Raw genomic sequence first — 112385 nt, 5'->3', positions numbered from 1 at the left:
AAAAAAGAAAGAAAGAAAGAAAGAGAAAGGAGCAAGGTGGATAAGATGGGGGAAGAAGGTAATCCCCACCACCCCAAAAATGAAAGTTGAGAAAAGTTTTTGTCCTGCAGGAAGCAACAGGGCAGTGACCTTTGGATGGAGAAGCAGCGTCTCCCCGCTAGAAGTGACTGAAGGAGAAGCGACGAAGCGATTTAGAGATCAGCTGTTTGCAAAGCGCCTGCAAAAGACGTCTCAAGCGCCTGGGCTCCTTTGCACGGCTTTTTATGGAGCCCCGGGGTGACTCGTCAGGAGGTGTCAGGGGTTTTTTTTAATGGCAAAAGAGGGCGGCTGGCATAATTTTTCTGCTTGCGTGTGTATGTACGTGCGTGTCTGTGGTGGCTTGCTGCCAACTTCCACCCAAGGATCAGGAAGCAGGTGGAAAATTCGGGGTTTCTCGGCTGGATTGCTTCAGCTTTGCATCTGATGAGAAGAAGAGTCTGCTGGACCATAAACATCACTCCTGTTCCTGGTTGCACAATCAAGAGCATTTCGCTGCACAGGTAAAGCCGAGGGATGGATGAACGGAGCAGCTGGCAGCCAAGAAACTTTCCGCGGCTTGGCACACGGCGTGATCCGAGGGGGCCGGCAGCGCGCAGCTCCACTCACATATTGGCTCTGCAGAATCACAGGCCTTAGCTAGACCTACCTGAAAGTCCAGGACGGAGGAGGGAAGATCTCGCGTTGTGAATAACGCGAGATCCCTCCCCCGTTTACATGTGAAGCATGACGACCTCAGGAAGGGAGGCGTCGCGCCTGCCATTTTTAAATTATTTTTTAAAGGAGACAGAGCGCACGAACGGTTGTGCGCAAAGGTAAGGTTTTTTAAAATTTAATTCAGTTTCCCCGATCCCTCCACCCTACCCCCGATGGGTGCAGCTCCTGGCTCCGTGCGAGTAATCGCGCGGAGCTGGGTCAAGCCGCGGCAACGGGACACACGCTCCACGGTCTCAGGCTCAGCCCAGAACTGCAGAAAAGGTGGGCCCAACGTGTAGGGCGAAATCCCAGGATCAGGGAGGGCCGCCCTGATCCCAGGATCCCCTGTGCATCATGTGGACACACAGGGATGATCTCGGGGTTCACCCCGGGATAAAAACCCATCTAGATAAGTCCATAGAATCATAGAATAGCAGAGTTGGAAGGGTCCTCTAAGGCCATCGAGTCCAACCCCCTTCTCAATGCAGGAATCCACCCTAAAGCATCCCTGACAGATGGTTGCCCAGCTGCCTCTTGAAGGCCTCTAGTGTGGGAGAGAACACAACTACCCTAGGTCATGGGTTCCATTGTCGTACTGCTCTAACAGTCAGGAAGTTTTTCCTGATGTCCAGCTGGAATCTGGCTTCCTGTCACTTGAGCCCATTATTCTGTGTCTTGCGATCTGGGAGGATTGAGAAGAGATCCTGGCCCTTGTGAAATGCTGTTCCTCCCTGCAGGGATGTATGCCAACAAGAGTCAACTTCTGGGCACATCAGCACAACAATGACGTTACTCCCAGCCCAAACCTGGGATGCGGGGGGGGGGGGGGGAGGAGGGGTCATTGTTGTGCTGATGTGCCCGGAAGTTTGCTCTTGTTGGCATACATCCCTGGGCCTGTATGGCTTGCTGCAACAGTCTTCGACTGGGCTTCCCATCCAGCTGTTGGGCCACAATGCCCATGATCCCCTGCCATGGTTGGGGATGATGGGCCTTTAGTCCAACACACTCCGTTGCAGCAAACTGGCCAACGGTAAATTCCTCTCCAGTCTGTTGGCTTGTTACCTCTGCAGCCAGAAGTTGCAGCCAATTTAAGAGTTGATTCTCGGACTGCCCCAGAGACGGAGCACAGCCTTTGCTTGCCCCGGGTTCGATTTTCGACACAGAGGAATGGATTTCTCTCTGCCTCAGACCTAGCAGTCTCGCCCTGCTAGATTTAGAAAGCGCTTCTCATCCGACACCTCAGAGGTGTCCGTTTACCTGCTGGCCGCTCAAGAAACGTCCCTTCCTAAAACAGAAAACAAAAACAGAAACCCAACTTCAAGAAGAATGTGTCATCACAGACTCTGGCTGAGCTGAAAAACTCCCCAATTGCAACAAGTGCACCAGGCTCCAAAAAAATAAATTAAAAAATTCCCATGTCACAAACACCCATTTCGTTGATCAGGTGGAAGAGACCACGATCAGCTGAGTATCTTGTGTTCATCTGATTTGCAGGAAAGGGCAGTGGGGAAAGAAGTCAGGAGGGAAACAGACATGGGCCTTGAGGACTAGCGTCTTAATTCAAATACAAGATGGGTCTCGATACAGCACTGGGCTCCTCTTCAGCGAAGCCTGGCTCATGCAGCTAGAGTTGCCAACTTCTGCTTGACGTAATTCGGCTACCAGAGTGGGAACTAGAGCCAAGGGGCATTGAATCACTTTCAACCCGAGAAGGGGGCAGCCGCCGCAGCCGTGGGTCTCTGCTAGAAATGTCTGTGGTTATCCAAGGCTGCTCGGCCTCTGAGGACAGAAGCAGCGACGGAAGAAGCGACATTTGACTCCTACGTTTAAGGCTCAAGGAAGGAAAATCCACGTTTCTGACCTCTGAGCAAATCCCGTTCTATTGCATATTTGTGGCCTATAGCACAACCCTTACCAAGGGAGAGCCCTGGCCCCAATCCGGATTTTCCCTTTCCGATCCTGTCTTTGCTCTTTGCAGACAGCAGAGGGCGAGGAAAGCCCGTTCCATCGCGCTGACGGGAGGAATCAGGAAAAGGAAGGAAGCAGGAAAATCAGCCACCTACCGCTGGGTTCACACAACAAGCCATGATTCAGCAACGGCCAATACTTAACCCATTCCCAACCCATACTTGGGGTTGTCATGTTGTCTGAACCAGGCCAATGCCTTTTAAAGCTGTGAAACCCCGGATATTGTGTAACTCTGCATGACTCTTTTGTTTAAGACAATCCCCCCAACCCCCTGACTTATCTTGCTCCCTTGGACCTGCGATCGCTTCACATTGCTAAGGAGAAAGAAAGACATTGACGATTTTCTTCTCTCAAAGCCTGACGCCTCAACATCTGTTTCCCAACATCTGGTGAGCAATCTCAAAGCGAAAACCTCTTTTGTTTTTTTATCTCAATTATTAAATCCTAAAAGGACGGCGTTTTGTTGTGTGTGTGTGTGGTTTTTTTTAAAAAAAAAACACAAACCAGCCCAAATCTTTGTATGGGAGGGGGGGGTCTTTTCGTCCAGGAAGACCTTTTACCTTCACTTCTTGGGAGAGCAACACACACACACACACCCATTCCTTCTCTCTGTGGCCCCTTCTTTTCCAGGAAAGGAGCTTCACAGAGCTTCCAAAAATGCAGAAATCAGCGGATACCAAGAGGTAAATCTCCATATTCACGTCTATTTCCCTTCTGATTGATCCATACTCTGAATTATTCTCTTTTCTCCCATTTTTGTAATATTCCACCTTGTACCACCTCTTAAAAACCTTGGCTTTGGTGCTCTCATTGCTTCAACCTCTCCATCCCCTCTCTTCCCAAACCCTGGATTTTTTATACACACACTCTGCTCTCACAATTCCCCCCAAAAGTCTGTTTCTCCCCATTCAAATTATCCCAGACTGAAACATCTTTGCACGCCCGTTTCTTTCCGCCTTCTCCTTGTTCAGCTACACACACACATACACACAATTTTCTGCATGCCACCCAACTGCTCTACCCACTGGGTCACACTCTCTCGCATGCTTTCCCACAGGCTGGATTGTTCTGCACCCAAACAGCCGCCACAGGAAGCATGACTCGGCACGGCTTTGCTTGTCAGCATCTTTCAGTAGCTATTAATATCTTCAGCGCAGAGAGAGAGAGAGAGAGATGTTGACACAGTCCCTGTCCAGAGAGAGATGGCAGTGAAGAGAAAGATTTCATTGTTTGGGGCCTGGCGTTGAGACACCCCATCTTCACTGAGCCAACAGGGGACGAGAGAAAGGAATTACAGACTTGGGAGGGAACTAAGAGGTCATCTAGCCCAGGAACAAGGAAAGGCTTCCAGCCCAAGTGCTGAATTCTTGGGGGGCACATCCCGGGACACGGGGGGGGGGATATCCTAAATAAGCTGGGGGAGGAACCCCATATTTGGTGATGGGAAGGAAAGGGTGGGGCTAAGGGGTAGGAGGTGGAGCCTTTCGGGAAACCACAGAGCACCAAATCTTGGACGTTTCTCACCCCCGGCTCAACACAGAAACAACAGCAGTCTTGTGGAATCATTGCCAGTCAGAGGAGATAATACCAAGCTACAATCAAATGCATGATCCAGGAAAGAGAAGCAAAACTATTGGCCCAACTGATGTCGGTAGGCTGCCGGACCTGGGTTCAGATCCACCGTCACCTTGGATAGCTTGCTCCATTCCTCAATCCCTGGGCTCCGCTCCACCCAGCTCTAAAACGGGCAGAGGGGACAAATGAAATACAGACCGGGAAACTTTTGAAATGGTGGGGAGAGGAACACGAGGAGAGAGGAAAACACATAAACACACACACACACACACATGGTACTTCAGCAGGGTTTCCCATCCCACCTCCTTCTTCTACACTCAGCAGCCTTCCTCAACCTGGGGCGCTCCAGATGTGTTGGACTACAACTCCCAGAATGCCCTGGCTGGTGGTGACGGCCTGGGGGAGGCACAGCCATTTCTCTGCTTCCTGTCGTCATATTTTCCACGTGACGAATCCAAGGCTGGAGTTAAAATCACGGGAAGAAACATTAACAATCTCAGATATGCAGATGAGACCACTTTGATGGCTGAAAGCGAGGAAGAGCTGAGGAGCCTCATGGCGAAGGTGAAAGAAGAAAGTGCAAAAGCTGGGTTGCAGTGAAACCTCAAAAAACCCAAGATTATGGCAACCAGCTTGATTGATAACTGGCAAATAGAGGGAGAAAACGTGGAGGCAGTGACAGACTTTGTATTTCTGGGCGCAAAGGTTACTGCAGACGCTGACTGCAGCCGGGAAATCAGAAGACGTTGACTTCTTGGGAGGAGAGCAATGACAAATCTTGATAAAATAGTTAAGAGCAGAGACACCACACTGACAACAAAGGTCCGCATAGTTAAAGCAATGGTATTCCCCATAGTAACCTACGGCTGCGAGAGCTGGACCAAAAGGAAAGCTGAGCGAAGGAAGATAGATGCTTTTGAACTGGGGTGTTGGAGGAAAATTCTGAGAGTGCCGTGGACTGCAAGAAGATCAAACCAGTCCATACTCCAGGAAATAAAGCCAGAGTGCTCACTTGAGGGAATGATAGTAAAGGCAAAACTGACGTACTTTGGCCACATAATGAGAAGACAGGAGACCCTGGAGAAGATGCTGATGCTAGGGAAAGTGGGAGGCAAAAGGAAGAGGGGCCGACCAAGGGCAAGATGGAGGGATGATATTCTGGAGGTGACAGACTTGACCTTGGGGGAGCTGGGGGTGGCGTCAGCCGACAGAAAGCTCTGGTGTGGGCTGGTCCATGAAGTCACGAAGAGTCGGAAGTGACTGAACGAATAAACACCCACATACAAACGGCAGGAGCCACAGCAAACAGGATATAGCGCTATGAAAGCGGTCTATGGTCTATGTCTTATGGGCCCCAACAGTCGTCAGGGCACTTCAGTGCCGCTCTAAAGCATTTGCGTAGCTCTAGCCTCTTATGTATCGCTCTCATACTGCTTTCACGGTGCAATGTATCCTGCTTGGTGTAGATTAGGCCAAAGAAACCTGAACTTATTCGAATCCACGGTGGATTTCTCTGGCATCCCCAAATCTGGTCAATTAATTTCTCATCCCAAACGTCTCAAATAAAGCGGATTCTTTAATTCCTTTCCGCCCTAACACAGGCCCTCCAGAACCAATGGGAAACGTGTTCTTGATTTTAGCTTAATTGCCATTTGGGGGGATATTTCAGGGGGGTTGTAGAAATAGTTTCAGGTCTGGGGCACCCGAAACTGTTTCTACAACCTAATCCCAAGTCTAGCTGTGCCCCACACTAAGCAAACATGCACATATTTAAAAAAAAACAAAAACACACCCATAGCAATAAATCCAGAGCTGTTGCAAACTTTCTGGCAGGGGAAGGAGCAGCCAGGGGTATGGGGGGAGAAGGTTGGATAGAGATTTGCCATCGATCATTATACTGACACTCAAAACCCAGAACAACAACAACCTCGAATTTCCCAGCATGAATCAACTCCAATTCAGAATGCCTGGGATTAGTCTTAAAATACCTGACCCAGTTCCCTGATTTGACACGCTTGGCATGAGTCATCAGATTGCATGGGGCTTAAAAGAAGATGTTTTGAATCTCATTTGAATGACACATCTACTTCCTTGGGAAGATGCCATGTCTGGCCAAGTGTTGATGCTCAAGTTTATATATCCATCCCCGCACATGAGCCTCTCATAGAATCATAGAATCTTGGGTGGGTGGCGAAGGTTTCATTACCTTTGACAGTTACCAGAACAGTAAGGAGAGTCGTACTGGATCAGAGCAATGGTCCAATTAGCCCAACATTCTGTGTGCCTACCAAAGTCCCATCTTGAACTTTCTTCCAACTTGACTCCGTTTCAGATCACAAACTTTTTTCTCTCTTTACAATGAAAATTATTTATTTATTTATTTATTTATTACATTTTTATACCGCCCAATAGCCGAAGCTCTCTGGGCGGTTCACAAAAATTAAAACCATCATAAAACAACCAACAAGTTAAAAATACAAATACAAAATACAATATAAAAAGCACAACCAGGATAAAACCACGCAGCACAATTGATATAAGGTTAAAATACAGAGTTAAAACAGTATAATTTAAATTTGTGCATATTTTCATTTTCCGTTGTGCACATCTTTGAAAGGTATGCATTCTTCTCCCATTGATGGAAGAATATTTGTGTACATTTTTCAAGTAAAAATACACGTTTTTTCATGCACATTTTTCAAATGTCTAATTCATTTTTCGGGAGGGGGGGATCCACAAATGACATGACAATCTCGCAATGTACAGAGTTTGAATGGAGATTTGTGTCTGATCCTGTGTTCAGTCTGGAAGATACTAACGGGTTCGATCCTGATCAAAACCAAAGTGAAATGAATCTCTCATTTGCTTCCCAACTGAGGCCTGAATGGGATAGCACCACTAGGGTGACCAACTGTCAGCATTTCTCCGGATTTGTCCAGGGTTTTTTCCTATCCTGGGTGTCAGGGGGGGATTTTCTGTAATTTAAAATGTCTGGAAATTACACACTTCCCCCTTTAAGACCACCATTAGTGTGGAGGTGGGGGCAGGGGGATGGCATGCTTTCCGTAGGCATGTCATTCCCTCCTACTGCTCCAATTGCATGTCATTCCTGGACATTATAGAAATGGCCCTGATTGGAGCCTTTGGTGACTTTTCTACCACCCACCACTGGGTGTCCTCTTTTTTTGTTTCCCAAATACAGTCACCCTACACCAGACCTCCCCCCCTCCCCCCCTCTCCCTTTATCATACTTTACAAGATTGTCGCGAGAACAACATGGAGAAGGTTAGACCATGGTTTTCCCCTGACAAAGGTGGATTCCACAATCTGAATTCTTTCATCTCTAATTAAAACGTCCCCTGAGGGATGGTTCTTCCCCCATCACAGTCTTCATGGCGCTAGAGTGGGAAACTGGGAGATAAACTAAGGGCATGTAAAGACATACCTTCAGTCAGGATTTGGGTCATTTATTTTGTTCTCCCACGGTGTAAGCTTAGCTTCTTCCTGACTGCATTCCAGCCAGAAGACATTTATGGCAGGATATAAATCTAATGAATAAATAAGGCATACAGACAGGCCTACCTATATTGGTGGTCTTCCTACAGACGTGTTGTTCTTCTTCCCACATATCACATTATTTCCTTCCGAATCATCCATTGTTGCTTAGTCTTGACAGCACTGGAAAATTCAGCCAACAGTATTGGATTAGATTCCACATTTTTCTGCTTCCCTCTTCATCCACTCCAAGGTTTCTCATCATTCTTCTGAATTTGGCACATGGAACAGATGCTCTCTCAGCAATATCCCATGCTTCCACCTGACCCAGCCTCCCACGCGCTGTTTCTCAAGAGTTCTTTCAAAAACACAGATCTATGCTTTCTTCTCCAACTTCTTTCATCTTTCCTAAGCCATCTTCTCAAAACTCCTGGATTGCATCACTGTTTATGCAAAACTCCACCATTGTTACTTTGACATTCCTTACATTTACCAGAACTACAATTCTATACCCGTCTAATCTCCACTGGTGTGTTTTCATAACATTGCAACATCGTTTTTGCAGAAACTTTTTCTTCATTGCTAGATTGGCAGGAATGATGGGGGGGGGTGCTATTGAGCTCTCCTTCTAATTGCCCACTTGGGTGGTGAGTGCCATAATGCAATCAGGGAATGCCATACTGTGTAGAAGGACATTTTAAAATGACAAATTCGAGGGAGCAAGAAACCCCAAAACTGTCCCATGGGTCTGAGTGTGCTCCACAGTTACGGAATTCTCAATAGCATTCCTACCGGTAGGGAGATAAATAAATTTAATTGCACACACATACAGCTCTAGAAATACATTTCTCAATGTGGGGCATACAGGAGTGTGGGATGAGGCAACTTCTGTTAATGGAAAATGTACCACTACTTTATTTTTAAAGTGAGGAAAGTTCCATTTTAAAAACAAACAAGAACAATATCTTTTAAAAAATAAAATTAGAACAAATTAATGGTCACACTCCCATTCTGTTCCGCTCTTGCTTGATGGCACTTTAATTGGTATGATTATGGTTTAAAGACCATTTGGTTGTTCCAGCTCAAATTTTCCCCAAAAACCCACGTTGATGGAGGCAGGTATCTTTAATTGCAACCTGAACCCCAGGGACTAGGGGTGTGTTTGAGGAATTAGTTTCAATTAATTTGGGGGCAGAATTTATTTATTTATTTATTTATTGCATTTCTATACCGCCCAATAGCCGAAGCTCTCTGGGCGGTTCACAAAAAGAGTTAAACTATGGAATTCACTTCCACAAGTTACAGTGATGGCCACCAATTTGAACGGCTTTCAAGGAGGGAGTTGGATACATTCCTGGGGAACATGGGTAGAAGGGTAGAAGCAGCACCCATGTCCTGCTTTTGGGTCCCTGGTCGACAGCTGGTCAGCCACGGTGTGAACAGAGTGCTGGACTAGATGGACCCTGGGTTTGATCCAGCATCAGGGCTCTTCTGAAAAGTAGCTGGAGGCAGAAGGCCGTTGATGGCATGCAGGTTGCCTGGCTGTCAACCTCAAAGGCCGCTCCTCCTGTCAAGCCCTCCCTTATGCTTTGAACCGGTCAGAATCTTTCTCTCTTTCTCTCTCCTCCCAGAGCAGGGCTGTTGCCACTAACATCCTTTTTAACTGGACCGAACCCGGGAATTTTGTCACACAAACCAGGGCCTCCACCACCGAGCTACGGCTTGTCCCTAAAGATAAAGGAAGACCCTTGTCCTCATGCTCCGGAATAAGGGGCTGATTTGCAGAGGGACTGCGTTATTCCTTAGAGCAGGAGTCGGCAACGTCAGAGGGGAAAACCCAATGGCATTTGAGCTTTGCAGTTTGCTGCTGGATTTTGGCGATGTGGCCACAGTGGGGGACGCGCCAATGGGCCACAAGCGAGTTTTGCCCAACTTTTGCTTTAGAGAGAGAGAGGGAGAGATGCTGGTGGTATCAACTGAAGTCCTCAGGGATTCGATTTTCCCAGCCCAACGTGGATCCGCCAGGAATTGAACAGGAACTTTTCCATATGCAAAGCAAGAGATTAAACACGGATCGCCACAAATTTACCTCCAAAAGGCAGCTTGGAACAATGGCTGTGTGGGAGATCCCAACCGCCGATAACAGACTCAACGTGTTTGTTTATTTACCATCTCAAAACATAGGAACGAAACCAGGAAAGAATCTCAAAGAGGGATTTGTGGGCTTGGCTCTTCGGGAAGGGTGCCCGAGTCATACGCTGCCACGGCCTGCTTTGCCCTGGGCGCTTGGGCTGGAACGGAAGGCGCCTGTCTCTCTCTCTCTTGCTGGTTGCCCCACAGATGGGACCATTGCAGCCTCATGGCACCGGGCCAAGGAATACATGGGTGGGAATTGCTCTCGGGGACGCTGGGTGCCGCCCGCAAGGGTGCTGCTGCGTTATGCAAAGGATGCCTTTCAGGAGAAATGACAGGCATTGTCTTCAGCTCCAATATTTATTTGGAGAGGCGTCAAGTTTGAGAAATTGGCGTAGCGGGGACAAAGGAAAGCAGCATTGCACACTAGGGGCGGGACCCCTGTAAAGATCCGTGGCCTCCTTTTGTGGCAGTTCCCTGCAAAGACTGCAAGAGCTGAGCTCCAAGAAAGGGAAGAGGCTGGGATGGTTCTGAGGGAACCCCACGCCTTGCTCAGGAGATCTCCCCGATAAAAACCGTGGAAAGGACCCCCCAACACTTAAAACGGGGATTCGGTTTCAGTTTCTCTTTGGAGCTTTGACTGTCCTTCAGGCTGTGGGGCGAGACGTTGTAAAGACAGGCGGTCCGAAGGGTTTAAATCCCTGGCACTTTTGAGACAGCGAGGGGGTCACACGTTCATGGGAGAGCGTCTGCTTTGCACGTAGACAGCTCCAAAGGCTGTCGCTGGCCTCATGGCTGAAAAGGAGGTCAGGAAAGACCCTTCTCTGTCCAAGTGGACAACCAAATGGACCTGTGCAGAAGACAACCTCGCAAACAGGACGGAAACGTCAACAAAGAGTCCATGGTCGAAAGCCAAAGAATCTGTCCAAAGTCGAGTTGAACAACACTGGATTTAGGAAAGCGTCAAAGAGTAGTCAGGGCTTGGTCTAAGCTCAGGAGAAGTCCAGGCAAGATCGAAGGGCTGGGATGCCAGCCATGAAGACAAGCAGCAAAAACAATAGTTACTTCCAGGATTGCTTCTGAGTTCTGGCAAGTCTTTTATGGGGATTGTGGTGACTGGGAATTGTTGTCAGCTGCCTGGGCCTTCGGCTAGCTTTCTGCCTGCTCCCGCGAAGGGCCCCTTCCCAAACACTCCCAGGCTCAGCTGTTCCTCCTTTCTATTTAATCCCTTAAACTGAAGCACTTAACTTAGCCAGACACTGTGGAAAGGTAAGGGAAAGAAACAGGCCAAAAAGGCTCCATGCGCACCATGAGGACTGGAGTCTTGAGTTTAATATGATCTTGTGTAGCAGGCCTAGAAAGGGATCCTCTCCCTGCACGAGAACGGAATGCGGCTACCGGTCAGACGAGACAATACTGGGTTGGATGGTCATAGAATCATAGAATCATAGAATCGCAGAGTTGGAAGGAGCCTACAAGGCCATGGAGTCCAACCCCCTGCTCAAGGCAGGAATCCGCCCTAAAGCATCCCTGACAGAGGGTTGCCCAGCTGCCTCTTGAAGGCCTCTAATGTGAGAGATGCCACAACCTCACCAGGCAACTGATTCCATTGTTGTACTGCTCTAACAGTCAGGAAGTTTTTCCTGATGTCCAGCCGGAATCTGGCTTCCTTTAACTTGAGCCCGTTATTCCGTGTCCTGCACTCTGGGAGGATCGAGGAGAGATCCTGGTCCTCCTCTGTGTGACAACCTTTCAAGTATTTGAAGAGTGCTCTCATGGCTCCCCTCAACCTTCTCTTCTCCAGGCTCAACAAGCCCAGTTCTTTCAGTCTCTCTTCATAGGGCTTTGTTTCCAGACCCCTGATCATCCTGGGTGCCCTCCTCTGAACATGCTCCAGAGGTCTCATCTGACAGAAGGCGGTGTGCTGTGTTTACGAGCAAAATATGCACAGCTGCGTTTTTTCCTGGTGATGTTTTGGCCTACTGCAATTCCCATCTGCCCTCGTCAGCATGGAGAAAGTGCAGGGGAGGTTGCAGGAATTGCACTCCTGTTCTTCTTGTGGGCTTTCCACTGGCATCTGTTTGCCCACGGTGGGAACAGAATGCTAGACTAGAGAGGCCTTTGGCCTGGTCCAGTTTCAGGTTCTTCTGATGTTCTTAAACGTCAAAATGTGGAGCCCGCTCCAAGAAGATGCAGTGGCAGATGGCAACTTAGACAAGTTTAAATTCAGATTAGACCAATGTATGAAGGATAAGGCTATCAGTGGGCACGTGGGCTGGAACGGAAGGAGCCCGTATCTATCTATCTCTCTTGCCGGTTGCCCCACAGATGGGACCATCGCAGCCGTGTGGCACCGGGCCAAGGACTACATGGGTGGGAATTGCTCTCGGGGATGCCGGGCATCGCCCGCGGGGAAACCTACCCTGGCAAATGGTGCTGCTGCATTTCACTACTGCTCTCGTTCAGCATGGAGAAGGTGAATGGGAGGTTTGCTGTGACTGCAGATCAGAATGAAAAGATGGATGTGGGCAAAATTAGAAAGGGCCGTGAATTAGAAAGGTGGGGGGAACTGGGCCGTGAAGGAAGTGGCGTACAGTAACTGGAATGAGAGACGTTATCAGAGGCCACAAACTCCGTCAACTTGATGCAGAACGATTACTGTTTACAGCGGAGAATGTGAAGCCCTGATCAAGGTACACCGAGGTTTGGTCTGCAAACAGGGTTATTCTAACAATTCAAAGTATGAATCATGTTTGTTTTTTAAAACTAATCAGCTGGTTCAGACATCTATTTATACAAGAGGGAGAGGAGCCATTGGGGGGAAACCGTTGTGCAGGTGAGCTTTACCTGCAGGATGACGACGCCTCCCAGCAACGACGACGAGGTTGCCACGGTGAGGCACACCGTGCCGTAGATCAGTGCCGGGGGCAGAACGAACAGTTTCCTCCATTCAACGCTCCGCTTCTAATGAAAGCAAAGCAAATAACTTGTCTCTGTGTGTATCCTAATTACAACGGCAAACAAACCACGAACTTCCATGAATGGAGAAATTCCTAGAGGAGAAAGCTATAACAGCTAATAGTCCTGATGGCTATGTGGTACTTCCAGTATCAGAGGCACTATGGCCGTGTACACCAGTGGCTGGGCAGGAGGGTTGCTGTTGGACCCGTATCCCAGCTGGTTGGCCACTACGTGAACAGAACACTGGATTCAATGGACCCTTGATCAGATCCAGCAGGGCTCTTCTAATGTCCTTATCAGTAGCCATTGATAGCCGTCTCCTCCATGAATTTGTTCAGCCATCCAAATTGGTGGCCGTCACTACATCTTGTGGAAGTGAGTTCCATAGTTTAACTCTGAGCTGTGTGAAGAAGTCCTTCCTTTGTTCTGTCTGGAACGTCCCACCAATCTGCTTCATGGGATGACTCCTTTGGAGTTGTATTATTACGGGAGAGGGAGAAAACACCGCATATTGACTTTTTGCATCGACTGTCCGACATGGCTAATGTCTTTAATTGAGAATTCTTCACTCCCTCGAGTCTTTATCTTCATTACTCCCTCAAGAGCAACTAAAATGATCGAGGGTCTGGAGCATCTCCCCTACAAGGGAAGGTTACATCGACTGGGATTGTTTAGCTTGGAAAACGGTTGTAATTCCTTGAAAACCAAACCCAGATTTCATCACTGGGCTTCTTAGGAAGGGAACTAGCTACACAGATGAAGTGTGGAAATAAGGGATGACACGCCATATAAATTGTGAACAGAGCTTTGGACTAGATGGACCCTCGGTCTAATCCAGCATCAGGGCTCTTCTGATGTTCTTAGCAATGCCACTGTTGCGTCTTTGAAACGTATGTTTTAGCAATGTCCAGTAGTCACGCGTTTTTGGAAGGAGGTTATTATATGGATAAATGTTATATTGGAACATTCTTTAATATCCACTGATGTACATGCTCTTTTAAATTATCTACCTGCTTCCTGGATATTAATGCACAGTTAGCACAAATGGATCTGCCGCGACCTTTTGACAGCCAAAAGATGGATATACTCACCTCCAACAATGCAATGGACGGAGGATTTATGCCGCTTTCTGAACGGATCTGCATAGACCCCACAATCAAATGGATATTTATTTAGGTATCTGGTCCACTTTTGTTGAAGCCTATGCATAATGGGTGGAAAGTTGAGTAAATATATATGTGTGGATATATAGAAATTAATATATGTAAAAAGTAGGGCTGTGCACGGACCCCTGGGACTGCTTCGTGGCCTGATCCAGAACTTCCAGATCAGGCCCGAACTGCTTCGGGTTGATCCGCCCATCCCCTGCTCTGCGGAGCGAGATCCGGCTCTGCCACCATCACCGTATGGATGGCGGCAGCACTAGGTAAGCCAAAAAAAACCCCGCCCCCTTACCTGTCTCCATCGCGGGCTTCAATTGAGGCCCTGGTTGAAGCCAGAAGAGAAGGCCGCGGCCTCTTCTGGCTTGAAGCCGGGGCCTCAACTGAAGCCTGCGACGAACACAGGTAAGCCCCTTCCCCCTTGCCACCTTACCTGGCTCCATCATCGTCGCCACACGGACTGCGGCGCAAGTGCCAGTTGAGTCACCCTTGCCAGCACTTACCTGTGTCCGGAGCTCCGGATCGAGGTGAACCGCTTCGCCTCAATCCGCAGCCCCCCCGACCCGATTCGCCTCCGCCTTTGTCAGAGGCGAATCAGGCCGCTCTGCTATCACTTCTCTGAACTAGTAAACAGTTCAAAACAATATGAGAGCCCCATTCTGAGAGGTTCCCAGAATGACGTATTCTGTATCCGTGGGGCATTGCCACCTTCCTGTAACTGCCACCTGAGGCAGAGGATTCACCTCACCTCCTGGGACGGACGAACCTGATCCCCCTCTCTCTATCTCTTTTAACCACAGCAGCATCAGCGTCATCCCCATCCTCAGATATCTATCGTCAGCTCCTGCAGCCTTTAAAATCGTTGGGGCTTCTCAATTCACAGTTTCAGCAAGCAACAGGAAACTAGCAAGAAGTTCCCAAGTTCTCTGAAAACAGGAAACCAAGACGGGTGCTTTTTCAACTAAAAAAAAAATCTAATCAGCATCTACTGGGTTACAACCAGCAGCCTACGCAGTTCTTAAAGCTCAGAGGTGTCGCTCACTATCAACGGTCCATGCCCAGGGCTCAGAGCCTTGGTCCCTGGCCGTCACGGCCTGGCTGGCTCTCACCGGACGACTCTCTCCCGTTTCCGAAGACGAGAACAGCGGTCACTCTGCCAGGCCTCTCTGCAAGGTACGTTTGCCGGGGGCCCTCTCACAGAAACAAGGGAATTGGGGAAGTGGAGAAGGTACCCTTCCTCTCCCCCCCCCCCACATATATACCAGGGATCAGCAAGAATAATCCCGTATTTCTTCGATTGTAAGACGCCATCGATTGTAAGACGCACACTCATTTCGGTACCACCAACAGAAAAAAAGCTTTGATTCTAAGAAATAATAAACACACCCGTGATTCTAAGACGCACCGCGTTTGTAGAGATGTTTATATGGGGGGAAAAGTGCGTCTTAGAATTGAAGAAATACGGTAATTGGAATTTACAAAAACGGTTGGCATAGAATAAAACTCTGTAGATAATTATACTGCAGTTTTACTTATCAGCAACAGAGAGACGGTGCGTTATTTTTACCCCTGAAGTTGCAAACATGAGACCAGTTGTTTGATGAGGGGGGTTGTTAAATTGCCCCAAAACCATGGCTTTTGCAAATGCCGGCAGCCTCAAGAACAATGGCCCAAGATTTCCATCCCGAGCCATTTGGAATGCATGGGAGATGTCTTCAGCTTTTTATATGGGGTGGAAAATCCCAACCATTTAAAGAAAACCAGCTTCTCATCAGACATCCACTTCTTGGTTTCTTTTTAAACGTTTATGTACCACTATTCCTCACTGAACCCAGGAGATGGGTCACTATTTAAAAGCAATTATCTGTGCCTTAAATTCGTCTTTGGCAGATGTTTTTCAAATCCACCTTCAACCGGAGGTTGATAGGGTGGGAGCCCTACAGGGCATTTTCGGTGGTAGCTCCCCTGACTTAGGAACACAATCTTTTGTGGCACCAAGCTGAGAACTTTCTGTTCCCCACCGGATTTTCAAGACCTTTTAAGAGCTCATTCTCTTTGTCACTGTGGTTTTAGCAGCTGCGTGGCTTTACGCTGTTGCCATTAATACTGTGCTTTTACTGTGAGTTTTGGGTTTGGGGAGCTGGCTTAGATTCTGAAGATTTATCATTAGATTAGTGTGATGTTTTTTTTTTAGTGTATTCTTGTTACGTTTTAATCCATTTTGTATGACGTCCAGAGAACTTGTTGATGAGCCATCATACATATATAAATGTATATTCTAGCGTTGTTGTTGTTTTAAAAAAATGCTTTTAGGGCTGTGCTCCTATTCCCATTTACCTAGGAGTAAAACCCATTGAACTCAGTAGGACATACTTCTGAGTGGACTTGTAGAAGTTCGCACAGTTAGTGTCTCTAGGGGAGGACCTACACTACTGCTTTTAAAGTGCTTTTAAAGAACTTTGAAAACGTTTTGAAAACTGTATATGGAGTGTGTCCTGGGCCCCAACAGTTGTCAAAACTGTTATAAAGCGCTTTCAAGCGCAGTAGCGTAGATCCCCTTTGGGAAGACAAAGGTCTGATTTTGTCTATGGAGAGAATTGCTGTGTTTATTGGGGCAGCTACCGAAACGACCTCATACTTAGTGGGGGTCAATCTGGACTTCGTGTAAGATGGAAATTGGAGTCAGGGGCCTGCAGATGGAAAGACCCCCTGAGATTATCAAGACTCACACAATTTAAGGGCTTTAGGGCACAACCCTATGCAGGTTTAGACAGAAAGGAGTCTTACAACTAGGACGTTTTTTCAGGCTGGGAAATGCTGGGAGATGTAGGACCTTCTTCTGTCTAAACATGCACAAGATTGAGTCCTTAAAGGCTAAGACCAGAACATCTCATTAGGCCTGGAAACAAACTGGGTCCCGGTGACGATGCCTCAAAACCACCCAGAGAGCTTCGGCTATGGGGCGGTATATGAATGTAATAAATCAATCAATAAAGTCTGAAATTATTGCCCCCACCCCCTACTCTGTATTCTGCACAAGCTGACCCATCTCCAAGGGTGGCCCCACGTAGACCACATAACCTAGACTATCAGTGACCACATTTCCATCAGAGGCCCAGCTGGTGTTACCAGTCAAAGCTGACGAAAGCAACTCTAAGTTACAAGAGCAGAAGCAAATCTGGTAAAAGGAACAAACCCAGATTTGGGGTGGTGGTGTAACCCTTATAATCTAGCCTTGGCCTCCCCACCCGGTCCGAACCCCATAGCAAATCCATTGAGCCCCAAACCCTTCCGGTTCTATGATCCGAAGCATTTGCGGCAAGGCAGAGACAGAAATCTGCACACAGCGTGACACCAAAAAGCCACACCCATTTCCTCGCCTGCCTTCCATCCCGCCTTCTCCCAGGGTACCGCACAAACTCAAGACACCCCAAACCACATCCTCTTAGCGTCGCCCAGCCGTCCTGGGTGTCACGACGCTTCTGAGGCCCGGCCCCCTGCCTGGTTCGGTGACCCACATCTATTCTTCCATCTGCAAAGACTTCCATGTATAGAGATGCTGAAAGGCACACCTGTGGTTTACCTATCCAACACCTTTCCGTGCGAAGGAACGGAGACTGTTTTCCAAAAGGAGAAAGTCAAGACTTGATTAACGATCCAAGAGCAGAGCAGAATTATGGGGTACAAACCCTCTGAAGAGAATTAATCTTTGCATAACGAAGATCTCCAAAATCTCCAAAGATTTCCAAATCACGTGAGGTCCTGGTTCCTCTCTATTCGGTCCTGGTTAGGCCTCATCTAGAGTATTGCGTCCAGTTCTGGGCTCCACAATTCAAGAAGGACGCAGACAAGCTGGAGCTTGTTCAGAGGAGGGCAACCAGGATGATCAGGGGTCTGGAAACAAAGCCCTATGAAGAGAGACTGAAAGAACTGGGCATGTTTAGCCTGGAGAAGAGAAGATGGAGGGGAGACATGAGAGCACTCTTCAAATACTTAAAAAGTTGTCACACAGAGGAGGGCCAGGATCTCTTCTCGATCCTCCCAGAGTGCAGGACACGGAATAACGGGCTCAAGTTAAAGGAAGCCAGATTCCAGCTGGACATCAGGAAAAACGTCCTGACTGTTAGAGCAGTATGACAATGGAATCAGTTCCCTAGGGAGGTTGTGGGCTCTCCCACCCTAGAGGCCTTCAAGAGGCAGCTGGACAACCCTCTGTCAGGGATGCTTTAGGTTGGATTCCTGCATTGAGCACGGGGTTGGACTCGATGGCCTTGTAGGCCCCTTCCAACTCTGCTATTCTATGATTCTATGATTCCATGATCTCGACAGTTGGAATACAACATCATCAACAACAAGGGGGAATCATCATAGAATCATAGAATAGTAGAGTTGGAAGGGACCTATAAGGCCATCCAGTCCAACCCCCTGCTCAATCATGTTAAAAAATATCTCAGTAGACAATATTCATTGATATCTCTCTTGATGCAGGATGCAGGAGAGGAGGAGGAGGAGAAAACACACACATGGGGGAATTTTTTATTATTATTATTATTTTACCGAATATATACTTTAATATAAGCATTCGGTATCTCTAAATAAGCATTCATACAGCTTTGACCGTTGAAGAGATACGCTCAAACGTTGCAGTTTTTTTAAAAAAATTCTTTTATTGTGAAATTTCAACCTCAAAAAACCCAGACAATTATAAAAAGAAAGACGAAAAAGAAAACAGAATATATATATATGTGTGTGTGTGTGTGTGTGTGTGTGTATTTATGCACATGCTCACACACTATATTCTATATGTTCAAATGCAGCCGGAGCAGACAGAATTTCAGTCCGTGATCTCTAACGTTGTCAAGGATTTAGGAGTTATGGCAGTATTATTAATTTTATTTATCTATTGTTACATTTATATCCTGTCTTCCTTCCCCTTGCAAGAAACCCAAGATGGGTCATATACTCCTCCTCCTCTCCATGTTATCCTCACAACAACCCTGTGAGGTAGGCTAGTCTGAGAGTCAGTGACTGGCCCAAAGTCACCCAGGGAGCTTCCGTGGCCATGTAGGGGGCTAGAAATGAGGTCTCCCCGGTCCTGATCCAACACTCTAACCACTACACCACACTGCCTATTAATGAGGTAAGGCCGTAGATGCATGGCTTGGCGTGGAGAATCCTGGTCCGATTCTTGGCATCTCCATGTGGGACTAGGTCGGGGTGGCATCTTGTGTGGTAGATGACAGCGATGGAAGTCTAGATCCCAGCACAGGTTTCGAAAGACGTCTGTTCCTTCCTGCAGGGCTGAGCGATGCTTCCCCTAAGCGACGACACCCCGCTGCTTGGCCATGGGACCCACAGGCTTTCCTCCAGCAGTTCGGGCGTCCTCCTGGTGAAGCTTTATCACCAGCCGAACTCCGCCCAGCCAGCCCCAGAGACAGCTGGGAATCTATGCTTCACCTTTGGAGAGTACACCGCGGAGGAGGTCTGCACGGCAGCCGCCAAAGCATGTGGTAAGTTCAATGCCTCCCCACCCTCCACTATCCCCACGCACATCTATTTCCTCGAGGTGGCAGCAGAGCAGCATGGGAAATGTTAAAATGCAAGTGCTCATCGTGAGAATGGACATAAATAACCCACACACACACACTTGCAATATCAAAGTTTAGAAGTTTAAAACTACAGTATATTTAAAATAAATAAATAAATAAATAAAACCTAGCAGCAGTACAAAGAATTTAAACATGGTAGCAGATTTAAAACAGAAACTCAAAGACTAAAATATCTAGTGTAAAAGTTTTGGATTGGAGGATTCTCTTGCACAGTTCAGAGCATGACTGAATTCTGGTTCGCATTGTGGTCCAAAAGGGCGAATTTAGGCAATTCCATGTTAAAATGAAAACTTATATTACATCCCTATTTCTCTCTTTCTCTCTCTCACACACACACTTGAGTTTTAACCCAAGTTCTTCTACCAGCTGAGATGCAACCATTCACTTTCCATTAGAAAGGCTCAACACCTAGCTAAGGAGGGTCAGCATTTAAACCGAAGTAGGAACTCCATCAAAGAAAAGGAAAAGGAAAGTCCCCCCCCTTCTGGTTTATTCTCCTTGCTCTCTGACTTGTTCTCTACGCAATCAAGAATCGAACTCGAAAGCCTTGTTCTCGCCTCACTCATTCCCCAGAACCAAGTGGGTCCATCAATTGCCCCGGCACTCCTGCAAATGACATCATGGCTCTGAAAAAGTCCTGGAGCTGTGATCTCCCACGTCACTTTCTTCAAGACCTGATGGGTCTCTCATTCCCGCCCCAAAAAACCCACGACGAGATTCACAGCTATCAGGAGACCTCTTTCCCAAGCATTCACTCCCACTAACGAAAGAAAGATTGCCGGGATATCGCGTGAATCAAAGCGTTTGCAAGCCAGGCCCTGCTGCCGTCTTCTGCCTCAACCTTCCCAAGAGAGCAAAACTCCCTTCCGACATGACGAGACATTTTCAGCCCCCTCTAGCTGCATTCTCATGAAGGGGTGATATAAATAGGGAAGGGTGAAAAGGCTCCCAATTTGCTCTAGAAATTTCTGCGTTCTGATTTGCAACAACAGTTTTAAAAAACACACAAAGCAATTTGCAAGAGAAAAATAATCGAAGCTAGACCCCTTCTTCTCTTTTCTCGCAGGGATTCTCCCCGTCTACCACGGCCTTTTCTCGCTGGCCACGGAGGACCTTTCGTGCTGGTTCCCCCCCAACCACGTCTTCACCGTGGACGAGTCTTTCTGCCAAACGGTCGTCTACAGGATCAGGTACGACGGAGTTCTCCAAACTGGGGTGCTCCAGATGTGTTGGGCTGGGAATGATGGGATTTGCAGTCCAACACATACAGAGGGCCCCGGGTTGGGAGAGGGCTGTCTTAGAACAAGACTTGTTCAACGTAGGAGAAATTTTATTTATTCGCTCGTTTCGCTCAATCATACTTCCGGGTCATCAAAATTACAAGGGCAAGGATCCAATGTCAGCCCTACATCACGGAGACCCATTGGAATGAACCGTACTTCAGTTAGTCAAGTCTCATTCATTTCAATGGGTCTACTTTACTTAGGGCTAACATAGGGGGAAAAACATGGGTTGTTTTCTTTTAAAAAAATACAAATCATTGAAATTATATTTTAAGCAAAAAGGGTCCTTTCTGGGGAATTCCTTCTACCTGGGCTTCTCGCTCACCTAGAGGTCTCCCCACATCAGTGGTCATCACCCACCAGGGCTTTGGACATCTCTCCTTGAGGTCCACTTCTATTCCTTGCCCTTCAGACAAAAATAGGGCTGAAAACAACAGGATGAAATTTAATAGGGATAAATGCCAAGTTCTGCATTTAGGAAATAGAAACCAAATGCACAGTTACAAGATGGGGGATACTTGGCTCAGCAACACTACAAACGAGAAGGATCTTGGAATTGTAGATCGCAAGCTGAATAGGAGCCAACAGTGCGATACGGCTGCAAGAAAGGCCAATGCTATTTGGGGCTGCATTAATAGAAGTAGAGCTTCCAAATCACGTGAGGTACTGGTTCCTCTCTATTCGGCCCTGGTTAGGACTCATCTAGAGTATTGCATCCAGTTCTGGGCTCCACAATTCAAGAAGGACGCAGACAAGCTGGAGCGTATTTAGAGGAGGGCAACCAGGATGATCAGGGGTCTGGAAACAAAGCCCTATGAAGAGAGGCTGAAAGAACTGGGCATGTTTAGCCAGGAGAAGAGAAAACGGAGGAGAGACATGATAGCATTCTTCAAATACTTAAAAGGTTGTCACACAGAGGAGGGCCAGGATCTCTTCTCGATCCTCCCAGAGTGTAGGACACAGAATAACGGGCTCAAGTTACAGGATGCCAGATTCCAGCTGGACATCAGGAAAAACTTCCTGACTGTTAGAGCAGTATGACAATGCAACCAGTTACCTAGGGAGGTTGTGGGCTCTCCCACACTAGAGACATTCAAGAGGCAGCTGGACAACCCTCTGTCAGGGATGCTTTAGGGTGGATTCCTGCATTGAGCAGGGGGTTGGACTCGATGGCCTTGTAGGCCCCTTCCAACTCTGCTATTCTATGATTCTATGAAATATGGTTTATCTACCCTAATATCCCATTCCCCCCCCCCACTTTCTCCCCCCCCCCCTTTTTCTGGCAGGTTTTTCTTTCCAGATTGCTTTGGGCCCAGAAAATCCTATCGTTTTGGCCTGACAGGTGACCAAGTCAACCCGGTGTTGGACTACCTAACAATCGATTATCTATTTGCTCAAGTAAGTACAACGGCCCTTCTCTGGCCACGGCGGATGCCCTAAGTGGACAACCCTACCTGGAGCTGTCAGGGATCGAACCTTGAACCTCTGCATGCAAAGCAGGAGTGATATATTTTGGATTTCAATTTCCAGCCTTCCTGGCCGTTGGCCATGCTAGCCTTCTAGGAGTTGATTATCTGCCTTTGACAGTTGCCCAAAGGGCAAAAGAATTGGGGTCTCAAGGCAAAACGAAACAGGAGTCTGTAACTTACTGGAGTGAGAGAGGGCAGGAAAATTGGGACCGTCCTCGGTAAAGGGCGGCCGTTGAAGCTCCTCACCCATGGATGATTCGTTCTTAGTCCCGTAGCGATTTCATCAGCATGCAGACGGATGAGTCCTGGACGCTGGAGGCCCAAGAGACGTGTCTCGGCCTGGCTGTGCTCGACATCTCACGGATCTCCAAGGAGAGGCAGCAGAGCCTGCAGGAGACATCCCGAAGTCTCAGGTGAGGGGAATCCCAGAGGGTGCAGAGGGTTCCCCGATGGGTGGTGTCATGGTGTGCTGGTAAAACCTGACCTCACCCCATCAGCATCGGTCAACCCCAGGCAACTCTGGGTCATCTGAAGGCTTCCAAAGCTGCCCTGTACAGAGTCAGTATTGCAAAGTCAGAAGTGGGACCTGTTGGGATTATTTAGTAATGATGCCTTCTGTTAGAAGGGCAATTAGCAGAGAAAAACAAAAAGGCAATGCAAACGAGCATTTACCAGTCCCACAATAAGGGAGACCACACCCTTCTTAAAGGGAAGAAAAGAAAAGAGTTTCACTCACAAATATTCCTGCATGTACAATGCAGGCATAGCGTAGCGTTCCGAAAAGAGTGTGTTCAGTCCATAGTGTTCTATTACACCAGCAGGTGCGAGAGCGCAAAAACGTGTTTCCCCAATGAAGGAGGGTCACGGGGAATCTCATTAGGGTGCAGGTGGTGGGAATTTGGCTGCAGTCTCATCGCTGGCATTGATTTTATTTATTTATTATTTCATTTAAAATATTTCATAGTTGCCTTTCGAGGCAGGAGCCCTCCCAAGGTGGCATTCAACAATAAGATAGATAATAAAAGCTGATGCGGTATTAAAAATGGTAGAAAACACTGTAAAAAACAGTAAACACACAAGGAAAACAGCAGGTCCCGGTTTTTCCTCCCTCGCTGGTGACCGATTTGTGCTCACTTCTCCAGTTATAAGTCGTGTCTTCCGGTGAAACTGCGCTGCCAACTCCAGGCGGAAAACTTCGTGACGCGGAAACGGATCCGGCGCCAGTTCAGCCGGTCGCTCCGCAAGTTCAGTAGCCTCCAGACAGAAGTGCGCTCACTCAAGCTGAAGTATCTCATGGAACTGGAGAGCCTGAAGCATCCGACGCCAGAGGAAACCTTCCTGACCAGGGTCCCCGGCCCGGCGGCAAAGGAAACCACGCGGCTGATCCACGTCTCCGCGGAAAAGGGGATTAGGACAAGCTACAGTGGCGCTAAGGTGAGGCGGCCGGGGGCCACCTTTTCCCCCTCTCGGTTCGGGCCTGTGGTGATGAGGGGGACGGGTTCTTCTTGTGACAAACAGAGCTGAGGAAAAGAATATCCTCAGTTCAAATGATCCTCGTTTGAATTGGTTTGGAAAAAGCACCTCCAAGCACTCGTAGATTATCTTCCCTCTCCAGCGGTCCTTATCCCAGGTAAGTGAGTACAAGATCACAGCCTCAGGAGCAAAAGTAAGGGGTCAGATCTCTGTTCCAACCGTTGCAGCTATAAGGACTAGAAACTTGGCATTTGTACGTGAGGTTTACCTACATGAACTGAAGATGCCCTTACATGGTTGCAAATAACAAAATCTACTTGTACGTCTTGAGGACAGAAGTAAATACCAAATTAACTCACTTCATCTCCTTTCAGCAAATCAATAGATGAGAAATCGCCGTTAAGCAAGCAGACAAAATTTTTAAAAAAGGCCTGAAGAACTTAGAGAAGATTCCGAAATTGCACCAACACTGCAAATGGTTGCCTGCAGTACTGTACCTACAAATGACAATACATTATGCATTTGCAGTCAGAAGGCCTAGAAACTTGGCGTGTGTGTTTCTGTATTTAAAGAAAGCAGGGAGCACATTCTCCAAAACTGCCTTGTGAGTTTGGTCCAGGCTGAAGGTGGAATAATGATAAATTAAAATAATTGAAACCTGCTATTGCAAGGGATAGATCCGGGGGACGGGGAGGGGGAGAGAAAGATTTCCCTCTCTGTGCAATGATAGCAAGTATCAATTTGAATTTGACAGCAACAGCCCTTTGCTCCTTGGGGCTCCCTGTTCAAAGGATGGTCCAGATGAATTCTTTTTCCCCCTAATTCTAAACACACACACACCCTCAGGCTCCGCATCTGTTCTGTGACTTCCCCGAGATTGTCGACATCACCATCAAGCAAGCCAGCCGGGACGGTCTCCCTGCGGAAGACCGCATCGTCAGTGTGACCAAGACAGACAACCGGGTTCTGGTAGGTGCCTCCGTCTCCTGGCTTCGGCCGGATCTACACTTCTGCTTTAAAGCGCTTTAAATCAGTTTTGACAACGGTATATGGAGTGTGTCCTGGGCCCAACACTTGTCAAAACTGTTATAAAGCACTTTAAAGCACTTTAAAGCAGTAGTGTAGATCCAGCCTATCTCTGGGACAATCCTTTTTCTCTCCTTTGTGTTAGAACTAAATAAGAATAATCATGGGTTTGATCCAGGATCTGCCTTCCTCCAGAGGAAGGGACAGCCCGGTCCATAGCCAGAAAGAAGCAAAGTCAAAACCATCCCATAATTTCAGGAATTGGGTTGGAGCAGAAGGAGCAACTGATCTCTCTCCAAGTTGTGACATATTTATTTATTTCATATGTCACTGGCCTGTGCGTATTCTGTGACTGTACCAAAAATGGGCAAAGAATCTAGTGTCCTGAGAATCCCTGCTCTTACTTTACAACATAAATCAAGGCTCTAGACCACATGCTTACAAATGAACATCCACAAACCCTGCCTCCTGTCTCCCCCCCCAAAAAAAATAGCCAAATCATGCCCCACTATGGGGAGCATTGAAAAAGGTAAGGCTGTAATATCCCCTCTCCCCCGCCCCCACCCCTCAAATCGCATATTCTGGCTGTCTTCAACTGGGCACCATCCTGTAAACAAGGTTTCTTCAACCTGGTGCCCTCCAGATGTTTTGGACTACAACACCTATCGTTCCTGGCTGAGGATGATAGGAATCATAGAATCATAGAATAGCAGAGTTGGAAGGGGCCTACAAGGCCATCGAGTCCAACCCCCTGCTCAATGCAGGAATCCACCCTAAAGCATCCCTGACAGAGGGTTGTCCAGCTGCCTCTTGAAGGCCTCTAGTGTGGGAGAGCCCACAACCTCCCTAGGGAACTGATTCCATTGTCGTACTGCTCTAACAGTCAGGAAGTTTTTCCTGATGTCCAGTTGGAATCTGGCTTCCTTTAACTTGAGCCCGTTATTCCGTGTCCTGCACTCTGGGAGGATCGAGAAGAGATCCTGGCCCTCCTCTGTGGGACAACCTTTTAAGTATTTGAAGAGTGTCTCCCCTTCATCTTCTCTTCTCCAGGCTAAACCTCCAGTCTCTCTTCATAGGGCTTTGTTTCCAGACCCCTGATCATCCTGGTTGCCCTCCTCTGAACACGCTCCAGCTTGTCTGCATCCTTCTTGAATTGTGGAGCCCAGAACTGGACGCAATGCTCTAGATGAGGCCTAACCAGGGTCGAATAGAGAGGAACCAGGAGCTGTAATCCAACACGCACACCCTAGGGAGTGGACAACACACACACACACACACACACCATTTTGGAGTGGAAGGTCACCCAGGGTAAAAAGGCACAAAGAAGGAGAAGATAAGAATGGCACCAGACACCAATTGGTGTCGTGGCCTCTGCCGTGACACTTAACTGTAGTTTGCTTCCCTTCCGCAGGAGATGGAGTTCCCCAGCCTGACCGAGGCCTTGTCCTTCGTCTCCCTCGTGGATGGTTATTACCGGCTGATGGTCGACTCCTGCCACTATTTCTGCAAGGAAGTGGCCCCACCGCGTCTCTTGGAGGACCTGGAGAACAAGTGCCACGGCCCCATCACGTGAGCAGGGAACCGCCTCTGTGCAAACTCAACTGCCCTTTGGGGAGAGGGGGACAACCTGGCCCCAGTCCAGGGTGCCACTGGTTTGCCAGGACAGGAAGGCAGACTGGGGTTCAAGGCATTAAGGGGGTTTTGTCCCCCAAATCTGAGACTCTGGTGCACAGTGGCTGCTTTTCATGAGAGGGTCTCTGCAGGTGTTCTCACAAGGGTGGTGGTAGTACTAGTTGCACCACATCCAGTCCTCATGGTCCTGATGAAAGGGCTGATTTAAATAGGAATAAAGGAAACCATCTAATACCAAGATGGATGGATGGATGGATAGATAGATAGATAGATAGATAGATAGATAGATAGATAGATAGATAGATATTTTTAAAACTCTGCGGATGTGGTAAGGAGGTCACCTCTGTACAAACGGAAATCGTTGTAGACAAACAGGAAGGTACGAGGATGCAGAAGTGAAATGAAAGAGTGGAAGTTGGAAGGGGGTGGTGGCATGACTTAAGAACATAAAACCACAGAACAAAACCACAGAATTACCTCCCTTCCTTGGATGGCTTCATGAAAAGCCTTTCTTCAGAGCTAAAATGAGGCCGTGAGCGTTTATAGGCAGGGCTCTTCATCCGTTGTTTCTGCTTTCGGTTTTGTCACAGAATTGAGATCTGAGAGCTACACAAAGAGTGTTTCCTTTCCTGCTTTTCCACTACATAACCTCTAGATGGCACTGTGGTATAGCAGACTAGCACAAGTGCACAAGAGGAAATGGCGCTGTCTTTCGCCTTCACAATTAAATGCCGCATTATCCCTGCTCTAAAAAAAATCATTGAAAGTTCTGTTTAAAATAAAAAGCAGAACTGGAGGGCCACAACATGGTCTAAAGAACCCATAAACAACCGGGCACATGATTAACGCCAAGTGCGCAATAAATGCCTTGTGGAGAAACGCTGTATAACTCAGAGTCGTGTGCCTTCACCAAACCTGGAATTTAATAGCCTACAATTTCAATCCCCAACCGAAATTGGATTTGTAATTTGAGAGGTTGCGTTAGCCAAGTGGCCATGTTGACATTGCTTGTGACAGATGCTTTCAAGGAGCCGGGGTTGAAAAATGAGTATGTCAAATGCAGAACCGGGCAAAGTGTACCTTCCCGAGAGATTCACGCAGGTTCGCCCCTGATTGCAGGTCAGAATTTGCAATGGACAAACTGAAAACTTTGGGGTACCATGAGGGAGCGTACGTGTTTCGACGCAGCCCGGAAGATTTCGACAGCTTCCTGCTCACCATTTCCCTCGAGGTAAAACACGCCCCTTCGCCTCTCCTGGCTCTACTAAGAAGCATTTGGGCAGGACCATTGCAGCCCTGGGGTTCCAAGACGTCGGATTTAAACACCAATGACGGAGCCATTCTGGGCAGGCTTCCTGATGTGGGGGGCAGCCCCATGCTTCCAGATTCTAATTTGAACTGGGATGAAAAGGCTCCATTTAGGCCCACCTGTAACGAATAAGGAAAAATCATACTACGGTTAAGTTATGGAGCCTGGCTCTCGCTAAAACTGCACCCCGAAATGCAAGAATGTGTCGCGTGTGGCATTTTCCCCACACCTCCACCTTGTCCCCTTCCTGGGAGGTTGGACCGATCTGTCAGCCAGATTTCTTTCCAGAACTTTAGAGGCTTCTCTACATTCGTAGCCTTTTTAGCAGTGGGTGGAGCAAATGTCCTGCATAGTTCGGCCTGTCTTTGAGCCTCAGGAGGGAGAGTTCAACTTTTTAGAATGGGGACCAGAAATTTGTCAATGCGGGATAATCACGAAATGACCAACAGTTAGGGGGAAGGGGGAGGGGCCAAGGGAAGAGAGGCGTGGCCACTTGGGAAACCACCGAAGGCCGGATTGGGACCCCAGGGCTTGAGTTTCTGCACAGCTGCCGTAGGGGTGCCTCAAACCTTGGAAAGATTGTAATTGAACGTTGTTTGCTTTCCCCCTCGTGGGCTGTCTCCCCGTTCCTGGCTCCTGCCCGCAGACTCCCCTCGGCAAGGACTTCAAAAGCCTGCTGGTCCAGAAGAACCAAGATGGCACCTTCTCGACCGCCGGGGTGGCCAAGAATTTCTGCAGCTTGCCAGAACTGCTGGAGGCCTGTCAGCGCTTCTGCCTCCGGGCCGACGGGGTGGCCCTCCGGCTGGGCACCCTCTGGCCCCCGCAGCCCAAAGGTACCTGTCAGGGAGGCTTTAGGGTGCATTGCTGCAATGAGCAGGGGGTTGGACTCCATGGCCTTGGAGGCCCCTTCCGACTCTGCTATTCTAGGATTCTAGGATTCTATGACCTTCCGAGCCAGGAGGTGGGAAGTGAGGGGCTGGGAACGTGGCGGGTCGTGCAAAATCCATCCCACCTGCGTTTCGTGGCTTGCCAGGCACTTTGCGTTCCGTTGTCTGCTCACTGACGGAACTGAGGTGGGGGGGGGGTTCGGCTTCTGAATTTGTGTAAATTCACACTTGTGCAAATTCGTACTTGCACAAAGTTGTGCTTGCAAAAATGTGCAAATGCCCCCCCCCAAAAAAATGTGCATTTGCATGCTTTAGTCAAATGCACATTTTCGGCCGGATTATTTTGTGTATTTTCTATTACTAAATTTGTACAAAATTCAGAAAGTTAGGGAAATGGTCAGCAAGACTGCAGAATTCGCTGAACTGGGGAAAGAGCCGGCCCGCTGTGGAATCATAAAAATCTGAACTCCTTTGACTCCATGACAGATTTATCCAACATCCTTAGTGAGGGGATAATAAAAGGAAGGAAGGAAAGAAAGAAGAGGAAAAGAATTAGAAAGAAGGAGAAATAATGAGAAGAAAGAGAGAAGGAAGGAAAGAAGGAAGGAAGGAAGGAAGAGGGAGAGAGAGAGAGAAAGGAGCAGTACGACAATGGAACCAGTGACCTAGGGAGGTTGTGGCCCCTCCCACCCTAGAGGCCTTCAAGAGGCAGCTGGACAAGCATCTGTCAGGGATGCTTTAGGGTGGATTCCTGCAATGAGCAGGGGGTTGGACTGGATGGCCTTGTAGGCCCCTTCCAACTCTGCTATTCTATGATTCTATGAAAGAGGAAGAAATAGAAAGAGAGAAAAAGAATGAGAGATAGAAATTATAAGACAACGAGAGAGGAACAGAGAAAGAAAGATCTGGATAGATTTGGGCCAGAAGGGCCGTGGCGATGGGCCCTGTGGTGCTCAGGGCAGCCTGTCCCACTTCTTCCTCCTCCTCCTCCTCCTGCACAGAGAAATCCAACCTGCTGATCATCCGTGGGGGCAGCGGCCACCAGCTGAGCACCTCCCCAACTCCTCCCCGGCGTGCCGTCAACCAGATGATGTTCCAAAAAATCCAGGCAGAGAACCTGGAGCAGGTGAGACACGAGGGGGGGGCGCGGATATCTCCTCTCTGGAACACCTGGAACGTCTCCTGATCCTGTACTGCCCTCTGCTGCAAAAAACATGAGCTGGGTTGGCTTTTTAAAAACAAACACCCAAAACCCCAAATGCACAGAGAAGGAGGGAATCTACACGTCGTACTGAAGGCGCATGCATGCGCCCCCAGTACGCCCCCAAAACGATGGTGTAGATTCTGCCTACCTGCAGCCCAGAAGCGACAGAGGAGGAGGCGGCTGGGGAATCCGGCCGCTTCGTTGCCGCCGCTGCCTCCCCACTGGCCTCCTGCTGCCGGGATAAGAGCAACCTGGGTCAGAGAGCTCGGCTTCCGCTTCCACCGAGCTCTCTGACCCGGGTCGCTCTTATCCCGGCAGCAGGAGGCCGGCGGGGAGGCGGCGGCGGCAACGGCAAGGACGCGGCCAGATTCCCCAGCCGCCGCCTCCTCCGTCTCTTCTGGGCTGCAGGTAGGCAGAATCTACACCATCGTTTTGGGGGCGTACTGGGGGTGCATGCATGCGCCTTCAGTACGACGTGTAGATTCCCCCAAGGTTTTGCTGTGCTTCTGACAGCCCCCCACCCCACCCCCCGGCTCCCTATGGCCCAGCACAGAAACACCCCATTTCAGACCAGGGAAGATTAAAACACAGAGCAAGAGGCATTTTTTAAAAGAGACCATTCCTGCTTTTTTAAAAATATAACTGCGGCCAGTTGTCGGCTGATCTTTGTATCCAACTTGCAAAGCTTTTTTTTAAAACGTCGATTCCATCTTCTGTGGGGAGTGATAATTCTGGGATCAGAGCAGGTTGTGTGTGTGAGGGGGTGGTGGTAACCCCTTCCTGCCCTGCTGCGGCCCCAAGGAAAACCTCTCTTATGAAGCTACGGGGTGGCGGTGGGGGCAGCCCCACACTGGGACCGTTCACAGCTCTCCCAGAGGTTCTCTGTGAAAGACGCAGGGTAGAAATGCAATACATAAAATAAATGAAATAAAATAAATATGGGGCACAGCCGAGGCCTCGTTTTCCCTCACGTCCTGCTCCCCCTTTCTCCGTACCCCATCTTTGCCGCCACAGTGTGAAAACCTGGGGCAAGGGACCTTCACTCGGATTTACCGGGGCTTCAAATGGGATCCGACGGAGGAGGACGACGACGATGCCGAGAGAGAAGCGGTGTTTGGGGACCGCCGGATGGAAGTTGTGATGAAGGTCTTGGACAGCAGCCACTGCCGCAGGGTGGAGGTGAGGCTCATGAGAAGACCGGCTGGGGCCCTCCAGGGTTTCAGGTGGCCTCACCAGCAGGTGCCAGGACTCGAACCTGGGGCCTTCCGCACGTGAAGGAGAGATGTCAGAGAAATGAGTTCGGATTTCTTATAACCCGACCTGCGGGTTCCATGCCGGACTGGCTTTTTCCAAGTCGTACAGGCTTGTGGACTAATAATAATTTTAAAAAATTGTGGGACGGGGGCGTACATGCGCAGCTGCGCATGTGCACGCTTGCATACAGGAACAAAACTCTGGTACGTCCCTAAAACAAACAAAATCCCACCTGACTCTGTTAACGAACAGACGATGGGACAGAAGATGTCTGACACAGACGGAAACGTCTTTAACAAAATCAGATGCAGAGCAGCTGATGTCCCGTGGAGCTGGGGACTCAATAAATAAATTGGGCTGAACCAAACGAGAACAGACACAGAGTAAGCTTTTGGGGTGCTGGGAACAGCTGACCGGCTGCTGTGTGAGCAGAGCGCTGGAGTGGATGGACCCTGGGCCTGATCCAGCCTCAGGGCTCTTCCGAGGTTCTTATGTTCGTGCAACCCATGTGCCTGGGAGGTGCTATTTGGTAGCCTTCCAGCTCAGGGCGCTGTTGTGGGGCTCAACTCCTGTTAAGAGAAAACGTTGGTTAAAGGAAGAGCGTTGGTGGGAGCAGGAGGCTGAATAGGGGGTGAAGGAGCCGGACAGATGCTCTCAATTGACCCCCGTCCACGTCCTTCTGCAGCCCTTCCTCGAAGCCGCCAGCTTGATCAGACAGCTCTCCCACAAGCACCTCGTCCTACTCTACGGAGTCTGCATGGGGGCGGAAAGTGAGTTTTTCTTCAGCCGACGGAAATGCGGGGGGTGCCAGGAGGTCAGAGCGGGCTTGGGGGAGAGCGGGATGGCGGAAGGCGGGCGTCCCGACCCCTCGAGGTACCATTGCACGCCGGGCCCAGCCTATGTCCGCGGTTGCGTGTTTTTAAAATGAAACTAAAATGTGGCAAAATCTAAACAAGAGAGGATGTAGGGACAGAGAGAGAGAGATTATGGAGGGCCAGGATCTCTCCTTGATCCTCCCGGAGTGCAGGACACAGAATAACGGGCTCAAGTTACAGGAAGTCAGATTCCGGCTGGACATCAGGAAAAACTTCCTGACTGTTAGAGCGGTACGACAATGGAACCAGTGACCTAGGGAGGTCGTGGGCTCTCCCACCCTGGAGGCCTTCAAGAGACAGCCGGACAACCCTCTGTCAGGGATGCTTTAGGATGGATTCCTGCACTGAGCAGGGGGTTGGACTCGATGGCCTTGTAGGCCCCTTCCAACTCTGCTATTCTGTGATTCTATGATCTGCCAGGTGGCCACGCCCTCTTCTCCTGGCCCCGCCCTCTCTCCCCCCCAGACACTGATCAGCTGGTGGGTTCCTGGATTTTGTGCCACTTTCCCCCATTCAAAAGAGTGTGAAATGACTCCCCTGAGTAAGACGTAACTACCGGCGGTCAGAGCTTGACGCTACAGTAAGCTGGTATTTGGGGGCACCGCCCTCCGCATGGAATCCGGCCCTCAGGTGGGAAGAGCTTGTGCACCTCTGGTGTAAACAGACAGGCGAGCCACTAAGCCAGGGGCCACCAACCGCGGGCCCTGCAGATGTTGCCGGAGTTCAACTCCCATGGTCCCTCACCACGCCAGCTGGGGCCGATGGGGCTTGCAACCCGATGAGAGCCACCGCTGCCCTGACTGCTTCCGTCCTTTGATCCAGCTCTGCTTTCCTTCTTGCAGGCATCATGGTGCAGGAATACGTGAAGCACGGGGCCCTGGACACTTACCTGCGCAGGAACGCAGCCACCGGCAAAGTGACGGCCACGTGGAAGCTGCAGGTGTCCAAGCAGCTGGCCTACGCCCTCAACTTCCTGGTAGGTCAGTGGGCGGAACTGCCCTAGGCCCCTCCCTCCCTCCCTGCTGAAAGCCAGACCCTTTTGGGTATGCGACCCCTTTTCGTTGGGGGATCCGATGCAAGTGTGGCTGCTCCTGGCCAGAACTTGGAACAGCCTCCGCTGCTATTTGTTATTTCAAAGCATTTATATATGCATCTATTCATGTATTTTAATGCTGTTCGTCCCCATAACTCTTTTGCTTACGTCCCGGCTCACAACTTAAATGCGCCCCCCGAACATCTCGAAAAGGAGCTACCTGAACGCAGCTGGGCCAATTTTGTCTCTACTCACAAGTTCTCAGCTGGGCCAGGGGCTGAATCGAAATTTGTGGGGTGAACACTGATGGAGGTGGAACCTGGGTTCCAGTCAGCCAGGAAGCTCACTAGTGACTTTGGGGCAGTCACTGACTCTCAGCCTAGCCTACCTCACAGGGTTGTTGTTGTGAGGATAACATGGAGAGGAGGAGGCTCATGTAAGTTCTCTGGATTTCTTTGCAAGAGGGAAAAAAGGGGGAAATGTGAATAGAATAATCAACTTCTCTCTCTCAATCGTAGGAGGACAAAAACGTAGTTCACGGCAACGTCTCGGCCAAAAAAGTCCTGCTAGCCCGAGAAGGGGACGCGGCGAGCGGACGGCCCCCCTTCATCAAACTCAGCGATCCAGGAGTCGGCACCGCCATCTTGACGAGAGACTGTGAGTTCTTGCGCGTGCCTGGTGTTTTGCCTTGTTTTTACGGGCTGTGTTCGACTCTGGACTTCACCGTCTTCAAGGGGTCTTCCGGTGGCCGTGGCGTTGCTAACTTCAAAATGTGGCTGCTAGTTTGCGGGGGGGGGGGAGTTTCCTGCCTGTGTTGCAGAGTGGGGCCCGGGGCGTCTGCCCAGAGTCCAACCCTGACGGCGCCACTAGGAAGGAACACCCCAAATGCTCCTCGCCTCCCCGTTGTGGCAAAAAGCAACCAGAGGGCCCGAGGGCCGGATTTTACTGTAGAAAAGCACTTGGGGGGGGACACATCTGGAATGCCTGGGAGTTACATTAGTGAAGTATAGTGTGGTGTAGTGGTTAGAGGGCAGACTAGGACTCGGGAGATCTGGGTTCTAGTCCCCACTCGGCCATGAAGCTCACTGGGTGACTTTGAGCCAGTCACAGACTCTCCGCCTGACCTACCCCACAAGGTTGTTGTGAGGATAGGATGGAGATCATGGGGGCCACTTTGGGTTCCTGGCAGGAGGAAAAAAGGTGGTATGTAAATGCAATAAATAACTTACCTCCCAGCAATTTCAATGGGTCTGCTCTAACAATGGGCCGATCCAGTAGAATTTTAGGATATTTTAGTATGTTTTTAGGATGCTTTTAAACAGTATATACCATGTTTTTAATCTGTATTTTATGCTTACTGTTGTTTCCCTGCCTCGATCCAATCGGAGAGGCGGGTAAGAAATAAATTATTATTATTATTATTATTATTATTATTATTATTATTATTATTATTAATGCAGTCTGGATCCAAACCAAGGTACCGTCTTGATTGGGTTGAGACCAATCCACCAGCTTTTCCGCTGCTATAGGGACAGAGAAAAGTGCCTTAGAACGAATTCGGCCGAGGGTCCCAATGGCAACCCTACACTCTGTCCTTCTGCTATTTTATCTGCACAACAACCCTGAGAGGTAGCGCCTGGCCCAATCTCAACCAGCAAACGTGGTGGCTGGGTGGAGGTTAGAACAGCCCCCCCCCCCGCTGTCTGATTCCAGCAGGGAATGGTGGGACTTGTAGTCCATCTGGAGTGCAGCAGGGTTGTGCTAATTCCTCTCTCGTCCCCCTCTGCTTCCGTCTCAGTGCTAGTCGACCGCACGCCCTGGGTGGCCCCCGAGTGCCTGGAGGACCCCAAAAACCTGGCGGCTGAGTCCGACAGGTGGAGCTTCGGCGCCACCTTGTGGGAGATCTTCAACGGTGGGAACATGCCGTGGAGCGCAATGGAGCCTGAATTGGTCAGTTTCCTGGGCGGCCTGCTCTTGTCCGGGGGCGGGGGGGGGCGTCACTCACACTGCAAAGCCAGGAGGAGAAAGACCCGTCGATGGCGCAAACGCCATTAAGCTGCAGATTTCGAGAACCATCGTGCCTGGACTCAGACCCCTGAGTCTTTACGCCCTGCTGGTTTTAGACAGAGATGCACGAGAATTTCATTTTTGCTCACGAAAGATGCAAACACGCCCTTCTCGAAGCCCCGAACACAAGAGCGAAAATGCTCGCAAACAGCCAGGCACAAGCTCCCGTTCGATTCTAGGCCAAGGTCCTAATTTGCGCCAGTTTCCCCTGCAGGCTAAATCAGCTCTGCTTTTGCCTCTGAAGGAAAGTTGGGCAAATTGGGGGAGATTTGCGCAAATGTCCCATCTGATTGCTGCTGGATTTGTGCAATTCACCCTTCTGTTCAGAGCGAGCAGCGACGGCAAGCCTGACCAGGAATCGGGGACGAAACCGTTCAGCCATCCCTAGTTTTAGATTTCTTGTTAGACAACTGCACAGTTGTTATTACCAGAAATTCGTCCTATCTTTACAGTAACATGTTTTTCCAAACCGACAATACTTTTTGTGAAGTATAACCCCATATAAACATCTCTAAAAATGGGGTGCGTCTTAGAATCGCAGGTGTGTCTTAGGGTTTTTTTTCTGTTGGTGGTACTGAAATTAGTGTGCGTCTTACAATCGATGGCGTCTTACCATCAAAGAAATACGGTAATATCAGCCCAGCTTTTGTGGCAAGGCAGAGGAGAAGGTGTTTAGATTGGCCACAGGAAGCCCAGCAGATAAAATGCAACAGAGGAGCCTCATCTTTCTGCCTGTCGCCTCCATGCCTGCGGGGAGGGGGCGGAAACTCCAGGTAGTTGATGTTCAGGAGCAAATCTTCCTTCCTCCCAAGAAGACTCTCATTGCATGAGGGAACAACTGAAGGGAGCTCATTTCGCCTTTCCCTGCCAGAAGGAACCCCTAAAACCAAGAACGAATTCCTGAGTTTTGCTTTACTGTCTTTCCTCCTCCCTCCCAATACCTTTTCCTTTTGTGTCGTGTCTTTTAGACTTGAAACTTGAAACCTAATTATGACTCTTTGTAAGCTTCTCGGGGAGAATTTCCCCCCTTTTTTTAGCTAGTGAAAATGCTGTCAATAAATGCTGTGCACACACACACACACACACACACGTTCCCCCCTTCACCCATTTCTGCAGAAGCTCAAGTTCTACCACGACTGCCACCAACTGCCCCCTCTCAAGTGGACAGAACTGGCCAACCTGGTGGCCCAGTGCATGGACTATGAGCCACGGCGGCGACCAGCCTTCCGCGCCATCATCCGAGACCTCAACGGCCTCATCACTTCGGGTACGTCCCAAGGCAGGGAGGTGGCCCAAACAGAGTGCAAAGCCGCAAATCCTAGACTCGGAGCGTTGGAAGGGGCCTATAAGGCCATCAAGACCAACCCCCTGCTCAACGCAAAGGCGGACAGCATGGAGTCTCTGCACCTTTTAATACTTGAGTGATGAGGGTGTGTCAGACGGAAGCAGCTCAAGAAAAGAAGCAGGATCGCCGTCCACAACTATTTCTCCCCATCAGTGTTCAGAGAGAGAGAGAGAGAGAGAGAGAGAGAGAGAGAGGGAAGGTTACAACAACTGGGATTGTTTTGCTTGGAAAAAAGGAGGCTGAGGGGAGACATGATGGAGGTGTGCAAAATGATGCCTGGTGTGGAGAATGTGGACATTTTTCTCCCTCTCCCATAATACTAGAACCCAAAGGGGTCATTATCCCATGAAGCTGATGGGTGGGAGACTCAGGACCGATCGAAGAAAGGGCTTCTTCACACAGCGTATAGTTCCAACACTGGAACTCACTGCCACAAGATGTGGTGATGGCCACCAACTTGGATGGCTTTAAAAGGGGGTTGGAGAAATTCCTGGAGGAGAAGGCTACCAAGGGCTACTAGCCCTGATGGTTGTGTGCTACTTCCAGTATCCGAGGCAGTAAGGCTGTGTGAACCAGCTGCTGAGGAACATGGGTGGGAGGGTGCTGTTGCACCGTGTCCTGCTTGTGGGTCCCTGGTCGATAGCTGATCAGCCTCTGTGTGAACAGGGTGATGGCCTACGTCAGCCTTCCTCAACCTGGGGCAGTCCAACACATCTGGAGCGCCCCAGGTTGAGGAAGGCTGGACTAGGTGGACCCTGGGTCTGACCCAGGCTCAGGGCTCTTCTGGTCTTCTTCTGGCTCTGGCTGACCTGTGCTCGTGACCACGCACTGTCCACTAAGTGCTGCTTTGCTTCATGCCATGATCTTTGCTTGTCCCTCAACCTCCACCGCCCCGTTTTTTTCTCCCTAGACTACGAGCTTCTCTCAGACCTCCTGGCCACGAACAATTTTGCAGGGTACCCGGACCCCTCCTTGAGCCAGGATCTCGCCCTCTTTGAAGATCGCCACCTAAAGTACATCTCCATCCTGGGCAAGGTGGGCGGCACGCAGCTGCGGGGGCCGCCAGCCTCTTGGCGTTGGTGGGAAGAGACAGTGGCGTGGGCACTCTCACAAAATGGCTGGAAGGCTGACCACGGTGCGCACGACCAGGCACAAAATGCTCTTTTCCCAGAAGGCAAGCCAGCAAGGCTTTACAGGAGTTTGTCTCCTGGCTGTACCGTTCGTTCCAAAGCCGCTTCTTCAGAGGATGTGCCCCCCTCCAATAATTCCCCCTCCCCAAACGTACGCCTTGTCGTTGGCAGGGGAATTTCGGAAGCGTGGAGTTGTGTCGCTACGACCCGCTGGGCGACAGCACCGGAGATTTGGTGGCGGTGAAGCGCCTGCACCAGAGTTCAGCCGAGCAGCAGCAGGACTTTGAGAAGGAGATCGCCATCCTGCGTGCCCTGCACCACGAGTACATCGTCGCCTACCGTGGGGTGTGCTACAGTCGAGGTGAGGCCGCGTGTGTGCGCGCTTACGCGGGCGTCGGGTGGGCAGGAAATCAGATTAGTTCGCATTTCAATGTAAATGTACCAAAATTGCACTTCCTCAGCCTAAACACACAGCATCAACATTTGTATGATACAGATCATATCTCTCTCTCTCTCTCTCTCTCTCTCTCTCTCACACACACACACACACACACACACACAAATGTGCAGGAAAAAAAGTGAGCATTTAAAAGTTCACACACCAAAAACATGTGCAGGAAAAAATGTGAACATTTAAAAGTTCACATACACAAATGTGCAGGAAAAAAAGTGAGCATTTAAAAGTTCACACACCAAAAAATGTGCAGGAAAAATCTGAACATTTAAAAGTTCACACACCAAAAAATGTGCAGGAAAAAAAGTGAGCATTTAAAAGTTTGCACACCAAAAAATGTGCAGGAAAAAATGTGAACATTTAAAAGTTTGCACACCAAAAAATGTGCAGGAAAAAAAGTGAGCATTTAAAAGTTCGCACACCAAAAAATGTGCAGGAAAAAATGTGAACATTTAAAAGTTTGCACACCAAAAAATGTGCAGGAAAAAAAGTGAGCATTTAAAAGATCGCACACCAAAAAATGTGCAGGAAAAAATGTGAACATTTAAAAGTTCACACACCAAAAAATGTGAACATTTAAAAGTTCACACACCAAAAAATGTGCAGGAAAAAATGTGAACATTTAAAAGTTCACACATAAAAAATGTGCAGGAAAAATCTGAACATTTAAAAGTTTACACACACAAAAATGTGCAGGAAAAAAAGTGAGCATTTAAAAGTTCACACACAAAAAACATGTGCAGGAAAAAATGAGAACACTTTAAAAAATGTACACACACAACATGTGCTCAAAAGAAGCATACATTTCCCTAACATGAATATCCCCACCCCTGTTTCTGGATTGGGAAACTCCACTGCAAAATTCAAAGGAGTGCGAATTCCGAAGGAGAACCAGGTTTCGAGTTGTGCAGTGGCTCAAAAGCGTGAAGCGTCTGCCCCGCCCACCGCGTGGTCCTTGCCGCCAAGGCGGAGCTGCGTCCCTGAGACGTTTACTTCTGTTCTCCAATCCTCCCACTGCAGGCCGGAACTGCCTCCACCTGGTCATGGAATACCTGCCCAAGGGTTGCCTGAGGGATTACCTGCAGAAGAACCAGGAGCGGCTGGACCCAAAGAAACTGCTGTTTTACGCCTGGCAGGTCTGCAAGGTGAGGCGCCTCGGACCGCTCGCAGGGCAGTCGCTCAAAACCTGGAGAAAGAAAGGGGGAAATCCGGATTGGGGAGCCAGGAAGAACAGAGACTGGCCTTAGGAAGCCGTGCAGCGCCCTTTCCTGACATGCATGATGGGTGCGTGGGTCACATCCTATGAGCACATCGGCGCAGCTCTGCTGGATCAAAGCAGAGGACTCTCGGCGTCATTTTAGTGACGGAGCTCGGTGGCTTTAGACCAGGGGCAGCCAACATGTGGGTCTGCAATAAGGCCCCCAACAACCCCACCACAAATGGGGGAAAAAATGGAATTCAGAGCACTGCGGAGCACAGAAATGGTCAAATCTAGCTTGTTTGGAGGAGGCTGGCTGGGAATGTTGGCAGTCGGAGTCCAATATATTTAGAGGATGCCAAGGCTCACTGGGAATGATGGGATCTGTAGTCCAAACACACCTGGAAGGCTGGCTGAGAATGATGGGACTTGTAGTCCTGCATATTTAGAGGGTGTTAGGGTGTGGAAGGCTATCTGGGAATGACAGGAGCTGTAGGGGGTTGCTGAGGGTCATAGTCCAAGATATTTGAGGAAAACCAGGTTGGGGGAAGGCTGCTTTAGCCTTTCCACACCCAGCTTGCAATTATTTGGGGTGCACTTTCCCATCCGCACCCCATGGCAGACCTACTGGGGGGGCAATCCCCCTTTTTACCCCACCGACCGCACGTCGTCAGGAGCTGTGAAGACCCTGAAATATGCCGGATTTGCCAATTAAGGGAGATCTCAATTCTTCACTACAGATGGGTCTGCGGAGGCGCAGCGGGGGGGGTTGTGGGGGGGGAGGAACCCCGACCAGGAAAGCCCCCTGACGCCCGCCTCTCCCACAGGGCATGGAGTACCTGGGCTCTCAGCGCTACATCCACAGGGACCTGGCCACCAGGAACATCTTGGTGGAGAACGAGAAGCACGTCAAAATCGGGGACTTTGGCCTGGCCAAGATCCTGCCCCAGGGAAAGGACTACTACGTGGTGCGGGAGCCCGGACAGAGCCCCATCTTCTGGTAGGAGGGGGACCCGCCTGGGGGAGGCACGGCGACATCTCCCCAGCACACGGTCACCATCAGCCAAGCTCCATCTAACACTTAGAACGTGTTACGGGCGCGATCCTTGGCTGGCATGTTTAGCCGGGGCAGAGGGGGAGTCCTGCAACTACCTTCACATATTGTAACATATCTGGGTTTTTTTTGTTTTGTTTTCTAACCATGGCAGGTACGCGCCAGAATCTCTGGCTGACAACGTCTTCTCCCAAGAGTCGGACGTCTGGAGTTTTGGTGTTGTCCTCTATGAACTTTTCACCTACGGGAGCAAGAACCACGGTCCCTCGGAGGTAAGAGAAGCGCACCCCGGCCCCATGGACCTCGAGAGATATTAGGGGCAGATCTAGGGCAGCCTGAATTGGGACAGCTGTGCCTATTGGATCAGCAGTGAGTGTCCAATCCCAGGAGAGAGGGGTGTGGGTGTGTAAAAGAGAGAGAGAGAGAGAATCTCTTTTGTTGTTATTATTATATTAATTAATTAATTTCTCAGATGTCTTTCTCAGGAATAGCCTCTAGACGTCTTACAACAGGGATTAAAACAGGGATTGCATTTTCGACGCCAAGTAAAAACATTTATTTATTTACTTATTACATTTCTATAACGCCCAATAGCCGGAGCTCTCTGGGCGGTTCACAAAAATTAAAAACATTCAAAGTATAAAACAAACAGTATAAACCCCTAATATAAAATACAATATAAAAGCTCAACCAAATAAAAACATGGCTTTTTAACAAAGCTTTTGATAGTTAAACTCACTGGCACATTGTTTTAACTGCATCTATTGCTTTTAAATTATATACTGTTTTAACTTGGATTATGGTTTAATTTGTTTTTAACTGTGTATATTTATTGTTTTATAGTGTATGTTTTTATCTGTACGCCGCCCTGAGATCTTAGTGATATAGGGTGGGATATAAATATTTTAAATATTATTAATAATAATAATAATACATACATACATACCAAAATGTAAAACAATTGAAAACAGCTAAAAAAATTAATTAATTAACAATAAATTAAGAAACCCACTGTGTGCCCCCAAATGCCTGGAAGGAATGGGAAGTCTTTAAAAGGACGACAACATTGCGGTCACACGGATCTCACTGGGGCAACATGTCACTATAAGCGCATGATCTGTAGGCTAAACACATCACTATCAGTGCAGAGCATGTCAGTGTCGCCACAGAGCGCGTCGTTATCATCATGAAACATACCACCATCACAAAACATGTCACTATCATCACAGAATCCATCATTATCACTATCTGTAGCATGCTGGGAGTTGCAGGCCTTTTCCCTGTCTGAACATGCATCGGATTGCGCCTTTATTGCACTTTTAATTCTGTTTTATTTGTTATCATATGCTGCCATGAATATGGGAAAGGGAGCTTTCAAATGGCTATATTAAATAAATAGCTTGGGGTGTGTGCGTTTTTAGTTTGTTAAACTGTACATTTATTATTGAAAAACTGCTTTTCTGTAAACACACACACACACAGGGTGACCCTATGAAAAGGAGGACAGGGCTTCTGTATCTCTTAACAGTTGCATAGAAAAGGGAATTTCAGCAGGTGTCATTTGTATGTATGGAGAACCTGGTGGAATTCCTTCTTCATCACAACAGTTAAAGCTGCAGGAGCTATACTAGAGTGAACATGTTAAAAGAGGGCAGCTTTAACTGGTGTGATGAAGAGGGAATTTCCCCAGGTTCCCCATATATACAAATGACACTTGCTGAAATTTTGTTTTCAATACAACTGTTAAAGACACAGGAGCCCTGTCCTCCTTTCCATAGGGTCACCCTAGTTAAATGCCTGAGAGCAAAGAAAACTCTTGACCTGGCGCCAAAAGAACCGTCACCCTGCCTGGCTTGGTACTGTCTACACTAGGGTGACCCTATGAAAAGGAGGACCGGGCTCCTGTATCTTTTAACAGTTGCATTGAAAAGGGAATTTCAGCAGGTGTCATTTGTATATATGGAGAACCTGGTGAAATTTCCTCTGCATCACACCTGTTAAAGCTGCAGGAGCTATACTAGAGTGACCAGATACAAAAGAGGGCAGCTTTAACTGTGGTGATGAAGAGGAAATTTCACCAGGTTCCCCATATATACAAATGACATCTGCTGAAATTTCCTTCTCAATACAACTGTTAAAGATACAGGAGCCCTGTCCTCCTTTCCATAGGGACACCCTACACACACACAGAGAGAGAGAGAGAGAGAGAGAGAGAGAGAGAGAGAGAGAGCTACCAAAACACCACTTACAGTTTATTTATTTATTTATTTATTTATTACATTTCTATACCGCCCAATAGCCGGAGCTCTCTGGGCGGTTCCCCAACCAAAAAGTTCTTTACCCAACTAAACATTTGCTTACACCAAACAAAATAATAAAAAAAACAGCAGCACTACCTTAAAACAATAAAAAGAGCGAAAGCAAAGAAGTCCAAAAAGACCCCAACGAATGCAAAACATAAACAGTAGGTGATACAGTAAAAGCCAGGTGGGGGTTGGCTCTGGTTTTTTGGGTAACGTCAGCTGAAATAAATAAATCAGCACAGCTCTGTCCTACGCATGCGCATCTCGGCGGGTGTTGCTGGTCAGTATATCTAGTTTTAAATTGTGCGCAATGCACACCTCAGCGTATCACACCGGCATCCTTTTCTGCCCCCTCGTCCTCTCTTTCCCCCTTAGGAATTTCTCCGCATGATGGGGCAGAGCAAATCCCTCACCATTGTCTGTCACCTCCTTCAGCTGCTGAAGCAGAACAGGCGACTTCCGGCCCCCACGGACTGCCCGGTAGAGGTGAGCAGACTTCGCACGCAGGGCCCGCAGCTGGCCATTCTAGGTTAACATTTAAGAATGAGCAGGGAACCCCCACTGATTATTGATATTTACGGTCATCTATTTATTTGAAGTATTTTTATCCCACAGCCCCAAAGTCTCCTGAACTGGCTTAGATATAATCAGTAAAAGGAAGAAGAAGAAGAAAAGACAGTCCCCACCTCAAAGCCTTGCAATCTAAAAAGCCCGACACACAAGGAAACAGGCATGTGGAGGGAAGAGGAAAAAAATTTAGTCTTTCAGCAGGGCTGGTGAAACGGCTCTTCTGATAGTCTCTCCTTTACGACAGTCTTTACCCTGTGATATTATATTCCATCCAGGCATTTGTGACCTACACAAGGCATCTACTTAAAGTGGACATTAAGGGCGGTTTCTTTTTTATTATTATTGCAACATGGTCTGGTAGAGCAGCCTTGTCCGTAGGGGTACCTTCAAGCTATCCAATTGCAGCATTTCAATTGTACTCAAAAGAGTACGTGTCCTTCGGTGTGATTGCTCCAAAAGTGAGGGCCACAGCCCTGCTTGTGTAGAATGCCAGCATGCTGCAACATTTGAGGAAGCAAAATGGTGTTCTTGCATAGGCTAAAGTATCCCAAAGGGCAGCAAAAGAGGGAACTTGGATTTCCGGGGGATACCTTGGCTAGGGTGACCCTATGAAAAGGAGGACAGGGCTCCTGTATCTTTAACAGTTGTATTGAAAAGGAAATTTCAGCAGGTGTCATTTGTATATATGGGGAACCTGGGGAAATTCCCTCTTCATCACACCAGTTAAAGCTGCCCTCTTTTAAATCTGGTCACTCTAGTATAGCTCCTGCAGCTTTAACTGTTGTGATGAAGAGGGAATTTCACCAGGTTCTCCATCTATACAAATGACACCTGCTGAAATTCCCTTTTCTATGCAACTGTTAAAGATACAGGAGCCCTGTCCTCCTCTTCATAGGGTCACCCTACCTTGGCGGTGTGGAAGAGGGTGAGACGGATGGCAGGGTTGTATCCTGTTCTTCACGGCACTGAGGTGACTCCTGTAAAGAAGTTCCTTCTGGCTTCACCCAATTAACAGCCTCCTTCCTCTTTCCCCAGGTGTTTGCCTTGATGCAGTCCTGCTGGTCCTTTGCGCCGAGCCAGAGGCCCCAATTCGCCAAGCTGGCTCCGCAAATCGAAGCCTTGAGGGAAAACCACTGCAAGGCCCGGGGCTAGGAGGTGACACCGCTGGAGTTTCACCCCCTGCAAGGCCATGATATTTTCATTCCCCTGTGCTGTCAAGGTGGCAGACCTGGGGAGGGGTGGGGTCCCCAGGTATCCACCCCCCCATTCAGACACGAGTCAGACTTCCCACTTCACCTCCCTGGTTCTCCGGCGTAGGCCGCTTCAGTCTGCTCTTCAACTCCTCCTCCTCCTCCTCCGGCATCCGAGGGGGGTCTCCCACGTCCTGCTCCAGGGGCTGTCATGGCTGCGTGTGAAATTCCAGGGTCCCAGGCCCACAGCACACAAACCCACAGAAAATCTACCCATCCTTACATAGGGTGACCCCATGAAAAGGAGGACCGGGCTCCTGTATCTTTAACAGTTGCATAGAAAAGGGAATTTCAGCAGGTGTCATTTGTACATATGGAGAACCTGGTGAAATTCACCCCAACAAACAGTTCCCACCCCCAGCTGCAATCCCCCCTTGAAAGTCACCCCCTGCACGGCAACGAAGCTGAGCATAAACGCCTTCCAATGGCACCGGCAGCCACTTGGGGCCCTGGGAAATAAACCCAGGGCGGGGGGGGGGGGGTTGAGTCAGACATAGCCACACACCTGCACGTGTGAGAGACCTTGGCCCAGTTTGGGGGGTGGGAGAGGGGCAGCCTCTGGCACCTGTGCTGCGTCAGAAGCGGTACAGTCACATCCAGCCAGGTGCCTGAGAACTTGGTTCTATCACGCCTCCCACTGTTTTACAAGCTGGGAGGGACTCGCACGCAGGACGCCAATTCAGCTGGAGACCTGACCTTGATGGAAACCACTGCTTCTCAGCCAGGGACATCTTTCATAGCAGGAGAGGACATTTCACCGGGGGTGGGGGTGGTGTCAACTAAAGACGGTGTTTCAAGAGAATGTTCTGAACCCATTTGGGATCGATTCCACGTGTCGAACCCAGGGCTCTTTGCGCCTCCTCGTGTGATGCCCACGAACGGCTTCTGGTCACGGACTGATGTTGTGAGCTGTTAACTGTGGATCTTTATGGGCTCCCTGGTACTGCAATAAAAGGTTTTACTGTGATGTCTGTCTCATTCCCAGGCAGTCTGGTTCCAACAGGTGCGTAGGCCACATGGTAAATTGCCAGCCACAGTTTGAAGGCTATCAATGGCTACTAGCCCTAATGGCTATGCACTATCCCCAGTATCAGAGACAGTACACCAGTTGCTGGGGAACATGGGCAGGTGGGTGCTGTCGCACCCATGTCCTGCTTGTAGGTCCCTTGTCAACAGCTAGTTGGCCACTGTGTGAGTAGAGTTCTGGACTAGATGGACCCTTGTTCTGATCCAGCATCAGGGCTCTTCTGATGTCCTTTTATGTGAAGTTGGCAGCTAACTCGCGCCATCTAGGTAGCTTCATAGACTGCTGGGGTGGAGTCAGTGGTCATGGCACATGTTGGTACCAATGACATGGGGCAAGGTAGTCATGAGGTCTTAGTAGCCAAATTTAGGTTGCTAAGGAGAAGGCTGAAATCCACACACAAAAACACGCCCCAAGGTGTCATGACCTGCAATTCCCTTGCATACGCAGGGCCAGCTAGGCAGGTGAAGCTGAGGAGTCTCAAAGTGCTGATGGACAGAAAAGCGAGCCCCTGAGGAGGCTGAGTAAAGTCTAGGAAAGGAAGAAGTAGTAGCATCGGGACTTTCCCACAGTTTCCAGGCAGCGAGCGGCTGCAGAACCACCCAAATAGCTGTGGCTGAATTGGAATGGAATAAATAAATAAATAAAATGACCAGCGCTCAATGACTGAAACCCGCAGTTACTTCTGAGTCCTGAACTGCAAGGCTACGGCCTGGTTTTAAGAAATAACCTCTCTTTGTGGAATGTATTGGACTCTCTTCCCCTCAGTCTTACATTTTGGGAACTACAAAACACACACCCCCACTCTGGAAATGGGCTCTGTGGAGCATCATAGAAGCAGCCAGGAACCTGCAAGGAATGAGACTACTATGGCAAAGACTATAAATCACAATTGTGTGTGTGTGTGTGGGGGTGTTCTCCTTCTCTTTCGGTACAGGCAAGGGTCTCTGGCAACCCCAAAGAGCGCTTGACAGCCGGCCTTTTTGCACCCCTGGCCAAAACATTCAGTTTGGTGCCCAAATCTAGCTGAAAGTGCAAGATAAGTGCAAGACACATCATCTGAGTTCAAATCTCCCCTCCCACCCCAACAAAACGCACCATTTCAATTAAACAAGAAGGTTTTTTTTAATTATTATTTAACAAAGACATCATAAAACTGCAATCCAAGAAGTGTTTCTTTTTTAAAAAACAAAACAAAACAGGAAACAGTAGAATATGGTTACTAGCCAGAACTGTGCCTTAAGAAAAACAACAGAAGGGCACTTCATAACTTATTTTGTTACAGGAAATCTCTAACAAGAAGCCCAACATTATGGAGAAAGAAAGAAATTCGGGCCACTGCGTGCCCCCCACCCTCATTGGCTTAGGGCAGCCTTCCTCAACCTGGGGCGCTCCAGATGTGTTGGACTACAACTCCCAGAATGCCCCAGCCAGCTGGCTGGGGCATTCTGGGAGATGCAGTCCAACACATCTGGAGCGCCCCAGGTTGAGGAAGGCTGACTTAGGGGCACAGCAGAGGACCCTTGGCTCTGCTTTAGATAGATTTCACATATGCTACTTATAGTGCAATCCTATGCATGTCTCCTCAGGAGTAAGTCCCCTTGATTTCAATAGGACTTACTATCAAGTAATTGTGAATACAGGACTGTGCCTTCAAAGGGCTTTTGAGCTGTTTTGCCACTGTTGGTAGGTGTGTATAAAAGACCCACCCCTCCCAAATAAGATACGGAGTTTAAAATGAGTTTACACCAGGAGCTGAAATTAATCAACAATTGTACAGAAAAGTGGATTTACAATCAGAATTCCAAATCCCTGTGTGACCTCTAAATAAATGTGTTCTATTGGAAGCCCATTTCATCACGTTTTTTATAGAGCGGGAGAAATATCTATCTTTATATCGGCGCATAGGAAAGCCCTTGCCGTTTCACCAGCGGCAAAAACCTTCCCAGTTTCACCAGTGCTGAAAAGTCTTTGCCAATTTCAACTGCAGCCAAAAAAATAAAAAATAACTTTGCCATAACTTTAACTAGTGCTGGGAAAATGTTACCCTCCCATTCTTTTATCCTGTTACTATTGCTGATTGTAGTGGTTCAAGAAAGACGAGGGACAGGATTTTTGTGAGGATTTTATGTGGGGGGGGGGGGCTTCAAAAACGCCCTGCCTATTAATTATTTAAAGAAAGGAAGAAAACGCCGGCAAGGTGAAGTAGGATTCTGGTGAGATGGCCTCAGCATCTACTCGTGGTGGGACAGTCCAGTCCTCTTCTGCACTTGTAAGATTGGGAAATGGCAGAGAAAGACTCTGTGTGTCACTTGGCCAAGTCATGGAGCTCAGCCAAGTCATGGAGTCCTGCCCGGGACCACAGTTAGGGGGTCTTGCAATGAATGTGCAGCCGGGTTGGGGGTTCGGGCATTGTGCACCACGAAAAAGCGGATCTTGGCCCATGAATCCCAGAGGATTGAACCACAGAAGGAGCAAGACAGAAGGGATCAGAGCAACTTCCTGAAATGACCAAGGATGAAAAAATGACAGCTGTTGCGCAACTGAGCAAATGTGTTTTTTCTAATAAAAACAATGAGAATAATCCCTGGACCTTATTTGTTCTGAAGTTCAGACACCCGTAACGGCTTGCATTTTGGTAGGACAATTTGAAATGTAATAATAATAACAACAACCACACAATATCATTATTATTATTATTATTCCGGGATCATATTTGTTCTGAAGCTTAATGGCTTGTCTTTTGGAAGGGCAGTTAGAAATGTAATAAATAATAATAAATATGATATTATTATTCCTAATATAATATCAATGATTATTATATGGATTATTGTTATTATTGATGTTGTTATTTCTGGATCGTATTTGTTCTGAAGCTTAATCGTTCACATTGTGGACAGACAGAAAGATTATGATGATGATGATGACGACAATAATTCCTGGATCTGACTCTCAGACACCCTGAAACGGTTGCATTTTGGAAGGGCAGGTAACATCCCAACAGGAGCATGAAAGAATGACTGACCCTCATTCTCACCGCAAGTGCGTCAGGGCAGAGAGAGGGTCTCCAAGGCTATCTCCTCTCCTGCCCCAGTGGCTTCCAGAGAGAGAAGCCCTGAACATTTATCCAAGCCATTTTTGACTGATGCCCGCGTCCCACGAATCGCGTGGTCCAACGCCACATTCTGGCTTGACCACAGAGAGCTAAAATCAGTGCAAGGAACTTTGTACACCCTGAATCACAACAAATCACTGAATCTCTCTCTCTCTCACACACACACACACACACGTTCACTCCAATAACAGATATCCACAAAGGCCCATAAATGTTCTCACTGCCGTGGCCAAGAGTCTCTAAGCAAAGAAAGCTGTGGATGGATTCTCCTCTTTTCCTTTTCTAACCGGCACCACTGAGACGTTGGGAGAAAGGCGCGTTCATCAATTGCACCGTTCATCAGACCCAGAAAGAAAAGAACAATGAACCACGTCTCTCCAGCATGGTGTCATGCTTAGTCATGACACATGGCCACCACCAGTGCAAGCACAGAGGAAGCTCAAAGCCGCCATTTTGCCTGAGCCAAACCAAAGCGACCCCATTGAGGCCCTGAATGAACTGCAAGGAAGACAAGGAGGCGGCGTCCATCTCTTCTGTAGCCAGGAGGTGTCAGAGGAAGTCCCAGAGAAGTAGTGCATCGCTGATCAGAATTCCTGAGGTATCATCCAGTCCCAACCACCATTCACTTCTTATTTTGACACAAGCCTTTAATGAAGGAACTGCGGAGAATCCAATATGGAAGCAAAACGCATTTGAGAGGAGCCGTCAGCTCCAAACCATCTAGTCAGGGCTGGGGTGGGGGGGAAGCGGAATTACCCTGACAACCACCATCCGCCCATGGCTGCAATTTTTAGCACTTTCTTGCATCTCTTAAGTCAAATAGCATCTCTTCCAAACGTCCTGGCATTCAGAGGGGAAGAGATGCAAACCAGAAAATTATCAGCTGCAAAGACGGATCCATAAGACAGGTCGGTTCTTCCCGTCTTCCGTTTTAGATTCCCATGAGCTCTCCATCCGTCCATCTTCCTCTTCCCCAGGACCGCTCAGAGACTCTGGTAAACCTCTACCTTCTTCCCGCAGACCAAGTCCTCCTGGTGGATGGCGTCCCACATCACCAGCATCTCGTACGGCACAAATCGATGGACCAAGAGCAGCTCTTTGTAGTAACAGGCGTCGAAGGGATCCAGCCGGGAAGAGGGCAGCCTCACGCCTACCGTCCGGATGCCCATGTGGGAAGAGGGTGCGAGGCCTGCTCTCTGCAGGCACATCCCCAGGTAGACGTCGTCGATGGGGAACAGTTCGATGCCCAGGGATTCCTTGTAGATGGTGCGGGAGGTGTAGCCGGACATGACGAGGCCGCCCCCACCACAATATGGCGGGTAGGACTTGGAGGTGGTCACTTGCTCCGGCACGTAATATTTGCTCCACTTCTCCCGGATGGGTCCCACGTTGGTAATCAGCTGCCCGACAAAGAGATGCTCGTCCCCTCCTCCCGGGACGCTCAACAGGTAGTGGACGATGTTGTCCGTGTTGGCAAAGACGTCGTCGTCTCCGTTGAAGACGAAACGGACCCCCGGGCACCGGGCCTCCATCCAGGTGTGGAACAAGACCTGCTTGAGTGTCAGGTTGAAAAAGCTGTCCTGGAAATCCCACTGCAGTATGTCTCCGTACTCCTCCGACTCCAGCTTGAGGAGTTTGTTGAGCTTCCGGGCGTCCCGGGCGTTGGCCACCACGCCCGAGAGGAAGACCCGGCGGACCTGGACGCCCGCTAACGTCCGCTCTTGCCCCCACGTCTTGCGGATGATCTCGCGCCGTTCGTAGTTCCCGGGAGACGACTTGATGGCCAAGAGCAAGAAGACGTTGTAGGAGTTTTCCCGGCTGCCGCATTTCTCCGGGAGGTCCAGAAGCAAGGGGAACTCTTTGCAATGTTTATACCGCAAGAAGTCTTTGATGTGATCAGGCAGGTCGGCGAAGCCGGAGATGTTGGCCGCCGATTCGTTTACTCGGCACCGGGTGATGACTTTGCGGGCTTCGGTAGTAGTGTTCAGCGGGGTCAGACCAGCGGTTTCCCTTGCCTCATTCGAGACACCACTGTTTGGAAGATCATCGGTTTGGAGAAGAAACAGGAACCCCAGGAACCCCAACAGACTCAGGAAGGCAACTTCCAGCCGGTGGCACCAGCGCCATGGCATCTTAACCCTGAAAGAAAAGCGAAGGTTGAGTGCAGGAACAACACACCGCTGTGCTCCCATTGGCTCACAGACCCCCCTGCCCCAAGACCACCAGCTAGGTCAAAAATGCAGACCCACTGGCCGGTAGATGGATGCTAAAGAGGACGTGGTTAGCATTCACATCGCCTCACAACCAGAACCATGTCTGAGTTGTCGGAAGAAGTATATTATAAATTCAAAACATTATAAAAGTATCACAAAGTGTCCAGGTAAAACTTTTATTATTACTAACTACTCGTGTTCCTTGGCATTGGGAGGTATTTTTCTATCCCCGTAACATTTGCATTTCTGTCTTTGAGGTGGAAAATATTCCCCCAACGGAATCCCATGGTTTGATCCAACCGATTGACAGCCAGAGTATGTGAGCCAGCATCCCTGAACCAATTTGCTTTGGGAAATGCACGGGATGTTTGCCAGTGACAAACCTAGTTAGATCATTACAGGCAGAGCTCCTGAACTGCAAATGAGCCAGGAGGAGTGAGGTGCAGGATCCCACCCGTCGCTGATCTTTCCCTGTGGATCGGCGCCATTTAAAGAGCAATTGCAATGCACATCTGAAGCTGTGACGTTCATCCTAAGCATGGGACATGTGGTTCTACTGAGGATCAACAGGGCAACAGCTCTGATTGGTCTTTGGTGGCTGGTCACAATTGGGACATGATCCAGGAGATGCACACTTGCGTCAGAGAACACCGGACCCCTCATCCCCACCCACCCATATTCATACAAGGTGCACATGCACAACAAAGGACATCTATAAGGTCTATAAGATGCCTCCAACATCAGAGACAGTAAGCCTGCATGCCCCAGTTGCTGGGGAACATGGGTGGGAGGGTGCTGCAGCACCGTGTCCTGCTTGTGGGTCCCTGGTTGACAGCTGGTCGCTGGTAGTCCAGCATTCTGTGTGAACAGACTGTTGGACGAAATGGACCTTCAGTCTGATCCAGCATTAGGGCTCTTCTGATGTTCTTATGGTGGAGAGAGTTTCCTCTCAGGACAATTGCACAGCAAAATCCTTCGGTCTCTTCGCAGGATCCGCATGAAACAGGCTCACACAGAGACCGAGAGTTTGTCCGTGTATACGTTGCGCATCCAATAATCACAACAAGCCAACTTTTTGCTTCTTTCCTCCCAAAAAGTCCCCAAAACCAAGAAGCATCCAAGCCTGTATTATCAGCAACACATGATCAGATCACAGCAACATATACAACAGTGGAACCAGTGACCTAGGGAGGTTGTGGGCTCTCCCCACTGGAAGCCTTCAAGGGGTAGCTGGACAACCCTCTGTCAGGGATGCTTTAGGGTGGATTCCCGCATTGAGCAGGGGGTTGGACTGAATGTCCTTAGAGGCCCCTTCCAACTCTGCTATTCTATGATTCTACGATCCAGCTGCAACGAAAACGGCAAATGCCATCTTTGGCATACCCTATTTCTCGAATTCTAAGACACACTTTCCCCCCCACATAAACATCTCTAAAAATGGGGTGCATCTTAGAATCGTGGGTGTGTTTTAGGGTGTTTTTTTTCTGTTGGTGGTACTGAAATTAGTGTGCGTCTTACAATCGAAGAAATACGGTAATTGGGGAAAAATTGAAAATAGAACCGCAGCGACCATGTTGCCCTTATACAAATCTACGGTGTGACACCCCCTCCTGTTTGGAACACTGTGTACCTCAAAAAGGATCACCGCATTTAAAGGAGGACATTGTGGCATTGGAAAAAGGGCAGAAAAGGTTAACTAAGATTGATCCAGACCTGGAGCAACTCCCCTATAAGGAGAGGTCACAACGTCTGGGACCGTTTAGCTTGGGAAAGGGCTGAGCGAGGGGAGACATGATAGAGGTGTACAAAATGTCACTGGACAGAGAGAAAGTGGGCAAGGAGACATTTTTCTCCTTCTCTCCATAGGTAGGAGAAGGTACATTCAGCCGACAAATCATAACCAGGGCCAGGTAAAGTAAACGAGACAGTAAACGAGACAGCTTTCTTTTTATTTGAAAAGACATATCGCTAGGCCTGACCGTTACTTGGTCAAATTCTGTAGAAAAGGGAGGGGCTGATTTTTGCTCCCAAAATAATAATAATAATAATAATAATAATAATAATAATATATTTCTTACCTGCCTCTCTGATTGGATCGAGACAAGGAACTACAATAAGCATAACATACATAAACTACAGATAAAAACATGGCATGCACTGTTGAAAAACATCCTAAAAGCATCCTAAAAACATACTAAACCCCCAGCCCCACGCAGAGTGCTAATGAAGACGGGGACATCTCAGCAAACAGGAGATTCTAGGTGGTGTCAACTTCATAGCTGCGAGAGATCTCTCTCGCGCTCATGAATTCCTCGACTTACTTCGAGTGGAGGAAAGGATTTACGGAACGGTGTTTCCAGACAGCGCTTTCAACTTCATCCGGGATGGCCGGTGAAGGTTCCCATATTTCAACGACTTTGTGGGGTTGCACAAAGAGAGACTATTCTGCTCCGTGTGTGTAGGTGCGTGCCTGTGAGTTTTGTAGGCTGGCCCTGAGAAAAGATTTCTCATACCTCAGGTAAAAAATCCCGCTTGAGTAAACATCTCATTTACTTGGTGATAAGGATCCTTTTGTAACTAATCAAATAGCTGTGTTTGCTGTCGCGCAAGGAGGGGCAGAGAAATCCTGCCTGCCTGAAGGGTAAGGGGAACATGGGCAGGAGGGTGCACTTGTGTTCTGCTTGTGGGTTCCTGTTCAACAGCTGGTCAGCCACGGTGTGAGCTAAGTGCCTGCCCAGATGGGCCTGATCCAGCAACGCTCTTCTTGTCTGCATTTGTTTCTACGACTTGCAAAATGATGATTCGCAAGGTGGAGAATGACAAAAGGCAACGGAACCCCCAGGCGATGACCAAACCCATAAGCCGGAGGAGAGCGCAGAGACTAGGCCCCCACCTTGGCTGAACAACCAAGAAAAATCACAGAGGCAGATTAAAATGTCAAAAGCCTGTCAAAATAGAAAGGGTTTTGAAATGTTGCCCTGTCAGGAGCTGCCAAGTTCATCGCCCTTTACACAAAACCGAGAGGCGCCGGCAACGCTCCAACTCCAAATCGTCACACGATGGGTCAAACTCGACACAATGTCGAAACCTCAAAGGCAATCTGGCACCTCTGGATTGGGAATTTGCATCAGGAGGGCGGGCCAACGGGGGATTCCCGCCGTCCGTCCCCCACCCCGAAGCAAAGCCAGGCAGGCCTCCGATCACAAGGCACGTACAATCTAGAACAATTTGGGAAGACAGTGAGAGGGAATGATACCAACTTTACAGGGTGGACCGGGAAGGGTGTACTGGGGGCAGAGTTGCTCTCTATGGGAATGTCTACACCAGCCCTATATCCCGGGATCGTTCCTGTGCATCCAAATGCCACACTGGGGATCCCGGGAGCAGGCAAGGAGGATCCCTTCATTTTCCTGGGATAACCCTCAGGTGTAGAAAGGGCCTACGTTAAAAAGGGCATTGTTTCTAGCTAGACTAGAGCATCTAATGGGGAAGGCTCTTCCACAGAAGCACTTTGGGTGACACTGCAGGGCCCCAAAACTAATGTAGTGCTAGGAACGTGCTACCGTCCCCCAGACCAAAATGCTCAGAGTGACCCTGAGATGGAGAATGAAACGAGGAACGAGGAAGGGTTGTCATAATGGGTGACTTCACTCACATTGACTGGACAAATTCATATTCCAGTCATGCCAAAGAAGTTAAATTTCTCGAAGTCCTAAATGACTGTGCCCTGGAACAGCTGGTCATGGAACTGACCAGAGGGGAGGCAACCCTGGACGTAATCCTAGGTGCTGCTGCCCAGGACCTAATACAAGATGTAAATATTGTTGAACCAGTCGGTAACAGTGACCACAGGTTCAATATATGCTTAAGTGGGAAATTGCCTGCCATTTTTGAAGAGCACATCACTAATAAGATGAAGTCCAACAATAAAGAATTATTTAAATCTATCAGAAGCAGGAAGCCAGCTAGGGAAGCAGTTGGACTGTTGGAAGGCAATGGACTTCAGGCAGCACTAAAGGAGGACAAAGAAATTGCAGAGAAGCTGAATGAATATACAGTCAGGGGTGAACAGAGTGCTGGACTAGATGGACCCTTGGTCTGATCCAGCATCAGGGCTCTTTGGATGTTCTTACAAGGCCCAGTATCCACGATCCCACGATCATGGACTTTGCCGCAACACAACACGCTCTAGCCGGCATTGAAGCTTGTCGGTCTCAATACTGTCCCACACAGATCAACACACACACCAAACACATTCTGGGCAAGTCCATTCGCCCCAACCTAACTCTGATTCCCAGTTTTCCCTAGAGGGAGGAGACTGCCTTTCAATGAGCCGTCAATCAATCTAGTGACACTTCCCACCAGAAACAACAACTTCTTCCAGGAGAAATGGCAATGGGAATTTAAGGATTTGATGAAATGGACTCATTACTTACCCGTTCGGGGCTCCCTATGCCACCTCGAGTGTCCCACATGATGATCCTGCTCACAGCGGCCATAAATGTGGAGGGATTAAATTAACCCCCCCCTTCATTAAGATCGTTCAGTGGGGGTCCAAAAACTCTCAAAACATTTCTCCGTCCCTTTAAGGAAATTTTTATTGCAAGCCACAAAAAGAAGAGCCAACACTCAGAGAGAAACTCTAAGTGTGCAACTGACATCTGAAAAAACAGTTACAAGTGTTATTGACACTTCTTAGTGACCTAAATCTTGCATAAGACTTCTTATCTTTGTTACTCACATGGTCTCAAGGATGGGTGGGAGGGAACAGGATGTGTATATTGCCACACATGGTAGGGACACAGAGTACACGCAGACACACGCATAGGCATAGCTGGTGGGAACACAGGATATAAGCAAATTCCATTTAGGACATGGGGTCTAAGCCAGGTCCATGAGGGAGAAGATACAGGAAATAAGCATACAAATATCTAAATTAGCCATTATATTTGACATTGAGTCCCAAGTTATTCTTAGAATCATAGAATAGCAGAGTTGGAAGGGGCCTACAAGGCCATCGAGTCCAACCCCCTGCTCAATGCAGGAATACACCCGAAAGCATCCCGGACAGAGAGTTGTCCAGCTGCCTCTTGAAGGCCTCTAGTGTGGGAGAGCCCACAACCTCCCTAGGGAACTGATTCCATTGTATTATTTATTTATTTATTTATTTATTACATTTCTATACCGCCCAATAGCCGAAGCTCTCTGGGCGGTTCACAAAAATTAAAACCACAGTAAAACACAGTCGTACTGCTCTAACAGTCAGGAACTTACCCTTCTCAGTCTTAGCCAAATGTCAAGCTACACTTTTCGTACTTTGTCCCAGGCCCAAAACCCAAGATGGAAGGAGTCAGGTTAAGCCCATACCCCAAAATTCTTCCACAGTGGCGAAGAAGGTCCCCTTCTCCTGCCAGACCACCCTGGGCAAAGGTTGGTGGGCCGTGGGTTTGGGGGACGGACAGCTCCTGTTTGAGTTGGTTTTGTGAGCTGCGTTTCCACGGCCGGCACAGACGAAGTCCTCCCTCTTTGCAGACACCAAGGGGCAGAATTCATTAGAGCAGAGGATCAGGTCTAGCAAGGAAGACCGAAGCCGCTACATCGAGCAGGGGGTTGGACTTAACGGCCTAAGAGGCCCCTTCCAACTCTACCATTCTATGTTTCTATGGATCCATAAAACCGTGTTCCAGTAATATCCGTAATAACTGAGAACGCCAATTAAAAACATGCAAGCTAAAAAAAGTCATGACACACAAGGAAATAGGGATGGGGAAGGAAGAGGAAGGGGGAATTAAGCAGCACACATAGTTGTCGGAATTTGCGGCATTGTGGGGGAAAGGTCCATGGGTACGATGTGCCCTCTTTTCCGCCCTGAACCACTGTCGCCTTTCAGCCAAGCTTCTCTGTTGTCACCACAGGCAGAGTTACCCCAAGGGCTACTGCACGTTCCCTCATTTGCTTGCCTGAAGTCTCCAATTAAAGGAATCCTTTGCGGAGGTGAAAGGCCAACACGGGGTCCCAGGTGGACGGAGAGAGGCTGACTGAGAGGTAAACGATGCCCAGGATGGGGGCCGTGATCCCTACGCAACGGCTGAGGGGAGGAAAAGCCGGAGCATTTGGGGCTGGTCGCAACTGAACTTTGGTGGTCCATAGCTCCCACACGGGTCAGTTCCAGAACCAGGCTGATCAGGGGTCTGGAAACAAAGCCCTATGAAGAGAGACTGAAAGAACTGGGCATGTTTAGCCTGGAGAAGAGAAGATGGCGGGGAGACATGAGAGCACTCTTCATGTCCTTGAAAGGTTGTCACACAGAGGAGGTCCAGGATCTCTTCTCAATCCTCCCAGAGTGCAGGACACGGAATAACGGGCTCAAGTGACAGGAAGCCAGATTCCGGCTGGACATCAGGAAACACTTCCTGACTGTTAGAGCAGTACGACAATGGAATCAGTTGCCTGGTGAGGTTGTGGCCTCTCCCACACTAGAGGCCTTCAAGAGGCAGCTGGACAGCCATCTGTCAGGGATGCTTTAGGGTGGATTCCTGCCTTGAGCAGGGGGTTGGACTGGATGGCCTTGTGGGCCCCTTCCAACTCTGCTATTCTATGATTCTATGATATCAGGGCCCATTCATTCAGTGGAAAGGTAGAACCGGAGGGGATCTCAAGAGGTCCTCTAGTCCACCCCAGATGCTGATGCAACTAAATGGCTTTCTAACAGCTCTGGGGAAGGAATCTCCTGTTGCCTTTGCACAGCTTCCCTCAACCTCCTGCCTCCAGATGTGTTGGACTACAAAACCCATCGTTCCCTTTCAGTGTGGATTAAACAAATGAAAGCAAGTGGCAAAAGGCTCTATCAACGCCCCTCAGTCGCTCATGACAGCGAATTCAAGCAGAGGGACCGTCAATCCTCTGCATATGCAAAGCACTGACCAAAGGACTCAATAAGCCTCTGAACATGTCCAGAGTGCCTTTCCCTCACTGCCAAGTAGCCGCAGCACATCCTTAAGACCTAGGATTAATGTTAAGGGATGGTTTTATTTGGGCTGGTTGATTTTTTTAAAAAAAATAGTCTTAGTGACTTTGCCCCGGGGCAAAGCCTTAAATATATATAACTACGGATGAACTCATTTTCTAGTAGTTTATATTTATTTGGTTATGTGGGCTTGGCATGTTAGCTCAGGTATCTCAACGCCTGAGTATTTGGCTTCCCAGCTTCTACGTCAGAATTCAAACATCCTTTTCCATTTTGTTTTAGCGAGGGCTGGAATGATTGTTTCTCTTCCTCTCTCTGACGAGGTCGAAGCACACTTGGGACATCGTTATTATCTTGAATTTGGGAATTAAAATGTGGACTACGTATAGCCTATTACGTGATGGACCGGTAGGCATATCTGATTGCTAGTTTTGACCCTGCGATATTAGCCTTTATTTTGAAATGTTGTTCTGTTTTTGGAGATGCCTCATTTTCCTTCCACCTGTTCTGCTTTCACGGTTGAAAGCGGTTCAGGAGCGAACCGGTCTGTTGGTGTTTGAGGTGACTCACCCAAGAGGCTCCGGAACCCACTGCAGGCTTCGTTCAGCCTTCCAGCTGTCTCAGACGACAACGCCCAGCATTCCTGACCAATTGTTGGCAGAGGCTGATGGGAAGTCCAAAACAACTGTCCAGAATGCACCGGGAGGAAGGTTTGGGGCTTTCTCTTCTGCAATCCCGTTCACCGGACCGGTTTTACCGTTAGGCAGAGTTTGTCAGCTGCCATGGGTGCCAGATGCTACGGGTGTGTGTGTGTGTGTGTGTGTGTGTGCGCAGAAGATGGAGCCTTCCCTGCGCCATTGATGGGACGGGATGGGGGGTGAAGATGTCCCTTTTCGCCCCAGCAGTAAAATGCCTCCCCCCACCCAGTTGCAAACACACACACCCATCTCTCGCTGGGTTGCCCTGTGCATCACAAAAACAGCCACCAAAATCTCCCGGAGGCGGAGGAAGGAGAAAACCAACCCCTGAACTCCAAGCCGGCACATTCCCGGACCCACAGAGCTGGTTTCTTCAAAGCGTGACAAGGAAAGTGAGCAAGGAGAGAAAGAAAACTGGATGCACGCCGAGATCAGCAAGCCGCCGAAGATAACAAAACATCACAGGAGATCTGGTTTGGGCTGATCCCACAGGAAATGCGAAGGACCAGGGAGAGGTTGGGAGGGGCACAGCCTGGGGTGGGGAGATTGATCCCTGTTTAGCAATCAGAAGGCCCCAGATGGACCAAGAGTCTGAGCTGGTAGAAGGCAGCCTCCAGCAGAAATGAGCCCTTTATTCAGAACCATGAGGACTGGAAACTTAGCTTATTTGCAGAGGTTCGGCGACCAGTGTCCATGCTTGGCATACGGAAGGTTCCAGATTCATTAACTGAAACACTGTGACTCTGTGTAGGCCAGGAGGGCAGGGCTTCACAGCCCCTTTTCCATGTTCCATTTCCTCCGGACAGCAGTCATCTGATAACTTCCCAGACCTTGCACAGTTTAAGAGGTTCTGGACTGCTGGCACAGACAATATTGCGTTTGTTCTTGATTACTTTACTTCTCTCCTGACTTCCTTCCCCAAAAGGCCATTAACAATAAAACCCAGATTATAAACAGTATGTTCATCAAAACGTAACAAAAAGAATAAATAAATAAATTAAAAAGTCAATTTTTAAAAAGCTTGATTCGACATAAAGCAAGTGCCCATGGTTCTACACCCTTGACGACTGGAAACTTCTTTTACTTTTAGGGGAGAGATGGTAGCTGAGTCCCAGGTGCAATCCTCAGGTTCTCCGTCCAGGCCTGGGAAAGAGTCCTCCCTGCCAACTTCTAACTTCCGTTTTCTCAAGTTTGAGAATATTTTTAATCTCGCCAGGGGTTTGCCAGTGCTAACCGCCTAAGAGCTGGACGTCACACACGTTCCCCGAGATAGCAAGAGATCTCAAAAGTGTTTGGCTTCCAGCTACTGATACTGGAAGGGATTTGAAAGCGGAAAGTGGAGAGGAAGGGGAAATCAGGAGAAAAGAAGCCAGGGAGCCCTGGCTGGCAGCCAGAACGCACCCAGAGTGGGTTTTCTAGAAGGCACCTCAAAGAGATGGGAACTGGGGCAGCGGTTTTAATCACCAGAGATAACGTCCGGCGTACAGACCATCATGCCTTTCGCCCCCTTTTTTTCCTTTTCCTTTCTCCAGGCTGGCTACCTCGACGATACAGGAATTCAAACCCCTGTCTGGGTAAGTACTAGGAAGTACTAGGAAGGAATCCCGCTCGAAACCCCGGAGTAGTCCGTGTCAACAATACTGACCTTGACAGACCAGGGTCTGACTCTGTACAAGTAGCAAAACGGACAAAATGTAAATCTGGATCGACCAGGAGATCTCTGGGGAGTTTGCAGTAGATCCCAGCTAAGGGTTTCTGTTTAACAAGCGCCAGAACAAAGTGATTTTTCTCGCAACTAATTACGCTGCCGGAAATTAAGACAAATGGCTGCAACCGGAGCAGACCTTTGTGCAAAGGACAGAGAGCTCTGTTCTGACTGAGTGCCGGAAACACACTCCTAGGTATAAGCTCAGCGTGTGCTCAGAGACACCCTGTACTTTGATCCCGACACAGACATCTTTTCTCTGTGTTGCTGGCTTTCGGCATTCTAATAAAAAATAAAGTAGATGGACCATTCCTTTATAGTTGAGAAATGCCCATTGGGCGCACTGCCATTTTGAAGCCAAGCCAAGGCAAACCAACTTCATCAAAAGTTGGAGGAAAAGAAAACACCTTTCCTTGATGGAGCAGAACAATGTAGATCCATCTAAGTCCCACCATCCCGTTCCCAACAGTGGACAGTCAAGGGGACACCCCCAAGCAAAAAAAACCCCAACAGCCCTTTCTCATTTTTGCTCCCTGCCCCTGCAGACAAACACACAAATGATGGCTGCCTATAACCATGGAGACTACATTTAGCAATCCTGGCTCGTAATGTCTGATAGGGCAGTCTGTATGGAATTAGCCATTTTTGCCGTTGCACAACAAATAGGGAGGAGGAAGTTCCGGATTTTACCAATCTTCCCCAGCCAGAGAGCAGCTCTAATGGGAATTAACAAAAATGCTTATAACTCCATCATTTTTAAAGATAAAGACATGAAACTTGGCATGATAGTAGCTCTTAGGAAGGGCTTTAGTCATAACAAATTTGAAACAGATCCGTTCATCTATTGATTTTTTAGGAATTTTTTAATAATTGAGGTTTTTAAATTATTATTTTTAAAATCGACATTTTTAAAGATAAAGAGATGAAACTTCACACCATGATAGGTTTTAGGAAAGGCTTTAGTCATACCAAATTTGAAACAGATCTGGAAGGGTTTCTGTTTAACAAGCGCCAGAACGGGGGGAGGAGCCAGCATGCCAATGGAGCAATAAGGGGAAAAAATAACTGCCGATTGACCGGTAGGTTTTTAAGCCTTATCATCTAATTATTTGGGCTGGAAATAGTGAAGAACGGTGAAGATTGAATGGGAAACTTTGAGCTACAGAATGGGAGTTAAAAGATTAAAGTATTTTGCTGCTTAATGAGTGTATTTAAAGTGGAAGGAAGGTGGCTAGTGGAGAAGTAGCCCCTCCTTGAACTGTTAAGAGCGGCTGCATAAGAAATCTCCCAGACGGAGAGCTTATCTTGAAAGGAATTTTAATTGCAGAGCCATCGTCAGGAGAGATTGATTGATAGCCACCTTTTCAGTAGAAAGTAATAAATCTTGTTAAGCACGGCAGTAAAACCCTTCTGAGCTCGCTGTCTGTTGGACTTAAAAGTGAAACTAACTAACACCAGCAGTATTTGCAAGCCTATGCCACCCAAAAAAACTGCCCCGGTGGTGAAGCCACGGTGGGTTCAACACGCGTCCAACAATACCATTAAAAGACTTCAAAGAGTTGTTGATTCAGAGCCGGAGACGGAAGAAAAACAAGAAGAATCTACAATAACAACAAAGGAGTTGAAGATGGCTGCCGGAGCTGGCGCAGAGCCAGCAGGGCAAGAGGAAATGGTGGATCAAATTTCAGCTATGTTGAAAAGTCTTAAAGCTGAGCTTTTTATGAAAATTGAAACGGAAATTGACAAAAATAATAAGAGGGTGGATAAGCTGGCTGCAGAAATGGCTATAAGAGATAATCAATTAGGCTTTTTGAAGACAGAGGTTGATCAAGTGAAAAGAAATTAAGAAGACTCAAAATGATCAAGAGGCGAAATTTAAAGATCAAGATAAGAGACTGATTGCTATAGAAGATAACGCATGAAGAGTAAACCTGCGCGTTCGTAATATGGTGGAGAAGAAAGGGGAGGACCTTAGGAAGAATATTCTAAGCTGGTTCAAAGAACTAGTCCCAACCCTGCAATTAGTTGAAGAAGATGTGGAGCGTGCTCACAGGGTAGGGGGTTTCAGAAGTGGTACACCCCCCAGAGATGTTTTGGTGACATTTTTAAGCTATTACAAGAAAGAGCAATTGATGAAGGAATTAAGAGCATTGGGTGAGCTGAAGTTCCAAGGAGCAACAGTGCAGGTCTTTAATGATCTGTGCCAACAGACTTTGGAATGGAGACGCAGTGTCAAGGTCATAACGGAGGAATTGAAAAAGAAGAGAATTCTTTATGCATGGGGATATCCGATTTTTCTGCGTTTCTCATACAACGGGGAAAATCACAGGGTTTTCTCCACCCAGCAAGGCATGGAGCTTCTTGAGAGCTTAGGTTTGGGTCCTCAAAGAGATGCTGGTGGCGGTGCAAAAAGCGATGATGAAGAAGAAAGAGGAGCAGTTGGGGGGGTGTAGATGGTTAATATAGCGATGATAAGAAATATATTAATTAGTTCCTGCTGGCTCTGGGTTCCTGGCTTCTTTCCCCCCCCCAAAGGGTAAAAAAAAAAATGGCGGAAGTATTAGACTTCCGGGTATATATTGGGGGGGAAAGTGATGGGAGGGAAGGGGGAAGTGGGGTGGGAGGGAAGGGTATGTTTGAGGTGTTGTATGTATATGTGTGTATGTTATGTTTTCAACACGATCGGGATCGAATAGAAGATCAGAGAGCTGAATATGGATAAGAAGTTAAGAATCTCAACGCTCAATGTCAAAGGTCTGGGGGCAGTCGTAAAAAGGAGAAGGATTGAACAATTGTTAAATAAGGATGGTTCTGACATGATATTTCTGCAAGAGACTCATCAAATTAATGAGAAAAAGAACGTTATTCGATTGAGATGGCCAGTCTATTATGAAGTATCGTTGGGGACGTCAAAAAAAAAAGGGAGTGGCCATTTTGATTTCAAAAAGAACTGGGTTTATGATGGAGGATATTAAAAAAGATGAGAATGGGAGATATCTCATGATTAAAGGTAAACTGGAGGGGGGGAAATATACTTTGATTAATATGTATGCACCAAACAATAAACAAAAATTTTTATGAGGAGGTATTAAGAGAGATGGAAGAATTCAAGGAGGGGTATGTAATTATGGCTATATTAACCAAATTCCCTCGGAGGAGGCACTCGGAGGAGGTCCTCTTAAAATACACTTAGATGAAGTTCAAACGGCAGCAAGATTTTTAGCAGATCAAAAAAGGGCGGCAAAAGTGGCCAGCCAGTCATGAGAACTGTCAGTCCGCCATCCAACTATTGAAAGCCCAGCTTAAGATGCACAGAGGAGGAGGAGCAGAAGTGAGGGTGGAGGAAGGCAAGGAACCTCCAGCCCAGCCTCAATTACACAGCGAGGAGAATGGTCCCATTGAGGCCACTCTCGACCCTTTCAACCCACAGTGGCGGGAATCACAAACACGAGAGGTTCAACCACCAGTGGCAGAAAAAAAAAAACCATAGACAGACGCGGAGGATCAACCCAACGTGAAGAGGTCAACAAAACAGTGAGGGGTTCACCCTTTCAAGCAAAGGCCACAGCAGATCACGTGGACCCCATAAACACTTATTCCTGGGTTAGCAAGGATTTGCCAAGCTGCCCCAGTGTTGATGGAATTGATTTGACTAAACTATGATTCTATAGGTCTGCTTTAGGGTGGATTCCTGCATTGAGCAGGGGGTTGGACTGGATGGCCTTAGAGGCCCCTTCCACCTCTACTATTATAGGATTCTATGACTCGCAAGGGGCAGCTGTGTCACCCCTGTGGTTCTGTACATTTAGAGTCAGGAATAAGCACGCTGAACTTACAAAATGTTGGGCCAGAGGCACGGACGAGAAACATAATAAAACTCTCCCATCCCGGGCACAGTTTGCAAGGATTGTCTGTGTTAGAATCTCAGGCCCCTCAAGAAAGTGCAGAAGCATACTTGTCAAGGAAAAGGCGTTGGGTATTTTGTCTGGTGTGGTTCTTTTAACGACAGGCCAAAGAAATGTTAAGAGTTCATGGATAAAACCTATGCAGGGCTTCCTACCCAGACCCAGGTTCGCATTGGGACATATTGGTCTTGCAGCATTAACACGGAGAGGTTCTCTTGATGCTTTACCGCAAATAGTTGTAAAGTCCGGACAAACCCCCCCACCTCTCTAGCAAACAATGACCAGTTCTTTCCTAACAGAAACAGGAGGAACAAGAATCAGAGCAGTTGTGATGTGGATTCTTGTTGATAACAACAGCTCTGGTCATTGTTTACCGGAGACGCTTTGTCCAGAGCAGATGGCCAGGGCACCTTCTCTCCATTCTGGTTAATGCTGCACTATATTTGGCCTCAGCAAAAATATGGGGAAACGCACCAAAAGTTATAGGATCCCAATCACCTTCAGGGCACATCTGTGTGTCTAGATCTGTCCCGTTGACTGCTTCTGTAATGGGTTTTTTATTTATTAGTTTATATTGTTTGCATATTGGCTTTCATATTTTATGTATTCCTTCTGTAAAACGCTTAGAAATCTTATAATATCAAGCCGCGTAGAAGTATTATTTCATTATTTATTACATTTCTATATCACCCCATAGCTAAAGCTCTCTGGGCGGTTTACAAAAGATAAAAGTGATATAGATAGATAGATAGATAGATAGATAGATAGATAGATAGATAGACCAATAGTTAAGAAGAACCATTCCCACACGTAGTCGGAATTTCAATATGTGCAAGTTTCATAGGAGGGGAGACACATCTTTAAGGAACGCAGCCTTATAATGAAGAAGGAAATACAGACTGATCCAAAATTAGTCCCGTTCGCAATTTTCAGCGGTCAAAACACTCCAATTCCAGGAAGTAGTTACTGGGGGCGTTTTGTAGCAACTGTTGATTAATTGTGAAACACTGGAAGGATCCCAAGTTCGAGAAAAGCAGGTTATAACAATATATGGATAATTATATTCGCAGAAAAAATGACTAGACAAGTTTGAGCACAAAGGAATGAGATGCATTTCCTGAAACATGATATATGCCTTTATGGGCATTTAAAAAAAAAAACAGGCTGAGAGGAAAAACCCAAGATAGGTTTTGGTAAGGCAATTGAACACTAAATTCCCTTGGGATGAAATCTTACGCATGTTTAAACAGAACAAAAATTCCTACAACTTCCAGCACTCCTCAGCCAATAATATTTTTATTATAGATTTCACGGCATGAGATGCAACCCTTGTGATGAACATGGTCAATTATTGTTGTCATTGTTATGAAACTGGGCTTTTTTTGGTTGGAAAATTTCTTGTATATTGTTATAACACATTAAAATGCTTTTCTAACCAGTATCTGGTTAGAAAAAGCAGCCCTGGCATAGGGAAAGGAAAGGAACCTCTCGTGCAAGCACTGAGTCATTACTGACTCTAGGAGGGACGCCAGCTTTTGCTGACGTTTCCTTGGCAGGCCTTATAGCGGGGTGGTTTGCCGTTGCCTTCCCCGGCCGTTATTACCTTTCCCCCAGCTAACTGGGTACTCATTTTACCGACCTCAGGAGGATGGAAGGCTGAGTCAACCCGAGCCGGCTGCCTGAAACCAGCTTCCGCTGGGATCGAACTCAGGCCATGGGGAGAGTTGGCATAACTTTACCCCAAAGAAGAATTTTTTCCTTTGCTTTCACAGTCAAAGCAGACAATGGTGGGATTTTTTTCTTTTCTTTCCCTTTTCTTTTCAATGGCTGCCTCCTTTTCCGCTCACAGCCCTCCGTCCCCGTCTGCCAACGGCCAAGGGGACGGAAAATACTCCAGTGTTGTTTCAGTTGCAGTAAAGTTATAGGAAAACATGACCAGACCCACTGTAAGTTTAAGCAGGCTATTAAATAAATATGGTTTTGAAAAGAAGCTCATACGGTATTAAACAAACAGCATTTTAAAAGGAAACGGCGGGAGACAGTTTTGTAATATGCTTCGGGTGACTGTTAAAGATACAGGAGCCCTGTCCTCCTTTCCATAGGGTCACCCTAAATATGCTTCACGCCAGAAGTTACAGCGACCGTGTCATCCAGACTGGGGAGAGAAATACACACCCGCACCCACACCCCACTTCTGAAATATGAACGTTGCACAGCTTTACACTGGAACAAGTGTGTAAGGAACAGAGCTGCACTTTTCAGTCAGAGGTATCGATCTGCTAAGACCGAGGTCGGGACAACGGTGACTCTGGCGTCGTAGACGGCCCGCGAGTTAATTTTGCATCTGGCTAGAGCATCTGGCCAGATGTAGAGAGCTCCTGCGATCGGTCCGCGGGCATAAACTGCCCTCAGTCCTTCCCTGGCAACCAGGAAGGAAAGAAGAGGAAATGGGGTGGCAAAGAAGAGGGAAAGGATGAGTGACCCACTTTTAGCCCTGTCTCCACCCACCGTGCCCCACAGCTCCCAGCGGATTTCCCACGAAAAAAGGGGGGAAGACAAACCGCCCCGAAACTAAAAGAGCCCCAAGCTCTCCCTGGGGATGTGCTCACCTGCACGGCACCGTCCCACCTTCCCTCTTCATCTTCTCAACAACAAATAAGAGTGGATGACCTTTGCTGTTTGAGATTTCCCTGGCTTTTGTTTGTTTTGAGGCCAAATATTTGCAGAAGGTGAGCTTTTCAGGACAAAGGAGGGGGCTGGCTCCTGCGTGCCTTGTCAGTAGGGGTGTGCACGGACCCCCCGCTCCGCTTCACTTGCAGATCCGCCATTTTTCGGATCGGGCCGCTCCGCCCCGCCCCCGCTCCGCCCACTTCCGCTCCGCTCCGCCCGGAGCTCCGGATCCGGATCCGGAGCTCCGTTTCCCCCCCCCCATAGGCTTGCATTGAAAGCTAAAAAATTATACAACTTTTTTTCTGTTCAAGTTAGAAACCTCATGTTTGGCACCATGACACCTCATGGGGATATACACACGCACGCCAAGTTTCAAAGCAATCCCATCATCCCCTGATTTTTGGCGAATTTTTGAAAATCGGGCACCCCACACACAACATCCCTGCGAGGTGTGTTAAAAAACACGGGGAAAAGCCCGTTCAGATGAAGAAAGAGAAGTTTCCCAGAATCCCAAGTTACCTGTTTTGCCTATGCCCTCCTCCAACTTTGGGATCATCATGACCGGGAGCTGACTCTGCCCCTCAGCCCTTTGAAAAAGGTATTTTTCCCGCCGATTTTTTAAAAAATTCTAGCCCGCGACCCGTACGATGCAGAAAGTTGAGAGTGGTCTCAAAATGACCCCCATCCACGACTCTCTGTGCACAAGAATTTTCAGAATGATAGCTTAAACCCCCCCCCAGTTATCCCCGATTCTTTCCCTCAATGCAATCCTATGGGCGAAAAGCCGAAAACGCAGTTTGAGCCGCGCGGTTGACCCGATTTTCACAAAAATATAGCCCGTGACCCGTACGATGCAGAGAGGTGAGAGTGGTCTCAAAATGACCCCCATCCACGACTCTCTGTGCACAAGAATTTCCAGAATGATAGCTTCAAAAACAACGTAGTTATGCGCGATTATTTGCCGCAATGCAATCCTATGGCGAAATGTTTTCAAGATGGCGACCGGAGCGCTCCGCCTGAACTCGGAGCTCCGAAAAATGGCCGCTTCTCTTCGCCTTGCTTCTAGGGGGTCCGCGGTCCGCTCCTACTCCGCCTCTGGGTAAGGCGGAGCAGGCCAATCCGCTACTGCTTCTACGCTCCTAATCGGAGCGGAGCACATCCCTACTTGTCAGCTCCCTTGGGTGGGAGAGGCCTTCACCAGCTTTCCCCAACCAGGTGCCCTCCAGATGTTTTAGAGGACTTCAGCTCCTAGCTGAGGCTGAGTTGAAGTCCGAAACACCGGCAGACTGTATCCCTGCAGTCCACGTGGGGTAACAGAGCCACGGCTCAGAGGCCACGCGGGGACTTTACTGGTGGGACGCTCATCTGTTGACATGGATCTGCCTGGATTTTGGGCCTCTCTTTGGTGGCTTTGCTAGGACCATGAGACCTGCACTTCCAAATAGACCATGGGTGATTTGGAGGACATCGAAACAGGGGCTTACTTTTTTGTAAGGAGTTAATCAATCCTCTGATCAACCTCTCACTCGCAAGGTCTTCTGAACACTAGGAGGCTGTTTTCCCCTTTCTGACCCGTATCAGGTAAATCCTTGCAAAAAAAGCAAAGCGGCTATGAGCTAAAATTGCGTCCAATTCAATGTAATTTTGGTTTTCTGGGAATCCTCCAGAGAGACACTTGATCTTGACTTCTGCGTGTTAATTCATGCCCATGTTTTATGTTGAGATCTGTTGGCTGAATCCATAAATTGATGGATGGACAGACGGACCGACTTCATCACTAACAACTCTGGACCACAGGAATGCAGCTGCTCAGCATCAGATGGAAAACATTAGGGACGGAGGCACAAGGTGAACATTCCCAAGGATAAGGCCTCATCGCTTTAACGAATGTACAAAAAGAATCATGCCCAAAGTAGATACAAGGGTGGAGAAAGCATGCCTTTGCTAAACCTGAGGTGCTCGAACCGGTAGGCAACCCTTGCTTCAAGTTGCGTTATCAAATATCAGCTGGGGGGAAATGTCTCATGGGCATCTTCTTAACCGGGTTGTTTCTCAACAGGTCTAGCTGCAGGGGAGGCAGCAGGAACAGGCCAGGTGGGGAAATTGCTGCAAGATAACACGAGAGTTGGCTTCCTTTAACTTGAGCCCATTATTCCGTGTCCTGCACTCTGGGAAGATCGAGAAGAGATCCTGGCCCTCCTCTGTGTGACCACCTTTCAAGTATTTGAAGAGTGCTATACGGAGTCGGTCCATCTAGCCCAAATAGGGCTCTAGAGCTTTTCCAGCACTACCTGGAGTCGCTGCTGGAATCGAACCCAGGATCGCTTCTGCAAAGGTGTTGCAGTCCCAACATCTGACGAATTTCTACCCTTGCTTGAACGAGTGACAGTTCAAGCTTTGGGGAGGGGCAATATTTTTGTCTTTGCACTCAGGGCTGTTTTAGTTGCAGGTATGTTGCTATAACAAGGAACTGTTTTTTAAAAAAACAAAAACTAGGGTCTTAACGGTGGGCCTATTCTTGGTTGGCTGGTGAGTCTTCTCTCATGGTGATGGTCTAGGCCAGCCTTCTCCAAACTAGTAGGTGCGCTCAACTACACCTCCCAGAATTCCCCCAGCCTGCCCTAAATGCAGGATCGAGACCCCGCAGGGCACTTACGCGGCCTCACATAGCTTCGCATCTGCTTGAAAAATCCAGCAGAACCAGAAAGATTATCTCGCCGCCTTTGACAGCTCTTGCCGGTCAGCAACCGAGATTAACGTGCACACAATGCAGGAATGACGTAGGCCAGCTACCTCCAGGTGCTCTGAACTACAGTTCCCATCATCTCAGGCTGTTCAGGCTGGAGCCAATGGGAGCTGGAGTCCAAAACACCTGGAGGATGTCAGTTGACAGGGTCTTGCACCTGACCCTGACGGTCAGGGTAGGAAGGGGGAGCTTTTTCCATTTGCATTGGGAGGATCTGGGGCAGGACGCAAATTAACAGAAGCATGTATTTGTTTGAATAAGACATTCATTGCCTGTGAAATTCAAATCCGCCCTAGACATTATTTCCAAATCTGCACAGATAGCTATAAAATTAGCACAGGCAGATTCTATGCAGATTTGTCTTCTCCTCAGAGCCTGGGACCCCAAACCTTTTCTTTTGGGGACCCACTCATGACAACAGGTTAAACCTAGATTTAGCCATATTTTGAGCAGAGCCAATAAGATGAACGGTACGTGGCCGTCAGGACAAACCCAAGGATGCATCGCGATGCGTGTTTAGGCAAGAAAAAAGTCCCACAACTCCTAGCATCCCCCAGCCGGAATGCTGGGAGTTGTAGGCCTTTTTTCTGACTCAACATGCCTGCGTCTCATTTGGGCTACTCTAAATCCGGATACAACCAACCCTTTATCCGTGCCGTACTTCTTGTGAGCATAAGATGCCTCTGTTGGTCTCCGCAATAAATCCCCGTGTCGAAGAGGTGCTATGAAAATACTCTTGTGACTCTTTTTGCAGCAACACCTTAAACAAACATGTATTCTGGAACATCTCCCCATGGAAGGCACCCAATTTACATGTCTGATGTAAAAAGAAAAATACACTCCAGGGCAAAGTACTTTGATGACCCACCCACCCCAAACAACCTCTCCTGCCCGACCCTTGAAAATGTCCCCAAACAACGTGCACAGCTGCACGTCTACTCAGAAGCAAGCCCCATTGAGTCCAATGCCTCCGCCTCCCAGGTATGCCTACAGGGGTTTGCTGCCTCCGTTGCTTTGGCTACAGCACAGGAACCCCTGGAGAACTAATCCGATTTCAACCGGCTTCGGTTTGATATATTGTTCTCTGAATTGAAAACAACACTGCTTTCTCTCTGCTATATATCTACGTTAAAAAATAAAATACAGAAAACCTTTAGGTGTGTGCCAATTCTATTCTTTTATAGAAAGAGAGGAGGGAGTTTATTATTGATATTAGTATTAATAATATTGTACGCACAGCCTCTCCCCCATTTATCTCTTAACACTTATGGATTCCTTTCTTTCTTTCTTTCCAGAATTTCTAGACCGCTCTATAGCCTAAAGGAGCATTCAGAGGAAAGGGTGGGTAGAATATCAAAATACGGAATTAAAATACTTAAATTATACCAACACAACCACGTTGTGTTTGTTCCCTTCCAGCAGGTACACTTACCTTCTCTCTCAATCTCTCAATCTCTCTCTCCAGGAGCACCTGAGCGTTTTTCCAACCCCACCTCACACACCTGGGCTGGCCTTCCACTGAGCAGGTAGGTGCAGCTCAAGAAGGCGGAGTCCAGTGATCCCACCTGTTCAGTACAGGTGAAGCAGAATGTCAGAAAGAGAAGGGGGAGGTGCCTTGCCAATCTCCCTCCCAAGGAGGAATTCAAGAAAACCAGAAGGATAACCTGGTGAAAGGCAGGAAGGCTATTTCGGAGCATCAGCTGCATGTGCTATTTTTCTCCTCTCCCATTTTTAAAGTAACTGTAGATTCCAGTTCAGCCCTCTCCATGTATTGGACTTCAACTCCCATCAGCCACAGATAGTATGGCCAAAGGTCAGGAATACCGGCATTGTTGTCTAAAACAGGGCTAGGCAGAAGGTAGTTGTTTTGGGACAGAAACTCCCCAAAGTCCCAGGACAGTCAACACTGAGGGATGCTGGGAGCTGAAGTCCAAAACTAGTCCCTTTTTACCCCTGGGCTAAAACAGCTGGAGAGCACCAGTTGGGGAAACTTATTTTAGTTTCAATTTGTTGTTGGGGAGGGTGTTAATTCCTTTGTTCTTTCTTTCTTTCTACTTTTTGTGTGTGTTTCGGTTTTTTTGGGGTGCAAAATATTTTTTATCTTATTAGCATTCATCTTAATAATGGAAGTCACATGTGGCAGTTCATTTTATTGTTTTCTGCATCAAAAACAGTCTTCGGACGTTCACATCAGTCTGTACTTCAGAATAATAACCCCTTAATTCATTTACAGGGCAAACCTATGCACGTCTATCAGCTCAGAAGTCTGTTCAATGGGGCTTTACTCCCAGGACTCCCAGACTGCAAGAGATTTACTCCCAGACTGCAAGAGATTTACAATATTTGGCTCCAGTTCCGTTACAGCTCAATTTGAAAAAGTAATTTATGTTGGAACTTGGAGAACTGTATCCGTACATGACCTTAAGGCACAGAGAATTCAACGTGGGAGGAAAAACTCCGTTGTGTTCAGAGGCCCCAAGACAGGGTCCAAAACCGGACACTGAACTGGGGCCGAAAATGAAGCCGAAGCCAGCGTGGACGAGAAAGGAAACACTTCATACGTTCATTCTCAAAATTCTGCTCTGTGTTTTCATCAGTTGAGGGTTCCACCGGCACTCTCCAAACCCATCCTGTAGAAATTCACCTCAGTCTCATCCAGGTGGATATTCTTACCCTCCTCATCTCCTGAGGTCAGCGCCAATACGTTGCCTCTCTCCACCCATCGAACAAACAGCACGCCAAGCTACGTTTCGACGCGGCCTCCTGCGCTCTCCGGCTGTGGCTCTTTTGAGCCCAAAGACTCAAACAATACTTTCCTGTTCAACTTGTGCAACTCGCCTGCTTGTGTTGAAGGTGATCTTCCTGTGTATGTATTTTGTTTTGCCTCCTCGCTCCCTTCATTGCTTGGCCTAACCTGGTTCACGAACACCGTGATCCCAAAAGGAATACCGCTCGGGACACCAGCCAGGTTGGACCACGGTTTTAAAAGCAGAAGAGCACTTTATGTTTGCAAGTGGTTTATGTCCAACCTTGTAGGAAACCCCCAAAGAGGCATTCCTACGGTCACTTTTAGCTTATTTTAGGACCTCGTAAAACCCTAAAATAGGAAGAAAATAACTTTGAAAAAAGCCTAACGCACGTATTTTTGAATTGACTTATACGTTTGATTGTTGGATGGCTTTAAAAGGGGGCTTGATAAATTCCTGGAGGCGAAGGCTATCAGTGGCTACTAGCCCTGATGGTTGTGTGCTATACCCAGTATCCGAGGCAGTAAGCCTGTGTGCCCCAGTTGCTGGGGAACATGGGTGGGAGGGTGCTGTTGCACCATGTCCTGCCTTGTTCATCCCTGGTCGACAGCTGTGGGAACAGAGTGCTGGAATAGAAGGACCCTGGGTCTGATCCAGCATCAGGGCTCTTCTGATGTTCTTACCTGGGAACATGGGAAAGTATTTTTGAAGATCAAAAAAAAGAAAAGAAAAAAGGTGTTTTTCAATGACTGTTTGCCAGAAGCTACGTAAACTCAGAGGAAAAGAATTTTTCCATTGTCCTAAAATAGCCAAATAACAAAGCAGTCAGACAGAATTCATGGCTAATTGCTGCCCCCTGAAACCTGCTAATAATACCCTGCAAAGGTTTTAGTCTTACCAGGAATGTTTCAGGTCAGATCTTGCTCCTAATTTAAGAAAGTAAAATGAACACCAGCATGCGGGAGGTTATCTGTGGCTTGTTCAAAAGAAAATGCCACCAAATGGATTTGGGCCATGCAATGCGGCCCAGCTGCATTTTGTAGCATTACAGCTGATGAGACGGAGGGACTACTTGGAGCAAAGACCTGAACGCCTCGCGTGAGTTAGGAAAGCTCCAATGGTTCAGAGGGACACCTGTTGATATCCTGACTGGAGAAGGATGTAAAGCCTTTAGACAGATCTGACTTATTAGAACTCACATGACGTGGACTTTGGTTTGGGTATTCAAAAGCCTTCTCTCTTGGCTAACGCCACAGGCGAAGGAATACGTCGGCAAGGGATCGGATGGATACATTCCAAAACCAACCATTACGTAGGTAATCTCCTTCTTCTCCTTTGCCTCCCTGTTCCCTCCCCACCTCCAGCCTTGCTCTTTCTCCCCCCTCAACTGAGCGGAGGCTTCTGGCTCCGATTTCAGCGGAGGTGCAAATCCATGCCAGGTTTGTCCAAACCAGCCAGAATTCTAAAGGCGCTGTCTACGGTGCTGAACTTCAGCACCTTGGAGAACTCCTTTAGCCTCTGAAGAAACTCGGAACGGCTGCCCAGCCCCACTGCCTGGTCTCCATGGCGTCGACCCCTTTCTCTGTTCCATGACTAGCTGCATCCTCCCTGGGAGCCATTTTGTGCTAGCGCCCGCAGCAGTTTCTCAAATCCCCAAATGTGCCCACGAGTTCCAAATGGTAGGGAACCCCCTGATCTCGGATCAAGCCAAAATTCCTTCCAAACCTGCCCTACCGCAATCGCAAAAGCATGGCGAGGACTTTGGCAATAGGGGTAGAAGCATTTAACATTTACCTTTCTTAAGGCTGCAAGGTTTAAACGAATACCTTCTCAACAAGCACAGGCAAGAATGGAGACCTCTCCCCTGGCTATCTACATTAGATGGCGCTTCGGCTATTGGGCGGTATAAAAATGCAATAAATAAAACAAATAAATGGAAGAGGTGGAGGATAAAATTCCAATTCCAATTCCCCATTCCTGAATGCGTGTGACATCTTTCGATAAGTGGCACTGCTACACCACGTTATTGTATACTTGGGTACATTAACTTGTTTGGGGGTCTTGATCAATTAAAGTGATTAATTTTTAAAAAAGGAACTGATTTGTTTATTATTTATTTATTAGAAAAACAAGTGGTATTATTATTATTATTATTATTATTATTATTATTATTATTATTATTAAAAGAGCAACTTTCCCACGGGTCTGTGCCCTAGCAGCTTGGAAAATGCGGCCGCTGCCTCCAGGCTCCGGAATGCAACACTTGCGGCTCAGGGAGCAGACGAAGTCGGGAGGACAGGCTAGAATGAAAACAAGAACGAAACGAGACGAGAGAGAAAGAGGGGAAGGTAGTTCTTCAGTGCAAATCGGAGCTGGCCTTTCCCGTTCCGCTCGTGGATCCCACGGCGGCCGACGCACCCACGGCCTCGTCCCGGGGCTGGGCGGGGGTCGCCGGACCGCCCCAAAACACGGGCCACGCTTCCTTTCCTCCAGCGTTTAAAATCCAGGCAAAACGCAATAATTTAAAAACACACAACTAGAATCCTTTCTGCCTCCCGGCACACTTTAAAAACAAAGCGAAGAACACGAGACCCGGAAGCCGAGGGGCGTTCAGGAGCCGGCGAGGTAAATTCCTGGGGGAGGAAAGAGGTAAAGGTGAGTTCCCGGAAACTCCGTGGAAGGCACTGCTTTGCGGAATACACTATGTACATTGATGGTGCTATATAAATAAATAAATAAATAAATAAATAATAATAATAATAATAATAATAATAATAATAATAATAATAATACATCCTGGGGTTTATGCGATGCAGGATGGGACCTTGAATACCCCAAGCCTGAGGGGGGGGGTTGTGGGGCAGAAGGTTGGTTGGGTCGCAATTTCAAAAAATAAATACAAACCAAGCGTCTGCTTTTTTATTCGTTCTATTTCGAGTATTTGCAGGCCGACTTTAAGTTTGTGGTGGTGTGTGTTTTTAAATCTCTCTTAAAGCAGCTTCTGATACTTAATTTAAAACAGAAATCACGACGACGACAATAAATCATCTTCCAAAGCGAAGTTTAACCTTTGATCATTCGGAGGGAAATACAGAAAAGGTGAAAGCAACATATCCTAAATTATCCTTCTCCAATCCGGCAGCCTCCGGGGTGGGTGGGGTTGGACTACATGTCTCATCATCCCCAGATGATGGGACATGTAGTCCAACCCCACCCACCCACCCCGGAGGCTGCCGGATTGGAGAAGGCCATCCTAAATACACGTGATGATTTCTTCTTGCTGAGCAACGGTTCGTGCGGTACGGACTTTAATTCCATATGTCCAGGTTTCTGTTTTGATATTTTGCACAGGCACCTCTGGCCTAGAGTTACCCCATCTTAAAAGGGTATTAAAGGTGGGTGTTTCTGGCTCCGCTCCAGATGTACGCTCTCTCTGTGTTGTTTTGTCTTTCTGAAGGAGCAGCTGCTGTTTCCTGGGATCTCTGTCTCTGCAACGGTCTCTCTCGGTGTGTCTGTGCGCCTCTGTTTTTGTCTGTGCATCTGTGTTTGTGTCTGTGTATTTCTCTCTGTGTGTCTCTTTCTGACCCTTTCTGCACAAGGCATTTACTGTATGCTCATGATTCCTCACTCACAATAGTTTGCAGCTACTTTGCATGACCTCCTCCTCCTTCAGCGCCTCTCCTATTCTTTGCAAACTTTATAGCAGTTTTTTTCCCCCTAATGAAAAAAACCTCCCATTTCTCTGAACGGTGGCATGAAATCCTGGTGTATTTGCACAATTCCACTATACCACAGTGCCATCTAGTGGTTGTGTAATGGAACACATAGAAAGGCAGAAAAAGAAAAAAAACCCGGGGGAAACCATGTGAAAAGGAGCTGGTAACAACCTGGGGCCGAGGAGAGTACGGACTCTGCCAAAACAGGTTGGGGGCAGTCAGGTCTAGTGGTTGGAGTGGGGAAAAGAAGGTTGGGCCATGCAAAGAGAATGAATTTCTACAGTCCTTCTCTGTTACCTGTGGCAAACCTTTTCTTCACAAGGGACATCCGGTACCCACTGCCAACCAGTTCCACGTCCGCACCGGAGACGGTGCTGCCCTCACTGGTGAACTGGGCCGCCACTGGGCTGGGCTTGCTGGGGCCGTTCAAAGGCTCCCAGCTGGCCAGAAGGCGGCCAGAACCTGGAGAAGGAAGAAGAGGATGCAGAAGTAAACACTCAACGGAAGTGCCCACGTCCAGCTCACTGCCCGCAAAGCCCAGAAAGCCGTCGCCTACCACCGGTTCTTTGAGGAGGCGAAGAGGGAGGAAACGGAGCCCACCCCCAGGACGTGCAACTAAAAATCGCCCCCCTCCAGCCCTCACCTCCGTGGCCTTGAGTCGCAGGGACATCCAGTAGCCGCCAAAGCAGACGTTTCTCCTCCAGGTTCCTGCAGAGGGAACGAGAGAGCAGGTTGTGTGGACCATTGGTCCACTGAGCTCAGTATACGTTACCCTAATTGGCCTCTACGGCTCTCCTGGGTGGTTTCAGGCAGAGGGTCTTTCCGGCGATTGAACCCTCAGCATGCAAAGCTCTAGCATGAAGCTACGGCCCTGCGCCCAAAAGTAACGCTTCTAGTCCTCATGGTTCTAACTAAAGGGCTGATTCCAATAGGAACAGAGGGAGTTGCCTCATCCCAAGCCAGGCCATTGGTTCATCAAGCTCAGCCTTCCTCAACCTGGGGCACTCCAGATGTGTTGGACTACAATTCCCAGAATGCCCCAGGCTGGGGCATTCTGGGAGATGCAGTCCAACACATCTGGAGCGCCCCAGGTTGAGGAAGGCTGGGCTCATTACGGGACCTTTGGCTGGAGACCTTCCAAACTTGGGGAAAGGGGCGTGTGGCCAAGGGGTGGCTTCCTGGGGCAGCCTAGAGGGCCGGATTTGGTTCGCGGCCCTGGCGTCCTGCACTCCCGCCACCTGAGGCTCAAGGGCTAGCTCAAACCCTGGAGCGTTTAGCCGACGGAGAAAATGACCCCTCAAAGATCGCCAGGTTTCGGTCAGCGAAGGGCTGCGGGGGCTTCGGTTCCGAGGGTCAGAAATAAACCTGACGCCGGACACGTGACAAAGGGCCTCGTGATGATTGACGTCGACGGTCCTGAGGATACATTTCCATTCTTTAGGCTAATGAGACCTCCCTTCCGTTCCCCTCCGCTGATGGTCGGTCGTTATTGGATTAATCGCTTTGTTAAACAAATCCAGAAATTAGTCTCTTTGGGTAAACAAACCCAGAATTCAATTGCTTGTTTCCTTGGATTCATCTGGGTGTCATTAACTTTCCCCTCGCTCTCTTCTTAATAATATTATTATTTCCCTGTGGCCGATCTTGGTCCACAATGTCTTCCAGCTGCCCCCAACCTGGAACTCCCCAGCTGGGTCAGACTGCAACACCCGTCAATGATGGGCATTGTAGTCCAACATTTATATCGATTGGTTCTTTTATGCTGGTTATATTTTTGGTACGCTCCTTGCTAAGAATATCATGAATGTAACAGAGTTGGGGTGGCAGTCAAATCTAGTGATGAACGTACTAATGTAACTCAACAGCATGAAGGAATCTATAGGGAAGAAGACAGAGTGAGGAAGATAGGAGTTTCCCCAGGGCCTCTCTACCAGGCCTGCTGAAAGTCTAGCACATTTTTTTCCTCTTCCTGCCCATTGCTTTTTCCTCGTGCGTCATGTTGTCCTGGAATTTTAGGAAATCGCTGATTTTGCCTTAATGGGCTTGCTGGAAAGACTATTGAAAAAAATGCTAATCCACCTTTTAAAATAATGTCTTACTATGAAATGCAAATGTCAATTGTTTAATGACAACTAATTAAGGACTTTAAAATGTAAGTAAGTAAAAATTAATCATTCTATGAAAGGAAAATACAGAGGGCCAAAAAGTTATTTGAGTCATGAACAGCCGCAAGACGGCTTTCTTCCAGATCAAAAGTGTCCTTAAAGTTTTAGCTTATCAGTTAATCAGCAAAACACTGCTGTACTTCGGTTTAATTAGTAAACTTTAAGAAATGTCTTTGCCAAAGACATATATCAAGATTAGTTGTATGTTTAAGTTTTTGCATCTTGTGTTTTGATCCTGCAAGGTTCTTTCAGAAGTCAAGACTGTCAGCCTTAGATGTATGAAACAGGAAATATGGGCAGTGAGGTTATACTTTAGAAACTGCATAAATAAACATGGTCTGATTCACAGTTTCACAATTGCGCCCTTGTGGCTGTTAAATACATATATAACTTTGCTTTGTCAATGTCCTTCTTTGTTTCAGCTGTCAAAGGGAACAGAACCTCCTAAGGAAATTGACAAGATGATACAGGATGATTTGGCCGGCGTTCACATTGACAGGTCAGGGAAAGGGGATGAGATCCGCCACTTAGCCAGGTGGTCCCCGGATCTGGACCGTACCAGCAAGCTTCCGGCCGCGGCTGGACGTTGGCTGCGGGCTCCTCAATCGGCAGAAGGACCTGGACGTTGGTGAGGGTGGCCGCGGTGGCGAGAGCAGCCGCGTTGTAGCTGTAATCCACGCACACCCGGGTGGCATCGGTTGCACACTCCCAGTTCACCGACAACTGCAGGGGCGCCCACGCTTGGCCTTGCTTGGAGTACTGGATTTGGGGGTGGGAGAAGAGAGAGAGGAATCCACAAGAGTCAAATGGTCAGGGGGTGCAAAATATTCTGGGGCGCTGTGCTTTTTGCCTCGGGGCACCGCTCCCAACCTCGTTTCGTTTGTTCAAAAAAATGTCGCCAGCCATCGCAAAAAAATCCCCAACCCATCCCCACCATCCCAGGTGATTTGCAAAATTTCGGGGGGGGGGGGACACCTAAAAATAGGAGGACTAACGCAAAGAGCCTGTCCAATCCTGAATGAGCCAAGCAGCCTGGATTCAAAGGAGGCGTTTTTATTTTGTTATTGCGACTGGCACAGCCAAGATGGTGGACTAGAGAGAGCAACATTTCCCTGACCTGAAGCTTGCAGGTGTGTTTGGACTGCCCAAGGGCTGCTGGCTGGGAATGATGGGAGATGTAGTCCATCCGGATAACACCAGGTGGGGGAAGCGTGGGTGAGTGTTGGGCGAAAACTGGGTTCAAATCCATCTCGAGCCGTGAGATTCGAATGTTCTACCCCCACCTGGCCTACCTCCCAAAAACAATTTTAACGGATTCGTCTGCTCAAAGCTGCAAGACGCTCGGCTCTTTCCCCGGAGACAGTCTCGAAGCTTGGCGACCCTCAGCTCTAACCACCAGGCTTCATCGCTTTGGCCCGCCCGCCTCTTCCCCTCCTGCGGTCTCTCACCTGGTATCTGAGCAGGGTCACGTTGTAATACGGGGCAGCTACTGGTTGCTCCGATTGCTTCTGCAGCTGGGCTGTGAGCGCGGCCATGTTGAGCCAGAAGTCTTTGCTGGTGGGGTCACTCTGGGAGGCGTCACTTGATGGTTTTGGGATGGTGGGAGAGAGAGAGCCATGAGGACCACCCAGCCGAGGAGAAATCCCCCGTTCTTACAGCTACTGGGACCGCTCCAGTTTTGACCACTGCAACCATCTCCAAAGTCTTGCCTCGATTTCCTCCTGTCCATCCGGCACGACAAATCTATCCGGCACTTTCATCGTTTCACCGCCCAGCATTTTATTCTGCAGGCCCCCTTTCCCCATAAAACGCGACCAAAGCGGCTCCCGGCACCGTGCGGAAACAGGAAGGCGAGCCGAGGTGCCCATTGCAACCTGGCGCCGTTCTGACAGTCAACATCCCAAACCATTCATTTCGCGAAGGCTAACCCTTTGTTTGTTTTGCTTTTATGAAATTTTATGTCATTTCGAAATAAAATGGACAAAACAAAGGCAGCAAAAAGAACACATGCAGCGATAAATCTAGATCACTAAAGGAACAAAGGGATTCACTAGTTATCATTCTTAGTCTATATCCGATATGCTTAGGGAATATCTATCTACACCAGCCTTCCTCAACCTGGGGCGCTCCAGATGTGTTGGACTGCAACTCCCAGAATGCCCCAGCCAGCTGGCTGGGGCATTCTGGGAGATGCAGTCCAACACATCTGGAGCGCCCCAGGTTGAGGAAGGTTGATCTAAACGAAAACGGTCAAGTGAAAGTGTAAAAATACAATTTATACAGCGTAGGACAGGAGTGGGTGCGAGTTTGTGTTATTTTGAGAGTGTGTGTGTGAATCAGAAAAAAATACAAGCAACTGTACTTGGATGGAATTTGATCAAAAGTTTGAAGAGCGTCAACAAAATAAGTAAATTGAAACCATGGTGCCATCGCATAATTTTTAAAGTTAGAAGTCCTTGCTCGCTCACCTTAAGACATTTCAAATTCATTTCAAAAGAGGCAAGATCAACCCTGAGGACACAATATAAACATATAATTTCATGATAAAAGGCCAGAGTTAAGTCAAGTTGGTTCAAGTGCTACGAAGCCAGGAGATTGGAAGCTACGGCCGACGCCCGATCTGACGTGTCCCGTGATCAGAAATGACGTTGTGCAACGTCACACATCGTGGTTGCTCACAACTTGCCCTCCATGCACCCACACTTTTCCTGGGTCTTTCAGGCCCAAATCTCGATGGGGAGATGGGACCAGCAAAGATGCCCCACATTGTCCTGGCTCTGACAGTGAGAGGGAGACCTTTTCTAGCAGTAAGTTTCGGTGCTTCATATGGTAATATAGGACCAGGACAATATAGGGACCAACTTCGCTGACGAAGGAAAACTTGAGTGCATGGGGGGTAAGTTTTAAGCAAGCAGAATTTGCTTACAATGCAAAAAAAAAAAAGACACAACACACAAGGAAAGATGGACGAGGAGGGAAGAGGAAAAAATAGTAATAATACAATTATTGGCATCTCCTCCCTAGTGCAATATCCTAGGGACGGAGACTTGTTTTCTTGTACCTTGAAAAGTACCATCCACACTGATGGTGCAGTAGTGATTTTGAATCCTGCCGTTGGTTTTCTGTAATTCCTCCCCACAAAAACCCACCCTGTCCAAGTACCTAAAGAGAAGGTCTGCGTTGGGCAGGAATTGCTCGATGGCTGCCGTGTGGAGGAGGCGGAAACTCAAGACGGGAGGTGCCGGGGCGCTGCTGAAGACCCGGATAATCCCCGCCGGGAAGGACATGGTGAGCTCACCCGTGACCTTGATGAGACAGCTGGGAGGAGGGAGGGGAGGGAGACAGAATGTCAGTTCTCCTGCAACCTCTCCCCCCTAGGAAGAAACCCCATCCGAGACCGCCTTGCAATACTCAAGAACATCAGACCAGAAGTCCATCCAGTCCAGCACTCTGTTCACACAGTGGCCAACCGGCTGTCGACCAGGGACCAACATAGCAAGACATGGTGCAACAGCACCCTCCCACCCATGTTCCCCAGCAACTGGTGCCTCTGATACTGGAGGTAGCACACAACCATCAGGGCTAGTAGCCACTCTCTTCCTCCAGGAATTTATCCAACTGCCTTTAAAAGCCATCCAAGTTGGTGGCCATCGCCACATCTTGTGGTGGTGAGTTCCATAATTTAACTTATGTACTCTGTCAAGAAGTGTTTCCTTTTATTTGCCCTGCATCTCCCACCCATCAGCTTCATGGCAGGGGGAGAAAAATGTCTCCCAATCTTTGCACTGAGGCTAGGTTCTGTTTGATGGTTATTTTTGTTTTATATCCGCTGCTTTAAATGGAGAGCCGCGGCTGCCAGCCAGTGTAGACAATACTGGGCTAGATGAACCAAGTGTCTGTTGAAGGCTATTGCCCTGTTCCTATTGAGAGCAGCTCCGTGTGCAAAACCATGAGAACTGGAACCTTGGTTTATTTTTAAGCGAAGGAGCAGAGCGTTTGCTTTGCAGGTGGCCGGCCCCAGGTACAATCCCCCGTTGGTCAAGTTAAAAAGAGGGTTGTCGCTGGTCTAAACACTAGAGTAGAGGACCCAACAGTCTGGCTCAGCCAAAGGCAGCTTCAGACAGACTACAAGCCCAGGGCAATAGCTGGCGACCGTCCATGGCAAATAGAAACACGGTGGGGCACAGTCCCTGCACCCCGCTAACGCTGCCCCCTGAAATGGTGGAAGCTCAGAAAACCAACTGCGGATTCCAACTACCCGCACCCTTGACTCTTTGTTACCTGTCAGGGTTTTGTCCCTTGAAGTAGGCATGGATGTACTCCGTGAAAGCAGTTGCCACGGGCAAGGCCCCTTGAGAGCCCAGGACCACAGGAGAGGGTCCGCGGGAAATCCCTAGCGAGATACGGAGAGAGAAATGCGAGGCCTCATCCGCCAGCCAGAAAACCAAGGCCACTAGGAGGCGGCATCTTCTGCCCCCCCAGGAAGAACATCACAGCAAGAGTAAAGCATCCATCGGCCAGAGAAGGAACCTGTACAGGGCACTTGTTTTGCCCTTCCCTGCCAGAGAAAACACCTATGGGAACTTTGAAATGCAGAACTAACGCCCGAGGTTGCTTTTTCCCCCCCTTCCTTCCTCCCTCCCTATCCCTTTTCCTTTTGTGCCGTGTCTCCTAAATTGCAAGCCTAAAGTCAGGGCCTATCTCATTATTAATCTTTTGTGAGCTGCTCTGGAAGACTTTTTTTGGGGGGAGGGGGGCTAAGGAGTGGGATAAAACTGCTGTAAATAACAATGATAAAAAACAGCCTAAAATTACACATACAGGCCATATTTTGTACTGCCGCAAAGACTTAAGATGAGGATTCATTAAAGGACCTGGTTGAAACATTGGAAAGGTCTGTTTTGGGATGCTAATTGAATAATACATAGGTGGTGGCGCTGCCTTTATGTGGTGGAGGAGGAGAAGAAGAAGAAGAAGACAAAGTTAAAAACAAAGACAACAAAGACAAAAATAAAGAAAACAAAGACAAAAATAAAGAAGACAAAGACAAAAATAAGACTAAAGGGTTGTCTTCTGTAAATGGTTTTGGTATATTTGAAATAAAAATGTTTAAAAAGTGGACCACCACTTAGATGTTTGCGTCTGGGAACATCTCCCTCCACCCTACTTGCTTCCCACACACCCCTCCCCATAGTCAAACTTGCACATAATCCCCTTCCTTGCTGGGTACATACCGAGTCCCGGCTGGGTAGCCATAAAGAAGGCACGTTCTGTCAGGCCAGCCGAGCCCTGCGGGGTTGACAATGCCCAGAGTGGGGAAGGGCTCAGGGAACGAGGCTGAGGAGACAAGAAAAGGCAGGCCTGGATTGGGTAGAGGGTCCAGAAATCCACTCCCTTTCACCCACTCTTCCAGGAAGTTTACTCTTTGGGGCTGTGGCAGGGGCACCAGCTGGTGTTCCATGTCCATCCATCCCTATCATAATGGGCTTCCAGCCAAGATCTTACTGGTCCCTGCACAGACACTGCCCCTCAGGGAAGCCCCACTTTCATTTAAAGAAAAAAAAGGACACACACAAAAAGGGAAAACTTGCTTCTAGTCCTCATGGATGCAAAGGAACAGATGGACAACACCCGATGAGGCTCAACACGAGAGAGCACGACCCCTTTCCCCTTAAGGAAAGGGGCTTTTCTCATGCCCTACGCAAAACGGAGGCTTCTTGGGTTGTGTAGCAGCCATGCTAACCCCTGACCTCGCAATCCTCCATCTATGTCTTTTTCTCCATCTGGAATTCATCCAGCCCCAGTTCACGCGACAGTCAGGATGTCCATGGCTGGGAAATCCCGTTATTTTTTGACTCGACAGAGATCTGTGGCGTGGACAACTCGATTTGTGTTTATGAGCTGAGCTGCTGGCTTTCTCCCCAAATTTTAGGAACTTTTTGTGTGGGTTTTTTTGGTAGTTTCTCAATTTGCACAAATTTCTGAGCAATTTGCGCAAATTTGCGCAAATTGCTCAGAAATTTGCGCAAATTGCAGAACCTGTGCAGGGAAATCCGCCAAACGCCCAGAAAAATCCGCCAAGAAACCTAATTGAGTTGGCCACTGCCGACTGGGTTGGACGCTGCAGCGCTAACCAAACTGAAGTACGGGAGGCCCAATCCAAGGAAAACGCCTCGAAGTCCACCCCCCAGGGATTTCTGACATCCCTACGCCGCAGGCGTGCTTTCGTTGCGCGGCGGCGAACAACCACAGCGAGGATGTTGCAACTCACCGTCTCGTTGCCGACGCAGCTGGCCGAAACCACCAAGGGCCTTTTCGCACGGCATCGCCGAGGCGGAGCCACCATGGGGGTCAAACCAGGGGCAGAAGATGGAGGAAGCGAAACTACAAGCCGAAGGAGCAAAAGGAGAACGTTGGAAGCGCAAAATCCCGGAAGGGCACGAGAGACAACAAAGACTGGATAAGAAAGCTATTTAAATCGGTATTTTTTTCATCTAGTACCTTAAGGACTAGAATTTTATTTTATCTGTAGTAGAAGAACCGCAGTTCAGGGGTCGACCACATGCCTTGCACAAAGGAGATTCAAGATTTAATCCCGGGCATTGCTAGGCAGAGCTGGCAAATGCTGCCCTGTCTCAAATTCTTCTCACTGGCCTTCCTACTTCTCACATCAGTCCGTTGGTTTCTGTTCACCACTCTGCCGCTAAGATCATCTTCTTGGCTCGCCGCTCTGACCATGTTACTCCACTTCTGAAATCTCTTCATTGGCTTCCAATTCACTCCATAATCCAATATAAACTTCTCCTGCTGACCTACAAAGCTTTTCACGGTCTAGCTCCTTCCTATCTCTCCTCTCTCATCTCACACTATTGCCCCGCTCGTGCTCTTCGCTCCTCTGATGCCATGTTTCTCGCCTGCCCAAGGGGCTCTACTTCCCTTGCTCGGCTTCGTCCATTTTCTTCGGCTGCCCCTTACACCTGGAACGCTCTTCCAGAACATTTGCGAACTACACGTTCAATCGCAGCTTTTAAAGCTCAGCTAAAAACTTTTCTTTTTCCTAAAGCTTTTAAAACTTGATTTTGTTCTGACTTTTATACTGTTAGTTTTACCCTACCCAGTGCCTGTTTACCCTACCCTGTGCCTGTTTGCATTCTCTTCCCCTCCTTATTGTTTTATTATGATTTTATTAGAACGTAAGCCTATGCGGCAGGGTCTTGCTATTTACTGTTTTACTTTGTACAGCACCATGTACATTAATGGTGCTATATAAATAAATAATAAGAATAAGAATAAGAATAAGAATAAGAATAAGAATAAGAAGAAGAAGAAGAAGAATAAACTCTGGAGGGCTCCCAGCCCAGGAAGCGGTTGGCGGGCCGAGGGAAAGGCGAGTAGGGGGTCAAAATCTCATCCGTTGCCAATATACGGCTGCCGCAGAACCTTTACACAGCTGCTAGACATGTAGAAATGTAGACTCCCCCCACCCCCCATAATGGAAACAAAGCAGCTAGTTGGTTGGCTTTTTTAAGAAGTCACGAAAGACAAAAAGCTTCAACCACTGCATTATTGTCATAAACAGCCCAGGAGCAGGGCCAGTCCTAAGAAGTTGGCAACGACGCAAGAGCTAAATGGGGGGAAAGATGTTCGCTCGCTCCAGCGTCTCACACTCACAACGAAGACGGGGGTGTCGCTGTTTTGGGATGGGGAGGAGGGGAGACCACTGGCCGTCTTGAACAGGACGCGGAGGCGACACGACGCACGGGACACGCCCGAAACAAACGGACAGAAAGAGCGCCGCCGGTTCATAAATCTATCAGTTTTTTAAAAATAAATATATAAACAGATTTTAAAAACGTCAACGTTTCGGCCTAAACCACCAGCTTCAGTCACAAATAAGAGCCCGCTACGATACTCCTATGTGCGGCTGAAGCTGGCGTTTTATGCCGAAACATTTCACCTTCTTAAAAGCTCTCTGTGATTCTTTAAAAATCGAGAGATTTCGACCCCGGCTCCGCCGCGGCTCTCCCTTGGAGTCATTCTCCTGGACGCTGAACCCAAGCACTCCGTGTTCTTTTTAAAAGCCCCCAAATGGCCTCACCCGGCTCGGAGGACAGGTCCGTCCCGCTGTCCGGCTCTCTGCCTCGCGGGGCCCAGGGGGACGGGCTGGTGGAGTCGCCGCTGCTGGGGGGCGCCGGCGAAGAGGAGGACGAGGAGGCCGAGTTGGACGAGAGGCAGCTGTCCCGTTCGCCGGCCCGGGGCGGGCAGTCCGCGGGGGGCCAGGGCCGCCGGTGGTTCGCCACGCCCTCCAAGGAAAAGGGGTCGGGGGACGGCACTTCACGGCAGCCCCCCGGGGCGTGGCCGTGGGTGGCCGTGGGCCAGGCAGGGCCGGAGCTGGGCCAGTCCGGCTCCGTGGCAAAGCAGGGGAGCTCCCGGGAGGCCGGCTGGGGCAGCCACGGGCTGGGCCCGTCATCGGCCAGCAGGCCGCTGCGGTGGCCCCGGCTGCCGAAGGAGCTCTTGGGAGGCCTTTTGCAGCCCAGCGGGCTCTGGGGGGTGCCGGGCCGGGGGCTCCACAGGCGGGAATCCGGGGAGGGCCCGGTGGCCAGGTGCGACGGCGAGTCCAGGCCAGAGTCTTCCACATTCTCAGGAGAGGAGGAGGAGAACGGAGAGGGGCTGGACGCCAGCAGGTACGACCGGGGAGCTGCGGGGAGACCGGAAACACGGACCAAGCAGGGGAGAGTTCAATACTCGTCCTCCGCCCCAGGCGCACACTCAGCAACGCAGAAACACAGCCTTCTAACGACCAGGACTACAAATCCCATCAGCCCCGACCACTGAGGATGATGGGAGTCACAGTCCAGCACATCTAGGAGGCCCCAGCATAGGGAAGGCTGGTCAATAGTATTACTCCGCTGGGTCTTCTCAGGGGAGCTCACGGCCGCCGCCGAGGTCCCAATCCCCTCAGCGGTCCCACCCCTGGACCTGATCCTTCGGTGGTGTGTGGCTGAAGGCGGAGTTACTGGTCGGGAGAGCTGGACGCGACAATGGGCTGCCCTTTTGTGAGTTTTTGTCCCCGCCCACCCCTGGAATGCCCCCCCCAAGTGTGTCCCCAGGACAGAATTCTGCCCCGGGCTGAGGAAGCTCCCCCCCCCTGCTGAACGCCGCCATTTGCTCCCCCGTGGGGAACGGGAGGGAGAGCGGCCCATCGCCCCCACTTTGGGGGGGGGTGACCTTTCCAAACCTAGGACCCCCCAAGGGCCGCCTCACCTGCAAAGTCGTCGTTTTCGAAGGCCGATTCCAGCGGAGGCCCGAAGAGCGCGCTGGCGGGCAAGGCGTCCGGCTCCGTTTTGCCATCCACGCTGGTGGGGGCACAAAACAAAAAGAGTGGGGGTCCCAGAACTACCTTAATAAGGAGTCAACGTCCCCTGGGGGGTGGGCTGCATTCTGAGCACAGAATTTAATTAACTTCCACTGATACCAACCTAAACTTGAGCCCCTGGGAAATTGATTTGGGGGCCCTGGGAAAGATTTGGGGGCTCTTGGGAAAGGGATTTGGGGGACCTGAGAAATAGATTTGGGGCTCTTGGGAAAGAGATTTGGGGCTCCTGGGAAAGAGATTTGGGACGAGGCCCCGCATGGGCCCAGGCTGAGCAACGCCCCCTGGCTCTTGGCCCTTAGAAGCAAAGTCGGCTAAAGCACACGAGGAAAACAGGTGTAAAAAGTTCTTCACGCACCCGAGGGCGTGTGTTTCGGAGCAAAGCATTTCGCCTCAATGTTGTGACGCCCCCTTCCCCCCCCCCCAATTCCAACACAGAGGATTTGGTTCTCCTGGACCCAAGGGTACCTTTTTGTCCGGGCGGCAATGCGAGGTGTCGGCGCGTGACCCGACTTGTCACCTGCACAGAGGAAGGGGGGGGGAATGAAAGATCCGGGTGGCTGGGGGAGGGGCTCTCCGTTCCGTCCCTCCCTCCCCGTTCCTGGCCCCCTCTCTCACCTGGGCCCGGAGGGGTGTCGGAGTCCGTTTCCACGGTGGCCGGGGCGAGCGTTTTCAAGTGCCCTGAAGGAGAGAAGCACATTGGAGACGCGGCGAAATATGCAGGCACCGAGAAGCGGCCATAAACCGGCAGGACATTGGCGGATCCCATCGGAGCAAGGGCGGCGCGGGGCCGGGGCCCAGGAGCGTGGCCGCGGGGCCTGTTCAGCGTCGTTTCCGCCCCATCCCCACTTCCCAAATAAACATCCTACCTGGCGACGTCCCCGAATTTCCCATTCTGGGTTGTGAATTTGTCCAAGTGGGCGAAAGTTTGAGGGATGAATTCAAAAGCTCAGACCCGGAATGAAGCCAAGAAGACCCAGAATGGGCCGGGGGGGGGAGGCGGCTCCCAGTGGCCACGCCCCAACTGGGATTTGGCGTAAGGCTTTCCGCATTCTAAGCGCCTGAAAAGCCCCTCCGAAGGCTGTTCCTCGCAGCCCGGAGCTTCAACGTGCCGGTACTTTTGGCCGGCCTCCCTTGGCCCCACCACCACCACGGGGACGCCCCCACCCCCGGCTTCTCCAAAACGGGATCCAGCCCTCGGCCTGAAAGGTCTGGGGTTTGGCGGAGCACTTACTGGACGAATGCCTTTTCATGGTGCACTGCGGAAGAAAGAAACGGAAGGCGGGTGAGAGATCCTGGTTAGCGGAGTGGGGAGGGGAAACTGCTGCCCCCTCCCAGCCCAGCCCCCACCAACGCAGGAGGGCAGCCGGACCCCCCGGGACCCAGCAGGGCCGGCCGGAACAAACGCCCAGGGCTGGCAAATTCCACTTCCTCCAAGTTCTAGGAGGGGGACGTGGAGCAACGTGACGCAAAGGAACATGGTGAGTTTGGGGGGGTGGGGGGTGTCCTTTTCTCCTCCAGACCCTCCCCAGCAGCAGCGGATTGGGGCCCCACGCCTGCCCTTGCTCACCCCCACGCTGGGCGGCAGGATGAGGCTGCCCACGGAGGCCTTCAGCTGCTCCACCGCCGCGGCGCTGCTGGTCCTCTCCCGGGGCTGGACGGGCTTGATCCGCACGTAGAACTTGTGGGGCTCCTCGTCGTCGTAATCCGAGTCGCTGGACGAGCAGCAGCGGTTGCTGTGTTCGCGTGCAGAGCGCGCGGAGTCAAGGAAAAGGCAGGCGCTTCGCTTCTGGGGGCCGCGGGAAAGAAACATCGGAGCCCACCCCTCTTCAATGACTTGGATGGGGGGGTGTCTTTTGGAAGGCTTCTTCTCGTGTCTGGCCTTCCCTTCTATGGTGGGGGGTACAGAGAATTATGGGGCAGAACCAGGCAGGCTGCACTGTACTCCCCTTTCTATTGCAACGGACGAACATGGGCAGCCCTCCGGAATTCCCTCCCCCTCCTGCTTTCGCACTGAGCCCCAAAGGCTGCCTCCTTCCATCCCAGAATAAGGGGGTTCATTTTCCTCTTCCTCCCTCGTCCCTTTTTCCTTGCGTGCCGTGTCATTTTTGAGACCATAAGCCTGCAGGAAGGGATAGCTGAGAGCTTGTAAGCCTATTACTTATTCGTTTATTTATTACATTTCTATACTGCCCACTAGCCGAAGCTCTCTGGGCGGTTATAGTATTTTTACCCTGCTTTTCAGCCAAAAAAAAGGCTCCCAACGATGAATCGTTAAGATAACAATCTAAAGTTCACGGCACAAAAGGAAGACGGGATGGGGAGGGAGGAGGAAAACAAAAGCCCGTTTTGGGCTTCAAAGTTCTCGTAGGGGTTCTTTCTGGCAGGGCAGGCCAAAATGAGTGCCATTCATCTATTGCTTCTCTGGTTGGTCACCCCCTTGCTTGATGGAACCCCATTCTTCAGCATCCACAGGGACGCAAAAGGACACCCTGGTCTTCACACAGCCCTCACTCTAAATCGCCCAGGTGCCTCTTAGATAGTGCAGTCCAGAGCTGGAAATCGGGGCGTTCCCCTCTTCAATCGTACAACTTTTTCTCTTCCTTCTCACCCCACCTTCCATTTCATAGGAGCGCCACCCCGGTTCGAGAAACGCAATGCAAATCCCGAACCTGACCCTCTCCGACTCCAAAGCCCATCCACCACAGATCAAAGGATATCGTTCTGATTCGTTTCAGGCCGGACAGTGAAGCCCTCTTCGTCCACTTCAAGGGGCTACGAAGAAAGACAGCAGTGATTTGAGGAGCGGGCTGCGGTACGGCCCACCTTAAAATGTCCCACCAATATTTTGACGGAGAGACCTAATTCGTTATCCTGAAAGGGTGGAAAGAGGGTCTCATGCGATGAAGATCCCTGTGTCACTCCAAAAGCTTGAAGATTCCTGGCCCTGATGGATTTTGGCCCAAGTCAAAGCGTATCTGGATTGGATCTGAGAAATAACAGGAGCGGGCAGAGATGTCCCAGGGTCGCTGGCATAGAAACCGGTTGCGAGAAGTGCGTGTGTGTAAAAGCGGGGCGCAGGCAGGGTGAGAAGCGCAGAGAAAACTCTCAACTCCGTGTAACTGAAACGAACACAGGTCGTCGTCCCCTCCACCTATTCACCCAGCCTCCATCTGTGATCGATCCGGTGTCAAATTCAACGCTGTAAACTCTTTGGGGCAATGCAGGGGATCCGTTGGAAACAAACAGCGGAAAAACAGCGATAGGAGCAAGACGTAATGGAGTATCGTGGAGGAGGGAGTGGCTGGCTAAGACCTGGCAGATCTCAATATTTAATAATAACAACAGCAAAAATAATAACAATAACAATAAGAGTAATAAAATATTATTATTTAGAAGAAATAATAATAATACGCAAGAAGAAAAATAAATAAATAATTGTTAATAATAATAATAATACTCACTCCTGTATCAGCATCTGGAGACTCCCTGGGCCAAAGGAGAAAAAGAAAGGGGCGGTTGAGCCATGTAGCTTTGCACAGTTAGGCCGCTCGCTGCCAGTGGGGATTAGACAAGGGAAGGAAAACGGCCCTACTCACACGGAGTCCCGTTCGCGCTCCTTACGGCCCAATCCGGGGATGCGGAAGGCTTTGCTGCGGGTACGCTTGGGCCCTGCAGAAGGAGGGAGAGAGAACCGCTGCTTGAAGAAGAGTGCTGTGGAACCCAAAAGCTGGCCTATGTTTTTCCGACCGTCAAGCTCCACAAATTAGTCTTTACGGCTCCAAAATCTCCCAAAATAAAGATTAAGAAATGATACACGACGGATCTCCCTACAGATCCACGTTCGCCCAGTTAATCAACCCAAGCCTCTGCTGATGAATCTGATAAACACTTGCAGTCCCAATAGCAGAAAATGTTCAGCCCCGTACAGGACGGTCACTCTGGGAGTCCCCCACACCTTTCCTCCCCACCTGGATCCGGGGTGCCGGTCACCCAGCGCTCAGACGTACTTGCCTTCCTGCACGGGAGTCATGCTGAGCTCCTCAAAATCCAGCGGACCTGCGGGGGGAGGGGGGGAGAGAGGCAACAGATCTCAACGCGGGGCGGTCACGGCTACTGCCCCCACACAAACACGGGTCAGGCACAAACCCAGACCTTCAACGGTATCGCTAAACGCTTTGCGTGAGGAGGAAAAGCGCTTACTACCAGTATTCTATTGCTTGCAAGCCCAACCACAAACGGGGAGGCTAATCAAACTTCGGAGGGTGGCCGAAACGGACCGGGAAGGTAAACGGAAAAGAACAGTTCCAGCTCCTGAGATTGGAGAAAGGTAGACCCCGCGTCTCTCCTCCGAGGGAGGTTTGGAGGACAGCGAGAAGGCAGAGGGGCTTCTCAGTGGTGGCCTCCGACTACAGAACACTCCCCCGCAGAGAGGCCCGCCTGGCGCCAACGCCGTCACCCTCTCGGTGCCAAGTCAAAACGCTCCTCGAAGGCTGGGGCATGCTGGGAGTTGTAGGCATTTTTTCTGCCTAAACTTGCCCATAATATTCATAAACTCCAAAAAAGCTTCGGCTGTTGATTGGTATAGAAATGTAAAAGAACCAAAACTAAACGTGGCCACGCCTACACTTTGCAAAGCGCCACGAACGTAGACAGTTCTACGCCAACAAGCCGAACTATTCAACACTATAACGAACCACGATTAACCGTTTGTCATGGTTCACTTTTTATTACACATCGTTCCTTTCTGCTCATTGTTATTCATGTTCATTATTTATCTTTCATTATTATTACTCAGTGCTAAATATTTATCACGAGCTACTGGAAAGTGACTTGTGATTTCATGAGGAAGATCAGTTTCTTGCCAGCCTCTTTTGCACGATAAATGGTGCTCTTCTTTTTTGGGGGGGGAAAACCAACAACCAGGTGTGCCCGGCCTGCTGCTGTGTTCCGCCCGAGACGGTGCGCGACTCACCTGGCGGGTGGCAGCCAGTTCCTTTGCTCTCGGCGAAGTTCCGCAGCAAGGTCTCCACCCCGATGTTTTCCATGTTCTGCTTGAACTCCTCGTGTACCTACAGCCGGGGGGGAGAGAGAGAGGTTACTACAAGGACCACCCCCCAGCCTTCTGGGGCAAGCAGTTTGGACCTGGGCACATGATCCTCAGCCGGGGGCCCTGCCTCTTTGCTACGCTCACTGCTGCCCCTTCATGGCGCTCGCTCTCCCGGGGCCAGACCCCAACCGCCCACACGGAGGGTGCAAGATGGACGCAAGATCTGGTCGCGGTTATCGCTGCTTGCAGGCCCAAAGGGGTGGGTGAACAGGGAGCCACAACCAGGGAGCCACGCAGACACTGCCCAATCAGGCCGACCCATACCGGCACCGCGTACCGAATCCTACGGGGTGACACATAGACATGGGCCAGTGCTGGTCCACCAGCCAGCAACCTCTCTCCAAGCTGCAGTGGTCAAGAGACCGAGCAATGAGTCCAAAAGCCCTGAGTTTGAATCTCACTTCTGGCGTGGGCTCAATCGGGTGTCTCTAGGCAAGCTGCCCTCTGTGGGCCTCTACCCCCCCCCCCCCATCCGTCAGGGCTTCTCTTGGTTCCCTCCGCCCCGCGCCCCCCCCTTTCTGCGTCTCACCTGCCCGAGCTGCACATGGGTGTCTTCCACGGAGTGGACGTAGGAGCTGACCAGGGACTTCATGTGTTGCAGGTGGGTTTCCTCCACCTCTTGGAAGCGCTGCAAAAAAAGGCAGAGCGAAGGCCGTCGGACGAGCATCCGGGGGAACAGGGAAGGGGGTTCCTCCTTGACACCAGTGGCCCCGGGACAATCAGCGAAGGGCAGCTGTTTTCACGTGCACAGGCGCACAGAAACTGCCTTCGACCGAACCAAACGACCCGGGCTTCATCTAGCCCAGTTCTGCTGACACTGACTGGCAGAAGCAACTCTCTGGGGCTTCAGGCAAGGGGTCTTTTCCCTCCCTGGAGAATGCCGCTGGGAATCAAACCTGGGTCCTTCTGCATATAAAGCATATAAACCCTGAACTTGTAAAAGTAAAACCAGGATTCCAGTCCTCATGGTTCTGAATACAGCAGCCTTCCTCAACCTGGGGCGCTCCAGATGTGTTGGACTACAACTCCCAGAATGCCCCAGCCTGGATGGGGCATTCTGGGAGATGCAGTCCAACACATCTGGAGCGCCCCAGGTTGAGGAAGGCTGGAATACAGGGTTCGCTTAAATGGGAAGCTGCCTAGCCCAGTATTGCGGACACGGGTCGGCAGCAGCGGCTCTCTAGGGTTTCAGGCCGGGGGCTTTTGATACAGCGCTGCCAGGAGATGCTGCCACTGGGATCGGACGCGGAACCATCAGCGTGCACAACAGGAACTTGGACACTGAGCTTCAAATCAAGATTCCAGTCCTCATGGTTCTGACTGGCAGCAGCAGCAGCAAGGGCCCTCCAGCTTTCCTGGCGGGGTTCTTTCCTAGTCCTTTCCCCGTTCGTCTTGCTACTTGGCCTTCTGGGACGTGGAGGTTTCGTGGCCAGCCACGACAAGCAGGCAGGCCATTTCGTGAGAGCGCCCACGGCACTCTCTCGAAACCCCAGGCATGCCCACGGACCCGCAAGGACACGAGGCTCGCCCTCCGAGCAGCCCGCACCACAACCCCCTCCCCGACTCCCCCTGCACCCCATACCACAGCCGAGTCCAACATCTTCTGCTCGAAGTCGCTGCGGGCCACGTTGTACTTCTCCACGGCGCGGCGCAGGGCTTCCACCGCCTTTCGGGACTTCAGCTCCGCCTTTGGGCACAAAGCGGGCAAGTTTGGGGGGTGTTAAGAGGGCGGGAGACACCCCCACTCTTTCCCTCCCAATAAGAACCCCTGTATTTTCCCTCCCCCAAGAGACACCCCCGCATTCCCCCTCCCCGTCTCACCCGCCACTCCAGCCCCGACTCCGACAACGGCCGAGCCCCTGCGCCTCCGCCGTGGACGCCTTCCCTCCTGGCTTACCTTGTCGACCTCCTTCTGGCTGGCCCCCTCCCTGCGCAGCCGGTCCAGATCCTGGCAGCGGCTGTGGAAGGTCTCCTTGGCCTTGGGGAGGTGCTGAGCGGCTCCTTGCAGGATCTGGACCGCCTCCAACGTCCCGGCCACTTCGTCCTTTGACTAACGGGGTGCGTGGGGGGAGAGGAAAACACACGCACTCACACAAACAGAGCATGGGGAGGGGTCTTCCTCTGGGGAGAGCTGGGAAGAGACGCCCCTGGGCCAAGGGTCCTTGCCAAGGGACCCCAAAACCTGCCAAGCATGGCTGGGACAGTGCCGCCATTTCCGAAGGGTCTGGGGGGGCGATTTTGCAGCTCTCCGAAGGCGGCCTCCGGAAGCTCTCGCAGGGGAGGGGGCATTCCACTGGTGGGTGGGGACAGAGGCAGAAGTGGCATATCTTAGCATCAAGTTCTCCTCACCAGCTGCTAACCTTTTAAAACGGGAGACCACCAAATTATTAGTGGCCAGGGGAAAGGGGGCGCGGTCAAGAGACAGACGTCCCCTGGCACATAACACACTCCGGCGCTCCAACTCCAGGCCTGGGAGACGCCTCGGACCACGGCAGCAGGCCGGAACATGCCCCCGCCGCCCCTGAAATGCCCCCGTACCTTCTTGTGCGCTCGCAGCTGTTCGTCCCCGTAGCGGCCGATCTCCTTGATCAGGTCTTGCAGCTTCTTCACGAGCTCCGCGTGGCACAGGGCCATCTTGTCGGACGAAATGCGGAAGACCTCCCAGAGGGGCGCAAAGGTCCTGGACAGGGTTAGGGGGGAGCCGGGGGGCAGTGAGGCCCGATTCTCTCTTGCTTCCATCAAATCCCTTCCCAGAAAACCTGCTTCGTCTGTAAAGCCCTCGGCATCACCCCCTTGTCCCTGTGCGCCCAAAGGCAGCTGCACATGCCCCCTCGCCCGGGCGGTTCCCCTCCCCAATCTCCGCCATCTCCCCCATGACAAATTATAAACTGGAATCTCTGTGGGGCAGAGATCTAGCCTTCTGGCCGATACTTTCCTCTCGTGCACGGGTGGCGCCATTTTGAATTTACAAAATGATTGGCACGCTTCCTCCAGAGTCCGTCATGAGTATTGGAAGGGGGCTGAAGAACGCCACTCACCCCAGCTGGGTGCTGTTGCTGGCCATCTTGGACATCTTCACCATGGACTTGGCGTAGGCCTCTTCGACAGCCGCCCTCAGGAAAACAAAGGGAGACGGGTAAATATGGCGGACGGACAATGTGGCGGACGAATCCTCACCCCACCCCAGAGGAGGGAGGTATACTACGACTCCATAAAAGGACTAAGAATCTCCAAAAGGCTGCCCCGTTTACTCAAGTCACCCTTCCCTAACCTCGCTCTTCTAGACTACAAATCCCATCTTCTCCAGACAGCATGGCCAATGGATACCCCAAGAGAAGGCCATGAAGGCCACAGGCCTGCCGCCTGGTATTCAATCCCCTAGCACAGAGCGGAGATTCTGTTGGAGCAATCATGCAGCTCTTGGTAGACCGAAGACATTCACACCTGCTAGGTAGGTTTGTACCTTTCTGCCTCCTGCCTATTATCATCAGGAAAAACTTCCTGACTGTTAGAGCAGTATGACAATGGAATCAGTTGCCTGGTGAAGTTGTGGGCTCTCCCACACTAGAGGCCTTCAAGAGGCAGCTGGACAACCATCTGTCAGGGTGGATTCCTGCATTGAGCAGGGGGTTGGACTGGATGGCCTTGTAGGCCCCTTCCAACTCTGCTATTCTATGATTCTATAATCATCATCGTTACTTACAAGACCTTCTTTGGAACACACGCACACCCCGAAGATGCCGGCGTGTTATTTAGCAGCCAAGCCAAGATGAGTCTACTTTTTCCCCCAAGTGCAAATACAAATGATAAAGGCGAACAGAGCGAGGGACGGCGGAGCCCCGCACCCGGCCCGTACCTCTCCCGCACGAAGTCCGCCAGCTCCTTAGCCGAGATCGTCCCGTGCTTCATGTTGTGGTAGAGGACGTCAAAGCCATGGTTCTTCTCTCCCTGCGGAGGGGAAGCGATAGCGCAAGAGGGGGACCCCGTCAAGGCGTTTCCAGGGCTGCCGTGCAGGTCGAAGGAGCCAACGGGTTCTCCGTTGCTCCGCAGGGGCAGATTCAAAGCGAAAAGAAAAGGGGATTTTCGGTCCCAAATTAGGGAAAACTCTCCAACGGTACAACAGACCCGGAAGGGGGTGGACTCTCCTTCCTTAGGGGTTTTCAGGGATGCTCACAGGGCGTAGCAGTGGGTTTCATGCATCAGCAGGGAGGTGGACTACATGCAGGACACGGAATTACGGGCTCAAGTTAAAGGAAGCCAGATTCCAGCTGGACATCAGGAAAAACTTCCTGACTGTTAGAGCAGCACGACAATGGAACCAGTTACCTAGGGAGGTTGTGGGCTCTCCCACCCTAGAGGCAGCTGGACAACCATCTGTCAGGGATGCTTTAGGGTGGATTCCTGCATTGAACAGGGGGTTGGACTCCATGGCCTTGTAGGCCCCTTCCAACTCTGCTATTCTATGATTCTATGACTTTGGACGTCCTCGACGCTGCGTAGCTATGGCTAAATGGAACCTCCACCTACCAAGGCAATATACCCGCAACACACCGTTTTCTATCGACACTGGGAAACTATTATCACTGTCCTGTCATCTGGCTGTCCCGTTGGAAACAGGGGAACTCAGCTAAACGGGTCTTTGAGCTGATGCAATAGGGGCTTCGCTTCTTAGGACCCCTCGGGATATTCCGAGACTGGGCCAAGCAGCCCAAGGTAAGCAGGGTGTGGGAAAGCGATCGACACACAACTGAGCAAGCTTGTCAGGCAAAGCAAGTCCCGGGTTCAAATTAAGCCAGGGCCATGTGTCCCGTCCCGTCCCCCCCCCCCCCCCCGCTGCTGTATCCATCACGGCGAGTCCAACTCCCGGTTTGCTCCCGAGAGCCAAGAGGCCGGCTTGGAGTATGTGTGTTTCTTTCTCCCCTCCCTGTGCCAGCCACGGCGTAAACAAGCCCGCGTCATCGCTGTGCCGCTCTGAGACAGGAGGAACGCCAGCAGCTGCTGAGCCCTGCACCACCCTCAGCACCAGCTGGATTGGGTGGGTGGAGGCAGGACAGGGTTGGCAGCCGAGGAGGGCACGGCCCCAGGGGTGAGTCAGGACAATCGTCCGCCTCGTGCCACGGAATGAGACAGGTTTTAAGAACTACGATCCAGTTTGGGGAAATTTAAAACAGAAAAAAGCTTGCATGCTTAAAAAAAAGAAGAAAAAGAAAGAGCCTGGTGTTTTGGACTTCAATTCCCATCAGCCCCAACGAGCATGGACGACAGTCGGGAAAGCGAAGCATTTGGAAGGCAAACGCGAGAATAGACAGCCCTGTAACAGCTCAAGGGGAGGCCACAAAAGACGCGTAGAAGTTGTCTTAATAGTCCTTGCAACAGCCAGGCGAGGTAGGCCGGTGTGGCTCTCCCCATATTGCAGACGAGGAACGTGAGGCTGAACCAAAGACCATTCATTGCAGGATGAGCTTGCTTGGGGCTAATGGCAATTCTCCCCAAACCGGCAAGGGCACGCCGACCGAAACCAGTTTTCTGGTTTCTTCTCCTTATTTAGTGTATTCATGACACAGGCATGTGAGCCCCGTAACGTTGAAAGCTGCCCGAGGGGGCTCACGCCAAACAAACATTCTTTATTTATTTGCAATATCCGTACACCGCTTCTCGTCTGAAACAAATCCCGCTGCTCAGACGAAAGGAACGCGACACGCGGCATAAATCCAAAATAAAACGAGGACGTGTAACATCAGTGTGAGTTGCGTCTGCAAAACCCAACACAACTCACAGCACTCCAAAATTAAACACATCGGTCTTTATTTTTAATTATTTTTAATTATTTAGAAAGCAAAAGCAGAATGAAATTGAAATCCCTAAACGCACCCGTGAAAAAATACTCCGGATTTTTCCCCCCCCAAAGGGAACATCTATTTTCAAAATGTCTTAAACAATTTTTGTTCCCCCCTAGAAAGTGTCGGTTTTTAAAATCGAAGCGCGGTTTAATTCTTGCGAGAACCTCATTGGTTCGCATGAGAGGTCCCTGCCCGCAAGGCGCTTACATGATGAGACAACGGGAGAGGCAATGCAGGGAGGAGAGGCAGGGAGGGATGAATTTGTGGGCGGATCAGTCAAAGTGGAAGAGGAGGAGGAAGACTGAGGGAATCAGCCGGGTTTTGATAAATGATTTAATTAACGAGGGTGAGAGAGCGTTGGGACCCAGCATGCAAAGCAAAAGCAGGTTCCTGCGTCCTCTTCTTAAAGCTACTTTTCTAGCAAGCCACCTTTGTGCATTCTGGGCCGTTCTCTCTTTAGCGACGTGGGACGGGGCGTTATCATGCAGGCATCCACACCGTCAGTCTTGGGTCAGCCAAAGGAACCTCGTCCACGCTTCGTCACCACAGATCCATCCCGCCCCCCTCCATCCCGAGAGAAAAACAAACTTATCAGGAAAAGTGGGGCGGGCCATGGGGGTCACAGCCGGCGGGCGCCACGTCAGGTGCAAAAGGGCACGAGGAGCGACACGTAGGAGTTGGGGCTCACCTGCCTTCCCAAGGTCTCACCGGCTTCCCCCAACGTCTGGATGTGGGAAAGTGGGGGGGCAGAAACAGCTGCCTGGAAACCCGAGCTTCTGACCCCGAGCACAAGCAAATATTTGGAAATGCTTCACAAGCCCTGGAACAGGGCAGAGCCGGCGACACCCACCTGGTGAGCAACACATGGGTGGGACTGCAAGTCCCATCAGCCCCAGTCGGCATGGCCCACAATCAGAGATTATGGGAGTTGTAGTCCAAAACACCTGGAGGGCAGAAGGCTGCTGGCCACCCAAGGGTAAGGCAGCCAAATACCCAACGACAAGCCCACAAGCAGGGCACGGAGCCTATAACCCGCTGCAAAGGTAGATTTCTCCTATACATGGAGGTTTTATTTCAGCAATCGTAGGTCCAGATAGAGCTGGGCCCTGAGTCAAGGACTTTTCCATCCATACCAATCAGGTAGCCATTGTTCTATTATCATCATCGTTGGCGTTATATTATTATTATTATTATTATTAATATTATTTTAATTATTATTCAAAGGCTTATCCACCTACGCTGAAAAAACCCCGCCCCTTCAGAGGCTGCGGAAAGAATTCCCCGCAGCTCCGATGCAATCAGCTAGAACAGCCTTCCTCAACCTGGGGTGCTCCAGATGTGTTGGACTACAACTCCCAGAATGCCCCAGCCAGCTGGCTGGGGCATTCTGGGAGATGCAGTCCAACACATCTGGAGCGCCCCAGGTTGAGGAAGGCTGAGCTAGAAGGAAACTAATGGGGTTTACTTTGGAGTAGAGGAGAACCGAATTTCGGTGGAAACGAAACCTTATACAGAGGCTTGAGTTCAAGACGCTCTCGCCAGAGGTTGGGCTACGCCCAGCAAAAGCGACATTTGATTTCAATGCCGAGGACCAATCACAAAGGTAAGATTAGATAGGTGCAGATAAGAGAGACCCGGCAAGCCGGATGCAGGCAGGGACAGATAAAGAAATGTTCCACTTCTTGGTAAAAACAACTGTAAGAACATAGGCAGACCGGCCGCGAAGCAGAACTTCCGTTGCGTAGATTGAGGACGTGGTTTTTGTTTTAAATGGCTTTTTTCCAACCCGCCAGAGGTGCCCAAGACGGAGCAGGGGGGGAAACCATCATGGGGGGGGATAAAAGAGGTCAGCAACAGGACGGCAGATGCCCCCCAAGCCCCACGGCTACCCAGGACGCATCCCCGCGTCAGGGGCGTGTGGTTGGAAACGCGACACCTGAAATCGCTCCTCCGCGCCCAGTTTATTTTGAGACACTGTCATATTCTGGAAGGCTGAGGGGACGATCCCACGCAGGCCTCCCTGGGAGCAAGCCCCACTGAACCCAACCGGGCTCGCTCCCCGGTCAGCGTGGCGTTGTTCACGCCCGTCTCCAAAACGCCACAAAGGCACGACAGCCGGGGTCAGGGAAGAGAAGGAAGGCAGAAATCTTCAGGGTGTTTTTCCTCTTGAGGAGGGAGGGGACGCTTTAAGGCAGCCTAACATTAATCAAAAGACGCGGGAGGAGTAAAGACGTAGCGAGATGAGGAGGGTCCGGCACAAAAACTTCCTGACTTGTTAGAGCAGTACGACAATGGAACCAGTGACCTAGGGAGGTTGTGGGCTCTCCCACACTAGAGGCCTTCAAGAGGCAGCTGGACAAGCATCTGTCAGGGATGCTTTAGGGTGGATTCCTGCATTGAGCAGGGGGTTGGACTGGATGGCCTTTAGGCCCCTTCCAACTCTGCTATTCTATGATTCTAAGTCTTATCCCCGGCTTGGGCTCCCCGAAGCGTGAAGGGACCCGAAGGCAAAGGGATGAACCGCAAACGCCCCAAATTCTTCCCTCCAGGTAGAGCTAGGAAAAAGCCCGGCAGAAACGCCGGAGTCAGCAATACCGGGCTAGATGGATCAAGAGTCTGACTCCATATAAGGCGGCTCCCAGCGTTCCTCTTAAAAGCTGAGTCCTGAGGACTAGCACCTTGCCTTGCGTTCAGTATTAGAACTACCTCCTCCGTGGCCGAAGACGGTATTGTCGCGACTGTATAAGGTGGCTTCAGACACTCCTCTTTAAAGCAGCCCTCCGCTCAGAATCCTGAGGACTAGCGCCTTGCTTCATCTTTAGGGCAAGAGTCGTGGCGCCGAGTCAAACGGATCCAGGGCATAAAGCATCTCCCTACGTTCCTATGTTGAAGTGAAGGAATCCAAAGCAGCTTCTCTCTCATTCCCTGAAGAGGAGTTGGTGCATAATTGATGCAAGGGAGCAAACAAACAAAAAACTCATAAAAAGGGAGACGGGGGGGGGGGGAGGCAGGGGGGGCGGGAGAAACGCCACTTGCCACTTAGCCATCAATGCCATTTTCCGTTGCTACTGGAGACGGGTTGCCTAGCGACCCCAGAAAGAAGAGCGACTCAGAGGAGGAGGAGGAGGAGGAGGCGCCGGCGCCATGGAGCATTTCACGGGGTGGGTGGGAGGGGAGTCGTGACGGGCAGGCGGGGGGGCAGCAGGAGAGGGGGGAGGAAACGCCCGCCCACCCCATCTCCACGCACGGATCTTATTTTAAACTCCAAATCACTCACCAGGTTTAAAAAAGGGAAATCTGAGATGGAGGAGGCATTAAGGGTTGGGCAAGGTGAGCGGGAACCCCGAGATGCCGTTCCAAGACCCGGGTTGGGCGTAAGCCGCAAATTTGGAAGTTTAGTGAAGTTAAGCCGCCTGGAGAGTGAGGTTTGAAAGAAAGGCAGGGTACAAACCCAAACCGTCAAGGCTCCATTGAGGCGGGACATTGAGAGAAACGTTTCGCCGGTAAGAGCCGTCCTTCAACGGAACCAGTGAACTGGGGAGTGAGTGTCGGGCTCGCCCTCGTTGTGGGTCTTTCTTCAAGCCGAGACTGGGCGGCCGTCTGCTAAGAACTCACCAGCTCTAGATTTCCAGCGTCAAGGAAGGGGTTGGACTACATGCCCTCTAGGATTTGATAGCACTCTTCAAATACTTAAAAGTTTGTCACACAGAGGAGGGCCAAGATCTCTTCTCGATCCTCCCAGAGTGCAGGACACGGAATAACGGGCTCAAGTCACAGAAAGCCAGATTCCAGCTGGACATCAGGAAAAACGTCCTGACTGTTAGAGCAGTACGACAATGGAATCAGTTCCCTAGGGAGGTTGTGGGCTCTCCCACACTAGAGGCATTCAAGAGGCAGCTGGACAAGCATCTGTCAGGGATGCTTTAGGGTGGATTCCTGCATTGAGCAGGGGGTTGGACTGGATGGCCTTGTAGGCCCCTTCCAACTCTGCTATTCTATGATTCTATGATTCAGTGATGCATCAGCGGCCTTTTGCTCCACAGCAGTCAAAGTATTGGTGGGAGCAGGAAAATAAGTCACGGTGTCCGTACAGATCTATAGATGGGGCGGGGGAGGACCTACGACCCTTTTATTTATTTATTTACAATGTTTATACACCGCGCCCCATTCAAGAATTTCAGAATATTCAAGAATTGAATAAAAAAAGACAGGATAAAAAGACATTAAAGGGACATTTTTAAAAGAAACCAAATGCAAATAAAACCGCGGCTGGTCATTAAGGGAAGGTTTCGCGGAAGGACCACGGTTTCAGGAGGCGCCGGAAGGAATACAAGGTTGGTGCCTGCCTGACCTCCAGAGGCAGGGAGTTCCATAGGAGGGGGGCCACCACGCTGAAGGCTCTTAGTCAGACGAGAGGTCCACGTGGAACCACTCCTCCCACGACCTCGGTGACCGGGCAGGTTGGTCAGGGAGAAGGCGCTCTCTCTCAGGTATCCTGGTCCCAAGTTGTTTAGGGCTTTGTGCACTCGTACTAGTCCAGCCTTCCTCAACCTGGGGCGCTCCAGATGTGTTGGACTGCATCTCCCAGAATGCCCCAGCCAGCTGGCTGGGGCATTCTGGGAGTTGCAGTCCAACACATCTGGAGCGCCCCAGGTTGAGGAAGGCTGGACTAGAACCTTCAACCTGGCCCGGTAGCGAATAAGCATTCAGTGCAGTTCCCTCAACAAAGGAGTTACCACATGCTGGAAATGGGCAGCTCCAGACCACGGCTGAGCTGCCGCATTCTGTGGGTCCGTGTGGGTGCGTACGGACCCCCCAGTCCTGTGTCCCCACCTCCCGGGCTAAAAGCAGAGGGGAATTTGGCTCGGCAGACTTGAACAACTGCATTGGCCTCCCCTAGCTCTGATTGCTCCAACCGGACGCAGCCCTCCACAGCGCCAGGCAGGACGGGGGGGGGGTGCTGTCTTCCTCTCCCCCCTCCCCCCGGCGTTGCTTTGGTCAGGATCCAGCTGGGACGTGTCTGCGTGCCAGGAAAACGCTCCGTCAAAGGTGAAAGCAGCTGCCTTCTGCTTTCTGCTTGCAACATTTCGGGGCAGCCCGGTAGAAAGCAGAAGTTGGAGTCGCCCAGAAAGCACCTTTGTGCGTGTGCAAAGTGAGAAAGGAGAAGCCGGGGTGGGGGGGGGGGACGCTCAGAGCTGGCAGGGCCCACGTCACGGAACCGGAAACAAAAGCTGAAGATCCGTAACTGAAGAAAGCGGCCTTCTGCTACGTGGACGCTCTGTGGACGAAAGCATCACCCAACGCGTGTCTCAATCCGGGGGGGGGGATTGTGGGGCTTTTTTCCTGTCGAAACATGCTTTCGTTCACAACGCTGTTCCATCCCATTGGCTCAAAAGCTATCAAGGCGTTGCAGACCCAATGAAAGCAATGCAACCTTGAAACCATTGCAGCAAATAAGAGCCGTGACACATCCGAACAACTGCATAATTTAAAAGGAGAAATTGAAATGAGGCGTCTTCATGCTCTTTCTAAAAGCCAAGAGGCTGTGCGGTGGAGGGGGACGGACCGTAGTTCTCGGGCGAGCGGGGAGAAAAGCCGTTTCATCCTGGCCCGACAAAAATGCCTCTGCAGGCCGCAGCGTCCTCATCAGGACACCTCCTTGCAGATCTGAATAACTGCGCGGGTCCAGCTTTCCCCAACACCGTGCCCTCCCATCTATGCGGGACAACAACTCCCATTATCCTCAGCCAGGGGAACTGTCACCCCGCGCAATCCAGAAGGCGTCAAGTTGGAGTAAACCTGCACCGCCTCCTTTCCGGAATCCTGTATCCTGAGTCATAAACTCGCTCTCCAAAACACTCACCCTTCTGTAGCCACAAACGTCACAAAACGGGGGATCAGCCGGTATGGGGGGGGGGAGAACCCCAATGTTTGCAGAAGTACAAAATACCTTGGGGGGAATAAAATCTAAAGGGGAGGAAGGGAACCCCGAAACTGCTCGATGAGGGTGGGCCATACACAGACTGCTAAGTTTCGGTTGGGAATGGACAGCGAAATGGAGGTGCGTGGCCGGATGGAACCCTGAACGCGTTTGGGAATCAATGAACTTTGCAGGGAAGGTGGACATTTGGAGCAAGGGAGAAGCTAAGAACTAACCCAGATTCTAAACCTGGAGCAGACCACTTTTTTGTCCCCGGTGTCTGCTGTGGGGCCGCACATGCGCACAGATCTCTCAGCACATCGAGATGCCGCGGTTCAAACCCGCCTGCCAAAATAGAGGGATCCCTGATGTCGCCACAAAGATGTTTGCTTCTCCGTCACTACAGAGGACGTCAACAAGAGAGAGGGCCTTTTCGGTGGTGGCTCCCCAACTGTGGAACAATCTCCCTGACAAGGCCCGCTTGGCGCCGACATTGTCATCTTTTCTGCGCCAGGTCAAGACTTTTCTCTTCTCCCCGGCATTTAGCAATACTGTATGTATTGAGCCCAGGTCTGGTTTTTATGCTCATAGTTTTTAAAAGTTGTTATGGTGGTTTTAAACATATGTGTATATCATATGTTTTTGTGGTTTTTAATTTTTTGTATACTGTTTTTAAGTGTTTGTATCTCATGTAAACCGCCCAGAGAGCTTCGGCTATGGGGAGGTATACAAATGCAATAAATAAATAATAATATGGATGCATTTTTTATTATTATTATTTTTAAAGTTTTTTATTGGATATTTATGGGCTGTTTGTAAAAAAAATTGGTACGGCTTTTATCTGGTAGGCCGCCTTGCAAGAGCTTTACCCTTAAAGGGTAAATAAAAACTAAATAAAGAACTAAATTTAATAACTACTAGTGCAGCCTTCCTCAACCAGGGGCGCTCCAGATGTGTTGGACTGCAACTCCCAGAATGCCCCAGCCGGGGCATTCTGGGAGATGCAGTCCAACACATCTGGAGCGCCCCTGGTTGAGGAAGGCTGTAACTAGTGGCTGGAAAAGAGCCTTCTCGGAAGAAGAGTGATGTACATACGTGTGTGTGTGTTTAGGGGCACCCAGTGAGGGCATTAAAGGCCCAGCAAACATTAAAGGCCCTCCTCCGTTCCAAACATTTAGATAACCCCACCACACCTTTTCCGCATCAGAGTAGGACTACCGCCATTAGTAACCAAGGCTCAGATTTGCGCAATCATACATTAAACCATTCAAACCGCGATTCGAACGGCCTGCAACAGATAATAACCTCACGGATCGTTCACCAGGCAAACCCACCACCGCCTTTTCTGCTTTGCATTTGACTAAAGCAGGCGGTATTGCCCGGCTCGACTCAATCCTCACGCTCTCTGACTTGGACAACAGCCCTCGCTCATAAGCGTGCCTCGGTTTCCCTCTGCGAGCGGGCTGTTATCCCATCCAGCTCTTTGTAAGTGATGACTCAGAATTTCATTGCCTGTTTTTTTTCCCCCTTTCTTTGTTCGTGGCCTGCTGCCCTCCAGATGGGTTGGGACTCCAAAACCCACCATGGCTGGCTGGGAGTTATGGGAACTGCAGTCCATCAGGTCTGGAGGGCACCAGGTTGGGGAAAAGGCTGTTTCGACGGAGTCGCGTTTGATTTCCTATTCCCCGTTGCGCTGTCGTTAGCCGCGGTTTATTTGTCTTCATGGCCCCTTGCTAAAACTGCTCTAAGCCTTTAAACGCCCCGGTTGCAAAAACACGAGGTGCAAACGCAGGCGCGATTCTCACGGGAAACGGGGATTTAATTGCAGGTGGAAAACTCAGCTGCGGGGAGGGGGGGGGGGGAGCCAGCAAATGAATCCGAAAACAGAGAGAGAGAAGTGAGCGAGGAGGGAAAGAAATAAGTGCTCCAGGCCACACGCAAGTGGCGCCTCTTACCCAGAAGTGCTTGGCGAAATAAGACATGTTGACCACGGCGGGTGGGAACTCCGTCTCAGCTCTTGGACACCTACGAGGTGCAAGATTTCGGGATGAGATGGGCATCGATCTATTGCGATAGGAAGCCCCCGCCCCAATCCACGCGCACACGCCTCGCCCCGACGCACCCAGTGAACGGCGACCGCTGCTTCGCCTGTCCCCCAACGCTTTGGATGTCAGCTTCAAGCTTCTAGCCCACCATTTCCATCCCAATTTCTTCCAAAGAGCACATTTTATCCTCCCTCCGAGGGAGGCGAAGTCAAAATTAGACCAGGGTCAGCCCGTGAGCCGAGTGGGGGATTTGAACCCGTATCTCCCTGGTCTTGGCCGGAGGCTTTAAGCATGACACTAAATGAGGTTGCCTGGTTTACTTCTCTCTAACTTTCCTCCCTTGTGGAGCTGGGCAGCAAAAACACACAAGTCTTTCACTCTGCCGGCAACTTGCAGGCAAGCCGAGCGTCACATCCTGGTCTATATCTGCAGGAGGACGAGGTGGCTGAGTCCTGAGTGGGCAAAGAGAACTGTAACACCTGCACATGAGAGAATGCCACTCCTACGCGGAGGGAAACGCAACTCCCTGCAAGCAGAAAGCTAGCCCATCAGGGAGAAAGGCCCAAGCAGGGCCAGCTCTGATCCAGGCTGGAAAAGATGGACAACTCCTCCTCCTCCAAGCGTTGGCGAGAACATGGAGGGGGCATTTGGAATATTATGGGCTGGGGGTAGGTTGGAGAGAGACAGAGAGATTCGGGGGGGGGGGCACAACAGGCCTGACATTGTCTCTCTCCCCACGCTAAGAACGATTTACACAAAGGCACCTGCGCATCCATGGGGCTGGAGTGGAAAGGTCTATGCCCCAAGGAGGCTACAGTCTCAAATTCGCCAGGGGGAGGCAAGACGAGGAGAGGGTGAGGAGCGCACATGCACACACGCACACTCCCTGATGTACCCAACTCCAGAGAACCCTGGTGTCCGGGTCCTTACCCACCTTCTCCCCTGCCCCACAAGTAACACCCCTTAAAAAGGCCTTCCATTAGACCTGAGCAACGCACACGCGTGTGTGCACGCACGGGCATCCTGCCTGCAGCCGTGTGCAGAGAAGTTTAAAACCCCCCCACACACACACACCTCTCCGCAAAGCCCGCCGGACCAGAAACAAAACAGGAAATGAAATAATGAGAGGGAGAAATGGAGGAAGAGAGAGGGAGGCGTTTTTGTTCTTTTGCATTCTGCTGTCATGCGGAGGCTGACATGGCCAGACGCACACGCACACCCTAGCTCTCTACACCACTGCAGAAATGGGGAGGGGGAATCAAAGGCCAGATTCTCTGGCAAAGCAGCCCCCATCCCTCCCCAAGCGCCACCGGTGAGGACCCAGGCATCTTGGCTCAGTGCCTCCTGCACTCACCGCTCATTTCCATCACTGCCCCCAGCGAAAGGAGGGGTCTTCCCAGAGAACGGGGAGGGGGTTCCGTTTGTGCCACTTACCCGTCGGCGGAGGAAGGCCTGGTGCATTCTCTCAGCTCCTTCGTGCAAAAGGAAGCGCCCTGGGGAGACAGCACAGGCCCAAGCGAGCGGAGCAGAGGCAGAAGATCCGGGGCAACAGGTGATTCGAACGCAGTTCCTGAAATCGGCCGGGTGGTTCTCGTTTCTGCCTTTCAGCTGCAGCGAAACGAGAGATGGAGCGTGAAGAGAAACCCAGCCACGCGTCGGCACGGAAGATGACTGAGCATCAACCCTCGCGCGGGCCGTTCAGAGCATCCCCAGCCCGGCTTCCCGGCAGTCTGCCGTCGTAACGCCCCGTTGCTTCTGCGGCAAGCTCGTTACTTCTAGGTAATCGGTGGTTTGCAAGCGTCGGATCGCCTCTGGCAACCAGCAGGAAAAAATGTCTGCCTGTTCAGAGATAAGGGCATGAAAAACCCTCTTGCAATTCGGAGCCTGGCAAGGGTGGAGTCAGTCCTGCAACCTTCCAGATATGGTCGGACTACTACTGCCATTATCCTGACCAGTGGACATTCTAGATTGGGCCAATGGAAGATGAGAGTGCACAGGGGAGGTGTCACATGTGGAATCAAATCCTTAAAAGTGCAAAAAAAATGCATTTTCTGCCTAGCATAAATGATATTTCATTGTACGTATAGAGAGTAAAACCCACCGTAAGTCCTACTTAAGAGTAGACCCATGGAAATGAATGGGATTTAAGTTAGCCAACATTCATTCCAGTGGGTCCTCTAAGTAGGACTTACACTGGATTTAATTGTAGACACCAGACATTTAGTCTTTCACCTGTAATGTTGTTAATTTTACTGCCAACTCCTCAATGTTTTGAATATTTTTAAAATGTTTTTAATATTGTATTACCTTGGTATTTTGATTGTGGCATTTTGGGGAGGGGTTTAGTTTATGAGTGCTTGGTTTTATGATTGTAAACCGCTTCAAAGGACATTATTAGGATTTGATGTGTTCGGGTTTTCTTTTTCAGGGATGTATGAAAATTTTGTTCCACTTGCGCACCTGAGCATTTAGCTCTCATGCGTATATCAGTGCAAGCGCAAATATGCACAACTCCGCCTCCCCTGCAAAAAATTTTTTTTTAAAAAAAAAAAAAAGTCCACAAGTCTCAGCAACTCGGAAAATGCCACTGAAATCTCAGTCATCCCTGTGAAGCGGTTTACAAAGCAAGATGCATTAAAATACATCATAACGAAGACAAAAAGGTTTATATAAAACAGTCGAAATAAACATTAAAACCGTGAACGCGGAATATTGGCGCACAATTCATCAGGAAAGGCCTGGGGAGGGGGGGAGCAGAGGAAACTGGGCATTTAATTGGCCCCTAAAACAGATTGAGGAGACTGAGTTCACCCACCCTAAATGGCTCTGAAACGTGTGATGACGGGGTGGGCCGGGGGAGACCCCCCACAAACACGGCTTTGCAAACTTGCGAGATTTTCCCAGACTCCGCTTTTCCCCATCTGCAATATACAAGACCAACGAGACCAGCCTACCTCGAAAGGGTGTCGTGATTACAAGATCGACGTTGTCTGAGCGTGCGGAAGGGCTGCAAACGCAGCGGGCGAGAAGTGGCCGGAGTTGTGCCCTTTACACAGAGTCCAAGCCGGACACCAGCGCCTCCCCCCACCCGAAAATACACACAGTGTCTCCACCCACCCACCCATCGGGAGGGGTCCTCTCCTCCCAGCTCCTGGAATTCTTTGCATTCTTTCCAATTTACAGAGCATGGAGCAATTTCAAGGCAGGAGAACGGGGCCGTTTTATTGGGGTCATGTGCGAGGAGGCCGAAAAGCCACCGTGGCGAGACGGGCAGGGAACCCAGGCGTCCGGCCGGCAGCACATCCTTTGGGTTTTACGCAGGTTTTTTAAAAAAACTCACAACCCATGTACACACACACACACACATCTCCAGAGATTGCAGAAAATCCAGGATAAATAAATATATATATATATAAATCTATACCTGCTTTTTAACAGAAAGTTTTCAAAGGATAAAACCCAAGTTGAGGAGTCCTACTGAACGCAGTTGGACTAAGGCTAAGTAGGACTGCAGCACACACACACACAGCAGGTCCCATTGAGTGGGATTTACTTCTGAGTAGGCACACATAGGACCGCACTGTTGATCGAACACAGCCCGCTCCAAGCAAGCAGCCGAATGCTATACTAAGCAGGCGGAGCAGTCTAGTGGTTAGAGCGCTGGGCTGAGAATAGGAAGACTAAGTCCCCACTTGGTCATGGTTGCCTTTGGACCAGTCGCCAACTCTCAGCCTAAGTTTCCTCGCAGGGTTGTTGTGAGGATGATACAGAGAGGAGGAGGAGGACCATGGACCCCCCTGGGAGGGGAAAAGGCAGGATATAAACAACAAATATGTACGAGACCCAGGTAATTCCATGCTCTCCCCCTTGGGAGACCCTCAACTTATGGCACAGAAGAACAGGCCTCAACTAGCCATCTCAGAGAAAGTTCGGCACACGCATTTGCCCGGCGTGTGACGTCTTCAGCTGATGACGCATCGAAAGCCAGAAATGAGATCATGCGAGAATCTGCATTCTGAGTGGCCCAAATGCGCAAGGCAGGAAACCCACCCATTTTTAGGCAAATGCTCCCTTCATGTGCCAGCCAATTTCCCCCCCTTCTCTCTCTGCAGCTGAGAAACTACAAGAACTTTGTGATTCTGTGGTTTGGAACTCAAGACCAACTCTGCCTTCTCAGGGTATTGAGTTTAATCTCAGCACTTTGCCTTGTGGAAAAGAAACATTGCAAGGGGAAAGGGCTGCTTCCACGCTGGACATGCTAGATTTCTACCTGCAAGGAAATTTATTTATTTTGCCCAGGGGGGGAGGCATCAATTCATGAGGCACCCTGCCTGCGTAACCCGAAGCCATATAACAAGAACTAGGCCAGAAACAATTATTTTGGAGTCTCAAGAGAATCCTACCCTGCATTTTCTTGAAAGCTAAGCATTTCCAAGAGAGATTTAAGCACTGATGCACAAAATCACACACAAAGAAAGAGGCAGTTTCAGATATAAACCTCCGTATTTGCACCATACACATGAAGACCTCGTTTGCAAATTGAGATTGCCCTTTAATTCCTGCACAAAGCAGATTGGAAACTCCGGATTGATTGCATCAGTCAATATTACTTCTAGCAAGGAGGGTCCGGGGTCAGGGAGGCAGGAGGGATATCTACCCGCCCATCACGGAGGTCAAGAGCCCCACAGGCATGACATCCGACAGATCAAAGACCCCTGAAGATCCAAGGGATGGGAAGATGGGAAGACGAAAAGGTCAGGCCATGTTCCAAAGAGGAAAGAGCGCACCAGACTAAAATTGGGGAGGGTGAGAACACCCCTCGGCAATATCAGAAGAACATCAGAAGAGCCCTGATGCTGGATCAGACCAGGGGTCCGTCTCGGCCAGCCTCCTCTCCCACGGTGGAACACCACCGCCCTCCCACCCATGTTCCCCAGCAGCTGGCGCATGTAGGTCTACTGCCTCTGGTTACTGGAGCTAGCTTGGAGCCATGAGGACTAGTAACCAGTCGTAGCCTTCTCCTCCTCCGGGAATTTCTCCACACCCCTTTTAAAGCCACCCAAATGGGCGGCCATCACCGACGTCTCATGGTAGCCAATTCCACCGTTTAACGCTGCACTGGGTGAAGAGGTCCTTCCTTTTCTCTGCCCTGAATCTCCCACCCATCAGCTACATGGGATAATGATCCCGTTGGGTTCCATTATTCTGAGAGAGGGAGGAAAACATCTCCCTCTGCACTTGCTCCTGACCGTGCGTAACTTTGCGCACCTCTGTCATGACTCCCCTCGATCACCCTTTCATGTGAATAGGGTCAGAAACCCCCCCAAAATCCTTGTTAGCTCAGCTCAGAACAGCCCAGGATAAACACACACGCACCTGTAAACAGATACTGACACATACAGACACACTGAATTCTTGGAGCAAAACGGTCCAGCTTCCGACTCCGCACATCAGGAGACACCAAACCTGTCGCGGTGCCAACCATCAAACGGCATCAAACAGGTATCACCCGTCGAGCATGAAAGGGCCGTGTTGGCGCTCTAAACGGCCCCCCTCCGGAACATTTAGCGTCGCGGCAGCGCCGCCGGAGCGGGGCTCATCTTGTTTGGATTCTACCAGCCCCCGAGGGTGGGCAACGCCAGGTCAAATTGGCCACACAGGATGGCGAGATCGAAAGCAGTCGGAGCAAAAGCAGGGGGGGGATGGAGGCCCATGGGGGAGAGGCAGCACATGCTCCACCTTTGGAGGATCACCACCACTGATGCCTCTCTGCGCAGGGTTGGTACCTGCACTCCACACACAGAGTGTGTTACTGGGTCTGCGCCAGGTTTTGGAGGGTGCTTGGGGAAGCCTGCCCCCCATGATTCTACCTTCTCATGGCTTCACAAGGGCCCAGCTGTGTCGACTACGTCTCGCTTGTCTCCTTTCCCACCAGATCCTCTGAACAGCTCAGGGCCCGGTCACCAGAAGCAACGTC

The 112385-nt window shown here is 49.8% G+C and overlaps 3 protein-coding genes across 3 annotated transcripts; 1 reads left to right on the top strand and 2 right to left on the bottom strand.

The window, feature by feature from the left end:
* The first annotated feature begins 15081 nt into the window (after positions 1-15081).
* JAK3 (Janus kinase 3) lies at positions 15082-45416 on the top strand. The gene is made up of 24 exons (XM_063147211.1): positions 15082-15197; positions 19324-19534; positions 20700-20823; positions 22203-22314; positions 22653-22798; positions 23528-23819; positions 24705-24827; positions 26296-26453; positions 27636-27747; positions 28472-28658; positions 29714-29838; positions 30931-31095; positions 31856-31940; positions 32888-33021; positions 33597-33735; positions 34877-35028; positions 36262-36412; positions 37401-37525; positions 37792-37981; positions 39095-39219; positions 40100-40272; positions 40481-40598; positions 43005-43115; positions 44235-45416. Exons 2-24 carry the CDS (start codon positions 19333-19335, stop codon positions 44349-44351), a joined length of 3366 nt encoding a protein of 1121 aa, XP_063003281.1. The 5' UTR covers positions 15082-15197; positions 19324-19332; the 3' UTR covers positions 44352-45416.
* Positions 45417-46579: 1163 nt separating this feature from the next.
* Positions 46580-66717, bottom strand: B3GNT3 (UDP-GlcNAc:betaGal beta-1,3-N-acetylglucosaminyltransferase 3). The gene is made up of 2 exons (XM_063147050.1): positions 66686-66717; positions 46580-50727 (listed from the first exon to the last, which is right to left on the bottom strand). The coding sequence occupies exons 1-2, from the start codon at positions 66715-66717 to the stop codon at positions 49572-49574; spliced, it is 1188 nt and encodes a 395-aa protein (XP_063003120.1). The 3' UTR covers positions 46580-49571.
* Positions 66718-74340: 7623 nt separating this feature from the next.
* Positions 74341-108012, bottom strand: FCHO1 (FCH and mu domain containing endocytic adaptor 1). The gene is made up of 28 exons (XM_063147212.1): positions 107843-108012; positions 106319-106388; positions 96460-96551; positions 95642-95716; positions 95142-95283; positions 94501-94653; positions 94186-94290; positions 93133-93231; positions 92469-92565; positions 91508-91552; positions 91093-91165; positions 90958-90982; positions 90214-90268; positions 89064-89239; positions 88728-88752; positions 88112-88174; positions 87962-88013; positions 87385-87476; positions 86219-86818; positions 84392-84504; positions 83355-83457; positions 82402-82513; positions 81283-81438; positions 79569-79701; positions 78680-78879; positions 76599-76663; positions 76253-76417; positions 74341-74872 (listed from the first exon to the last, which is right to left on the bottom strand). The coding sequence occupies exons 2-28, from the start codon at positions 106343-106345 to the stop codon at positions 74850-74852; spliced, it is 3066 nt and encodes a 1021-aa protein (XP_063003282.1). The 5' UTR covers positions 106346-106388; positions 107843-108012; the 3' UTR covers positions 74341-74849.
* Positions 108013-112385: the final 4373 nt, after the last annotated feature.

The sequence above is a fragment of the Elgaria multicarinata genome, chromosome 23, assembly GCF_023053635.1.
Source record: "Elgaria multicarinata webbii isolate HBS135686 ecotype San Diego chromosome 23, rElgMul1.1.pri, whole genome shotgun sequence".
Classification (NCBI taxonomy): Eukaryota; Metazoa; Chordata; class Lepidosauria; order Squamata; family Anguidae; genus Elgaria; species Elgaria multicarinata.
The sequence above is the reverse complement of the archived record's forward strand: the minus strand, read 5'-3'. Positions and strand labels throughout refer to the sequence as shown.

Bases quoted from the DNA above. Each gene is read 5' to 3' on its own strand.
- JAK3 (XM_063147211.1), top strand. From the start codon at position 19,333: ATGCTTCCCCTAAGCGACGACACCCCGCTGCTTGGCCATGGGACCCAC. The intron at 24,828-26,295 runs GTAGGTGCCTCC...TCCCTTCCGCAG, and splicing joins AGACAGACAACCGGGTTCTG to GAGATGGAGTTCCCCAGCCT. The intron at 33,022-33,596 runs GTAGGTCAGTGG...TCTCAATCGTAG, and splicing joins CCTACGCCCTCAACTTCCTG to GAGGACAAAAACGTAGTTCA.
- B3GNT3 (XM_063147050.1), bottom strand. From the start codon at position 66,717: ATGAAGAGGGAAGGTGGGACGGTGCCGTGCAG. The intron at 50,728-66,685 runs GTGAGCACATCC...CTTTTCTTTCAG, and splicing joins GGTGGGACGGTGCCGTGCAG to GGTTAAGATGCCATGGCGCT.
- FCHO1 (XM_063147212.1), bottom strand. From the start codon at position 106,345: ATGTCTTATTTCGCCAAGCACTTCTGG. The intron at 94,654-95,141 runs GTACGGGGGCAT...GCACCCCGTTAG, and splicing joins AGCTGCGAGCGCACAAGAAG to TCAAAGGACGAAGTGGCCGG. The intron at 94,291-94,500 runs GTAAGCCAGGAG...TTGTGCCCAAAG, and splicing joins GCCAGAAGGAGGTCGACAAG to GCGGAGCTGAAGTCCCGAAA.